Below are 140,312 nucleotides of genomic sequence, written 5' to 3'. Positions count from 1 at the left end.
CACCATAACACCCTTATTGATAACCCCTATCAAGAAATCCTTCTGATTAAAATCCGCCCACCCACCTTGCCCGGATCCTGAGTAAAACAACCTACCTCCTAAAAAATACTATTGAGGCACTTGGAAAAATTTTAATATAAACTATATATTATATGATATGATGAAAACGGTGCTGATTTTGTTAAGTGTGCTAATGGCCTTGTGATTAGATAAGAAAAAGACCATGTTTTAGAAATACATAATACAGTATGTCAGGATGAAATATGTTGGGATGAAATGCCATGATGTGTGAAGTTTGCTTTCAAATATTTCAGCCAGGAGAAACAAAAAAAAAAGAAAAAAAAAAGAATAGAGCAAATGTGCAAAAACATGGTAATTGTTGAATCTAAGTGATGAAGATATGAGAATTCATTCAACTTTCAAGTCTGTTCAAAAATTTTTAACAATTTTTAAAAAAAAATCTGGCAACCCTTTCCTGACTTCCTTAAAGCCAAGAACTCTACATGAGACATACAGGATTGAGCAAAAGTGTGTTCAGACACGAGTGGCTCTGAGATGATGATGGAGTTGTCCTCGAAGGTCTGCCCCTGCCTCCTTCTCCCTTGTGCCCCTCTCCTAAGCATGTGCCCTAGGTCTGCCATCCAAAACCATGCCTAGGTTCCCAAACAGATGGTGTTTCTTTGTGCCCACTCCAAATGTTCGCATTGTCTGCACCTTTACCCAGAGATTTCTTCCAATACCTTCCTCAGTTCCATCTATCTGGTCTACCTCCAAAATTCAACTCAAGTGTAAGTTCCTCAAATAAGAGTTCCCTGAACCTATCTGCTAAGAATGGACCCTCCCTCTCTGGAGCTCCCTTTGTGCCTTATGCAGATGATTATTACAGCATGTATCACAATATATTGCAAGTATTTATCTTCAGGTCTGATTCCCCTACCAGGCTGAACTTCTTGAGAAGGAAGTTTCTCATTCTTCCCAGTATCCACGGTGATTAACACAGGGCCTGGCACATGGTAAGTGCTAAATAAATTTTCGTTGTAGAAATAAATGAATGGTTGAATGAACAGATAAATAAGTGAAAATATCTAGCACATAGCAACAATATCTAGACACCCAATTTCAACGTGTTGATCAGATAGCGATGAGTCCTGTAAAAGGTTCAGCTTGCTCAATGATTTCCACAATCCAGACAAGCACTCCCCAGACACCTGAGTCTCCTCTGGGCTAAATATGGGAGCTACTGCAAATCCCAATACAGAAAAGACTCTAGTGCACTGATGGTAAGACAAAGCACCAGGCACAATTCCCTTGTGTGACTCAGCAGTAAACACCAAGAAACAGTTCGTAAAGAGATGCTGCAGAAATTGTCTTAGAACTGGCTTTAAGGCAGCTTTGTTGACAGCTGCTATTCTGTGCAGGCAGGACTCAGAACAAAACCATGGGATAAGAAGGTGGATTTGGGCTCAATATCAAAGGTTTTCTTTAAAAGTTAGAGTTCCCGAGGATGCCTGAGTGGCTCAGTCTGTTAAGCATCCAACTTGGGCTAAGGTCATGATCTCATGGTTTGTGAGTTCGAGTCCTGCTTCGGGTGAGCTTGTGTCCTGCTTCAGGTGAGTAAGAGCCCTGCTTTGGGTGAGCCCTGCTCCTCTCTCTCCCTCTCCCTCCTTCTCCCTCCTTTCTCTCTCTCTCTCTCTCTCTCTCTCTCTCTCCCTCTCTCCCTCTCTCTCTCTCCCCACACAACCCACTCGCACTCTCCCTCTCTCGCAAAAAAAAAAAAAAAAAGAGTTTTGCAGTAGTAGGAAAGGCTGCCTCATAGAATCAGGAGTTCCCTATTAATTGAAAAGCCAATGATTATTAAATAAATATCAAGCACCTACTGTTACAGATGTTGGGTCACTACAGTGAACAACATAGAAAGATACGTATTCTTTGAGACAATACGCTGGATAAGCCAAGGTAGAGCCAGGTGATTCCAAAGGTACTATGGGGAGGGGGGTTTCCTCAACCAAGACCCCTAGACATTGGACCAGATGACCTCTAAAGTTCCTTACAAATATAGGATCTTTTTTCTTGTCCTGATGATCCTTTCCAAGTTATCGATTTCGTGTAGGACACGTAGCTTCTAGGAATCTTCTAGGGAGGGTACAGGTGGTACAAGATGTCCATTATCAAAGAATGTAAACTTAATCATATCTCAACAAAGCTGATGAGGAAAGGAATGTAAACCTGAGGAAGCAAGATCCATGGGTGTATTGTATCCATGTATCCATGGCTGTTGTATTCAGAGAGCTTGGCACATAAGAGAGTCTCAACACAAATTTGAAGAAATGAGTAATTGAAGCAGATGGGAGGGGAACAAAAATGAGAGGGAACATTATGGCGGGGGGGATGGGGAAGGTGGCCACTACGTATGTGAGCGCCGTGAGGAGTACAAAATTAAGGGTAAAGGAGTTTCAAAAAGTCTTCTGTACCTTTTAATGTCCATTCCCTTTGTCATTTTCACAAGAGGATTGTAATAAACAATTAATCACCTTTTCAGTTACTTTTGGATTCTGGGCTGATAATTCTTTGCACGAGATTTGTGTTGGACTAAACACAAGGTGGCCTACGATTTATACACGTTATGATTTTGTTTTTAACCTTGTAAGAGACTCTAACATTAGCCTATTGGCAATGGTATCTTCAAGACACACTAGTCTTAGCAAGATGAGTATTACAGGGATGCCTGCGTGTCTCAGTCAGTTGGGCGCCCACTCTTGGTTTCAACTCAGGTCGGCACAGAGCCTGCTTGGGATTCTCTCTCTCCATCTCTGCCCCTCCCCTGCTTACTCTCTCTCTCTCTTTCTCTCTCTCTCCCAATAAATAAACTTTAAAAAATATTTTTAAGATGATTATTTCATAGAATTAACTTGCGTTTTTGCACACCTGAGCTGCTGAAAGTCATTCCTGAGGTTCGCTGATCTGCAATCAGCTTGTTGTCCAGTCCTGTTAACTTGTCCAGCTTTCCTTTTTGTGCTTCATTCTTGCCACTGCTGAGGAAGGAGGCAAGGTGCACTGACAGGGAGGGACCAGTGAGAAGGTCTGTTGTGCAGGTTTGATTGATCGATCCTGTAATCCCAAAGGGCCAATCGCTCTTGCAATGTGGGTTGTCCAAAGCAGGAGGGGTGGAAGTCCCGGACAGATGTGCAACCAGAGTTAGAACTGCTGTACACACCCGGACGCTGACTTCTCTGTGGGTCAGTGAGCCACTAGGTTGGGCGACCTCTCCACTGGTGGACCCCCAATCACCCTTGCCTTCTCTTTTCCTCTCCCTGCTGTCACGAGCCATATCCTGCTCCATCATTGCGCTAAATAACCATAGCCTTCAACACTTCCTGTCTCTCTAACATGAAGTATTACCTGAATTAATCCATATGAAAGTCCCCAGAGTTTGGTAAATAGTATTGACCAAATATTATCGATCCCAAGGTCACACAGCTAGTAGGTAGGGAAGCAAGAGATGTATATTGCATTCCAACAATTCTGTTACTGACTGAATTTTTGTGTCCAAAATTCATATGTTGAAGCCTTAACCCCCTCAATGTGGAGATGGGGCCTGTGGGGAGGTAATTAAGGTTAAATGAAGTCATAAGGGTGGGGCCCTCCTCCAGAAGGACTGTGTCCTTATAAAAGGAAGAGATGCAAGAGATCTCTCTCTGTCTGTCTCTCTTTCTGCACCCACACAACGAAAAGGCCAAACAAGGACACAGGAGAGGAAGTGGCCATCTACAAGCCAGGAAGATTCTGGTTCTCACCAGAAACTGAATCAGCTGGAACCATGATCATGTGCTTCTAGCTTCCAGAACTGCAAGAAAATAAATGTCTGCTGTTGAAGCCAGCAGCCTGTGCTACCTTGTTCTGGAAGCCCGAGCGGACTAATACAAACACCAGTGCCGTCCCCTCACTCGGCCCCTTCCCTGGCTCAGGTGCACCAGCAATATCAAACCTCTGGAGACACATCACTTTGTCCATCCAAACCTTCCGGACCCTCCCTATGTTGGGTCCAGTGCAAACGTCAGTAACCATGACAGCACCAACCCATTTACTGAGCACTTACGACAATCCCGCACTGTGCTATGCATTTGTCACTTAATCCTCCCATCCACTCTTAGGGAGGCACAATTTCTATCCCCATCTTACAGATGAGGAAACTGAGGTTGGGCACCTTGCCCACGTAAGTGGCAGGGCCCAGGTTCAAATCTTGGCAGTCTGACCCTGGAGCCATCTCCCTTGCCCCTCATACCACTTGATCGCCTGACCTGTCTGTCCCTGTCTCCCCCAGCAGACTGGGAGCTCTTCGGGGCTGGGGCCTGGTCTGATCCGTCTCTGCATCTCTGCATGTGCACCCTGGCACACTGCCCGGTGCACCTTGGGTCTCGCAAAGGTTTGGAGAATGAACGAATGAATGAATGAGTGCCTCAACTTCACACTGGCAGCCACCTGTCAGTGATCAGAAAGTCTGCAGTCCCCTGGACTGTGGTTATTCACAAGGCATCTCAGTGCGGGATCATGAAAGGTACGGCGTGTGCCGTCTGTCCACTCAGCCTCCTGTCTCTGCATGCAGGAGACAGGAGTTATCTGAGTGAACAGATAACTCACGCTGAGATTTACTTAAAAGGCATTTAACTCAGCTCACACGTCTGCCGACCAAGCCTATTACTTGCAGAAATCTATTCCATGCATTACCATTTTGATTTCCAGCACAGAGAGACAGTGGTGGGCTGGTAGGATTTTTCCCCCTCTTGCTAGTTGAGTTACTGTCTGCTTTTGTGGAATAAATTGCTATAAATTGAGTTACCAGCACTCTAAAATGGGGAAATATATTCCCGATGCTCTATGGGCAGCTGACAACATTATGGAAATACACAAAGAGTGTGTCCAAGTCTATGTGAACGATGACGAGCTGTGATGGATGGGGGGAGGGGCCACGGAGTGGCCTCAGGCACAGACCCTCCTCGCCGCCTGCCCTCTCTCCCCGGGCAACTGGGGCCGCATTTCCAAAGGGAGCTTTAGAGGGGAAACTCGAGGAAGATTAAAGCCACAAAGATAAACAAGAGGGCTGATCGCAAGAACAACTCGCTTGGGAAATAAAATAAAACCAGGCAGGAAGGACGGTTTGGGGGCACTATTGTGGCCCCACCCATATTCCCTCGGGGGCTCTTCCCTGACCAGTGCCCACCTCCCAGCTTCTCTGGTGCTTTTTTCTTTTTTCTTTTTTTTTAAATCTCTATAAAGGTTTATTTTATTTATTTATTTATTTATTTTTTACAAATAGTTTGTCAAGTTCGTTTCCATATAACACCCAGTGCTCATCCCCACAAGTGCCCTCCTCCATGCCCATCTCCCCTCTCCACCCCCCATCCATCAGTCCTCAGTTTGTTCTCAGCATTCAAGAGTCTCTCATGGTTTGCCTCCCTCCCCCTCCCCCACCATTTCCCCCCTTCTTCTCCCCCATGGTCCTCCGTTAAGTTCCTCCTAATCCTCCTATATGTGCAAACATATGATATTTGTCCTTCTCTGCCTGACTTATTTCGCTCAGCATAACACCCTCAAGGTCCATCCATGTTGCTACACGTGGCCAGATTTCATTCTTTCTCATTGCCATGGAGTATTCCATCGTATAGATAAACCACATCTTCTTGATCCATTCGTCCGTTGACGGACACTTAGGCTCTTTCCATGTTTTAGCTATTGTGGAGAGTGCTGCTATGAACATTGGGGTACACGTGCTCCTATGCATCAGCATTTCTGTATCCTTTGGGTAAATTCCTACCAGGGCTATTGCTGGGTCATAGGGGAGTTCTACTGTTAATTTTTTGAGGAACCTCCACACTGTTTTCCAGAGGCGCTGCACCAGTTTACATTCCCACCAACAGTGTAGGAGGGTGCCCGTTTCTCCACATCCTCGCCAGCATCTAGAGTTCTCTGATTTGCTCATTTTAGCCACTCTGACTGGCGTGAGGTGGTATCTCAGTGTGGTCTGGTGCTTTGCTTCTAAAGGCTGCTCCTGCAAACTCTGGAAGCCTGCCCTTGGGCTACTGGAGAGGCTTTGGGGCTTTGCAGCCCCCTGGAGGCACCTCTTAGCCAGCGACTATCTGGCTGAGACTGGAAAGTCCAGCGACCTCACTGGGAGTAGGGGCAGGCTCTGAGGTCTAACACACGCTCCAGGGCATCCCACGAAGTCAGGCTGATGCTGGGGTCTCACCTAAAGTCGAGAGTTTTGCCTGGCTTCTTGCCCCTCCTGTCCTCCTCATCCAATTCACTTACAGGTTTTTCCTGGGAGCAGCGACTTAACAAAGCATTTGGACACAAGGGACGGACACAGGGTTTGCAGTCAGGAGGCTTCTACCCACGGAGATGGTCTCTGGGAGCGGGTTGTGGGAAGTCCAGGAGCTGATGGGAACAACAGCATCCAGGGGAACAGGATGGGAGCTGAGGAGAGCGGGAGGGTCTCCGGAAGGTTCCTCCAGCGCCCAGAGAGAGTCAACTCTGACCTGCCAGTCGCAGGTCCAGGAAGCCATAGGATGCCATCACCCATCAAATAAGAACTTTCCTGGCCCTTCTTCCTCTTCCCCCGCCCCCCACCATCACCCTACCCAGTGCTCCAAGCCCCAGAGGGGTCAGAAATAGCAGCTCTCAGTGGACAAGAGCGGACCATCTCTGTTCCCAAAGCCAGCGCCCCATCTGCAATTGGCCCCAGCGAGATGGGGAGGGAGGTGAATTATCTTGGAAACACACTGAAGTTATCGACTAATAGATCGGACTGTATATTCCGATGTCTGAACCAAGGTTCTGTTTTACAGCTTAAAGTGACCATAGAAGTCTCTCTCCCCTCAGCTGATCAGCAGAGCGGGACCACCTGAGTTTCCCTCCAGGGCCAGGAGGAGACAATAACACAGTGGCTTTTAGGATTATACCTCGCAAGTCGTGAATGTTCAACATACAAGTTTCACAGCTAATAAACATTTGCCATTAGTATTACTGTTACCATTTGTATTGCTGTTGATTTGCCAGATATAACGGTTTTTTATGCCGCTAAGACGGGCAGGCCATCGGCAGGAATGCCCTGGTGAGAGCGGAAACAGCTGATTTAGGAGGCTGCTGCCTTAAGAGGTGACTTAGTAGACACCGGGACTGGCCACCCAAAGCCATCTGCATCCGCATTCCCCTGCCATCCTCTACTCTGAGGCTGGAAAGTGAACCGCTCCCCTACCCAGGCCTCCTTGCAATGAAGGGAAGTCATGTGACACAGTTCTGGCCAATGAGATGCAGACAGGAGCCCCCAATAAAAAGACAAAGGTTCTCAATTTGGAGCTATGGCCCTGAAGGTGGAAACGATGGTCAGAGAGGCAGCAGCCGTCTTGCGACCATGAGGTCTAAGGACCGTGGAGCCAGAGTCCCTGCTGACGTCATTGGGCTTCTGTCCCACTTCTGGACTGCTTGCCTCACACTTTTTCTTGTACATGATAAATACACTCATTGCCTTTTTTTTTTTTTTAAAGCTTATTTATTTATTTTGAGAGAGAGAGAGAACACATGCAGGGGAGGGGTAGAGAGAGAGAGGGAGAGAGAGAGTCCCAATCAGGCTCTGCACTGTCAGTGCAGAGTCCAACGCAGGGCTCAAACTCAAGAACTGCGTAATCAGGACCTGAGCAGAAGTCAAGAGTCTGACGCCTAATGGACTGGGCCCCACACTTGTTGCCTTTTGAAGTGACTGTAGCCGAGTTGACTGGTCCTCAGTCCCAGCCGATATGGATGACGAGGGCCTGACCTAGCGAGGCTGCGAGGGGGACAGGGAAGACCATGGGGACACCTAGGAGATAGAACTGATAAGACTTGCTGTCTGGAAATGAGAGAAGGAGGGAATCAGGGATGAAGAGTGTCTTTCCCAAGATAAGGAACAGAAGAGTTGGAACAGATTTTAGTGAACAAAGGTCAATAACCATCATTTTAATAAGTTGCTATGGGGGCGCCTGGGTGGCTTAGTCGGTTAAGCGTCCGACTTTCGCTTAGGTCATGATCTTGCGGTTCGTGGGTTCGAGCCCCGCGTCGGGCTCTGTGCTGACTGCCAGCTCAGAGCCTGGAGCCTGTTTCAGAGTCTGTATCTCCCTCTCTCTCTGACCCTCCCCTGCTCACGCTGTCTCTCTCTCTCTCCTAGAAATAAATAAAACATAAAAAAAAAGTTGCTATGGACTGAACTGTGTCCCCTCCCCAAATTCATAGGTTGAAACCCTATGTAATGGCATTTGGAGATGGGGCCTTTGGGGGGTAATTAGGTTTAGATGAGGTCACGAGGAGGGAGCCCCCATGATGGGGTTGGTGACCTACAAGAAGGAAGGACATCAGTCCCTCTGGCCATCATGAGAGCACACAGAGGGAAGGTGGTGGTCTGCAGGCCAGGAAGAGGGGTCTCAACAGGAACCAGCCAGCCAGCGCCTTGATCTTGAACTCCCAGCCTCCAGAACACCAAGCAGAATGAGATAAATATCTGTCCTTTAAGCCACTCAGTCCCCGGAATTTGGTTCAAGCATACTAGTACCTAAGTTCTGTGTATTGTGCTAGTGAATGAGTTTTGTCTCCTACTGTCCCCAAGCTATGCATATATCCCGAGAGGACAATGGGCCCCAAACACTCTCATGTCTATAGAGCCCTGTGACACAGCCACGGAAGGTGTGTGGAGAAAGGTCAGAAGCACCTCAGCAACCTGGCCACATCCCTCCCCAGAGCCCCCAGCCCCTGTGAGCAGAAGAGATGGAGGAATTCAAGGGAACTTTTTAGATTAGGGGGGGTCTCTGAGCTAGGGGAGAGGGCTGCAGCTGGTCCTTTCCAGCAACACCCCTCACCCCAGCCAACTGCAGGGAAGTCTCTTACAAAGATTAGGGCTCTGTCTCAGTTTGGGTTCCCCCAGAAGGAGCCCTTGAGGTAAGGATTTAAGGACGAGAGGTTCACTTGAGGGATGACGCCAGGAAACACCAGGGCGGGAGTGAAGAGGGAGAGGAAGGAGGCAGTGGAAAGGGTGTGGTCATTGGGCACGTGGCCCCACGAGCAGCAAGATGATGTTGGGAGCTGGGGAGGAACGGGAGTCCCAGAGCCTCCCCCAGGAGGAGCAAGGGGACCCCCACACTCATCAGTCATCAGTCGGGGGCTGCTGCTGGGGGCTGCTGCTCTGTACTTCTTGCTGCCATTCATGCCGACAGGCCCACAGAAAGCTCTGGGGCAGTCGGTTAAGGACCTGGCCCTTGATTTCGGCTTGGGTCATGATCTCAGGGTTGTGGGTTTGAGCCCCACATCAGGTTCTGCACTGACAGTGTGGAGCCTGCTTGGGATTCTCTCCTCCCCCTCCCCCCCGCTCATGTGCTCTGTCTCTCTCTCAACATAAACAAGAAAAGAAAGAGAGAGAGAGAGAGAGAGGAAGGGAGGGAGAGAAAGAAATACGGGAAGGAAGGAAGGAAGGAAGGAAGGAAGGAAGGAAGGAAGGAAGGAAGGGAGGAAGGAAGGAAGGAAGGAAAAAGCAAGTAAGCTCTGGGGCAAAGAGACACAGGGGCTGCCCCAAAAGGCAGCTAGTGAGCACTCTAGTAGAGCCAGTGAGGGCAGGCACCCCAGCCTCTGCTCCCGGCCACCTAAAAGGAAGGAAACTGAGGCTGTGCCCATGCCACAGACTTTCTGACTTCCCCTCTAGATCCAACCGAGGCGGGAAAAGCAGAATTGGAGAGCACATGTGGAGGCGCAGGAAGCCGGGAGCCCCACTGCCCGCAACGGGGGTGCGGGGCCAGAGGGCAGGACAGTGCGCACGCCTCCAGGGGGCCCGCTGAGGAGCCTACAGTCAGGGCTCCTCTGCTCTCAACCTTCCCCAAGCCGCTCCCAGTGCAGGTCCCTGGAGAGAGGAGAGCGCTAAGTGGGACACAGAACCGAACTTCGCAGCTGCAAATAACCAGGGAGCTGCAGGGCCTGCCCGCGGCGTTGCTGGAGGGATGGGCGGCCTGTACTCCATCCTGGCTGACAAGGTCCGACACGTCCACGTGACAGCCAGTGACTGAGACCCAGGGCCAGGCGCTTCTCCCAAGTGGGCTCATTCACTCCTCTCGGCAACGTCCCGAGGAGGGTATGACTGTCCCCATGGCACAGCTGAGGCTTATGAGGCCTAGAGAAGTAACAGTTTGCTCTGGACCGTGCAGCTAACATGTGGCAGAGTCTAAACTCAAGTCCAGGCGAGTCGTCTGACTTCCAGATGAATTTTGGATGCCTTGTTCACAAATTACGGCACACCCACGCAACAGAATACTCCCCAGTGACAAAAAGCAACGAACTTCTCCTGTATCAGAACATGAATCAGAAGCTCGAAAACATACTAAGTGAGGGGCGCCTGGCTGGCTCAGTGGGTGAAGCGTCCGACTTCAGCTCAGGTCATGATGTCGGGGTCTCTGAGTTCGAGCCCCGCGTCGGGTTCTGCGCTGGATTCAGTGTCTCCCTCTCTTTCTGCTCTTGCCTCGCTCATGCTCTGCCTCTCTCTGTCTCTCAAAAATGAATAAACCTTTAAAAAAAATTAAAAATATGGTAAGTGGAAATGAGCCGCACACAAGATTACGTTCTGTAGGATTCCAGTTCTATAAATTCTATAAAAGGCAAAACATGGTGACGGAAAGCAGATCAGCAGTTGCAAGCACCCCAGAGGTGAAGGAGGGAAGGGATCACGAGGAAATTTGGGGGGGAGGGGTGATAGAGATGTTCTGTATCATTACTGTATGCAGTTGTCCAAACTTAAAATTGCCCGCTTGAAATAGTCAATCATGCCGTATATAAATTATGCCTCAATAAAGCTGATAAAATGTTTGACGGCCTGGGGTTGAAGGCAGTGAAACATGAGGGTGGGGACAGGTCTGGAGCTCAGGGGAGGCCCATGGGCTGCAGAGAGACTTGCGCGTCGTCGGGTGTCCGTGACAGACACCAGAGAGTGGGGGGCAGGCACCTGGGGAGAGTGTGTAGAGCAAGGAGCGCAGGCCCTCGGGCTGCAGGGGCGAGCTCAGGAAGGACACCGCCGAAGAACCATCAGGGCGGTGGAAGGGAAATCAGAAATGGTGTCCAAGAAGTGACCGGAGGGCCCTTATGTATGGGGCCCCGGCTGCTGCGGCTCCGGCCGCCAGGGTTGTAGACTGGAAGGAAGACGAAGCCAATGGGAAAAGCGAGGAGTTCCAGGTAAGAAGGGAGAAGAGTCCTTCTGGTGCCCCATGGATATGACCCCCTCCCTCCTCCCCCTTCCCGCTGTGTTCACCCAGTGTTATCCCTGATTCCTCAGACACAGAAGCCCAGAAACCACACCTCATGAGGACTCAAGACCTCCCCCGAAGGTGTTAGCAGAACCCACGAGGCTCTGGCCACGCTAAGTAAGGCAAGGGCTGTAAGGGAGGGCAGAAATGGCGGGGGGGCGGGGGGGGGGAATCAAATGAAAGGTGGCAGACCAGAAAAAGAAGACATGGAGAGAATCTAGAATAGGCTGGAAGGAGCCTTAGTGACGAATTCTAGTCCAACGTCCCCCTTACCTGTAAAACTGAGAAATTGAGACCGTGGAAAGCTGTCCGTGCAGCTTAAGAGCATCAAGAGTCCAGCATCCTAAACCTGAGCTACTAATGTATTTGCATGAACCAGGAGAAAACAGATTTAGGGGACCGGAAGCTTATTTATAGAGCCTTCTTAAGGAAAAATAATGTGTTGTGACTGCAAAATTGGGTGCAGAAGGAGAAGGGGTCTTTGCAGGGAAGAGATCCCTGAACTTCAGCTCTATTAGCTTATATAGCAACTCCTCCCCAGCACAGCAAATGTCCAGGGGAAAGCACTTCTAAACTGGGCCGGCAGCACCCTCTAGTGGACGCATGAAGGAAAGTCTCAAGGAGCCCAGAACCTGAATGACCCACACACCTACCTTCACAGCTCAAAGTCAGGCAGTTCAGTTTGGCCATCAGCTTTTCCTGCAGTTCGTCATCAGCCCGCAGCCCCGCCCTTCAACCCCAGAGCTGTACAATCATCATCAGAGGCTCGGAGGTCAGCATCTAGATGTACAGTTCCTTGCACTTTGATTTGCAGCAAGTTAACTACCCTTCTGAACTTCTGTTTCTTTTCCTACAAATAAGATCTATCTATGGGGCGCCTGGGTGGTTGCATCTGTTAAGCGTCTGACTCTTGATTTAGGCTCAGGTCACGATCTCACAGTTCACGGGATAGAGCCTTTTGTCTCTCCCTCTCTCTCTCTGTCCCACCCCTGCTCCCCCGCTTGTGCTCTCTCTTTTCTCTCTCTCAAAATAAATAAACTTTAACAAAAAAGATGTATCTAAATAAGATTAAGTGTCCCCTTCAGAGGGTGGTTCTAAGGATTCAACAAGATGGCTCACATGTAAGTGCTTTTTTGTACAAAGGGCATTTTTATATGTAATTTTTTAAATGTTTATTTTTGAGAGAGACAGAGTGGGGAAGGGACGCAGAGAGGAGACACGGAATCTGAAGCAGGCTTCATGCTCTGAGCTGTCAGTGCAGGGCTCAAACCCACAAACCACGAGATCATGACCTGAGCGGAAGTCGGACACTTAACCCACTGAGCCACCCAGGCGCCCCTATATGTAATTTTTTAAGGGTACTGACATTGGCATATTTTTCTGCCTCTGAATCAACACTTCAGAAGAAATCACCTGCAATCACTCAAAAAAACCCACCCAAGGGCCCTCTACTCTACACTGTGCAGGGTAGAGAGGTTGCGTGTCCACCTCACACCCTGCTCTGTGGACCCCAGAAGAGTAAGGGGGAGTTTATTCATCTCCAGAGCGCCCCCACCCAGCATTTCCCTGTCTCACATGCCATCAACAGGTTTCAGGAAAAACAAACAAACAAACAAACAAAAACACTACAGGGGCGCCTGGGTGGCTTAGTCGGTTAAGCATCTGACTTCAGCTCCGGTCACGATCTCACAATTCGTGAGTTCAAGCTCCGCATCAGGGTCTGTGCTGACAGCTCAGAGACTGGTGCCTGCTTCAGATTCTGTGTCTCCCTCTGTCTCTCCCCCTCGATCACTTGTGCTCTGTCTCTGTCTCTTGAAAATGAATAAATGTTAAAAAAATAAATTAAAAATTAAAAACCACTACGTGAACAGATGCCTGGAGGGCCCCTACGCAATGGGGCTAAGTGGGCATTTTCTTTCTTTTTTGTTTTCCCTAACTATATCTTGACATAAGTTCAGATTGAGAAAAAAGTCGCAAGAACAGCACAAGGAACTCTCGTGTGCCCTCCCCTCAAGTTCCCAGCACGTGTACTTGTACCCTACAGGCTTTTATCTCTCCCTGTCCCTCTCCCTTGGTAGGTGGGCGTCTGGGTTGTTTCTGAACCATCTGGAGAAGGTGGCAGACATGATGCTCCTTTGCCCCAAATCCTTAGTGTGTCTTTCCCAACAAGGACATTCTCTGATATAACCACAGCCCAATTATCAAAATCAGGCAATTAACATAAATGCAATACTATCATGTATTGCAGGAACCTTATTTAGATGTCCCCAATGGCCCCAATGATGTCATCTCTGCAAAAGAAAATCCAGGATCATGATGTTGCACTCAATCCTTATGTCTTTTTGGTCTCTGTTAATGTACAACGGTTCCTCAGTCACACGTGTGTGTGTGCGCATGCACACATAGGCACATATCCATACGTGCATGCTTCATGACATTTTTTTTAATTTTTAGAGAGTAAGCAGAGAGAAGGGGGGGAGAATATTTTTTATTATATTTTATTTTATTAATAATTTATTGTCATGTTAGCTAAGAGTGTGCTCTTTGGGGGTAGATTCCCGCGATCCATCACTTACATACAATACCCAGATCTCATCACAACAAGTGCCCTCCTCAGTGCCCATCACCCATTTTCCCTGCCCCCCCCCACTCCCCATCCCCATCAACCCTCGGTTAGTGCTCTATATTTAAGAGTCTCTTATGGCTTGCCCCCTAGAGGGAGAGAATCTTAAGCAGGCTCCACGCTCAGCACAGAGCCAACGGGGGGCTCGATCCCACAACCCTGGGATCATGACCTGAGCTGAAATTAAGAGTCGGCTGCTCAACCTACTGAGCCACCCAGGCGTCCCCATGACATTTGTTTAAGACTGTTTTTAGAGCAGATTTAGGTTTATAACAACATCCAGAGGAGATGTCAATTCCCCACGTATACCCTGGGATGGACATTTTTTAACAGTACAGGGAAGTCACATTGTAGAACAGCCTTTGTTTCGAGTTTGCCCGATGTTTTCTCACAATTAGATTCAGATTATGCGTGTTTGGTAAGAACACCAACAATTTATCACACCATCAATATATTGTGTGGCCTTGAAGCATATCACTTAACCTTTCTGAATGTCACTCTCCGTCATCTGACAAACCAACAGGATGAGGCCGGCAGCTACCAGAAGGAGTTCGTATGGGAATAAGATGCGTATGTCAAACTACCAAGCAGATGAACTGGTATCTGTGGACATGATCTTTGGTTTCCTGGGTAGCGTGGGGAATAGCCAAGCGTGCATGCCATGCTGATTCCTCCTGCAGTGGACTTGACTAGAAAATCATAGCTTTGAGAACATTTTGGAAGAGTGACATTCAAGAGGTAATTAAGGTTCTTTCAGGTGTGGGTGAAAGGGGCTACATGGTTTCCATCACCTAGGATCCACCTTAATCAGCCATCTCCCAGATAGGAGGGAGGGAGAGGAATGAGAGAGATGGAAGTCGGCAAATCAGGCAGAACAGACCTCAGGAAGCCAAGGGTAAAAAGAAAAAAAAAAACAAACATAAGTCCATTCAACCACTTTGGAAAGCAACCTGGCAATCTTCTGTTAAGGGTAAATATATGCCCTGGAATACAGCATTTCCTTCCCTGGGAGTCTCCTCAAGGAAATTCTCACATAACTGCATGAGAGACTTGAACAAGATTACTGTGCTGCTGATCATAATCACTTAAATGGATACAATTTAAATGCCCACAGTGATGACGATGAATAAAGAAAATCTGGCACACTGCGAGAATGGAGTACTATACAGCTGTGTGAAAAATAATTACCTGGAGGTACATGAGTCAACGTAGACTGAGAGCAAAGATAATCGTGTGTGTGTGTGTGTGTGTGTGTGTGTGTGTGTATTTTACAGCTTGAATTCTAATGCTGGTATTTTACACCTTCTCCCTTCCTCACCCCCCTGATGGTTCCAACTAGAGATTCATCAATTGTATCAATCTTCTTGAAGGATGACCTTTTTAAAAATAAACCTTTTATTTGGAATAATTTTACAGGTACAGAAAACCTGCACAGACAGAAGAGAAAGTTCTCATACACCCCTCATATTGTTTCTGTTTTCCCTACTGTTTTCATCTCTGATTACTGTTGTAAACCTGTCAAGTCCACCAAACCCACATTGGTACATTACTATGAACTAAAGTGTAGACGTTGGGTCTTCCCAGTTTTCTATCACTGATCTTTGTCTGTTCCAAGGTCCAGTCCAGATCACTAATTTGCACTGAGCTGTGCTAGTCTCCTCCTGTCTGTCAGTGTTTTAAGTATTTCCTTCTTTTTCATGACCTTGACGGTCTCTAGGAGTACCAGCCAGGTATTTTGTAGCATGTCCCTCAATTGAGGGTGTGTCTATGAATTTGCTCATGATGAGGGCAGGATGACTGGGCTTGGGGGAAGAACATACAAAGTGTCCTTCTCAGCTCGTATTCCAGAAGCCTCTCTAAAGCCAAGTTCCCAGACACCAGCCAAGAGTCAAACTCATTTGCAGACTTTTCTTTTTCTTTTCTTTTTTTATGTTTATTTATTTATGAGAGAGGAGAGAGTATGAGCTGGGGACGGGCAGGGAGAGAGGGGGACAGAGGATCTGAAGTAGGCTCTGCGCTGACAGCAGTGAGCCTGATGTGGGGCTCAAATCCACAAATCATGAGATCATGCCCTGAGAGGAAGTCAGACACTCAACTGAGCCCCACCCAGGCACCCCACTTGCAGAACTTTTCTAAGGGAAGTAGACTTGAGCCCATGGAGGTAAGCCTTTTGTGCACATAACGTCTTCTTTTTCTCTGGATGCTTTTAAGGCTTTTTTTTCTCTATCCCTGGTTTTAAGCAAGTAAGGTATAATGTGCACTGGTGCTATTTTCTTTACATTTGTGAGTTTGGAAATTTGGAAATTCTTCTATGAATATTCCTTCTAATATATATGTTTTAATCCACCCTCCTCTTTCAGGGACTCAAATTACACTCCTGTTAAGCTTACAGTTTTCCCACAGCTCACTGATACTCTTTATTTTGGGAGGTCTTTTTTCTCTGTTTCATTTTGCATTGTTCATCTCACTCTATCTTAAAAGTTCACTCACCTTCCCTACTTCAGCATCTAATTGGCCGCCCATCCTGTCTCTCACATTTTTCATCTCAGACATTGTAGATTTCACTTCTAGAAATTGAGTCTTTTTTCCCCCACATTTTTGACACCTTTATAGAAGTATAACTGACACATATTAAACTGCACATATTTAAAGTGTGATATTTGATGGAGTTCTGACATGGGTAAACACCAGTGAAACTGTCACCACAATCAAGGTAATAAAATACGACTTGGTGTGTTCATGGACCAGAGTGGAATCAAACTAGAAATCAAGAACAGAAAGATAATAACAGAAAAGTCTCCACATGCTTGAAAACTAAGCAACACACTTCTAAATAAGCCAAAGAGGACGTCTCAAAGAAATACACAAAAGTGTTGAACTGAATGAAAATACAATGCATCAAAATTCATAGAATAACAGCTAGAGTAGGGCGAAGAGGGACATTTATAGGGCCAAATGCATACATCCGAAAAAACGAAATGTCTAAAATCAGCAACTGAAGCTTCCACCTCTAGAACCTAGAAAAAGAAGAGAAAAACTAAGTCCAAAGGAAGAAGAAGGAAATAATAAAGAGCAGAAATCAATTATATTGAAAACAGAAAACCAATGGAGAAAATCAGTGAAACAAAAATCAATAAAACTGGCACAGAGAGAGAAAAAACACAAACTGTCAATATCAGGAATAAAATAGGGGCATCACTACAGACCCCACAGACACCAAAAGAATAAGGAAATGTTAAGAACAACTCTACATTCATTTGTAGGTTTAGAACCCTTTTTTGACAAATAAAAAAATGTATTTAAAGTATATGACATGATGTTTTAATATATGTATACACTGTGATGAACACAATCAAACTAACACATCCATCACCTCCCATAGTCATTGTGTGTATGTGTGTGTGTGCATGCACATGCGCACACATGGTGAAAATACTTGAGATCTACTCTCGGCAAATTTCAAGTACACAATAATACACTGTTACTAACTACAGTCACCACGCCATACACTAGGTCTCCAGAACTTAGTCGTCTTTTTTTTTAATGTTTATGTATTTTTAAGAGAGAGAGAGACTGAGCAAGAGTAGGGGAGGGGCAGAGAGAAAGGAGACACAGAATCTGAAGCAGGCTCCAGGCCCCTGACCCGGGGCTGGAATCCATGAATGGTGAGATCATGACCTGACCCAAAGTCAGACATTCAACCAACTGAGCCACTCAGGCAACCTCACCTTTTTTTTTTTTTTAATGCTTTTTTATTTTTGAGAGAGAGAGAGAGAGAGAGGAAGTAGGGGAGGGGGAGAGAGAAGGGGACGGAGGATCCAAGGTGGGCTCTGTACTGACAGCAGCGAGACCTACGTGGGGCTCAAACTCAAGAACCACAAGATCATGACCTGAGCCGAGGTCAGAAGCTCATCCCGCTGAGCCACCTGTATACCCCAGAACTTAGTCACTTTTAACTACAAATTTGTACCCTTTGATCAATATCCCTCCTTTTACCTCACCCCCACCTCTAGCCTCTGGTAACCACCATTTTACTATAAGTTTGAGGGTTGGGTTTTGGCTTCTTGTTTTTTGTGGTGTTTTGTTTTGTTTTTTATTGTTGTTGCTGTTGTTTTGTTTTCAGTTCAGTGAACTTTTTTTAGATTCCACATATAATTCACATAATATCCTTGGGTTCATCCATGTTGCCAAAAACAGCAGGATTCCCTTCTTTTTAAAGTCTTAGTGATATTCTGGGGCGCCTGGGTGGCTTAGTCGGTTAAGCGTCTGACTTTCGCTTAGGTCATGATCTCGCGGTTCGTGGGTTCGAGCCCCGTGTCGGGCTCTGTGCTGACTGCCAGCTCAGAGCCTGGAGCCTATTTCTGAGTCTGTGTCTCCCTCTCTCTCTGACCCTCCCCTGCTCACGCTGTCTCTCTCTCTCCTCGAAATAAATAAAAATTAAAAAAAAAAATAAAGTCTTAGTGATATTCCATTATATATACATATATATACATTTTCTTTATTTACTCATCTGTCAACACTTAGACTGTTTCCATATCTTGGCTATAGTGACTAATACTGCAATGGACATGAGAGTGCAGATATCTCTTTGAGATAATGATTTGATTTCTTTTGGATATATACCCAGTAGTGGGATTTCTGGATCACATGGTGCTTCTATTTCTAATTCTTTGAGGAACCTCTATCCTGTTTTTCTATAGAGGCTGCACCAATTTATATTCATACCAACAGTGCACCAGGGCTCCCTTTTCTCCACATCTTCACCAACGCTTGTTATCTTTTGACTTTTTGATAATAGCCATCCTAACAGGTAGGAGGTGATGTCTCATTGTGGGTTTGATTTGCATTTCCCTGGTGATTCCCAACACTGAGCACTTTTTCATGTTCCTGTTGGCCATCTGTGGTTCTTTGGAAGAAATTTCTATTGAGGTCCATTGCTCATTTTTAAAAAATTTTTTATTGTTTATTTATTTTTGAGAGAGACAGACTATGAGCAGGGAAGGCAGAGGGGTAGAGAGAGAGACAGACTGACAGAATCTGAAGCAGGCTCCAGGCTCTGGGCCATCAGCACAGAGCCCAATGCGGGGCTCAAACTCACAAATTGTGAGATGGTGACCTGAGTCAAAGCAGGTCACACTTAACTGACTGTGCTACCCAGGCGTGCCCCGCCCATTTTTTAAATTGGGTTATTTGCTCTTATGGTACTGACTTGCATGAGTTCTTTATATATTTTGGATATTATACGCTTATCCAAGATATGATTTGCAAATACTTTCTCCTATTCCATAAGGTGCCTTTTCATTTTGTTGACTGTTTCCTCTGCTGTGCAGAAACTTTTTAATTTGATGAAGTCCCACTTGTTTATTGCCTTTGCTTTTAGCATCATATTCTCCCAAAAAAAAATCCTTGCCAAGACCAATGTCAAAGAGCCTTCCCCCTGTGTTTTCCTCTAGCAGTTTTATAGTTTCAAGTCTTCCAGTTACATCTTTAATATATTTTGAGTTGATTTTTGTGTATGATGTAAGATAAAGGAAGGAGACATGGTCCTGAAATCTACCTTATTCTCCCCAACTTTCCATGTCATCTTATATTTGCTTTTTTTAAATTTTTGTATTTTATTTTTACATAATGTCCAGAGATTGTAGTTGTACTTAGTAGGAGTAACAGGAAAAAGCATTTCTGTTCCATCTTCCCAGAACCAGATGACTTCCTGAATCCTTTTTATACCTTTCATGTCTCTGCTCAGTATGCTAAATCTTTATTGTCCCCTCTTGAACATACGGAATATGGTTATAATTATTGTTTTAATATCCTTGTCTACTAAGTCTGTCGTTTGTGTCTTTTATGGGTCTGTTTATATTGATGGATTTTTCTCCTCATTATGGGTCATAGTTAATTGCTTCTTTGCATGCCTGGTGATTTTTATTGACTGCAAGAGACTGAATTTTAGCCTGGCAGTGCACTGGATATTTTGTATTCCTATAGCTAGTCCTGGGGTTTGTTCTGTGATACAATTAAGTTACTTGGAAACAGTTTGATCCTCTCTAGGTTTGTTTTTAAGTTTTGTTGGGTGGGATCGGAGCAGCCTCTATTCTGGGCTGCCTTTCCCCCACAACTGAGTGCTCTGGCAGATAGCTCATGAATTACAAGGTTTTTCCATTCTGGCTGAGGAGAACCTGAATTATTCCCTACCCTTTGTGAACTATAGGGATTGTTTTCTCTAATCCTTTTGAGCACTTCTTTCTCTAGTCTTAGGTAGTTTCTTTGCACACAGGCACCAACTGGTCAGTCAAGCTCTCTCTGGAGCTCCTGAGCCCTTTCTGGGCAAGGCTCTCTCCTTTACATTCTGCCTGAGAATCCCAGCCACCTTGACCTCTCCAAACTCCCAGCTCCATCTCCTCAAGTCAGGGAAACCACCAGGCTCCCCCTGGGTTACCCTTCCCTACACTGTAGTCTGGAAACGTCAGGCAGTAAACCAAGGCAATCGTAGGGCTCTCACTTTGTCAGTCTCCCATCATCTTGGGGATCTCTGTTCTGCCTGATATTCAAGGTCCAAAAACCTTTGTCTCCTATATTTTATCTGGATCTTTTTGTTGATTGCTTCAGGCAGCAAGAGATATCTGGTCCCTGGTATTCCAATTTGGCTCGAAGCAAAGTCTCCCAAACATGGTATGTTGAATGAAAAACACAAATTGCCTACTGGGAATTTACCCAAAGGATACAGGAGTGCTGATGCATTGGGGCACATGTACCCCAATGTTTACAGCAGTGCTTTCAACAACAGCCAAATGATGGAAAGAGTCTACGTGTCCACCAACTGATGAATGGATCAAGAAGATGTGGTTTATCTATACAATGGAATACTACTTGGCAATGAGGAAAGGATGAAATCCTGCCATTTGCAGCCATGTGGATGGAACTGGAGGGTATTATGGTGAGTGAAATAAGTCAGTCAGAGAAAAACAGATACCATATGCTTTCACTCACATGTGGAACTTGAGAAACTTAACAGAAGACTATGGGGGAGGGGGAGGGGAAAAGACAGTTTCAAACAGAGAGTGAGGCAAACCATAAGAGACTCTTAAATACAGAGAACAAACCGAGGGTTTGCTGGGATGAGCACTGGGTGTTGTATATAAGCGATGAATCATGGGAATCTACCCCCAAAACAAGAGCACACCGTATACACTGCATGTTAGCTAACTTGACAATAAATTATATAAAAAATAAACAAATAAATAAAAAAAATCCCCACAAATTGCTACCAAATGATCCTGTACCACTTACATAGCTTTGTGAAACAGTACTGTTACAATGCAACACAACAAAACACCATATATTATTCCTGCATAATAGTAATGAACACATATAATCCCTATATACAGTATAATACCTTCCAGGTATTAGGCACTGCTGTGTAAGGGCTTTGCTTTCCTTATATCCATTTTGAGAAGAAAGACATTGGGACCCAGAGATATCTAGAATCTGCGCAAGGTTACACAGCAAAAAGTAATACAGTTGAGCTCCAATTCGGTTGAGCATCCAACTCTTGACTTCAGTTCAGGTCATAAAAATCTCAGTTTTTGAGTTTGAGCCCCACATCAGGCTCTGTGCTGACAATGCAGAGCCTGCTTGGGATTCTCTCTTTCTCTCTTCTCCTCCCCTACTTATGTGCATGTGCTCTCTCTCAAAACAAATAAATACTTTAAAAAAAGAAAGTAATAGAGTTAGACTTTCACCCAGCAAATCTGGCTCCTGAGTTAATACCCTTAATCGTTAATTAGGCTACTTTGTGTCTCATGCATATATGTGATCAAAACATGGACAGGAAGAACACACACCAATTTCAATTCCTCTGAGGAAAGACAGAAGGGAATGAGCTATTATTGGTGCTGGGGATAGAGATGGGGCTCAAAATGTCTTCATGTATTCTTTCCTAAAAAAAGATTTTTCTTTAATTCAATAACATTTTAAAACAAGCCAATATAAGGAGAATAATGTTAACAGTTGTTTAGTCTGGGAGTGGGTCCATGAATATTTGTACTTTGAACTTCCAAGTTTAAAATATTTTCCTGTGAGGCTGGGGGAGAAGGAAAGAAGAAACAGAAGATCACCACCATCAGCTAGAAATGCGCAGTGGAGGGCAGAGACAGCCAGGTCGGGGGAGAGGGCAGCTGCTGGCCCAGCCCTTCCAGACTATGCATTCTCTCCATGTGGCTCCGATCTCCCCCCAACAGCAACATGCCTGACCCCACTGCTTGTCATCCTGAGCATATGGTGCAGCCCTGAGCCTCTGAACCTCCTCTTACCCAATCTCTTCCACCAGGAAAGCCCTCCCACCCTATTCCACCAACCACACCCCACAGGCAAGGACCAGCTCAAGGGCTTCCTCTTTCTTGAAGCCCAGGGACTGGGGAGCTCTTCTGGGCTCCATAGGACAGAGGAGCCCCCAGCCAGCTTACACCAACAGGTGAGGGAGATCCCTGGCTCATGCATCCCTGGCAGGGGACAGCCTGATGCAGGCACCGAGTGCCTTCAAGCTCTCTTGGTGTCTTCTCACTTTCTCATACAAGCTCCTGCGTTTGAAGTTTTGACACAGCCCCCAGAAAGCTCAAGCTGGGTATTATGATCACCAGGCTGGTGTTACACAGCCACCCCTGAAGTCTGAGCCGTGGCATCCGCTGCAGAGCAGCGATGGGGCGGGTAAACCCAGCACCGCCACACCTTCTATAACTCTCCCCAGCAGCTTGCACCTCTGTCGCCCTGAATCCCAAGAAAAATGGTCTTTCCTACTCTTCATTCAACAACATCCAATCAAAAGGATTTGCTGAATACCTGCATGTGGCTGGAGGGACAAAGATGACTTGGATCCTGGCCTTGAGGAAGGGAAAGGAGGGATGTCAGGTGATTGCTGTCACCCGTTTGGGAAGTGCGGTGGTAGACATGTCATCAAGTGTGTGGGAACACGGAGCAGCACTTGGACGGGGGCATTCCAGCTACATCATGTAGAATAAATAGGCGCTTTCTGGGTATAGAGCTGGCAAAAGCGGTCGAGTAGGGGGCGGGGGACACACTCCAGACAAGGAAATGGGTGCACACAGAGGGTTAATATTTGTCATCCCAGAATAGATGCCTCTGTTCTTTTGGGAAGTGACTCCTACTTCATGGTTCTGCCAGAAATGATCCATCACAGCACGGAATGACCACCTGACCCCAAGCCAACCAATCCTTCTTGCCTGAGATTCCTTCCCACGGAGTTGGTGTGGGGAAGCCCTCCTTCCTCTTTGGTCACACGATGGTAAGCCTAGAAGCCTGGGCTACACGTGGCCATGACCCCAGGCCCATGAGGAGGGTGCACCTGAGAGAACAGAGCTAAGAGGGAGGGACCTGGGAGGCCCAGATGGCTAGCCTTTCTCTGGCTCTTGGTGGTTTTTCACACACTAGCCACAACTTCTTGTCACTTACAGTAGTTTTAATTAGGTCTGTGTGCTTGCTCCCAGCCCAAAGGGGCCTGTCCTGAGCATACCCATGGGGCCTGATGCAACGAAGCTGCTCAAAAGATGACCGCAGAGGACAGAGCACGGAAAAACAACGTGGAGAAGAACACATCCAGATATCAAGCAGGACTTAATGGTCACCTGCTACTACCCTGCACTGGGCAGGTTCCTTGGGTCACGTGGGCCAGAGACCAGCCCCAGGCCCAGGGAGCACCCACCCTTCACACATCTCAGAGGCCACCTTCTTGTTTTCATGGGACAGCGTTCTTACCCTCAAAGCCTGCCGTGACCAGGCCCTTCTCCACCTCGGGCTACCAAGCAGTCCTCCTTTCTTTCTTTCCGAGTTGCAAAAATTAAAGAACCATGGCAGGATATTCAGTGAGAATATTTTTCCGTCAAGGCTCAGAGGAAGGCCTAGCATCCGTTCCCAGAGCTACGGCCTCCTAGCCTCCACCACCAGCCCACTTGGGGAGGAGCCGGCCTCCGTTTCTGCCTCCTTAATCAGGAGTCTCAATCAAGTCTCAATCAGAGGAGCCTTCCTGACCGCTAATGTAAATAACAGTCTCCACCTCCACTCCTTCCTGGTATTTCTTAGCCTCCCAGGCATTTTTTTCTCCACCTCTGATCACCACCTAATGTGTTATCTATTTTCTGCTCCCCAGTCCAATGAGAATGTAAGCCCCGGGGCGGGGGGGGGGGTCAGACCACCTAGGACAGTGTCTCGCACAAGCCATGTTTCCAATAAATATTTGTTGAATGAATGAATGAATGCACAGACAGCGCTACAAGACTGGGAGACGGGAAAGGAGAGGGCAGACTGAGGAGTGATAGACTTCCGGGCTACAGAAGGTTAAGATGGGCAATTACTTGGTGTGCCCAACCTCAGGAGACAGGACAAACGGGACCCATGAAGCAAGTAGGTCCAAGCTAGTGGTACAGCTGGGCGGACAGCTGTCGGCTTTGCCTACCTAACACGCCTTCACCCTTCTGACAATAACACCTGATTTTCCTGGAGTTTATCCTGCTTTAGAGGGTGAGTATGTGACCTGATCTAGCCAATCAGCATACCCCATGCCTTTGCTCATAGTGATTGCTTTCTGTTTGGATACACGATCTAATTCAGGCAATGATAGTCTCCCAAAACAAATGAGTAAAAGAAAGTCCCTGTCCAGGGACATGGGTCGTCTCAAGGATAATGAAGCCTGGAGGTGGACTCATCACTTGGAACCCGAGAATAAAGCCAACTCACAAGAAAGAACCTCTCTCCAAAAACTTAAGCTCCTCCCTGGATCCAGCCATGCCTATCAACCAATAAATCCTCCTTTTCTGGAGAACTGTTTTGAATTGGGATTACATTGCCTCCAACCGAAAACATCATGACCAACACTGACGAACATGCATGAAAACACATTCTCACGGCTCTTAAATACCTCACAGGGAAGCCTAATGCCAGTTAGGATATGCCAGAAGAGCAATCCCATAACTTTTGGTGAAACTCACTGACTATTTTTGATGAACAGAAAAGGACCATGATGGCAGGTTTATTAACTATTCGTGGTTACATTTGGAGAATAAATTCTACAACTTTGTCTCCGATGTTTTAACATCTCAGCATCTCACAACTGCTTAGAGCAATGATTACACAGAATCCGATATTCTACTCTGGGCAGAGGGAGAGAGAGCATCTTACAGTGAAAAGAGCACTGAACCAAGAGTCAAAGAATCTGCCTTCTAATCCTTATCTGATGGCTAACTGGCAGTGCGTCGTAAGTGAAATCGTCTGCTTCTCTTGGTCTCAATTTCTGTCTGCAAAGTGAGCAGCATGAGTACAAACTCCTTCAAGCAGCCCTTCCAATTCTGGACTCAAAAGCCCAGAAAGATAAGGGTTCCTAGCCTTTGATAGGATCTAAACCCAGAAAAACACACATGTGCACAAACATGTAATTTTGCAGTGTCAGGGGATTCACGACTCTACAAACCAATCTAGATCTCTAACCTCTCTCCATTCTACAACAACTAGGACCCTAGTTCTTCTTGAATTGCTTTAATAATGGGGAGCTCACTGTCTTACAAGGGAGTCAACCACATTGAGCTGCTCTAGAAACACGAGTTTGTCTTCGTAGTGAGCCAAGACCTTCTTCACACAGGAATTTCTACCTATTGGTCCAAATTCTCCAGAGCAAATCAGAAACACCCTCTGTCTCTCCTGTGTGCGGCATCTCTTCATTTGTTCGAAGACTGTTTCCAAGTTTTAAATGCAAATAATATGTGAGGGGAAATGCAGATGATGACTCACCGTGCATATTATTTTACGGTTCACTGTTAGAAAAATAGTTCTCCCACCTCATCCGAAATACGCCAAGCATTCAAACATAAATGCCAAATTCCAAATAAGCACTATTAATCTGCACGGTCAAGGTTTTGCAGAGACGCCACTTATGGATGAAAATTTCTCGAAGGAAATGGCATAGCCTTGCAGAAAGTTCACTTCATTGTGAATCACAAGAGTTGGGAGTAGTACCTGCCTCCTCCTCCAACTACCTGTGTACGGTCGGGCAAGTCACTTAACCTCTCTGAGCCTGTTTCTCATCCGCAAAATGTGACCAAACCTACCTCACAGGGATGCAGCGAGGACTAAATGATAATAATGTTCGTAAAGCTCCGAGCCCACGCCTGGCTCACAGCAAGTTCTCAATCAATTCCGGCTCCGGGGCTCAGCCAGTAGCGCGTTTCTTTCGATGCGCTCGGCGCTCCGTCAGGAGCGCGATTCGCCTTCCCGAGCGGGAGCCTGCGCTCTGGGCTCGACTGAGGCTCCCTGGCCGCTCGCGCTTTTCTCTCCTTCTCCAAGATGGCGGCGGTCGGCGGCGCTGAGGCGGGATCCGGGCGAGCTGAGTGAAGGTAGCGGCGAGCGGAGCCCCCACGAGGCCGGGCTGGGCCCCCTCCCCGAGGCGGCAGCGGCCCCGCCCCGCCGCCACCCGCCGCTGGGGCCCGCGACACCGCCGCGGGGGCGCCTCAGGCCCGGCGCGGCCTAGCCCAGGGGCCAAGCCGGGGACTGGAGTAGCGGCCGCAGTCCGCCCCCGGGAAGGGGCTGGAGCGGGCCGCGGAAGGAAGGCGGGCGGGAGCTGTTCAAATGGGGAAGGCGGGAAAAGCTGCGGGGCCGGGAGGGGGCGTGCGGCCGCCCCGGGGGCCTGCGGGCCGGGGCCGCCCCTCCCCCTGCCCGGGCCGTCTCCGCCCTCGGGGGCGCCTGGAGGCCGCCGGGGCCGCGGGGACCCGGGTCGGGGCCGCGGTGCGGCTCGGGATCCGGGGTGCGGGGTCCCCGGGCTGTCAAGGCGAGGGAGTCGCGGGGCCGGGGCGGCGGGAGGGCTGGGCCCTCGGCGGGCGGAGAGGATGCGAGGAGCTTTCTTCTTTTCCTCTTCACAGAGCTTTGTTGAACTAGCTGTTGCTGCAAAACTGCCGGGAGAATCCCATTGGTTTGCGTGGGGACCGCAGAAAGGGTGGTCCCGGGGGCTCTCTGTGTAAATAACGCCGTGTTGCGTGTCCTCTTTGCGGGCGACCCAGTCGGGACGTGCGTTCGTAGTGCGATCTTCCCCGTACAGGCCCGCTTCCCCCCGCAGCTGTTACTTGTAGATTCACTTCATGTCACGCATCGGGGGGACAGCATCTCCCACCTCCCTCTGCCGGTTAAGCCGGTGGCCGATTATGTCCCCTTATAGCAGGACAAATTTAAAAAAAAAAAAAAAAAACTCAGTCAAAGGAAAGCCTGTTGATTGGACAAAGCTTTGTCAAAATTTGCACTGGTGGTTTTCTGGAAAAGTGTGGCCAGCCTGTCTGTGCGGTGGTCGTGGTCCGGCTCCGGGGCCACGCAGTGAGAGGATTCAATCCGCAGCCCAGGCTGTGGGGATCTCTGCAGTTTCCAGAGCTGGCAGGGGCTGTGAGTGCTGCATAGGTAGGTTCCTGGAGAACGGCGTGCCAGGAATTCGGAGTCGCTGCCTTGCGAGATTGGAGGAGATCTCTCCAAAAAACGACCAGACAGCGCCCGAGGTCCACCGCAGCAGCAAATTCAGAAACCGGCGGCGGCCGCTGGATGTGCACCTTCCTTTTCCTGCGCCGACGGGCCCCTTGAATTCCTGGAGGGAAGGCTGGACGAGAACAGGGACCCTGGAACAAGGCTGTCGTCGCGGACTAGACCCGGATTTCAGGATTTCGCTCTCTGCTCAGATCAAGGGGCTTACTTGGTTCCCTCGTTTTCAGGACTCGCTCACATTCTGGGATGAAGAAACTTGTTAACCATTGCTGGAGCTCAGATTACCGCAAAAAAAAAAAAAAAAAAAAGCAAAAAGAAAAGAAAAAGAATCACCTTCTGAAACTGTTTTTTCAATACTTCTCATTTGGACCTGCAAAATAAGAAAGTTCTATACCAGATGCTTTTTGGTTTTTCACTCATCACTTTGGTAATCCCGAAAGCTGTACCTGAACAAAACTCCCCTTCACCGTAGTCCTGAAGCGTCCCAGAAGAGCCACCTAACAATTTGCGTATTGCATAAGTACACATTTTTTGTGATGGCCTGTTTCTGGCTTCCATAAGCAACATGAAATAATGAACTTTCACTTACATTGTCATTTCATAGCACACAGAGAGGAACATAATTGTGAAAACTACCCCTGCCTCTTGAAGTTGACAACATTGAATTCTATAAACTCTAAAAGGATGGAATTCAGGAGAATGGGTTTTAACACTTGTTTTCGTCTGCCAACATCTCATGTTAGTTACAGCCTCGTTTTCTAATGTGAAAATCAAGCCTAATATTTTTCACTTCTGTTAATCCCACAATCTGCTGCCTAACCCTGAACTCTGAATTTATCATGGATAACATTCAGGACCTGGAAGGAATATCAAGGGGTCAGCTGATCCTATATAAATGTTGTCCTAACTCTGCCTTTCTTCCACACTATTGCTTGAGACTTCTTTATCTGGTTTCCTCTTTCCTTTGTGAGTCAGCAACCAAACTAACCCCTGAGTTGCAACAATACCTTGATTTTAAAGAATCTAGAAATTCAAGGTCCATCAGTCTGTCCAAGCTGCAAGCAACATAGTTCACTGTGTTTTAAGTTTTTTAAGCTCTTAGCTGTTCCGGTTCTGTAGTGAATCAGCCTTGCCTTCAGGCCCCATTCATTTTTTTTTTTTTTTTCCTCTACAGGTTATTTAGTCCTGTAATTTATAAAATGTTCTTCAGTGTTTCTCTGAAAATTTAAACAGTAGCAGGCCTCATTCCAGTATGTAACACTAACACCAGCACCTGTTTTCTGTGTTTGCCCGTGCCTCTGAGGATCAGCTCCTAATTTTCTGTCCCCTTTCACAACTTTTTAAATCCACCAGTTTTCCAAAGCAATGGGTTAGGAGACCATGAACACTTCACAGCTCAGAAGTCACATCATGGTGTTCTTTCTGGTACCGTGTTCAAAGGTACTTATTCCCATTCTGTTAGACCGTTCAACTCTGGTTTGTGTCAGTTTTGATGTTACTAAAAAAGAAGGCCTATCCATACATCTCAGGGCCTGTAGAAGTGCCTGTTCTTGAAGTTGACACCAGGTTGATGGCTGTATTTATGATACCAAATGTTTTAAGACTTTGCCCCTTATTATTTCTCAAACATTCTTAGCCAAAATTCATTTGGCCTGAAAAACATAGAAAACTCCAGGTCTCAAGTTGTATTTCTTGGCGTTACCAGCCTGTGAAAACTAAGGGGACCTTTACCTTTTTTTCTGCTAAATTCAGTATGTTTTAGTGCCAGTGAGAGGGTATACTATTTTCAAATGAATGGACAGAATTCCCGCTGACATTCCCCCTTCCTTCACCACTAGCAGAGTCCGCCACTTGTGTGGAGAGGGGAGGGCAGTGATTTCTACCTGAGAAAGTTGAATACTGGAACATCGAAGGAAATCTAGCTACAGTGATGCAAGGTGCCTCGTATTTTACATGAGATCTGGCCTTGTATGGCTTTCATTTCTTATGACAAGCTTCTGAGCAAGCAGTTCTCCAGTTTACTGCTAAAATAATCCAGTTCATTTGGTTTCTTTACTTTGCTGTAGATTCTCTTAACTTTGACCAACTCCATTCTTCATTCTCAGGGAAGTGGAGAAGTACTTTTTTATGTTACTCTTCTTAATGTTCCTTGTAAGTCATTCTTGGCAATGCTTTTTCTCTTTGTACGTTCAACTTAGGCATGTCTACGCGTTGTATTTTATCTGACTCGTGCGATTAAGTCTTTTCGTTTATCTTCAGTGCAACTCTTAGCAAAATTCCCCCGTTAATCAGATTCTCTGTCACAAGAGTTAACATGCTTCAGTATTACCCATCCCCATGCCCACCTAAAGGGATTGGCAATGTCTCTCTAGAGAGCCATTCAGCATTTCTAAATCCACTTAAAGTAATGAAGATAAAGTGAAATTTAAATAAATAACCAATCCGATCACCCTTTAAGCATTTCAGTAACTGGATGAGAACACTTGTCCATATATTTAGTCTGTCATTTTTAAGTTTCCTGCAAAGACTTCCTGCAGGACTTGTGACATTACCTGTCCTTAAAGTATTCAAAGAACTTAATCCTAGAGTGCAGTCTACAACTTGTCATTGTCAAAGTCAAAGTAGACGTATAAACTTGAATGTCAAAAAAAATTTTTTTAACTTCAGAATAATACTTAGAACATTTAAATTACAGTAACTCTTCAGATCAGTGAAAATCTTAATAATCACAAAAACTTTACCACCAGTGGACAAATGATAATTCTTCCTGATTTCCACCTAGCCTTTAAGAGACGCTTGATAGCCTTGAAAGCTGTCATGTGGCCAACTGATGTAAGAAGTATACTTACCTTTATACTTCTGCAGTTTTGAGCAAATTCATGTAGCCCAACAAAATGCATACCAAAAAGTTACGCTTTAAAGGTCCTTAACATCTCTATCGAGTTATCATCATTTCTGTTTAAACTGCAGTACAATAGATTTTTAGCCTGCCGCCAATCCACATGGTAGGATTTTATGGTCTGGAATGTTTGCTGTAATCTGTCTTCCTCTGCATCCTGCTTTATCTGTGCATTTCGTAACCATGATTGAACCTATGCCTCTGACTTAATGTCAGTATTTACCATCTCGGTGTTGTCAGTCCTGTTGGCATTTCAGAAATTCTCCTTAATTTTGAGGTATTTTTTATTCTGTGGGAGGTATCTTATATACTTCACCAAACCACAACTCTAACTCATAAGTCAAATCAAATTAAGCCCAGTACACTTCGTGCACTCTCAACCCCAGTATGTTTACAAGCAGAATGAGGAGGTGACAAGACACTCCTTTATTTCTTGCTGCCCTTCCAGACTGCCCTTGGATCACTACGCATTTCCATCTGGAAGGTTGCCTCTCCACAGTGATTTCGCATTACAGGAGGGTTTTCCTTCTTTGTTTCTCAGACCTGGTCCTGTAGACGGGAAGGAGCCTGGACACAGTGACACATTCACAAAGGCCCTGCAGGAACGCCATGGCTTATGATGACTCCGTGAAGAAAGAAGGTATGACCCCTTAATCTGAGAAGCATTCCAAAGGGGGTTTCCTCTTCAATCCTTGCAGCCCATGGACATAGAGACCAGGACCGGCCATCATGGCCTGGACTCCCGAGTGACTCCCGAGCCGTATTATGACACTCAGCCTCCACATCATCCCCCAGCTGGGCCCATGGAAGCGAAAACTGGGACAGGGTTCCAACCCGAGAGTCTGAAATATAAATCTCTGGTCCATCGGGGTGACCCCCTGCAGCACTCGTGGTCCTTGCCAGCTCCAGTGTTCAGGAGTGTGGGGTAGGAGTCACGATTTGGACTCCCACAGAGCAGCACAGCGCATGAACCCTTATTCTTTGCAGCCTTACCTCTGCGCGTCCGTGTCCACCTGCCAAATCACAACCAAGAAACCATGTCTGAGGACGCACATTGGGCTTTGCGTAGCATGGAAGCATTGTATCTTCAGGTTCGGTGCTTGTATTTGCAGCCAGGTCATCAAGAAATACACTTGTCCCCTTGGATCCTAGCCCTGTATTCCAGTGGACCTCTCGAAACATTTTAGCTTGGAAATGGAGGGCCTGTTGCCTTCTGTGTGTGGTGATTCGGTTGTGACTTACTGAATCTTTTCTCGTTTCCTTTCCAAATGAACCTGGCTTTCAGATTGCTTTGATGGTGATCACAGCTCTGAGGACGCAGGACTAGCTGCTGGCCGGAGCCAACGAGAAAAGAAACGTTCTTACAAAGATTTCTTAAGGGAAGAGGAAGAAATCGCTGCTCAGGTCAGAAATTCTTCCAAGAAGAAGTTAAAGGTAAATTCTACACATTTGAATTAGGAGAGCTTTTAACTATCTCACATCCTGTTTCCTAGTTCTTGAAGAAAGAAGTTTATTTTAAAGTGAACATTGTTCACGCCTATTCTCAGTATTTCCCCCGTTTTACTTTGTTTTCCGAAGTCAGAAATCAGAAAACAAAATTGGTCCTCATCTTATTCGTTGGTCAATTTTTCTTCCTCTTCGGTTCCAGGATAGCGAACTTTATTTCTTGGGGACGGACACGCACAAGAAGAAGAGGAAGCACTCCTCTGATGATTACTACTATGGAGGTGAGGAGGGAAGGGGCAGCAGGTGGGATGAACACATCACTGGTTCTTGGAGTCGGGGTAGGGGAAAGGGATCCAGATGTTGCTGACTCAGTGGCCTATTTAACAGGACAGTGGTTCTTGTTCTGAGTGCCGATAAACCAGTGTGAAGGAGGAGAGAGGTGGAGGGCTGGTATTTTGGAGGATTCAGCATAGAAGAACAGTCTTCATTTGTGATACACCAGGTACCAGGTTCCTTCTCCCCCCAATCATCCACTTATCTTCTGCCCATTGTTACCCAGCATCCCTTTTGCCATATGTAGTCCCGGGCCCTCTGGCCTGCACCTGTGGGTTACTTCTCAGTGCAGTGCATATCCAGTCACAAGACCAGCCTTTCTTAGCTCTCTTATGCGCATAGCTGATGAGACTAACCCTTTACTAGAACGGGCTTGCCCTGAACACAGAAACAGATGACACTCTGTCTGCAGTGTAACCTCAGTTGTAACTACTCGTAATCCCGCAGCTTAGTCCGTTCTTCTGGGTCTGCTCTCTCTCTGGTTGCTCGTGAAGTCTCAGTGAAGAGAAACAACTTGAGTGGCAAGAACCGTGTCCGGGGTCAGGCAGAATCTACCAAGCCAAGAAGCGCACGGGCGTCATCAGGAATCCGTTGAAGGGGTCCCCCCTCAAATCATTTCTCTTAGCCTCTTCCTCGTGTTAGTGAGTGTTTTGGGTGAGAGAGGAAACTTGTTGGAAGTCGGGTTGTCGTGTGGACATGACTTCTCTTGATTGTTTCTAGATATTTCGTCTTTGGAATCGTCACAGAAGAAAAAGAAAAAGTCCAGCCCGCAGTCTGCCGATACAGCCATGGACCTGTTGAAAGCTATCACTTCCCCACTGGCCACGGGCTCCAAGCCCTCCAAAAAGACAGGGGAGAAGTCCTCCAGCTCTTCGAGTCATGCAGAGAGTAGAAAGGAACACCACAGGAAGAAAGTAAGTGGAAGCGGTGGGGAACTGTCCCTGGAGGACGGTGGTTCCCACAAATCCAAAAAAATGAAACCGCTGTATGTGAACACAGAGACACTGACCCTTCGGGAGCCCGACGGCTTAAAGATGAAGCTCATTCTCTCGCCAAAGGAGAAGGGAAGCAGCTCGGTTGACGAGGAGTCTTTTCAGTACCCCTCTCAACAGGCTACGTTGAAAAAATCCTCTAAGAAATCAGCTCGGGATGAGCAAGGTGCTTTCCTCCTAGGACACGAGTTACAGAGCTTTCTGAGAACAGCCCGGAAGAAGCACAAGTCCGCCTCGGACCCACATTCCTCTCCTGGCCCCGAAGGCGGGGGGTCGGATGCCTCCCAGTTCCCGGACTCCCACAGTACTAACCTTGATCTTTCGGGACTTGAACCTATTTTAGTAGAATCGGACTCGTCCTCTGGTGGGGAGCTAGAGGCTGGGGAGCTAGTGATAGATGATTCCTACAGGGAGGTCAAGAAGAAGAAGAAGTCAAAGAAGAGCAAAAAGAAGAAGGACAAGGAGAAGCATAAAGAGAAGAGACACTCCAAGTCCAAGAGAAGTTCGGGACTTTCAGCCGCAGCAGCGGGAGAGGCCCCGGTGACCCCCGGCCCTCCGCCCAGCGCCCCACACACTGGGGCTGCTGCCGCTCCCCCCCCACTGCCCAGCCTCCACGCGGACGGGCACGGTGAGAAAAAAAAGAAAAAAGAGGAGAAAGACAGAGAGAGAGAGAGAGGAGAAAAGGTAAACCATTCTTTAAAGTGCGGTGGGTTAGCGACAGTGGTAGTAAGCGGACTTGGAAACCAGCGGCTGAGGTGAGCCGTGGGGAGCGTGGCCCGTCTGAAGGGGTGGCGTCAGGTGTCAAATATTTCCAGTGGCCCAACATGCCTGGTGCAAAAATTAGAGCAATCTTAATTATTCATGGGTTTTCGTAACAGAGCTGTTCTCCCATTGTGCCAAGCATAGGTTGAGGGATACCCTTGAAATTGGAATTCACGGAGGGGGCCAAACCCACTTTCTTTCACTCAGCAGCACTGGCTGCCCGGGGCGGTTGAGAGAACTAAACGGTACTCTGAGTTTAGTTTGGGAAAGATTTTCAAAATGAGAATAATAACGACCAAGTTAACCGAATAAGGGAATGGCTTTCCACACATGGGGGGTGGGGAGGCACTTTCTGGTGTCAGATGTGTGTTATTTCACCATGTGAGCGCCTGCTGTCTACCAGGCCCTGTGCTATTGTGCCTGTTAAGAGGGGCGGAGCCGAGCCGGAAGTGGCTCCTGACCTCAGGGAGCTCACAGATTGCTGAGGAGATAGGAATGAGAAATCGGCAGGTTTGGTGTAACTCCTTTCCTGCACCTCGAGAAGCTTTCTGCAGTTGTACTTTAGGGGCTGGTGACTATGTCATTACAGGTTTTCTTTAAAAAATAAACTTTTCTCCCTGTTATCAAAGGAACTACTATTGCAGAAATTTAGAAATTGAGAATCATGGAAAGAAAAAGGTCAGAAAGTTTAGTTTCATCACCTGAGGACAACCATTGGCTTCTTTTGTTTAGAGTTCTGCAAAATGAAATGTCAGATAAAGTCTAAAAGAGAAGCTGCTAAGAAGGAGAAGGTCAAGTGTATTAAGAATGTGGAAATGGGAAAAAAAAAAAAAAAAGAATGTGGAAATGGGAGCTTCGTTCAGCCTGTGCCTAGCGGTCATGTTTCCCACGGCAAAGAGTGGCTTTTAAGTATGTATATCTCAGAAATGAAAAACAAAACCGTACCTTCCGAGCCAAGAATCAGTGTGAGCATTGAGAACTGCGTAGTCAGATACTAGGTCAGGTTTTATTCATTTATTTGAAAATTGCTTCATGAAATCCTATCTTTCTGTGTAAGATTCCGTTTATCCTGAGAATTTCCATGCTAGTAACATATGACAATGCCATAAACTAAGCTTATGGTGATGAATGCAACAGGGCAGGGTGGTCGGAGAGAGCTTCCAGAAGAAAAAGGATTTCAGGGCAAAGGCGTACAAGGAGGCAGGAAGATGTTTAGGAAGCAGCACCACAAAGCCACCGAACTCTGGCCCTGTGTTTCTAATGGCCTGCTAAGTATTTCCACCTGCTGCCCCGGGTCGCTCAGACCCATGTGTCGCTGATCAGTATCATCCCCCAGATCCCCAAACCCGCATCTCCTCCATCCGCTTCTATGTTCTGTGCCCTTCCAGTCAACCCAAACGCAAGACTGTCTGCTTCATCATTTTTCTCGACACCTTATGAAATTTTTCAGACCAAAAGCTTTGAAATGGTACAGTGAACACATTATGCCACCCAGTGAGATTCTGTAGTTATTATCTTGCTGTCTCCCTTATGATATGTCTGTCCATTCCTTCTCTTCAGAGTATTTTGAAGTAAATTATAGATATCACTTTCATCACTGAACACTTCAGCCTGCATATCGTCAAGTTCAGTATTTGTTTTCACAGCTTTTTATTCTTGGTAGACTTTACTTACGTGCAGATGGACAGGTGGTCACTATACCATTTGGTGAGTTTTGATAAATGCATCCACCTGTGTGACCAAACCTCTGTCAAGACACAGCCATTACCATTGTCCCAAGCAGCTTTCTCCTCCCGCCAGCCAGTCAGTCCCCGGCCCCGGCGCCAGCCCCTGTTCTGGTTTCTTTTTTTTTTTTTTTTTAATGTTTTATTTTATTTCTAGGAGAGAGAGAGAGAGACAGACAGCGTGAGCAGGGGAGGGTCAGAGAGAGAGGGAGTCACAGACTGAAACAGGCTCCAGGCTCCGAGCTGGCAGTCAGCACAGAGCCCGACGCGGGGCTCGAACCCACGAACCGCGAGATCATGACCTAAGCAAAAGTCGGACGCTTAACCGACTAAGCCGCCCAGGCGCCCCCCCTGTTCTGGTTTCTGCCCAGTCTTATGGTTCATGTTTGCATCTCCCTCTCCCTGCTTTCCCCCTCCTCTGTCTCCACTCAGGTCCTCGCCTGATAGTCTTCCTCTGCAATAACTTCCACTCCTTTATGTCCTCCATTACCCCTGCCCTGTCTTGGGCCTCATCCCTCCGCATACTTAAGGCAACAAATGGCCTCCTTTCTGTTTCTTCTCCCATGCAGTTAGTAAACCCTGATGCCAGAATGTTCTCAAGTACCACTTTGATGCTGACAGCCCTCTGGTTCCGCATCTTCAGTGGGTCCTCACTGCCTTCACGTTCAACCGTAAGGTCCACCAGGACCAGGACCGTGTCCGTCACCCCCTCCGCTTCATCCCTAGTCCTGAGCCCGCGGTCTGGCCTCTGTAGTTAGTCCATAGGGGCTTTTTGAATGAATAAACATCAAAGTTAGTCCATAAGTGCTTGCCGAATGAGTAAGTATCAAAGTCCGGGCCCTTGGCCAAGCATTCATAATTGTCTGTCATTTAGCCTTAAGCCTCCCTTCTCAGAGGTACCCCTTAGTCTGCTGCACATGCACCGTGTGGAAACCATTCTTGGCCCCTGCATTCTTCTCGCTCTTCTTTTGCTCGTTTTGGTAGTGATCTTCTGACTTGTTCTCCTTCACATATTGAAGCTCTGCCTTCCCTTCCAAGACCTAATCAAGTGCCGCCTCTTCCAAGATGTCCTGCCCCTCCAGTGAGAATTAACTTGTGACTTCCCGTGCCACCTGGCTGGGGGAAGTCACTGCGCTTAACTTTCCCGGATATTCGAGTTTTCTATGCATGTAGTCCATTTCCCCTGTTAAAGACGGTAAGCTCCTTGAGGGTGTCGTAGCTCCTTAGGGACTGTTGTGGTCACCTTACTGTTCCCTTCATCTCCTCAGTGCCCTTGGTAGGCATTTTTTGATAGATGTCAAGTGAATGAATAAATGGGTGCAAACAGAGTATTGAAAAGGTGGGTTGGGAGCAAATTGTAAAGAATCTTGAATTAAGGAATTGGCAGTGGGCACTTTGGGCTCATGAGCAGGACTTGGATATTCTCCACATGATCATGTAAGACTAAAATGATAGCGTGGTGGCAGGTGGGTGACACCAAGAAGAGATCGTGACAGACCACACAGGAGGTTATTATAGTCCAAGGTGTTAGATACGGTAAGAGCCTGGCAGAGATTCAGAAGAAGACTCTGAAGGGAAAACTGATAAGGTCCGGCAACAGGGCTTGGATCTGGGAAGGCAGAGACATCAATGAGGATAAAGATGTCCCTTAAGGTTTTGAATCTGGGTGCCTTAGAAAGTAAAATTATAATCCCCTCAAGTGTAGGACTTCTTTATAATTTCCCCACGTGGCAAGCAGTTGCCAGAAAAAAAATGAACTATCGTTTATAGCAAAAATTGTATTTGATCACGACTATCCAAACCTGAGGTAATCATACTCTAATCATTTACTTATCCAACAGATATTTATTGAACATGTACCGTGTTTTTTTAAGCCTGATCTCTGCATAAAAATCTCCTGTGGAGTTAAAAAATCCTTTCCAGGGTTTTATTTCGGTATAGAAAAGAACTGTCGAAAAGCCTACTTAGAGATCGAAAGGAAGGTTCAGGAATAGCATTCCCCCAGCCTATAGTGAGCAGAGGTTGGCTGTTCCGCTGGTAGGAACATGGAAAGCCGCTGTATGCTTTCTGCCTTGGATCCTACGACCAGGACTGGCAGAAAACTAGAGAAGCAAGGGGGCGCCTGGGTGGCTTGGTCGGTTAAGCGTCCGACTTTCGCTTGGGTCATGATCTCGCGGTTCGTGGGTTCGAGCCCCGCGTCGGGCTCTGTGCTGACTGCCTGCTCGGAGCCTGGAGCCTGTTTCTGAGTCTGTGACTCCCTCTCTCTCTGACCCTCCCCTGCTCATGCTGTCTCTCTCTCTTTCTCCTAGAAATAAATAAAAACATTAAAAAAAAAAATCAGATGATAATACATGGGAAAGGCAGCCAACCCACAGGGGCACCTTTGGATTTTTTTTTAAGATTTTATTTTTGAGTAATCTCTACACCCAGTGTGGGGCTCGAACTTACACAACCCCAGATCGAGAGTCACATACTCTGCTGACTAAGCCAACCAGGTGTCCCTGGATATTTTACATAGAAGTTTTCAGGAGAAACAGCAGTATGGGACATCTGTCGACACCTTAAGAACCACTAGCTCCAGGTAATTCATGGTTGCTACATCTTATCACACGCCATTCTTTTCAGTAAGACCCTGTCTTTCCAAAGTTGGTCTTCCCGTGGTGGCTACTACAGACAGCAAGTACCGCGTGAAAAGCCATGGGCACCCCACTAAGTGTGGGAACTTTGGCTCTGCACATTAGCAAGCATTCAGTAAGAGCTGTTTTAATTCTCCTCTCCGGAGAAGTTCCAGGGAGTGGTGGAACGCAAGAGCTGGGGCCCAGCAGAGCAGGCGGAGCTGGGGTGAGGCCTAGCGGGCTCCTGTACAAGCAGAGTCCAGAGCAGAATCTGGTTAGGTGCGCACAGTGGGGCGCTGGGGAAGAAGGAAGGGGCAGCTGTGTGGGAGGAGAAACCAGAGAGGTGTCAGTGTGATGGAAGTAAAGGAGCCGACCATTGGAGAATAGACTGGACTCAAGCTAGAAGGACGAGGAGTTCAAGTGCAGCAGGGAGAGTGGGAGCCAGCCCGGCAGGGTCCATGCAGGAGTGAGTAGCGAGAGCAGCAGGGGTGGCGTTCTCGCTGGACAGTCTTGGTACAGACCGGGGGATTGAACTTTGCCTGCAGTGGAAGGTAACACTCTCAGTGTTGAGCTGTGTTTGAGAAGTGGCTTTTTGTTGTGTTTGCGTGCTTGTGTGTCGGCTCTTTGTTGAATCCCACTTACTAGGAAGGGGTGGAGAAGTCATTGGTAACATCTTGATGATTTCCCCTTTAGGATCATCCCAGTGGAGGGGAAGCTCTTGTTTATACTGGAGAAGCAGGATCCGGTAACATTGCAAAGACAACTTACTTTGGGTTTTACTAAATCACTGAAAGCCCATTCACTGCCATTCAAAGTAATATCTGTGATGTTGCTGCTGCAGAGGTATGCCTTCAGTTATCTGTATGTTTCCAGAATGTTCATACTTCTCTCAGCAAACCGAGGCCAGCCAAGTGGCCTCGTGTCTGGCACACTCAGGCGTTGTTGCCGATGGAGTAGTTCACTGAAGTCTGAGCTGTAGTTAGCTTCGCAGCATTACGTGTGTCCTCTCGCTGGTGAAACTGAAGTTGAGGAACAGCAGCGATAAAAATGGTAAAAGTCGGTCGCTACCCTCTGCTGAGTGCCTGCCATGTGCCAGTTTCTCCTAGGCGTCTGACCTCTCGAACGGTCTTGACTGATAGGAGAAGCTGAGAAGACAAGACCCGGAGCTGGAATTTTAGCCTAGGTCTCTCTAACCCGAGCCTATACTCATTCAGCGATACCACGTGCCCTTCTAAACCTTCGAGAAGTGGTTGTCCGGTGCCATGTGCCTTCATCACAGCCAACAGTAGGTTCTTGCTTAAAGGAAACCAACATGGTGGCTAGTGTCTCAGCTAGTGTCTGAGCTTCGTCCCACTGGGACGTGCAGACGTTTGTAAGTCGAGGAGGCGAAATATGACGAAGTGCAGACAGCTTGGGCCCACACGCGGCGCACTCGGGTCTCGTTCCAGTCTGCTGCTCACCAGCCGCCTTCTTCCGTGACGCCTCCTCCCTGCTCGCTTGTAAAATGCATTTGTGTGCACACGTAACACGCTCTGCACAAGGCCTGGCTCTGGAAATAGCTGCTTTACAGTTCCTGTTGCTTCTATCCTGAGTTCTTCAAAAGCATAAAGCTTGAAAACATCTTTCTTACGCTTTTTTTCTCAACCGGTCATCTCACCTATTCGACGAAGCCAGGAGACTATGCTGTTACGCTTTTCTTTTGCTTTGCTTTGTACCACGGCACCCACCTGATAGGAAGCAAACTCTGCGGTTATCCCACCTGTCTGGGCCACAGTTAGGATCTAGAAAGAAAACAGGGTTTCCAAGGAGCTAAAAGCCAGCTTCCTACAGCTCCTTGGAGCGCAGCCTGGGCGCTGGGGGAAGGCACACGGGCCAGAGAGGAGTCACGGGACCCATCCCCCAGCCCTGTTGCGTTCTTTGCAGAAGAGCAAACTCATACCCAGTCCACCTTGCCCATGAGGGTGCCATGAAAATCAGACGAGAGAATGGAGGGGACTCACCTCTGCCCCTTTCGCACACAGTCCTGAGACTTGTGGGTCTTGTACGTATTTCTTCTACACAACCTGAGGGTGCCAGGCACTCGCCAGGTGCTGTCGGTTAAAGATGAATAAGGCGCAGCACCAGCGTCCTGCCAGCTCCGAGCTCTGGGTGCAGGAAGAGGGGTCGGAAAGTATTCAGTGAGTTGAGCCAGCGTGCAGGCATGTGCCAAGGGCTGAGGTAGCGCAGGGGAAGCCAGGATGCCAGATGTTTCCTGAACCGAATCTTAGAGCCAGATGGGAATTACCGGGTGGAAATGAGGAGTAGGTTTTCAGCGGAGGAGTGGAAGATGGGTGTGCAGGGACCGAGGTGCCGGGAGGCAAAGGGTGTTCAGCGCACCGCAAGAAGTCCGTGTGCACGAGGTGGGGCCAGCAGAAGGTTGGAAGTAAGCATGTGGAAGGGGGAAGAATCGCTGCGCCTGCCTCCGAGGAAGGGTGGTGGAGCCGAGTGGGCTGGGAAACCAAGGCAGGGAGTGCCCTAGCTATGGTTCCCAGCGTGTTCCAAGCGCCACACGGGCCTTGGTTTTATATGTGGTGTATCAGTGACTTTTCACAAGAACCCAGTGAGGCGTAGGCATTCTCACCTCCGTCTCACAGGAGCACGCTCAAGGAAGTGAAGTGACCTGCCGCAGGGCACAGCCCTGTCCAGTGGCGGAGCAGGAATCCGAACCTGCGATCTGTGTGATTGCAGGACCCGCGCTCTTCCCACGATACAGAGAGGAAGTTCACCTTCTGCCCGGTCGTGCATTGTGACAGGTAGCGGGGGAGTTTATTGTACATTTTAGAAAGATTTCCACTCAGAATGGTTCAGGTAGAAGCTTTGGTGTGAAAACTTTACTTTTCTGGCACCTTTTCCTTTGGCCAGATCAGATTTAGGGATCTCGGTCAAATTAGTTCACAAGAACATCAGATGGTATCGTGGTTACAGCCACAGGCTCCGAAGCCAGACCGGCTGCGTTCAGATGGTCGCCCCACCACTCCTGCGTGTATGACCCTGGATCTCGGTTTCCTCATCTTTAAAGTGGCAGTGGGGCACCTGGGTGGCTCAGTCGGTTGAGCATCCGTCTTCGGCTCAGATCATGATCTCCCCGCTCGTGGGTTCAAGCCCTGCACCAGGCTCTGTACTGACAGCTCGGAGCCTGGAGCCTGCTTCAGATTCTCCCTCTCTCTCTCTCTCTCTCTCTCTCTCTCTCAAAAATAAATAAACATTTTAAAAAATTAAAATGGCAGTGATGGGGTACCTAACTGCCTCAGTCAGTAGAGCATGCAACTCATGATCTTGGGGTCATGAATTTGAGCCCCATGTTAGGTAGAGAGATTACTTTAAAAAGTTAAAAAAACTTTTTTAAATAAAAATGGTAGTAATAATGGAATTTACCTCATAGGGTTGTTGCCAGGCTTAAATGAGTTTCTACAGTAAAGCTGTCCTGCAGCGTCTCCTAGACGGTATTAGTATCAGTGAAGCAGTTGGATTCTTGTCATCAGGAGAAGAAAGCCAAGCTGTATTTTTAAGATCCATGTTATGTTTTGCCTTAACCCCCAAATGTTTTATCCTTTAAAAGTTCTTAAACTAGAGTCTTGGATTGGCTTGAAGAGGGGTTTTCATCAGATTGTCAAAGAGTTCTATTTCCCAAAAGAGTTAAACATGACTGCTTTATAAAAAGCGTGAAGAAAATTCCTCTTTGAGGGTTCCTGGGTAGATCTGTTGGTTAAGTGCCTGACTCTTGATTCTGGCTTAGGTTGTGATCCCAGGGTCATGGGGTCGAGCCCCGCGTTGGGCTCTGCACTGGGTACGGAGCCTGCTTGAGATTCTCTCTCTGCCTCTGCCCACGCGCCCACTCACACTCTCTCTTTCTAAAAGGAAGAAAAAAGTTACTCTTCGAAAGGTCTTGATACTGTGATATATGTCATCACACACTTAAAAGGAGGTTCTGGCTGCAAAATTACAACACTGTGAGTCACACTTAGTGGATTTGTTGGCAGTCTTCTGCTGCTAACAATAAAGTTTCCAAGTTTTTGAAATATTAGCATTCTATTAGGGGGAGTCAGTGTTGTTCCGGATGTATGTTTTCTTGCATTAGAAAGTCTAGAGTGGAATTACTGGCCTTGCGTTTGGAGTCACATGGAAATGTGCTGTGTGCACAGAGATCGTCCATTATTTGTGTATTTCTAACCACAAACCTACCTTTAGAAAAATCTCTATGCCCTGGAAAATGTGTAACCATTAAGGCTGAATTCTGAACATTAGGTCCCCAGAAAGGAGTTGCATTCTGCACAGTGGTTAGGTTCCAAAGTCAGCCCATCAGGTGAGAATTGCAAATAGTCCAGGTTTCCCTGGAAACCCCTTAGGAAGGTGGCTTCACAACCAAAAGCTGACAGACTGCGGGTCCAACTGAACGTCGGCCCAGTGCCGCTGGGTTCTCGGCACCAGATGAGGTCACTGGTGTCGGTTCAGAAGCCAGAATTACTCTTTGTTCAGCTGTGCCAGCTACAGGTCTCAGAGTCACACTTGGGTAGTGAGTTGCACACACTAAGAGAGACCTGATCCGGGACAAGCAAATTTATGTTCTTTGTCACACTCACTCCATGGAATAGGTTCTTATTAGCATGGCATCACCCCAACTAATCAGTCTGTGTCTGTCTCTCCCTCTATTCTCTCTCTCTCTCTCTCTCTCTCTCTCTCAAATGGCCAAATATAGAACTTACATGAAGTCCTGTCTGTGTAGCACCCCGCTATTGTATCTGGGGCCCAATAAAAGGGAATTTGGAAGAGGGGAGCATTAGTTAAAAACCTTGGAACATTTGGGGACATGAAGCTGCTCCTCAATTAATAACCAAACGCAGCACCCAGAACTCACTTCCGCAGCATCTCTAAACAGGATGGGCTTCACCAGAAGAATACTAAAAATAGTTTCACTGTCTAAATGAAATTGTTAAAGCATAAAGCCCTTGCTGCTATTTTCTTTATCTGATTTAGGCCAGATGATTTCACTTTATCATCCTTCACCAAAAATATTTTTAAAAAAAGCTTCTGTTGGCTCTTTGGATGCTACAATTTCTATTTTGAAAGATAGAGAGGGAATAGAAAAGAACTCATGGTAGTTTTCCGTTGTAGCATAACAAATTACCGCAGATTTAGCCGTGTGAAACAGCATCCACTAGTAGCTCCCAGTTCTGTACTTAGAAGGCCAGATAGGGCTCAGCTGGGCTCCCAGTCTCTCCCAAGACTGAATCAGGGTGTTGGCCAGAGCTGGGTTCTCCCGACGCGAGTGAGGGGTCCTCTTCAGGTTGTTGGCAGTTTGTTCATGTTGTCGGCAGTTTGTTCATGTTGTCGGCAATACTTGGTTCCTTATAGTTGTAGAACTCATGGCAACCTCTTTTCCTCAAGTTCAGGGTCAGCAGGAGAGTGTCTATTGTTGTGTCTCATCCCTGTCAAGGGCTCACCTGACTGACCACAATGATAAGTCAGGCTCAATCAGGATGGTCTCCCTTTTGATTAACTAGAATTCAACCTACTAGGGACCTTAACTACTGTGGCAAAGTCCCTTTTGCCATGTAACATAACAGTCATGGGAGTGATAGCCCGTCACATTCACCAGTCTTGCTCACACTCACGGGGATGGCATTATCCAGGGCGTGTATAACACGGGGGGCGGAAATCCTGGGAGCCATCTTGGGATTCTGCCTGCCACAGAAATAATAGTGTCATAACATCACTGCACACCTCCCGAAGTGCCAGGTACTGTTTGATTAATTCCCACCTCTGAGTTAAATGGTATTATCCAGGTTTTACTTACACAGAAACTACAGCTCAGGGAAATCAAGCAGCTTGTGTTGCTAATAAAGAGTATGGCCAGGATTCTAAACTAGATTGTTAGCATCCAAAGCCCAGGCACTGGTTATTTTGTCGTATTGTCTTGCTAAATCTTGTCATTCCTTCCTCCCTGCTTGTGGAGGTATCATAATACAGTAAAGAACAAACATGCTTCAAGTAGCACAAAGCAATTTGCTGGAGTGAGAGAGGTTCATCTTACACTGACTACCAAAGAATTGTCTCCAGTTGTTTACCTACTTCTCACGTTGGCCACAAGAATGTGAATAATAAAATAGTGATAAACTACAACTAATAGGATCAGGATCAGGAAAATTATAAGACTAGAAATCAAAAGGAACTAAATGAACAGATTTAACCCTTGGCTTTCTGGTCCCAAAGTAAAGGTTTGAAATGATACGATTCTTCTTTTCAAAGATGAGAAAAATAGACACTCCAGGAGAGGCAAAGATTTTCTTAGCACGGAGTTCTCAAACATGTCATATGGGATTGTACGTAGGTGAATGAAGGGCTTTTCAAGTGATTATCAAGTAGCTGCAACAACTTAAATATCTAGAAATGATGTAGCATGTGGTTTTTACCTTCTAAAGTAAAAGTGGGGGCACCTGGCTGGCTCATTCGGTAGAGCACGCGACTCTTGATCTTGGAGTTCTGAGTTCAAACCCCACTTTGGGTATAGAGATTCCTAAAATATAAAATCTTTTCAAAATAAAAATAAAAGCAAAGCTGGTATTTATTAATTATTACATGTAATTAAAAAATGAAATACAATTGAAAGCTATCCTGTTTAGAAAGCTGGTTAGTGGCTCAGAACTCTTCCCTAGATGACAAAGTACAGGTCTCATTTCTGTTTTGTAACCATGATTCAGGGTCACTCAGCGTGCGTTCTAATGCACTCTTACCTGTTCTGTTTTCACGTGGCACCAGCCAAAAAAGAAGAACATGTCTGCCTACCAGGTGTTCTGTAAAGAGTATCGCGTGACCATCGTGGCTGACCATCCAGGTATAGGTAAGGACACGTCTCATCTGCAGCTTTGGTCCTTTCTAGCCGTGTCTCTGATTAATTCAGCCAGTCAGCAGGCAGCTCCTTCCCTGGGTACCAAAATAGCACAAATCTCATTTCCCCCCCTTCGGTTCTGAAGTCACTCTAGATTCTGTCTTAGTCCACCCCATCCATAAAAGAGAGAAGCTTTTGGCTTATATCTCTTAAAATGAGAAAATGGGAAACTGAATAAAATTAAATGTTAGGGAGCCCCGCACAGAAACACGGAGTTGTTTGCCGCCAAGGTTCTACAGCTGACCTTTCCTTTAATCTGGCCCCTGGGTGTGAGTCATGGTGAGATGACTGACTCACATTGCTTCTGTCTGTCTCTGTGTCAGAAGTTAGTGAGGTGAGAAAAACACTCGCCACAGACCTTGGCAAGTCACTTAACCTCCACAAATCTCATTTGCCTGCTGTGTACAATAGCTTCGCAACCTTCTCATCAAGGTTGTCGTGAGGCCCATGTGAAGTACCATAACAGATACGGGTGCTTTATAAAGCATGACCTTGCTGTACAGATGGGAAGGCAGCATTACACTTCTAGAGGATTGCTTCTGAGCTGCTCGAGGGAAATTCTTCTTTGGTTCTCCGCTCTCAAAACTTGGTAAAAATGTAACATTTTTTAATCAAATTCTATGAAACATGTTTTCTTTAACCTAAGTTGATAAGCTTTGTATAATGAGATCGAATTAAAAGACCTCAGAAAGATGCTGAAGGGACAAATCTCTGGAGAACAGATGTGTGAGAATTTGAACCTGTCTCACTGACCACCAAAACAGCCCCTTCTTTCTCTAGAACAAAGAATCAAGAAAAGTGACGGGATTTTAGTTGGTTTTCTGAAAGAACCTTGTGTTAATTTAAATCTGAGCTGGGAAATCCTTCTTCTAGTTTTTGCTTTTATCAATCTTCTGTTTGGTTTATAGTCCAACCTTCACTGTGTTGCGTTTTTTACTCTTTCATGCCAGACTTTGGGGAACTCAGTAAAAAACTGGCAGAGGTGTGGAAGCAGTTGCCAGAAAAAGACAAACTGGTAAGTGCACTTTTTGGCGAACACAGTTTTCATTGATTTATGCCTTTCAAAATAGGTAATTCTCCTATAGCCCATCAAGCCAACAGTGAAAATAGTGAAAAAAAGTCACAGATAGATAGAAAATGGTTTGGCAGAGGACATTAACACGGGCTGGTGCCAGTTTACTCTACTGTGGATTTAACTGCAGGGAGGCTGTCTTCTCTGGCTTGAGCCAAAAGATGACCTAAGTTAGGGAGTGATTAAGAGTTAAGAGAAAATGTGGGCTGTGTTTACTAAGTGAGTGGGTTGCAGGCCATCATCCTCATCAGCCTTTACCAAACAGTATGCCCTCCTATCAGGAACGAGTAACACAGTGATAACTAGTCCTATCGGAAGCATTCAGGGTCACTTTCCAGCCAGGTAATTGGAAGGTTGGTCTAGGGACTAGAATTACCGTCTTGCTTTACAGCACAGCTCATCTTGGTGAAGCAATGAAATTATTGTCACCCAGGTAAGTTATCTTTAGTCTCTGTTTTCCATGTTATTGTCATCCTGTTATTGGTGTTGCCAACCGGCAGATCAGAAGAACTGTTTGAACCACACGGACATCATACTGAGCCAGATGTTTACCCTATGATTTTCCATTTCGACCTTAGAGTGACTTCACAATCCCTGCTGGGCCCTGACCTTTAGCGGGGAGGAACGTTTGCAGTCCTCCACTGAGATATCACTGTAGTCACCATCTGAAGCCTGTTCGGTAACCCTTAGCTTCCAAGTTAGCATTAAGGGACACCTGGGCAGCTCAGTCACTTGAACATCCATCCGTCCATCTTCCGCTCAGGTCGTGTTCTCACAGTTCATGAGTTCAAGCCCTGCATCAGGCTCGCTGCTGTCAGCATTGAGCCCTCCTCGGATCCTCCCTCCCCACTTTCTTCCCCTCCCCTGCTCATGCTCTTTCTCAAAAATAAACATTAAAAAAAAAGTTGGCATTAACCTCTGCCCCCTCCGGGGTTTCCTTTCCCTTTCTTCATTGTCCTCTTCCATGACGGTTCCCTTTTACATTTTGTCCTGATTCATTTATCATAATTTATTTTGATCTGATCTCATTGCAGATTTGGAAGCAAAAAGCTCAGTATCTGCAACACAAACAGAATAAAGCAGAAGCTACAACTGTGAAAAGAAAAGCCTCCTGCTCAGAAGTTCCCGTGAAAGTAAAAGGTAGTGACTCCAGCCCTCCTTTCCCGAGAGCATGGTGAATTTTGCTTCCTAACTAGGAAATTGGGAGAGCAGCCTATGTCAGAAGCAGATCTTGATATCCAGATACTACTACTGAATATTACAGATTGCAAAAAAAAAGAAAGAAAGAAAAATTAGAAAATAGAAGTCAGCAAATGTTTTCTATAAAGGGGCAGAGAGTAAATACTTTAGGTCTGTGGGCCATAGGCATTCTTTGTCACATACTCTTCTTCATTTTATCTACAACCATTTAAAAATGTAAAGCCATTCTTAGCTCACAGGCTATGCAAAAGTATATACAGATTTGGCCTACAGTCCACAGTTTTGCTAATGCCTGGTATAGCTCATAAAAGGGGAAAATCAGGAAGAATTTTTTTTTAATTTTTTTAAACATGTATTCATTTTTTGAGAGACAGAGCACAAGTTGGGGAGGGGCAGAAAGAAAGAGAGAGGGAGACACAGAATCCGAAACCAGCTCCAGGCTCTGAGCTGCCAGCACAGAGCCTGATGGGGGGCTTAAACCCATGAACCGCGAGATCACTACCTGAGCCAAAGTGGGTCACTTAACCGACTGAGCCCACCAGGCACCCTGGGAAGAACGTTTATGTGATGTTCCAGGCCATGGGTAAGCTTTATCTCTCTATTTTGTCTCTGTTCTCAGCTTCCTCTGCAGGAGTGCTGTCACCCCAGAAGAAATCCCCACCCACCACCATGCTGTTACCAGCCTCGCCAGCCAAAGCCCCTGAGACAGAGCCCATCGATGTCGCTGCTCATCTACAGCTGCTGGGAGAGTCCCTAAGCCTCATTGGACACCGCCTGCAGGAGACCGAGGTGAGTGAGACTATGAGCATAGCTCCAGTTTCTGATACGATGTGAGTCCATTTCCTCCTTCCATGTGAACCCAGCCAGCAACTACTGCTCTTTTGTGTGAGATTATGCCAGGTGCTCAGGATACAGTGACAAAGAAGATACATGCTCGTAAAAACACCTAGAGACTGGGAATCTACTGGCTCTCGAAGTCTGCACTTACCCCCTTCTATTGAACAATGGCACAAACAGAAGTTAGGATATCCTATAATTTTTCCTCCCAGTTTTTATTGAGATACAATTGTAATTGTATCCATATCATCCTGTAATTCATTCTGACTTTTTAAAAAATGCAATGGAAAGAAATGAATACAAATCCCATGGAAGTTTTGATCATTTGTACTTCTAAGAGAGTTTGCATTTTTCTGCACATTTCCAGCAAGGTCTTAAAAAGAGTAAATTATATAGGGATTAAGACTTCCTCTATTTCTTTGCAAATAGGTAGCAAATAGGGAAATTGAGGTTCTCAAGCTCCTCATTACTCTGCGCTTGAATTATACAGTGCTGTGTGCCCCCAGGGAGATCTTTGTCCTTTTCAGCTTCAATTTCAAAATCACTTAACCTGAAAAGCTGTCATGTTCCATTTCTATTACCGTATTCAATTTCTAATCATATTGCCCCCTTGGCTAACTCCATAGTGTAGTATTTCAGTTTTCCACTGGGTCCTAATAGGACATTTCAGCAAAGAAATCAGTCTCTGCTGCTAAAGCCATAAAAATCAGTGTGGAATATAAAACTATTCACTTCTCTGTGGAAGTTGAATTATTATTCAACAAATAAAATGCCAAAGGACACAAAAGATGACGGTTACCTAGGTTTTCTGGCTAGTTTTAATAAATTAGCAGACTTCAAAACAACTAGGGTATTTCTATATAGGCTCAGATATTTAAATGGTTGTAGACATTTCCAGAGTAAAATATTCTGGGATCCTTACTTACTTTTCATATTTAGTCATTCTTAGTTTCCTAAAAAGTTAGAAGTAAAAATGATTTGTTCCATGCACTTTCATATTCCAGACTTCCCCTGGTATTTCCATTTAGTTTAGAGACTATTTGTTGAGGGCTGCCTGGATGGCTCAGTCAGTTAAGCGTCTGACTTCGGCTCAGGCCATGATCTTACAGTTCGTGGGCTTGAGCCCTGTGTCGGGCTCTATGCTGACAGCTAGCTCAGAGCCAGGAGCCTGTTTCGGATTCTGTATCTCCCTCTCTCTGACCCTCCCCTGCTCACACTGTCTCTCCCTCTCTCAGAAGTAAATAAAACATTAAAATAAATATATATATTTTAAAAAGAAACGATTTTGAGTACCTACACATTGTTTCAAAAACTTGTGGGAGTAGGGGCACCTGGGTGGCTCTGTCGTTGAGCATCTGACTTCATCTCAGGTCTTATACTCATGGTTTGTGATTTCAAGTCCCGCGTGGGGCTCTCTGCTATCAGCGCAGAGCCCACTTCAGATCCTCTGTCTCTCTGTGCCCCTCCCCCCCCCAAAAAATGAATAAACATTTATTTAAAAAAAAAAACTTGTGGGAGTAGAAAATCTGACTTGCTGCCTGATGGTTTCCTATCATCAGGAAACTTACAGTTTCATTGCAAAGATAGAACATGTACGTAATTAGCAATTAAGGGGCGCCTGGGTGGCTTATTCAGTTAAGCATCTGACTCTTGATTTCAGTTCAGGTCGTGATCTCATAGTTCATGGGTTCGAGCCCTGCATTGGCTCTGTGAGGACAGCATGGAACCTGCTTGAGATTCTCTCTCTCCCTCTCTCTCTCTGCCCCTCCCCTTCTCGTGATCTCTTTCTCTCTCTCTCAAAAATAAATAAATATTTAAATTTTAAAAAAAAGAAAGAAAAGCCAGTTTCTGTGAGCAGCTGCTTAGAAAAAGTAATACACACATGGTGACCAGAAAAGGGAAAGACTCAGTGCACCTGGGTAGCTCAGTCAGTTAAGTGTCCGACTTTAGCTCTGGTCACGATCTTGTGAGTTTGAGCCCCGTGTTGGGCCCTATGACTTGGGCAGGTTCTCCAGCCCACTTTATTTTAGGTAACAGTCTTATTGAGATATAATTCACATACCTTAAAGTTCACCTTTTGAAACTATAGAATTTAGTGGTTTTTCAGTATATTCACAAAATTGTGGCCCCATCACTACCATCTAATTCCAGAATATCTTTGTTACTTTCGAAAGAAATTCCATACACATTAGTGGTAATTCCCCATCCCTTCCAGTCCATTTTTTCCCAGACTTCTATTACTTGCCTACATCCTCACAATTTGTGGTTTCGTTGTACCACACTTATTCACCTTATATTTTTATTTAAATAAATCTATCCATTCTTTCACAAGGATGTCCTTGATGCAAGTCTGATATCCTCAGTTTTTTTTTCAAATACAGGGCATCACAATGGGCATACGTCAGAATGCTCAGTGTTGGCCTATATGCCACCTGAAACTACATGCTGCACTGTAGGAACATTGCTGTCTACAAGTCACTCGTTTATAGATTGGATACCAGGAGCCTGATAACTTTAAGTGACGACTACAGATTGACGCTCTGTGCCTCACTCCTGCCCTTGTCTCCCCGAGGCTAGCTGATGCAGCGAGAGGAGCTAGGGAACAGTGAGAGCTGGGGGCGGGGTGGTCAGGAGGGAGGGGTTCTGTGAAAGAGAGGTGATCTTCCAACAGGGCCTGGAGGGGTCTGGAGGGGTTTGTCTCGCGGAGACATTGGAAAGAGACCCTCCAAACCGGAAAACGGTGTGCATCTCTGCTCCTCGAACTCGGGGTCTTCTACCAACATGGATGAAAGGAGCCCCCCCCCCCTCCCACTTTAACCAGATCCTCTACCGGGCTTTTATATTGGGACTCCACCCCCCGGGGGGGGGGGGGGTATCTTTTTTACTGAAATTCCAGTTAGTTAACATACAGTGTAATATTAGCTTCAGGTGTGCGATTCAGCACTTCCCACATCACCGGTGCTCATCATGCCCTGCTCAGTCCCCTTCCTGTTTCACCCGCCTCCCCTCCAGTGACCAGCAGTGGGTTCTCCATAGGTAAGGGTCTGTGTCTTGGTTTGCCTCCCTCTCACTCTTTTCCCCCCCTTTGCTCATTTGTTTTGTTTCTTCCACGTCAGGTTTTATTTGAAAAAACGTTTTTTACTGCTAAAATGATGAAAATTTAGACCATCTTTCACATAAGATGGAGGAAGGCCGAAAATTAAGGCTATAGCCCAGATTACAGACGGCCTTGGACCCTCTCAAGTGTTTATTCTCTGCTATTGAGGAACTACAGGGGTTTGGGGGTTTTTTGGTTTGTTTGTTTGTTTGTTTTTTGAGTTGGGAAGGATGTGATCAGCGCTCTCATTTGGTTTCCTCTGAAAGTGTCTTCTGTTTTAGATTGGGAGTGCGACCTGACTTGGGGAGAAGTTATGTAACAGTAATGCAGTCCAGACATGACAGAGATTTGAATTAAGTCAACAGATATTTATTGAGGGCTTACTCTATGCAGAATACCAGTGATTACTGAGACGATATAAAAAGGAATGCAACATGGCTCCTGCCCTTATCATTCACTGGGAGAGTCCGACATCAAATATTAGCTATAATTAACTGTAGGCCCAAAGTAATGGAACCATATTATTAATTGCTAACAGGTTGACTGCTTAGTCAGTCAGCTTTGGTTCAGAGTGCTTTCTATCAATTCTTTCATGTAATTCACGCCGCAGCTTTGTGGGGAGAATTTTTTGTTCCCTTCCTTTTACAGAAGAAAAAACAGATGTAGAGAGACTCAGTAACTTGCTCTGGAGCTCAGCACCTAAGTGCTAAAACAGAGGCCTGAATTTGGTGGCGCAACTCGAGGTCCATGCTCTTAAGCCCTTGCTGCATGGCCCCCCTTGCAAGAAGGAAAGGGGAGGGAAGAGTCAGCCATGGCAAGGCCTTGAGTCTGGCCAGTGATGTGAGTGGTGGTGGCCTCAGCAGAGAAGGGCTGCTCGGAGGAGGGCAGGTGGCTTCACAGCACGTTGAGATTTGGAAACTTTCAAACTGACAGACCTAGCAGGCAGCCAGAAATGCAGTTTGGGAGGCGAAGATTTTGCTAATAATGGTAATAATTACTGATACTTTTTGAACACTTAACCATGTACCCGGCACCTTCCCAAATACCTTGTACCTATTATCTTCCTTAATCCCCTCTGTGTAGGCTATTGTCTGGGCACAGCATAGGCAGCATCGTGCCCCAGGACAGGGGCGGGGGGCGTGGAACCCAGCAGTCCTGAGCCCGGAGCTCCTTCTCTGAAGGACTGTGCTGTGTTCCTGGCTGACACAGCCTCACAGGGCTTCTAGCTAAAGCAGGTGACACAGGAGCTAGGCAGGCACATTTGCAGTGAGCGATCCTATTTCTTACCTGTTTGAATCACAGAGAGACATTGTGAATTGGGCAAAGTGTTAAAATTTGAAAGGAACCAATTTCACTTCTTTCTGAGGGTGAACAACTCAACCCAGAAAAGTGGTGTCACCAGCTGTCAGAAAGCCCCACACGTGGAGAAGTGTGCATATGTCTGTGTTAAATGGTCATGTGTAGGGCTGTAGAACCCTCAGTTCTCACGCTGCAGCTAGATTTGTGGAGCTCCTAAGAAAAGTAGTTTTTGCCCACATGACCTCCACAGATCTTCCCAGGAGCTCTCTGGAGTAGGGAAGGCCAAGTGGCCAACCCTAGGTTGCACAGAGGGTAAGATGGGTGAGGAATATAGAAAGGGAACCTGGGAACGTATTGTAAAAGGTTTCTTTTTAAACAACTTACAGAGTTACCAAAGCAGATACCTTCCATTTCTGCTGCAAGTTGCATAGCACGGGCAAGACTTAAAAGAACAATGTAAGGCTGGGGCGCCTGGGTGGCTTAGTTGGTTAAGCGTCTGACTTTCGCTCAGGTCATGATCTCGCAGTTCATGGGTTTGGGCCCCGCGTCGGGCTCTGTGCTGGCTGCCAGCTCGGAGCCTGGAGCCTGTTTCAGTCTGTGACTCCCTTTCTCTCTGACCCTCCCCTGCTCACGCTGTCTCTCTCTCTCTCCTAGAAATAAATAAAACATAAAAAAATTAAAAAAAAAAAAAAAGAACAATGTAAGGAAACCACCAGAACGTGGAGGGAACCTCAGGAGTGGGACTTGATTACAACCTGCTCTCCCTTACTGCTCTCCTTGCAGGGCATGGTGGCCGTGTCCGGCAGTCTGTCCGTGCTTCTGGATTCCATCATCTGTGCGCTTGGCCCCTTGGCATGTCTGACCACACAACTACCTGAACTGAACGGCTGTCCCAAGCAGGTCTTGGTGAGTTTTCCCTGTGTTCCTTGGAGTTTTTCAGCCAGACCCCTCAGGAGCCACAGAGGCCCTGCCTCCACGAGCTCTGAGGGCACAAGCTCACGAGGCTTCCTGGCGGATGGCACGCCCTCCATGTATTGACCCAAGAACACAGTCCTGGGCCACTGAATACATGCTGTGCTTTCCGTGCAGCTAGGAAAAGTGCCACTTCCCTGAACAGCCCTACGGAGAGACGCTTCCAGCCCCTGAGGGGCCGCACCTCCCGTCTTGCCCCTCTGCTCTTCTACACCCAGACGGAGCAGGAGGCTTCTGCCTCTTTTCCACGAGGATTAATGGGAGGAGTCCGCGGAAAAGCTCCTAGGGGAGCAGACGGCACGGTGCCGGCTTCACTCTCTCACTCTCAGTTTCCTCTCTCCTCTCTCTCCTCTGAACAAGGAAATAGGGCTCGGGGAACTAAGGTAAAGTACTCTGCAGCTGAACCTTTTCCCTTGTTTTGCAGTCAAACACATTAGACAACATTGCTTACATCATGCCTGGACTGTGACAGCGAGGAGCCCCGGGACAGAGACCTCGTCCTCCCCATTGCTGGTGTGTGTGTATGTGGGTGCTCCAGATCGCTGGTCTCCGGGCACAGGCTTCGAATTTTTATATATATACATATACATATACATATATATAATGTACAATATATACATAGGACTGTAACTACTTTGCTTTTAATAATTTTATGAAATGGCAAAGGTTTAGCCAAGAGGAAACCTTGGCATGAATATGGACTTGGGATTCTTTTTTCTCCTGTGGTGGATCAATCTGCCTTAAAAATCAATGAAACTTGGGGGCTGGGGGCTTGTTCTGGGTGCCAAGGGCATCTCTTTATGGACAGCTAAAAATGTGATTTTTTTTTTCCAACTCAGTTGTACCTCCAGACCCATCACTGACCATTTGCCTTACCTGTCTCACAGTCTGAAATGTAATAGGAAAGATTATGGGAAGATGCCAGTTGACTGAAAGTACAAAGCCTTGCAATGTGAAGTGACCTAGGTTGGAGGTGATAAAATCGTTCCCATCTCCCAGTTACTTCAGTGGCTTAGGTGAACTTTGTAGGGGTTCATTCCGTTTCCTGCTATACCAGTGTCCATGTCTCAAAATTTATCGTAATCTTTGGTACCATTAGCAGCCTCAGTAGGGCCCAGGAGTTACGTGAGCCCCAGCAGCGTGAAACACCTTGGAGAGAGGGTAACGCTGTCGCTGCACAAGTTGAACATGTATTGTGAGCAGATCCAGAATATTCCATCTGCAGAACTAATTGCTGGTATCTTCCATCGGTGACATTCGCTTAGCCACCGAGTCCTCACAGGTTTTGCTGCTTAGTTGCTTGATGGCTGTGGAAGATGAACTTGGCCCAGCGTGATTCTTGGGTTCATCCGATTGGCTCCCCTGGTGGGCAGATACCCAGTGTTCTGCATTCCACACATAAGTGAATTGCAAAAAGAGTACTCAATTCTCATGTAGGTTTATTTATGTGCGCTCGTGACTGTGTGTTTTAATTATGTGTATTTAACTCTTTAAAATCTCTTAGATTTTAATTTATCCTGTAAATTTCTGTATATATAATTTAATAACAAAAGCCTCCACCAGCAACAGCATGTGGAAGATACAGATTTGTCATTTCTTCCCTCCTCCTTTCCTCTGATCCCCTCTGAAAACTCCCAGATCATCTACATTTTAAGGTATCGTGCCTCATAAAAGGAATCATTATGTCAGGATTCTAATTCTTTATAATTCAATAATGTCAAGAAAGTAAAATTAAAAGGAATGTTACCATTCCCAGCTGCCCACTTTTCCAAAGAACCAGACTTTTGCTTCCCAGTTCCAAAGAAGACAGCTGAGCACTTGAGGGTTGTTTTTCAGTTTGGTGTGGGGTTCCAGCCAAAACTAAGCTCCAAGGGGACTGTGATTTCTTCCCTGGCCGAGGCAGAGGGGACTGTGCTTTCTTCCCCTGGCCGGGGCAGAGGGGACTGTGCTTTCTTCCCCGGCCAGCCGAGGCAGAGCGCTGCAGCATGGAAGTAGATCTTTGAGGACCCTGCAGCCAGCCCACATCCTACTTCATCCCTTCCCTCCTCCCCACCGTGTGGCCCCAGGGCTTCCTTTCCCAAAGGTGCTCTAGCTGCTGATAGGCCCTCAGCTCGGAGCAGTGGTGAAGTTTAATTGGGGAAACAGAAGGAAACGGGTATGTTTGGGAACCTAAATCAGTAAGAGCAGATCTGGGTTTGATTGCCTGTGTTAGACCCCATGCCACACCTCATCTGTACCCGTGGAAGTTTCCTGTCTGACACAGGGTATCAAGGAGGGGCCTGGGAGACCTGGAGAAGTACGGAAGAGGTCAGTCCTGCCCCTGTCCTTCGTGCACGTTAATGAAATCCCAGTGAGGACCTGCTTTTTGTTTGTTTGTTTTCCTTTAAAACCCAACCCTTATTGTATTTGTATTTAAATTTGTACACATTTGTATAATAATCTGTACCTTGTGGTATTTGGTACTATTAGAGGAAAAACTTTGGATTCAGACCTTCTTGCAGTTTTTATATCATTGTTTTATTTTGTTTTTTAAATAAATTCTAGCGGTTTGATCCAAATCCCATTACAGTTGTATAAAGAAATAAAATTTTGTACTTATATTATTAAAAATCACATTTTTAATATTTTTAGTCCTGTCTCAGGTTATCCTTTCCCTGTTGCTGACCAGCTTGCTTTGAAATTCTAAAACCTGTCGTTTTTCACCTACATCGGACCATGATTTTTATTTTTAAAGACAAATCTCTGGAATAGAGGGCAACTTTCTGATCTTAACCATTTTTCTCACTGCCATCTTGCTCTGTCTCTATTAACTATTTACATTGCAGTCTCTCATGTTCTCTCCCTTGCAAACTAAAAACGAGCAGCTCTGATAAGAGAAGCCCTATTCACTGGTAAATGAAGTTGTGCGTGCGCTTCAGTGTTGGTCTAACTCAAGAAAATATCAGTCGTGTATTAAGGGTCACATCTAAATCATGTGCTTAACCATGATATATTTCATTGCTGTTTCAGGCCTGTCCTGACCTGATGAACGATGTTGGACAGGTCGTTTAGTCTTTATGGACGTCCACAGTCCTACCAGTAAAATAGCGGTAAGGTCCCTCCCGCCTCGCAGCCTGCGTGAATGTTTAGTAATATTGTGAACATTTAATACATGGACATTTGACCTCTCAAGGTAAAAAATTTCAATGCAAACACAAAGTGTTCCTAGTCCTGAAGAGGGAAATATTCAGTCAGTGGGAAGACTGACCTCTTAGAAAGAGGCTGTAAGAAAGAGACCAGTGCTGCTGAATGACTGTTAAGGAATGATTTGCATGTTTTCTCACAGTCAGTCCTCCCACCAGCCTCACGAGTTTTATCCCCCGTTACACATGAGACCAGTGCAGAAAAGTACTTTTCCTGAGGTCATACAGCTCGTACAGGGCAAAGCCACGAGCGGCACGCAGGAACAGCTCACCCGGGGCCTAGGCTCTCTTCTGCCCCGAGCCACTTGCAAAGTTGGATCCTCTATGGAATTCCTCCGAATCCTTCTCTATTATCTACAGTCCTGAGCACATGGTAGAAAAACTACCTGAAACTTCTTCATTGTTCAGATGTTCTCTTGTCCTGGCTGGCTTTAACTATACGGGCCTCGCCTTTCTCATCACACTTCTGTCTTCCAGCTGCGGAGGCAGAGGATCGTGACTTTTATCTAAAAGTACTTGAGGGGTGCCTGGGTGGCTCAGTCGGTTAAGCATCCAGCTCGTTGATTTCAGCTCGGGTCATGATCTTGTGCTTCAGGAGTTTGAGCTCTGCCTCAGGCTCTATGCTGATGCTGCAGAACCCGCTTGGGATTCTCTCTCCCTCTCTCTCTGCCCCACACACTCGCTCTCTCGTGCGCACTGTCTCTCAAAATAAATAAATAAACTTAATTTAAAAAATAAAAATAACAAAAGTACTTGAAGGATGTAATAGATTACATTTATGCAGAATGTGAGTCTTAGGGGACTTAACCATTTTTACCCACAAGCAGGCATTGATATCAATATTACTAAAACATTTAAAAAATTAAAAGCAGATTGTTTACTAACTGAATTTGTTCCTTGCTAGCAAACACTTTTTTTTTTTTTTTTTAAATAAGCTCTATGCCCAACATGGAGCTTGAATTCAGGATGCCGAGAACAAGAGTCACATGCTCTAACTGACCGAGCCAGCCAGGTGCCCCTTAGCTGACACTTTTTGGGGTGTTTTTTGTTTTTAGCAAACACTTAAAAACATTTTTTTAACGTTTATTTTTGAGACAGAGAGAGACAGAGCACAAGTGGGGGAGGGGTAGAGAGAGAGGGAGACACAGAATCCAAAGCAGGCTCCAGGCTCTGAGCTGTCAGCCCATGTGGGGCTCAAACTCATGGACCTTGAGATCATGACCTGAGCAGAAGTCAGACACTCAACCAGCTGAGCCACCCAGGTACCCCAGAAAACACTTGTAAAACATAGTTTTAATCAGTTTTGTACTACACTTAATGTTTGCCATTTATATTCCTTTCTGTTTGCATGAAGTTGATATGATTCCACTCCCCATTTGGGAGTATGGGGGGGGGGTTCATCTTTTTTACCATGAAGGATGCAACTTATGGCTGTTGCATTCTTGTCAATAAAGCCAAGATCTTCTGTCCACAACCACTTTAAACCAGAGTGGTGCAAGGAGGCAAAAACTTCAAGAAATCACCACCCAGCACGGGCATGTTAAAGCCTATGGGCTCCTAATGGAAGAATCCAAAAATGTTAAATACCATGTATACAACCAAGCAATATGCTCAAATGAAGAAAAACATGGAAGGTGCCTGACATGGAAGTCGCCCTAAATGTACATCCCACCCTTTATGGTCCAAATACCAAAGGTATTTGATTTAAGGTAGATTGACTTAAATTTTAATGTATCAGTCACTGTGCTAGACAAAAGTGGTGAGCAGAGTGGTGACATAGGATCCCAGCCATCACCGAGTAGAGGGAAACAGCATTTATGAATAGGTCTCCTGAGCATTATTAAAACACTTCAAAGCACAGGAGCACATGACTACTTAAAGTTTGTATTTTTTTTTTAAATGTTTTATTTATTTCTGAGAGAGAGAGAGGCAGTGTGAGCAGGGGAGGGTCAGAGAGAGAGGGAGATACAGAATCTGAAACAGGCTCCAGCCTCTGAGCTGTCAGCACAGAGTGGGGCTCGAACCCACGAACTGTGAGATGGTGACCTGAGCCAAAGTCGGACGCTTAACTGACTGAGCCACCCAGGCACCCCTAAAGTTTTTATATTGCACAGTAAAGATGTCAATCACTGTGTCAGCACAAACAGGTTAACATACAGAAGTGGTTAGGTCCTAATTTAGGTCTTCCATCATCCCAAATCTGTACTACTTACTAGCCTTCCAATTTAAAAGTCACAAATACGGTGATCATTTAAATATTAAAGCACCCTGCAGTAGTCCAAACTACCAATGTGGTTATTGTATCTTTTGGAATGCATGTGATGAAGAGAAAAAACATAACCGATAGATCAGATCTGATCTAATGTGTAGGCGCAATATTTAAAACATGGTACACAGGAAGGCTGAAAAAAGAGAATCCTAGAACGAGGAAAGGCCTTTGAAATTCATAAAATTTTTAACTTGGGGTCCACTGCTGTACTTCAGAGACCCCCAAAACTCCTTGAAGTTAAATTGTATCTTTTTTCTTCAGAAAGGCTTGTAGTTTTTCAAATTCTCAAAAGAGCTTGCAACCTAAAACAAAATGTATACAGTCCTTGATCTAATTCCAGCATGCAGCAAAAATGGAGGCTCGCTGTTTGAATCGCACAGTAAATTAATGACAGAAATGAGTCCCAGGGCCCACTTGTGACCCCATCTGTGTGCATTCTGCCACTCTAGGCTCTAGCCCGTTCCTCGCTACAATTCATGGAGTTGGTTCTGTGTCAAGGGACCCCAGTCCCCTGGTGCTGGCCTCTAATTCGAGGTAAGCGAACGCGGGCTGCAAGCCAGGTGCATCTTGCAGCAGGGAGACCTCGCCATCAGATAGGAAGAGCTCTGTCAGGGCGGGGAGACAACAGGCCAGAGATGCTGTCAACCCCAACGACGGGGGCGTTGTCATAGTGAGGTCCCAAGAGCGAAGACACTAGGGTGAGAACTGGTCCGAACTTGCAGTGTAACCTTACCCAAGTCATTTCCCTGCTCTGAGACCTCGTTTGACAAGCGTAGAGCGTTAAGTCACGGCCTTAAAAGGCATTGGGGGCGTGGCCTGCAGAGGCCACACACACCCTCCTCGTTCGCCCCAGCCCTACGGCGTGCGTGACGTCCGCAGGCGCCAGGAGAGGTGCGGTGAGGTCATCGCCCTCCGCCTCGGGGCTCCAGACCCTCCACGTCAGGGGCGGAGCCTGTATCCACGCTCTACACCCTTCGCTCCGCCTCCACGGGCGCCTCCTCGCGGACCGTCGGGCGCGTCACGTGACGGGTCGCCGGCGCTGGCGGTTGCTGTCAGCTGATTCCCCGGGTTGGTGGCTGGGGCAGCCGCGGCGATGGACTTTCTCCTGGGGAACCCGTTCAGCTCTCCGGTGGGACAGCGCATCGGTGAGTCCCCGGAGCCCCGCCGCAGGGCCTGCTCCCGGCCTCGGTCTCCCCGGGCGCCTCCAGGTCCCAAGTCACCCTCCGGAGGGACGCTTGGGGGGGAACCCGGCTGGCGTGTCTCTCTCGGACCTGTCCCCGCCCAGCCTCCCGCCCATCTTGATTGACAAAGCCGTCGTCCATTAGGAAGCTTCGACTTGTGATGGATGCCTACGGCAGCCAATAGCTACAAAGGGAGGGCGGGTCCGGGCGGCCGCGGCTCAGCCAATGTGCGGCTGCTGGGGTCGCGAATCCTAGGAGAAAGTTTTGGGGGTTGAAGGGGCTGCGTGGTTTTGCAATCCTTGAGTCCTCGCCTGTCTCCCTCATCGCTCCCCCAGCCCGGGTCGCGCCGCCTGGGCTCTTGCCGTCTCCTTCCTGGCTCGCCGGACTCTCCGGACACACACCGGAGAAGGGTTAGAAGTCCATTCTCCCAGGACCAGGAGACTGGGGTTTGGCGTCTGGGCGAGCAACTTGGCGGGGACGCGGCCAGGCAGCCCTGCTGCTCCCGGGGCCCGGCCAGACGCTGGCAAACCCGCGAGACCGGCAGCAAGGCGACCACACAGTCGCAGACTCCCCGAGCTGGCAGTGATCTCAGGAACCACCTGATTCCGCCTCCCGCGTTTCTCGGCACTCGGGTGGGCCGGGCACCCTGGCCGGAGGCACAGGCTTACTCAGCCCAGGTCTCCTGACTCTCCAGCGCCCTGTTGACTGCACTGACTTACTAGCTCCGTGACGTGGCCTCCTATTTCCTCACCTGTGATTAGGGGTATATTAATGGTGCTTCCGTGGGGTTGTTGTGAAGGTTAAACTCGTTAATCATTGTAAAATACTCAGAACCGTGCCTGGCATGTGGTCATTGCTATATAAAAGAACGTGGTAATATTTGTCATTATTGTTATTGAGATACACCAAGCGAGGGTCGGGAATACCTGGAAATAGCCGGTTTTATGGGTACTTCTTGCTCCCAATACAGGGAGGAACCCCATGTCCTGGCCCAAACAGCTAGTCCCTAACACTTCTCCAGGGACAGTCTGGATGTGCCCTCTGGCATCAGGAAGCTCGCCAGTACTGTTAACTTCTTCCTTCATCTTCTTGATGGGCCTTAGCATTAAGCCTAGACTAGGGAAAAAGGGATCTTTTAGGCTGTCCTGGAAGCCAAACCTCACTTAAGTCCGTCAACCCAGCCCAGCAGTATAATAGGTACCATGCCTGTGTGTGGCTCTTCTGAGGTTTTGTAATCAAATTTCTTCAAGAGGAGGCTGGCAAGCCAGGATTTATTTACACTCCAGAAAGCTCCTGGGCCAGAGAGAGGAAGCTGCTCTCCCAGGAGCACCCTCCCCGCTCTCTGCCACACACACCTCCCCATGAGTCATTGTTTTGGAGCTGAAAAGCTCTCCTCTCATCTTTATTTCTCCAGCAACAGATACCACCACTTTCATCACATGCCAAGTTTGAGACTTCCTACCTAAAAAAAAAAAAAAATCTGACCTTCAGAGTTGGCCACATTTTCCTGAAGCTTTCTAGAAAAGCTCACCTGGGCTCTGGCCCTTAGCTAGTCAAAGAAAGAGCTTCTCTTCTTATCCCCAGGGTCTCCTGCCTGTGGCAAGAAATACTCTGTCCAAAGAGAATACTACGAAGTCGTAATATCTTAGAGCCCAAACTAAATCTGGCTACTGGAAGGGTCCTTACCCTGGGCGTCTTACAGAACTCAGGGTTCTCATCAGGGTTCCCTAGAAGTCTTGTTAAAGACAGATAGATGGCTGGGGCCGCCTGGGGGGCTCAGGTCATGATCTCACAGTTTGTGAGTTTGAGCCCTCCGTGTCAGGCTCTGTGCTCACAGCTCGGAGTCTGGAGCCTGCTTCAGATTCTGTGTCTCCCTCTCTCTCTGCCCCTGCCCACCTCTCAAAAATAAATAAACATTAAAAAAAAAAACCACCCAAAAAACAGAGGGCTGGGCCCCATCCCAGAGTCCCTAACTCTGTAGGTCTGGGGTGAGCCCTAGGATTTGCATTTCTAACAAATTCCCAGGTGATGCTGATGCCACTGGATTGGAAACCACATATTGAAACGCTCTATAATAGCTCATCTCCTTTACACAGAAGGAGACAGAGGCCAGAGAGAAGGCGGAGACTGACTCACCCAGGCCCCCAGTGAATTGGTAATGAAGCTGTGATCAGTTCCCCAGAACCAGAGAAACTTGAACCAAAGCCGAGGAGCCTCTAAAAGTAGAATGAAATGAAAAATAGCTGCCATTTGAGCAATGCCTTTAGTCTTCCATAGGTTTCTTGTAGATAAGGAGATGGAGGTACTTCTGATTGGCTGTGATCACCAATGACGTAGTGTTTCTGGAAACTGCAGGAGTCAAATAATGTCAGGGCTGTTGACTCCACCCCCTCGCTGCGAGGGAAGCCCTGTAGAACTGGGGTCCCTGAGCACAGTGGGCTTCAGGGGTGAGCGTCACTCAGCTCACCAAGTTGTCATCCATCCGCACACCTGTGTGCTCACTGCCCCCTCGGCCTGGCATACCCACTCCAGCCTGCATCCTTCAGAGCTCAGCCATTCTCACCTCCTCCCTGAAGCCCTCCCTGAGCCCTGCAGATCCAGCCATCACTTCTGCGCTCTTGCATCCCCCTCGCTCCTTAGGCTTCTTCACTCTCTGCCTCTGGGCTCAGAGCCTCCACTTCCTCCTGAGTAGCATTAGCTACAACAGCATATACCTGCCTGGGTGGTCGTGAGAGGGAAGCGAGACAGTCCCCAGGAGGCGTGTGCGTGGGAACCATCAGAAACATCAGCCCTGGGGCGCCTGGGTGGCTCAGTCGGTTAAGCCTCCGACTTCCACTCAGGTCATGATCTCACGGTTCGTGGGTTCAAGCCCCGCGTTGGGCTCTGTACTGACAGCTAGCTCAGAGCCTAGAGCCTGTTTCAGATTCTGTGTCTCCCTGTCTCTCTGACCCTCCCCTGCTCCTGCTGTCTCGCTCTCCCTCTTTCAGAAATAAAGCATTAAAAAAGAAAGAAAGAAAGAAAGAAACATCAGCCCTTGCTATCATCACCATTGTTTTTATTATTTCCACTGTCGCGCACTTGTAGACCACTGTCCTGTTCTGTTAGAAGCTACGCATGTGTGTCTCCCCAGCTAGGCTAGGCTTCCTGAGAGCAGGGGCTGTACCTCACTTGTCGGGACCCTCAGCACCTGGCATGGTCCCTGGCCCATCGTAGGAGGGAAGACAAGAGAAAAGGAAAGTGACATTTGGTGAGCAAATACCACATGTCAGGGACAATGTTAGTATCCTAGTTATTAATATTCACAGTGACCCTACCAGGTTTTGCTATTTTTTTCCAGTTTTAACCAAAAGTAAGTGTGAAGGAGCATATCATTTCCCAGGGCGTCACAGCTAATCAGGGTGGGGATCTAGACCCAGGTTTCTCTGGCCGAGAGCCCACATCCTCCCCTACCCCTCACCACACTTATCTGGCCGATCAGTGCTTATTTGGAATTTACACCGTCCACCCCTCCAGGATCCACAGTTAACTGTTCTCCCCGCAGATTAGCCTGGCTGGTTACCATGTACGTGTGAGTCTGTACATTTGCAGGCCCCTCCGCCTTATCTTTTAGCAGGAGAGCTTCCCAAAGGCAGCAGCTGTGGCTGAAAGGATCCCAGATATTCGGTACTGGGTGGTGTCGACACAGCCCTCTCCTAGCAAAGATTTCAAAACCCTTTGCAGAATCCTCTGTGGACAGATCTTTTGGGTTGTTTTATAGACAGACGTCAGAAGGTAACCCAAGAAGCCCATTGTCCATTTCTGACTGTCAGCTTACCCCTGGACTGAGTCAGAGACCCATCTGCTCAGAAAGCAAGCTGCAGACAACAGACGCTGTGAATATGGGCAGTCCCTGAGGACCAGCCCCCACCCCCCACCCCCGTAGTCGGGGTGGGGATGCCAGTAACTGGATATGACGGGAGAGCTCAGAGCCTACGGCCGATCCCCGCGGTGGACGGGAGAGGGGCAGAAGTCAGGCCCAGCTGCCTTGGAGCCACAAAGGCCAAGCCAGGGGAGCCACAGGGAGGAATCACAGAGGAGAGACTCCACGTGTTAGTAGAGAGAGCGCTTGAGGCCCCCTGGAGTGCCATTTCGGGAGGATGGGGGGAGGGAGGAACTGGAAGCCAACCTGGCCACTACACTACGTCTCATTCCTTCTGTCTGTGACATGCCGCCGTCCTCCCTCTGCTTCCCAGAGCACTGCAGGGAAGGCTGGACGCGAGAGGGAAGAAAGGAGCTGACGGACGGCCTTGAGAGAGTGGTGGATTGGCTCCACGGGCCCAGAGGGCGGCAGCAGAGTCAGCCAAGCTGCACTCGGTGTTGACACACACGGCCCTGGCACCTGGCACAGGTGTTGCCGGCTCCCCACCGCTGGGGAGGTGAAGGCAGAGGCCATAGGGGAGGGAGGCTCTAAGGAGGACTCCCACACTGGCCGCCAGGGTGGACTAGGGCAGGATTTACAGACTTTCTGGAAGGGGCTAGAAAGAAAATATTTCCACTTTGGTGGGCCTGTGGCCCCCATGACAAGGGCTCAGCTCTGCCCTTACAGCATAAAAGCAGCATAGACCATGTGCAGGTAAATGGACCCGACTGTTCCAATGAGACTTTGTGTATGAGCACCATAAGGTAAATTTCATGTAATTTTCACATGTCCTGAAATCGTATTCTTCTTTGGATTTGTTTTCAACCATTTAAAAATGTGAAAACCACTCTTAGCTTAGTGTGTGGGCCAGACAAAAGCAGACTGAACAGGCACGTGGGTTCATAGTTTGCTGACCTCTGGGTCAGACCAGCTGGCCAGAGGCAGAATGATGGAAGGCAGCTTCTCCAGGGTGGGATCCCAGGGAACCCCACGTCTCAGATGCCTAAGGATGCTCCAGCCGTGGGCCCTCTGAGGCAGAATCCCTATCACTTCCCCCAGTGTGCTCTGGGGGCTCCCCATGCCTTGAACCCCTGGTTCTCTGATACAGAGGTGCTAGAGCCAGGTTGGGGCCCAAGTCTCTGTCTTGAGGGTAACAGGCAATGATGTGTAGAAAGGGCTTCATGTCCAATGGCCATGGCACTTGTAAGAAGACATCCAGGTTGAGCTCTTGAATCACACCAGATGGTATGAGTCCTGGTTCAGCCTCCAGCGGCTTTGTTACCTGGGGCAAGTTACATAACCTCTCTGTTCTTCAGTTTCACATCTGTAAAATAAGAACATCGATCGCACGCATCAGCTGGGGCTGCTGTTTCGCCGTGTGGAGAGGCTGCTGTGTTGGGAAGCCCTCAGCCCCGTGCCTGCCAGAGAGTAAGCGTCCGCCGCTGTGATTTTTTACCGGCGTCATCATTGTCGCTGGGGCCTCGTCTAAGGTAGTGACAGAGCCAAGCATCTGCCCAGGGCTCTGGCTCCAGTGCAGCCTCTGTGTCTCGGCGTCACTGGGCCACACATGAGCAGCCACTGGCTGGCGGCAGCCACATTCTCAGACAGGTCAGGTTGCAGGCTGTGGGGTAGATCCGATTCTTCCTGGGGAATTAAAGCCTTTGCCTGACCCTACAGATAGAACTGGTGAATAGGTTTTGTTCCCTCACTGAGCTCAAAGAAATAAGACTAAAGTGCCGGATTTCCGCTCTTCTGGTTTTAGAAGACAAAAACACACACATACACACAAAACCCTCAGTGTCTTCTAATTAGCTTGAAGCTGTCACCCATAGAAAACAGGGAATCAGGACAAGTTAGCTCTTTACATCCTTACCAAAGAGGTCTCTGTCAAGGCTCGCCGTCTGCAGACTTCTGTCCTTCATGCCACCTTTATGATTTAGATCTGGCCTGTGCTGCCAACCTCTCCGTTTATACTTTCATCGTGTTTTCCTTTTATTGGCTCACCATTTTTAATATGACCTTGTCCTGTGTAATTTTATTAATGAGGTAATTCGTGTTTGTTTTTCTCACCTTGGCTAAAGTAAACGTGCATCTCTAAAAATGTTTTTGAGTTTGTGCATGAGACCCGTTATGTGACCCTGCGGGGTACCTTCTGGTGACTCTGATGACAGCAGGATAGGGTCAGAGATCTTACATCAGAAGATCTGGGTTCAGGTGCCAGCTCTGCCCCTTCCTGGCACTTCCTGTGTCCCCCGGGCAAATGACGGAGCCTCTGAGGGATGCCTGCCTCCATGAACATGGGAAAGACCACTGAAAAGTGCCAAGGAGAGCCAAACCACCCTGCAAGATCCATAGAGAGGAACTGGGCTTTGTTCCTGACGGGGAAGGTAGACGAGGTAGAGGAGGGAAGGGGAGAGCCAGGGGAGAGGGGGAGAGGAGGAGAGAACAGAGTCCTCCGGACTGTGTGAGGCTAAGGCCCGCAGAATTTAAGAACAGACGGAGGTGTCCCCTCTTTGACCAGAACTTGTTTACACTGAGGCAGTAAAAACCCCAGATGATTAACTTTATGTGTCAACTTGACTGGGCCATGGCGTCCAGATGCTTGGCCAAACATTATTCTAGGGGAGCCTGGGTGGCTCAGTCAGTTGAGCATCTGACTTCAGCTCAGGTCATGATCTTACAGTTTGTGAGTTCGAGCCCTGCATCAGGCTCTGGGCTGACAGCGTGGAGCCTGCTTTGGATCCCCTGTCCCCCCCCCCCCCGCCCCTCCCCTGCTGTGCTGTCTCTCTCTCTCAAAAATAACTAAACCTTTTAAAAAACATTATTTAAAAAAAATTATTCTAGATGTTTCTGTGAAGGGATTTTTTTTAGATGAGATTGGTAGACTTTGAGTAGAACAGATTACTCTCCACAGTGTGGGTGGGCCTCGTCTAATGAAGCTATGGTTTTAATAGAAGACTCGCCTCCCGGACGAAGCAATTCCACCAACAGACATACTTTGGACCCGAGCTGCATCTGTCCTCTAGGTCGCCTGCCCTGTGGGTGGCTGTTGGACTTGCCAAGCCCCCACATTCACATGAGCCAATCCAGTAAAATAAGTTTCTCTCAACAGATGGAGAAACATGAGAAAAAGAGAGAGGGACCGAGGGGGGAGAAGGACAGTACCAGTAGCATCTCCTGTACTCACAAGCTGGAGGAGAGAAAAGAATGTCACCGCCCCCTTGGCCATTCACGTCAAGCCTCTGCTCTCACAACCTTGCTCCCCCTTCCCCGGGTGGTTTTACCAAACCCTCCTTCACGTAACTGAAACTTTCTTCGGTTAGGTACTATAGTTAGTTACATCAACTTTAAAATTGTGGGTTGCAGAAGTAATGGCCTCCGTGAGGTATTTTAGAGTTCCTCTTTACGGCCTGTGGTTACAGAATGACAGGGGAGAGGCAGCCAGAGTATTGAGGAAGGATGGCTCAGCAACGTAGGAAACTGATGGAACTTTCCATGCTGGGTCCTCAGAGAGTTGTTCATTTGGAACACAGGCCACCAGACAGTTTGCTGGCTGGGGGAAAAAAATGGCTTCTGCGTGTACGGGATTTAAGAACTCTGTTTTGTGGGGTGCTTGAAATTTTCAAACATTAATTTGGGGGATGATAGTTTTGTAGTCGATAACATTGGGCTTTGCGATCACTGTGTGCTGGGTAAGATAAAAACACTTGAAATGCATTCTCTTATTTCCTCCTCACACAACCCTGGAAGGTGAGTGTCCTCTTTATCCCCATTCTGCAGGGGAGAAACTGAGGCACCAAGAGTTTAAAGAATTCATTTAGGATAGGGGCGACTGCCTGGCTCAGTCGGTGACGCATGCAGCCCTTAATCTTGGGGTTGTGAGTTTAAGCCTCACGTTATGGGTACATAGATAGAAATAGTTTTGTTTTGAGAGAGAGGGAGAGAGCTGGAGTGTGCACACGAGCCGGGGAGGGGCAGAGAGGGGGCGGGAGAGAGAGAATCCCAAGCAGGCTTCGCAAGGTCAACACGGAGCCTGACGCAGGGCTTGAGCTCAGAACCATGAGATGGTGACCTGAGCCAAAGTCAGACGCTTAAGCAACTGGGCCATCCAGGCACCCCAGCCCCCCCCGAGAAAAATTTTTTTTGTAAATAATTTATTCAGGGCCACAGGGCTCGTGAGTGCTCGAGTCAGGGCTTGCTGTGGGATTCGTCTGTGTCCAGATCCCACGCTCTTCATGTTTTCACTTCACTGCTCCCCTTAGAGTTGAAAGGAGCGCGCTGGGCTTCCTCTTGAGTGAAGAATATCCGGATCCATCTGGAATGATATTGTTCGTAATGGTTCTTGCTGCAGCTCCCCACCCGCACCGTTAGCGTAGCCTTTCACTCTCCCACGTGGCAGGAAGTGCAGGTGCTACCACTGTCCTGCCTCTCTTGGTGGGGGCTGGGGGGGGGGGTGGCGCACAGGGAAAGGGTGGACCGGAGAAACTTCTGGAGCCGCCTGACATTCCACCTGTGTCTCCGGCCAGAACCGGGTCACATGGCCACTTCTGGCTGCAGGGGAGACCAGAAAAGCTAAGTTCTGTGGCCAGTGGAGAGCGAGTGCCTTTGACAAGGACGAATTCCGCAGGAGCCGGCTTCACGAGGGGGGGTTAATAAGTGTCGCGGAGCCCATTACCTCCAGCGCGGCCAGGTGAGTGTTCCCACGCTGCTTTTCCAGAAGGAGCGCCCAGCTGGCCCGCGCCCTGAGGGGATCCGTCAGGATGCCAGAGGCTCTAGAGATGCGTCCAGAGTGGCCGCAGGAACTGAGAGCTGGTGTGGAGGACAGATTAAGGCGGGGACATGGTACTTTCTAAAAATATTCAAAGGACTGCCAAGTTGGAGGAATATTACCTGCGCAGCAGCTCTTAAGGGATCAATGGAGGGCAAAGGATGGGAGTGTTTCACTTAAATTAAAGTGTTACAGGGGCACTTGGGTGTCTCAGTCGGTTAAGCGTCCAACTGCAGCTCCAGTCATGATCTCACGGATTGTGGGTTCGAGCCCCGCGTCGGGCTCTGTGCTGCCAGCTCAGAGCCTGGAGCCTGCTTCAGATTCTGTGTCTCCCTCTCTCTCTGATCCTCCCATGCTCACCCTCTGTCTCTCCCTCTCTCTCAAAAATAAAGTGATACAGAGGTTTATTGTCCTGGCGGGTATGACCTCACCCTTCATTCAGTTAGTCATTCAGCAAACACTCACTGCAGGTTTATTGGGGACCAGGTCCCGTCTGATGTACCGAATTCCCAAGCCATGTACTCTCCACCCCGGAGCTCAGAGCCTAATGGGAGAGACAGAAACAAAGAAATCAATTCTGTAGAGTTATTTTCACAGCCCTGCCGAGCAGGACTTGGCGCTGTGGCCTGTGTGAAATGCTGTCAGCCCGGTGAGGGAAGGAGCAGGCCCTCAAGGGGGTCAGAGCAGGCTCCACGTGGTAACCTGACTTTGATCTGGGCTTAGGAGCAAGATTTAGGGTGGGCAGGAGGGCAGGAGCACACTCTTGGAGGGAGAGGCCTGAAGGAGCAGACCCCCAGGGGCATGGGCAGAAGGCGGGGCCTCTCCACCCTGAGCCTCGGGAAGCCCAGTAGCTCCGGTCCCACAGCTCTGTTTGATCCAAAGCTGTAGGGTTGGTTTGACCAACAATGTCTTTTTTTTTTTTTTTTTTTAATATTTATTCTATTATTGAGAGAGAGGAACAGAGTGCAAGCAGGGGAAGGTGCAGAGAGAGAGGGAGTCAACAGATTCCAAAGCAGGCTCCAGGCTCTGAGCTGTCAGCATAGAGCCCAACACAAGGGCTCGAACCCATGAACCGTGAGATTGTGGCCTGAGCCAAAGCCAAACAGTTAAACGATGGAGCCACCCAGATGCCCCAACAAATGTCTTTAAACACCCAGGCTCTTTGTCCTGAGCTTGTTACCTCCTGAACCCAAGCTGCAGGCACCACATTCCCAGAAGAGAGGAAGGAAGGAGAAGAGGGAAGAAAGGCTTTCTCCTCCCTGAGCTGTGCCTCTGTGTCCCAGAAGGGACGCCTCCCCCTACCGCTGCCCAGAAGACACCCCCCTTCTCCCCGGGAACCAAGGCGGAGCCGCTTGCCCACTTCAGGAGCAGGTGCCAGGGCGGGGAGCGGGCTTGCTGCTCTGGGCACAGAAGGAGGAATGGCTGCTGGGTGGGCCTTGGCACAGGTTGGTGCCAGCTTTGAGGATGGCCCATCCCAGCCGCTGGCAGAGCTCCCTCTGCTCCAGCAGCCTCACCTCTCCCCTCCGGCTGCCTCACTGCCCTTGGGACTTTCTCCCCAGTGCCCGAGAGTCACCCTCCAGCCCCTCTCTTCTTCCCGATATCCTCAATGACTCATCATGGATGCCATCATTCCTCAAACGCTGTCCCTCTGCCAAGAACCTCCCTTTTCCACCTGCCCAGCCCACCACCCTGTGCTCTGTGCTCAGCTCAGACGGCACCTCCTCCCTGACACCTTCCCTGTTCCCTCTGCAGGGGCTCCCCCCCCCAATGCCCCATCTCCTGGCTCTCACAGCACCCTGAACTGACCTCGACCATGCCACTCTGCTCTGAAAATGTCTGTCCACCTGTCATCCCTGACCACTTCAGGACCCCCTGAAGGGAGGGATTCACTTCTTTGTCTTTGCCTCTCAAGCACCTGCCGCAGGGCTGGACAAATAGTAGCTACTCAAAGGATGTCGTGGAGGGCAGAGAGGTGGGCGCAAGGGAGATGGGCAGGGAGAAGGCGTACAGAAAGCGATTGGGACGGGGCAGCAGGGATAACAGGCCCTAGGCAGGGGGTAGAGGCAGAGGGCAGGTAGGGAGGGAGCGAGGAGGCAAACGTTTACTTACAGCAAATTCCAAACATCATATCACTTCACTCATAAATATTTCAGTATATCTCCAACGGGTAAGGAATAGGATTCTTACTTAAAAACAAACAAACAAGCTGTAGCCGCAGTACCATTATACGTTTGCGGGAAGAAAAAGTATACAGACATGTTTTGTTTTTTTTTTTTAATTTTTTAATGTTTTATTTATTTCTAGGAGAGAGAGAGAGAGAGACAGTGTGAGCAGGGGAGGGTCAGAGAGAGGGAGTCACAGACTGAAACAGGCTCCAGGCTCCGAGCTGGCAGTCAGCACAGAGCCCGACGCGGGACTCGAACCCACGAACCGCGAGATCATGACCTAAGCGAAAGTCGGACGCTTAACCGACTAAGCCACCCAGGCACCCCAACAGACATGTTTTTTAGTAAGAGTAAAGACTGAAAGGAAGTCCCCACCAGGATGCCTGACTCCTCTGAGTGACACGAGTGGGCAACGTGTCCAATGGAGAGGCAGCGGTCAGTAAACGTGGTGTAGAAGGAACGTGGTTGTGCGTGCTTGCTGGGGTGAGGGCCTCGAAGGAAGGCCTCTGGGGACCACTCGGAGCCGACACGCCGTGTCATCGTTGTCTTATCACGGTCTGCTGACTCTGGTGGCGTCCTTCTCCCCTGGGCCCGGGCCATGGCCGGGGACAGAACCAGGTCTGCGGGGCGTCCCTGGCCCTGAAGACCGTCGTCCCTGCTCACAAGCCGCACGGCATTGGCTCTAAGACACTGTGGAGTGTGAAGAGAAAAAAATGTCACCTGAGCCCTGGCACGGTCATCAGCTGTAAGAGCCACCCCAGTATCAGAGGGGGTCAAAGTGGGAAGGGGGAGGGGAGCTCACAGTCAGGGAAACACAGTGCGATATCAGGGCAGGTTGGGGGGGCTCAGCCTTGAACTGGAGCGGGGAGGCAGTCTGGAGGCCGTTGGCGTTGGACAGACAGTCAACAAGCCTCTCCTCCCTGTCCCACCAGAGGGTAGGCCCCGGCGAGGGGGGGGAGGTCCCCCAGAGCTCCGGGTCCACCCTAGCTGGGTAGAGGCATCCTTGAAGCCCAGCGAGCGTGAGAGGCACCATGAGTTTAGAGCCCCCCACTTCCACGCACGGGAGGGACGGTGGGGAGGTGACCCAAGAGGAGGTACACTGAGCAGGGTGCACAGGGCTCAGTGAATGCCAGTCATTTTGCCAGTGTTCTTCGTGATGTTCCCATCACCATGCAGGACGACGGTATAGGTCACACTGACACAGTCCACTCAGCTGGCAAATACCCTGAGGAGCTGTCACCGGGGCAGAGGCCTTCGAAGGGGAGCAGGGATCAGCCGCTCTGTCTCCTCCCGTGTGCGGGCACATCCAGACCTCACACCCTGTCCCACCCCCGTGCCCGGTCCCTTCTGGCAGGCTGCTTCCCGCTTTGTGAGGGCGATCGTGGCCTCCCCCTGGACCGCCAGCTTGCTGAGGGCAGGACCCGGTTGCTTTTGCTCCCCAGAATCTCCCCAGCACCCGGATGACCATGTGCACCGAGTATGTTCAAGAGGCACATAAGGTCGTGGTGAAGGGTGTGGATTTGGTAACCAGACCTCTCTGGTTTGAATCTCTGCTCTGCAGTGTGGAAGCTGTGTGACCATGGGCAAGTCACTGACCTCTCTGTGCTCCTCAGTTTATTCATCCTCTGTCTTAAGGATTGTGGTGAGAGGTTCATGTGAAGGGCCAAGTCCCATGATTGGTGCTTGCTGAGTGTCCGGTGAGCGCGCTGGTGGCGATGGGTGTCATCGTCATCTGTGACCAGATGCCGGATCGAATGCAAGAAAGGCGTGCAAGGCAGAAGCCCGCGGGCCATGCAAGAACAAGGCCCCAGTGGGAGGAGAGCGCAGCCAGTCATGGCTGAGGTCAGTCCCAGATGTCCCTCTTGGCCCCTGAAGAATTCGGGATTTTGACCCTTAGGCAGTTGATGGGACTGGAGGTGGGGGGACGGGAACCCTGGATAGATTTTAGACAAGAAAGTACTGGTTGGGTTTGTGTTTGAAGAGGCGATGGTGGAGGTGATGGTCCAGGCCTGGGGGAGGTGACAGGGCCTGAATGAGAGCTGATGGTGGGCAACTCGGGAATGCGTTGAGTAGCGGGAATTCACAGACACAGCGGCCCTTTGAGCGCGCAGGGTGGTGAGGAGAGGGCTCTGGCTGCACCCCGCGCACGGGCTGCCGGCCCAGGGGAGGCTCGCGGGGCCCGGCGTCCTCAGGAGCCGCGGCAGGAGCAGAACAGCCCAGAGGCTGGGCCGCCGCAGTCGTGCTCGAACTGGTAGCCGCTGCCAGTGTTTGTGTCCCCCTTCCTGAAACAGCAAGCCAAGCCACTTCTGCGGTCGGAAGCAGAAACAAAACAAATATCCCCGGGTTCCTGTGGGTTTACATTTCTGCCCTGCATGGAGTACGCCTACCGCCTGGAAGTCTCTCTGAGGAAGTGTGAAAACTCCCGGGCCCGCGGGGAGGTGGCCTCCAGGTGGCCGCGAGGCCGCAGCGGGCCTGTCCTGCCCCGGACACGCCTGTGTCCCGCTGAGCTGGCCTGCCTGGACCTTGTACCTCCCCCCCTTCCTCCTCCTCCTCTCCCTGTCTGAACCCCAGCCCCCCAGAAAACTCCGTCATCCACACGACTCGGCCCGCCGCTGGCCTCGGGCCTGGGGAGCTGCCGCTGTGCTCGGGGGGGGGGGGTCTCAGACCTGTGCTCCGGCCCCCACAACCCCCCGCTCCCTGCCCTGCCCTCCCCCGGCCTCTCAGTGCCCGCCGCCCCTCACAGCCACTTGCCTTTCCAAGATGACCCTAATCCCTTCTGAAACCGCGACGTCCCTCCCCCGGGAGAAGAGAGGCGCCCCTCATTTTCAGGGGTCCCTGGGGGGCCTAGTCGAGGAAGCACCGACAGGCCTGCTGGTGGAGCCAGGGAGCGGGAGGGGGACAGGGGGACGCTTCCCGGGAGGCTGAGCCCCCTGGCGCCTGGCGGCCACTGTGTGACCTGCCGGCGCCTCAGTTTCCCCGTCACGTAGAGGAGGGCAGGGACACACACGTCACCGCCGTGGGAGGATTCCGCCTTGTGCTGCATGAGGACAGCTCCCGGCGCCTGGCGTTTCAGGCTCTGTGACTGGGGAGGATTGTCACCGAGGGAGGGCGCGCGGGCCAGGCCGAGAGCCGGGGAGCCTTGGAGCCTTCGGGGCGCAGGACGGACACAGTCACTTCAGAAAGGTCACTCTGAGGCAGCAAGGGGCACACAGGGGGCGGAGCCAGGCAGGAGGTGGGGGCAGTGGCCGGCCGGGCAGAGGCGGAGGGCAAGGTGACGAGGGGTCAGGTAGGATAGCGGGTCCAGAGCGGGAGCTGGCGGATGAAATTCTCTGGGAGATTTGGGAGGAAACTGGTCACGGTAGGGCCCCTGGGAAGTGGGCTGGGGCCGGGGAGGTGGGTAGATTTACTCTCCATCGTGTGCCACCTAAAACCCTTTCACGTTCCGAGCCGCGCTAATGATCGAAAGATACCAACTCAAAAGATAACACCGTCAAGAAGGAACATTTTATTTGCAAAAATAAAACACTGTCTCCATAGTTTGACGTCAGAAGCCGGCCCACTGAACTCCTGTTCCCACTCATCTGAGCCAGGGCCTCCTCGCTGGTCGGAGGACATGGACGCTCCTGGCCTCACTTGGCAATTTAAGAATTTAGTGACATCACGGAAGGACAAATACTGTCTGATTCCACTCAAATGAGGCGTTCGGGAGGCAGAATCGTAAGGACAGTGTGGTGATGGCTGCCGGAGGGGTCTAAGGAGTTAGAGTTTCAGATTTTCAGGATGGAAAGGGTGGGGACAGCCTGTGGGGACAGCTGTACCACACCGTGAGTGTATTTGATGCCGCTCAACTATACGCTTAAAAGTGGCTAAGATGGCAAATGTTACGTGTATTTTAACACATTTTTTAAAAGAGAAAATAAGGGCACCTGGGTGGCTCAGTCGGTTAAGCGTCCAACTTCGGCTCAGGGCATGATCTCACGGTTTGTGGGTTCGAGCCCCGCGTCGGGCTCTGTGCTGACAGTGTGGAGCCTGCTTGGGATTGATTCTCTCTCTCCACCCCTCCATCCCACGTCTCTCTCACTCTCAAAATAAATAAATAAAACTTTAAAAAAAATACTTTGAAAATAATAATAATATAAAGTGGAGCCAAAAACCAAAAAAATTAAATGACAAAACGGAACAAGGTAGGGAACGGTTTGCACGCCGCCTGGTCCCTCTTTCTGGTACCCAGAAAGTAACTATCATCCTCCTCTCTGGCCCTTCCCGCCCCGCCCCACACACCTGCACGCGGCTCTCCAAGTCTGTCTGTCCGGGACCCCCCACACCGTGTGACTTGTGGTTTCTCCTCCGCAGAGAAGGCTACGGATGGCTCCCTGCAGAGCGAGGACTGGGCCCTCAACATGGAGATCTGTGACATCATCAACGAGACCGAGGAAGGGTGAGGCCCGCAGGCGAGGCAGGGGCCGGGGGACGGGGATAGCCAGCCGCAGTGTCACCCGCCTCCTGCCACAGACCCCCTCCCCACTCCACCCCTCCTGGAGCGCAGGGGGAGACCCTCCTGTCTTCAGTGCCAGGAGGGCTGCGGAGGTCCTCTGAGTCCCACCCCAGGCAGGGGTGTGGCATTTTAGACCTCTTGGAACGAAGATTCCATCCAGTGCTGTCGTGAGATGGACAAGGGCATCCAGAGAGGCCCCGGGGGGGTGGGGGGGCGCCAACCCACGCGGCCTCCCTTAGGTCACAGCCTGGCCAGCTGGACCTCTTAGGACGTCACCGAGCTACATCCTCGTGGGACACGGCCAGCTGGTGGCTCCCGGCACTGGGACATGGCCCCGAGCACTGTTCTGCATCGCATGGGCCAGAATGGGCAGGGAGACTCCCAGCTTTCTCTGAGCGAGGACAGACTTTCATTTCCTTAAGATTTGGAACCAGCAGAGGAGGAGGTCGGAGGGGATCAGGGGACACGGCGAAGGCAGACACAGTGAAGCAGAACTGAGAGCCCATGGGCACTAGCCTGTGCCAAGCATTTCCGGTACACAGGTCCCCCCGGGACACGTGCCGTGGAGGAGGCATCGTGGTCTGCGCTCTTGGTCCCTGACTAGCAGGCCCTGACGAGCCGTGTGACCTGGGGCATGTCACTGTACCCACTAGGTCTTTGTCATCAGAGGTTAAGCTCTTTGAGAGTCTCCCAGCAGTATGCCCAAAGGCCTGAGGGGAGCAGACAGGGAAAGCAGGGCCACTGTCCTTGTCAGGAGAACCCAGAAGGTGGGAAGAGGCGGGGCGACCACAGTCATCGGGAAGTGCGGCCTGGCAAGACTTTGTTCTGAAAAGTCAGAATGAACGGCTGGAGCAGGACCCCATTTCCCTCCTCATCTCTCACTGCGACAGTCCAGTTGGTCTGCGGGGTCCCTCTCAGCCAGGTGGTCCCTTTGCGGGGAATGCGGGCCCAGGCAGGGAGCCCCCACTGCAGTACGCAGCGGCCGCAGGCACCTTCCAGCACCCCAGCAGTGGGCAGGTGGCGGAGGCAGGGCCACCAAGATAAAAGATGGGGGGCGGACATGCTCACGGAGCCCCTGAGAGGGCCTGGGGCTTCACAGACCCCCCTGGAGAAACAAGTCCCCATCCCCCGTGTAAGCGTGTGCGGAGCTGCGGCCCATGCGTGCTCTGGTTCAAGGCGTGTGCGATTGGCTTGAGCACTTCCTGTGTTCCAGGCACTGCATGAGGCCTTCGGGACGCAGCAGCGAGCAGAGCAGATGTCACCCTTGGCCTTGAGCCTCTGGTCTGTCAGCCCCCCAGCCCCCATGGGTTGTGGCCTCCTTCCGTCCACTGTGGGCTCCTGGCCGGGCACGGGGCACAGCAGGCCCAGAACCAGGGCACACAAGCCCGGACTTCTGATTCCCAGTGCTGCGCCCTCTCTCTGGGCCACCCTGAAACGTGGAGACAAGTCCCTTTAGAGGATGAGGGGCTGCCCCAGGGCATTGGCGGAAAACTACCCGCACCCTTCCGGGACAGGGGCCCGGCCCGTCAGGGACCATGGCCCCTCACCCGCGTGTCCTGCGCGTCCCGCCCATCACAGCTTTGACAGGCCTCCATGGCTCTTGCCTGTTGCCTGGCCTGCTGCTGTCGCTCATGTCGGGGGACCTGTGTCGGGGTTCCTGACTTTCCTGACCTGCCCTTCACAGGGTCAGCACTGAGCAGACAGATGTGTGGCGGACACCAGGACAGGCCCCGGGGGGGCCACTCCCCACCTAGGAAATGTCACTCCTGCTCCTGTAGCGTCCCAGGCTCTGGGGAGGCCAAGTGTCAAGAGAAGACGCCGTGCCCGTCCTCAGGGGGCATCTTCACCCAGGGAGCCCCGGGCGGGTGCCGCATGGCAGTGCACCCCAGGGAGACGGGGGGCTGGGAAGGAGTCGTGGGCAAGGCGCGTTTCCGCTGTACCTTCACCAGGTGGACATGCAAGTTGGGCCAGAGCAGTCGGGGCAGCACTGATTGGCCTGCACAGTGCTGAAGGGTGGGATGTAGGGGTGAGGCGGTGTGGGTGGGCTGGGCCCGTCGCCAAGGCCTTCAGGGCTCCCCCTGCACTTATGTGTTTCCCCCTCCCCCCCACCGTGAGGGCTGGGCCTCTTCAGCCTCTCCCTCTGCCTCCCTGCACGGCCTCCATTCAGTCCCTCCTGCCTCTGCCTGAACTGCTTCCCGCCTCCCCTCAGCTGGCTCCATCTCATCCTTCACGCCCAGCCATGATGCCACCTCAGAGAGGACTCCCCAGACACCCCTCCCTGACACCCCCTCACTCTTACTGCGGGCCCCCCGTCTTTCCCACAGTGATGTGGGTCTCCCTGGTCACATGGTCCATAAGAGGAGACCTGCATGTTCACCAGTGGGTGCCCAGCACCCAGCATGGTGGCGGCATGTGTGACTGCTTAGTGAGACCTGAGTGGAAGTGTGGGAGGAGAGAGGGAGTAGCCAGGACGAGGCCCCAGGACTCTGCGCCCATTTTTCAACCCCAGTGTGTATCAGGAGCCCTTGGGGGCGTGATGAGTGCACAGATCTGGGAGAGCTTGGTTCAGGGATCTAGGGTGGGAGCCCCAGGTTTTGCATTTTTGACAAACCATTATACCTCCTCCAAGAGGATTCTGGCGCAAGGGGTCCAGAGAATCTCTGCCAAGTATTCATACCGTATTGCGGACTTAGGCGGGGCAGGCAGTTTGTGTTGTAATTAGAACCTGTGTGTTCAACAGGAAACAGGACACAGAAAAAACAGATGAGTGGTGGGATGGGATGGATGGGCGGATGGATGGATGGGTGGATGGATGGATGGATAGGATGGGATGAATGGATGGGATGGATGGATGGATAGGATGGAATGGATGGATGGGATACATGGATGGATGGATGGATGGATGGATGGATGGATGGATGGATGGATAGGATGGATAGGATGGGATGAATGGATGGGATGGATGGATGGATAAATGGATGGATAGGATGGATGGAATGGATGGATGGGATACATGGATGGATGGATGAGATGTGATGACATGAATGGATGGGATGGGATGGATGGATGGATGGATGGGATGGATGGATGGATGGATGGGATGGATGGATGGATAAATGGATGGATAGGATGGATGGATGGGATGGGATGAGATGGATGGATAGGATGGGATGAATGCATGGGATGGATGGATGGATGGATGGATGGGATACATGTATCGATGGATGGGATGGGATGGGATGGATGGATGGATAGAAGAAATGGATGGATGGGATGGATGGTTGAGTGGATAGATAGTTGGGATGGATGGACGGATGGGATGGGATGGATGGATGGATGGATGGATGGATGTGATAGGACGGATGGATGAGATGGATGGATAGATGGATGAGATGTGATGGGATGGATGGATGGATGGATGGATGGATGGATGGACAGATGGAATGGGAGGGATGGATGGAATCAGCCCCGTTTTCCAGGACTCCCTGATCTTAGGTAGGCAGCCCCGTGTGTTGAATAAGAAGGTTCCATTCCTCAGCCCATCCTTCCTTTTGTCCTTCTGCCCAGTCCCAAAGATGCCTTCCGAGCAGTGAAGAAGAGGATTGTAGGGAATAAGAACTTCCACGAGGTGATGCTGGCTCTCACGGTGAGTGCCCCATCTGTCCGTCTGTCCATCCATGGTAGAACCACACCTCCCCCAGGCCTAGCAGGACTCCCAGCCACCCCGGGGCTCCTCTTCCAGGCATTGAGAAGGAAAGGTCTGTGGGCAAAGTGCTGGCCTGTCCACAGTGCTGGCAGACACGGAGCGGCCATTTGGCAAAGTTCTCTCCGACTTCTGGTATGAGGAGCAGACACACTGAGGCCTCACATCCCTCCAGAACCAGTCATGGGGAGCTCGTGCCAAAGGACCTGACGGGTGACACAGAAGCTCGGTGAACCCAGACCTCGGCAGGGCGGAAAGTCTGGCCAGCCACACTGGGTGCTGGCTGGCACTTGGATGCCCTGAAAAATGCGCATAAAACAGGTGCCGGTGCCTGAGGATGGGCCAGGAGGGGGGGGTCATCCAGGCTGTTGGAGGGGTTTGCTGCGAGTGGAGACAGAGCACTCTGTCCCGGCCTCCCCAGCAGCACTTTCATCAGGTGAATTGGCTAAACTGACGCATGGGGCACCTCCTGCCAGGAAGGGAGAACATGAAACAGGGAGGGAAGTTCAACGCCTTGTCCTGGGGCTGCAGGGTCAACTAGCGATTATGGAAGTTCACTGTGGTTTCCGCTCGGAGAGCCACCCTCCCTCCAGACTGTATGCAGCTCAGAAGCAGCTTCAGGACAGGCTTCTGTGGGCACTGAGGCCACTCAGCAAGGGGCCACTGGTGGGCACACCAGCCCCCGGGGTCAGGGCACTGTCCCCACTTCTCTGTGTTCCAGGGCTCACTTGAGGGAGCCCCTCCAGTACTCAGCCTCTCCTCTGGGATGGAGGCTGAGCGTGCATGCCAGGGTCCTGGGCACCCCTGCTCACGGGCACCTCCTGGTCTCCAGGTCTTAGAAACCTGTGTCAAGAACTGCGGGCACCGCTTCCACGTGCTGGTGGCCAGCCAGGACTTCGTGGAGGGCGTGCTTGTAAGGACGATCCTGCCCAAGAACAACCCGCCCACCATCGTGCACGACAAGGTGCTCAACCTCATCCAGGTGAGCGCGGGCGGGCGGGCTGAGCTCCCTGCCAGCAGCCTTGCAGGTGGGGAGGGGTGGCACGGTGTGGGGGGGAGCTTCGCCCCCCCCCCCACCATCACTGCTCTTCTTCTGTTTGCTTCCGTCTCCTCCTCCTACGGGGCCATCTCGGTGTCTGCTGACTGGAGGTCCTGAGCGCGAGGAGGCCTCACTTGGCAGGGGCTGTGTGGGCGCAGTGGTCAGAGGACCAGCGAGTCAGGGAGGCCCTGCTCTCTGGGGGCAGGTGGGAGGGCTGGTGGGGGAGATGGTGAGCAGTGGTTACCGGCCATGTCCCCTTGTCCCCTCTCAGTCCTGGGCTGACGCGTTCCGCAGCTCGCCCGACTTGACAGGTGTGGTCGCCGTCTACGAGGACCTGCGGAGGAAGGGCCTGGAATTCCCGATGACCGACCTGGACATGCTGTCGCCCATCCACACGCCCCAGAGGGTGAGGAGACGCACCCAGTGGGAGCAGGGGGCGGCGGGGGCGGGGGCATTTCCTCGGTGTTTCCCCAGCTGCTCCCTGAGGCACTGACCTGCCGCATGGATCCCGGTTTTGCCCTCCAGACCGTGTTCAGCTCAGAGGCGCCATCAGGGCAGAATTCTGTGGGCACGGACACCAGCCACGGAGGAGACTCCACCCAGCACCCCACCCCCCTGTCCGTCCCGGCCACGCTCCCCGGTGACACACCCATCACACCAACCCCTGAGCAGGTAAACAAGCCTGAGTCAGAGCCACGCGGGTCAGGGAGGGCCCCTCTCACTATGGAAATCACTGTCCTCACAGCAGCCCCACCGGGTACGTATCATTCTTTCTGTTTCAAAGATGAGGCTTAGATAAACTCGCTGGCCCAGCCATCAGAGACGGTGGTAGGATTCAGGCTCAAGTCTGTCTGACTTCCGGCAGGCTCTGTTCTCCAAAGTGTGTGCTCCTCAGGCAGCACCGGAGAGAATAAATGCCCCAAGAAGGAGGTTTGAGGCACAGTGTAAGATTCCAGGGCCCAGGGCCTGGGACAGGTTTTCCCGGGGCTCTGTGAGTAGCTCTGCAGTCTACCCACCAGACTCACAACGCACTGACTTAGCTTCTGTCCCTCAGTTTCTTCCTCTGGAGGGGGGGCCAAGGCCACCTGCCAAAACCGCCCTCCTGCCCCTTAAGGGATATCTGCAGCCACCACCAAAATAAGCTGGATACACGCTCATTTTATTTATCTATTTCTAAGTTTGTTTAAGTGATCTCTGCACCCAGCTTGGGGCTTGAACTCACAACCCCAGGATCAAGAGCTACATGCTCTACTGACTGAGCCGGCCAGGTGCCCCAATGCGCTCTCATTTCGGACGTGGCCGTTGGGGTGTGGGCTGAGGTCTTGTGTTGTTGGGGTGCCCACTTTTGAGGTGTGTTATGAACTTTAGACCCATCACACCAGCTAAATGTGAAAGCTTAGCTGCTAAAGGTACTGGTGAGAGAGACACGGGTCCGTGATGGAAAGAAAGTGAACCTTGACCTTCCAGAGTGGACCCACGAATCTCCTGTACTGTCCACCTGGACTCATGAACAAAGCTGCCAGCAGCCTTTCACACTCCAACCTATCCAGAGAGAAGCTTCTGTACTGGATATCTTATAAGACGTTATAAAATCACGTCCCAGAGTTACAAATATTCCTAGAAACGTTTTCCTAACTGGACATACAATTAAAGGTATAGAAGACTTGTAAAATCACCCTGTGATCCAAATTTGCCTGAAGTCTAACATCTGCGTGGACTTAGGCCTGATTACATCGAGTGTAAGAAGGTTCTCGTTAAACAACAGGGAGGAGGCGGCATTTAGTTTCCAGCGCCCCTCTTGTGTCCTGGGGCAGTCAGAGCTTCCAGGCAGCCAGTGATATCACTCCCAGACTCTGCTGTAATTAGATCCCATCTGACCCGGACACACTGGGCTTGTGGTCAGTAGTTTTTCCACTCATTTATACCAAGGGTGTTCATTAAATAGGCCAAACGTACCAAACATTCTGTGGGGTTTGGAAGGTGTCTATGGCCCGTAGTTACTACCTGTGTCTACACCCCCATTTCTTCATCTGTAAAGGCTGGGGTAATGACATGTGCCTCATAAGAGTGTGGTAACATTTAATTAGCAATAAAAGCTAAATGCTTGGCATTTAGTAAGTGGTTAGTAAATGGCAGGTAGCTGCTGTCACAGGCATTGGAAATTCATATACTGACACTCGTAATCTGAAATCAGCGAGGTCACATGCATTTCTCAGAATGGAAGCCACTTAATAGTGGACCCATGAGGTATACGAATACGAAGGGTTCTTCGTCCAGATTAGTTTTAGAACTTTCATACCGGCGCGCCCCGGTGGCTTAGTCGGTTCAGCGTTCAGCTTCGGTTCAGGTCATGGTATCACGATTTGTAAGTTCAAGGCCTTCATTGGGCTCTGTGCTGTCAGCGGCATGGAGCTCACTTGAGATCCACTGTCTCCACTCTCTGCCCCTCACGCCCTGTCTCTCTCTGTCTCTCTCAAACCTTTTTTTTTTTTAAGTCTAAAAAAGAACTTCCATACTGATGCCTTCCTAGACATCCACAGACATAAGGCACTGGGTCTGTGGCCCCTCACCACCTCACCCATGTGATTTACACCAATTCCCCAAGCTAAGACCTTGTAACTGTTTGATCACTGAAAAACCACTAACATCCTTTATTTTTTTATTATCTTTTTAAATGTTTATTTATTTTTGAGAGGCAGAGAGAGACAGAGCATAAGCAGGGGAGGGTCAGAGAGAGGGAGACAAGAATCTGAAACAGGATCCAGGCTCCAAGCTGTCAGCACAGAGCCCGATGTGGGGCTTGAACCCACGGACCGTGAGATCATGACCTGAGCCGAAGTCGGACGCTTCACCAACTGAGCCACCCAAGTGCCCCAATATCCTTTTAACAAGTGCTAAATCTGAGTTTCACATTCGGGGGTGGGGGGTGGTGAGGAGGTAGCACTCATGCTTGGAGGAGCCAGGACACCAGAACAGACCAGGAGCATGTCCTGTGCTCACAGGAGAGGAGAGGGGAGTGAACTCCTGTCCTAAGGGAGGAGGAGTGAGGTCCTGTCCTGTGCGAGAAGCAGGCTTGCCGATTCCCTCCTCTCCCCTTGGCAGGGAGCTGCCCTCCAGGGCCTCGTTAGCTGCCATCTTGGCCCCAGGAGGTGCTGGAGCCTTCCAGCTGTACTCTGTGGTGTGTATACCTTCAGCTTCTTTCCTTGTACCCTTCCCTGAACCAGGCTCCCCACTTTGGAGATGGTAACGGTTGGTAGCAGCTCAGTGAGGGGGGTTTCTGGGGGACAGGGCAGGCCCACCACAGGCCTCCTAGTGCCAAGCTGTGGAGCCAGAAGGGTCCTGGCGGGCCGGGCCCCTGGGTGCCACGCCCGGGGCTAATGGCACCAGCCTCTCCTTGTTAGCAGCAGCGGCCCCAGCCCCCCGGCCTCTCTCACGGGGGCCGACGGTGTGTTTCAGATCGGGAAGCTGCGCAGCGAGCTCGAGATGGTGAGTGGGAACGTGAGGGTGATGTCGGAGATGCTGACGGAGCTGGTGCCCACCCAGGCGGAGCCCGCCGACGTGGAGCTGCTTCAGGTGAGCCCCTCCCCCGCACATGGCAGCCCTCGTGACTCTCTGAACACCTTGGTCACAGCGGGAGGGGTTAGATCCCCGGGCTCTGGGCTCCAGCTACTAGAATCCAGGGCTCCACCGTTTTCTAGTGGGAACAAAATGGCCCCTCTTACGTCAGCTTCCTCATCTGTGAGATTGTTCTCATAAGAGCTTTGAAGGTCTGAGTTTGGCATGAGAATTAAATAAGGCTTTGCCTGTGGAACACCAGCCCTGGGCCTGGGTCAGGGTAGGCCCCCCAGTCCGTGGTATCGAGGAGAAGCTGGGGAGTGGGATTTCCCCCTTCCAGAAGGTGAAGCTTAGCAGGCAGGGGTGGGAGCGGCGCTGGCTTTGAGAGGGCAGAGCGGGTGCTCCCGGGCCCTCGGGCAGGTGCGAGCCCTGGCTTTCCCTCCATGTGTCACATGCATTCCCACAGTCCCATCCCCAGCTGTGGAGGTCAGTTCACAGAGGTGCCAAGAAAGCTCGGCAGGGTGGGGGTGGGGGGGCAACACCCAGGAGTCACAAAGTGTGGGTGACGGGTTGACAGGAGGACAGCCCACAAGCAGTGAGCACTTCCCATGCACCAGGCTCTCATGTAGACACTTGATACCCCTTCATGCTTCACTCCGTCCTCAGCGCACCCAGCAACAGGTGGGCCCTCTCATTATCCCCGTTTCCTGGATCAGCCAACTGAGGCACAGAGAGGTCATATACTGTGTCCAGGGTCACGTGACTGGTAAGCAGCAGAATCTGAGCCCAGGAGACTAGCTCCAGCCGCTGCTCTTCAGCTGCCGGGAGGGGTGGGTAAGGAAGTGGGAACAAAGCCACAAGTGTGCTTGGTCACCGGAGGAAGAGAGGGGAGGCCCACAGGGTGTTGAAAGTCATCAGGCCCGCCCTGCCCACGGTAAAGGCAGATGAGGAAATCCTAGGAGGGGGTGGGTACCGGGGTCCGAAGGAGAACCCACGTCAGTGTTGGGGCAGCGTCTGGTCTTCACGGGGCCTCTAGGAGGAACGTGCCGGCATGTGGCCACAGTCCGCAGTGCCGATGACCGTTTGAAGCTCGGGACCTCAACCCAGGCACCTGTTCATTCATGGCAGGTACCTGCAGAAAGAAAAAGTCAGAGTCTTACAAATGAAAAACTTAGAACGCTGTGGCTGTTGATTTTTTTTCTCTTTCCCAAAGGAGTTTAAACATGTAACTTGCTGATTACAAGTCAGTCACAGACGTGGCGGCTGAGTGAGCGTGGGGTCCTGGAACAGGAGGGCTTTAGCGGGAAAGCAGCGACGCTGAGGAAAGTCTGGAGCTGAGCTCATAGGGCTGGGCTGGTGTTCACCTCTTCGCTTTGACGAATGCCAAACTGAGGAGAAGCGGGTGAAGGGGTTACAGGAACTCCACTACCTGGGAACATTTCTGCGAATCTAAAATTATTCCAAAGTAAAGGAGTGTTTAAAAAGAAATCAGTGAAAAGAATGAGGCAGGAATTCAAAATCGGGGTTTGCGGATAAGAGCTGGAATCCTCTAGTTCGTTTCTGTATGTTTTGGTGACAGAAAGATCCCAGCCACTCAGGCGTTGTGGTTTGTTCTACTGGCCCCTTGCGGTCTTGGGTGGTTTTTTTTTGTTTTTTTGTTTTTTGTTTTTTGTTTTTTTTGAGAGAGAGAGACAGCGTGAGCAGGGGAGGGTCAGAGAGAGGGAGACAGAATCTGAAACAGGCCCCAGGCTCTGAGCTGGCTGTCAGCACAGAGCCCGATGCGGTGCTTGAACCCACGAATCGTGAGATCATGACCTGGGCTGAAGTCAGATGCTTAACCGATTGAACCACCCAGGCGCCCCCGGGTCTTGGTTTTTCAACCGAGCAAAGGTGGCAACGGGAAGTTGATTACGAAGTCTGCACGCGGCCACTTAGGCCGGCAGCCCCGCCTCACATGTTGCTTGTGTCCCACATGTTCAGTATTGGTGTAGATGGCTGCGGCCATCGTCCTTCCTCCCTCTTCCCTCCCCAGGAGCTCAACAGGACGTGCCGCGCCATGCAGCAGCGGGTCCTGGAGCTCATCCCCCGAATCGCCAATGAGCAGCTCACGGAGGAGCTGCTCATCGTCAATGACAATCTCAACAATGTGTTCCTGCGCCACGAGCGGTAGGCCAGCTGCCCCCCCCCCTCCCCTGGCGCCCTGGTGCCCTGTTCACACCGGCTGACCTCCTGTGGTCTCCCTCCCTCCTTCCCAGCGGGGGGGGGGGGGGGGGGGGGGGGGGGCATGAAGTCTGCCCAGCCTTCCAGCCACGGCTCCTCTCCCTGCCAGAGTCCACCCTGCCCTGCGTGTCCCTGGTGTGGGCCTGGTCTGTCCTGGNGGTCCTGGAGCTCATCCCCCGAATCGCCAATGAGCAGCTCACGGAGGAGCTGCTCATCGTCAATGACAATCTCAACAATGTGTTCCTGCGCCACGATGTCCAAGGAAGAGCCTGGCCCCCCTCCCCTGGCGCCCTGGTGCCCTGTTCACACCGGCTGACCTCCTGTGGCCCCCCTCCCTCCTTCCGGGGGGGGGGGGGGGGGGGTTTGGGGGGGAGTGCATGAAGTCTGCCCAGCCTTCCAGCCACGGCTCCTCTCCCTGCCAGAGTCCACCCTGCCCTGCGTGTCCCTGGTGTGGGCCTGGTCTGTCCTGGCTCACTCTGCCACCGCCCGGCCCTGGGGCTGTGGACCAGTTACTTGACTTAATTACGGCTCTTTGACTCTTTGACTGCTCACTTAAGCAGGAAGATAATTTATCAAGAGAATAGCCTTTACGAAATGGAAAGCTTTCAGAATCCAAAAAAGAGTGAAACAGTGAGGCCTCCCAGCAGAGCGGGCAAGAAAGATCCCAGGGCGGGTCTGGGTCTCGGGCAGCAACTCCTAGGCCACGTTCCCTAGGATGTTGGCATCAGTAAACGGGCCTCATATGGTTGCCCATACAGAGAAGGGGTGGCAGGCTCTCTGTGTCTGAAAACCAGGTTCATTGCAGTCCCTGCCTATGGGGTGACAGCAATACCTATAAGCACTTAGCAACCAGGGGTGTCTGGGGCATGACACAGTGCAGCCTTCTCCAGCCCTCACGTCTTTATCCTTCAACAGACACCAAGTGATTCTGAGTCCATTGAGAGTGGGGCGGGGCTCCCGGGGGCCGTGTCTACCCGGCCCCTCCTGCCCGCTAGCTCAGTAGAATAGAGGAGTCCCTTTCTGCCATTTTGGGGTGTGGGCTAAGGTGGCCGAAGGGCCAAATCCAGGGATGACTGGGACCCACTGACACCCACTGGCATCAGACACGGCCTGATATCGCATGCCTGCTGCCTCTCAGTTCACGGTCATGCTCAGGGTCTTCGCCAGGCCCTTCCATCGGGGAGGCAGGGTCCACTGTCGTCCCCTTATAATAGACGAGGCTGAGGTTCACAAGGGAGGTAATATGCCCACAGGCACTCAGTAAGTGACAGGGCCGAGACTCGACAGACCACGGCCTTCTCTGCCCACCTCAGCAGCCCCTTGGTGTGTCGGCGGCTAGTCCAAGTGGCTCTGTAAAGCAGTGTGAGAGAGGTGTGTCTTCTGACACCACTTCAGAGAGCCGCTGACACGCACACGTGTGTAAGCGAATCACCAGACACGTTTTATGGAGCAGAGCTTACCTTCACCGTGTGCCGTGCGTCCCCAGTTTCCTCTCTGTTCTGGCCTGTTCCCGCGTGTTGCTGGTCATGACCGGAGTGGCCAGGCGATCAGGGATTCCAGCTGGGACACTCTGGCCAGTGAGCGAGGGGCACTGTTAACAGTTCCCCAGGGACACCCCGGCAGGGATCCACATCCCCGGCCTAAACTGGATCTTTCACCCTAATTGTAACCCAGCAGGTGGATGGGCCTGCAGTGTCAGGAGCTCGGCCCGGACTGGGCCTCTCTATCCCTCTGACTCATCTCGTTTGTGTCTTTGTAGGTTTGAACGGTTCCGAACAGGCCAGACCAGCAAGGTAAAGGCGCTTTTCTGTGACCAGGTCGTGCCCATACTGAGGGGGAAGAAGAGGGCTGTGCTCACCTCCCCCCCACCCGCTCCAGACATCCTGCACAGGATGTGCCTTCCTGTCCATACTCCTAGAGGACTCCCCTTCTAACTTTTTATGTCCCTGTCCCTTTAAGGTAACTAAAGCTCAGCCACCAGCTAATGCCCAAGGGTCTTCTCTAGCTCCTAGGGGTGCAGCTGAGCTAGGGGCAGAGCGGGGAAGACTCCCCAGTTCCCAGCCAGAGCTGCCAGAGCCCTGGTGGCACAGCCTGCAGCCACGGTGGCCTCTCGCTTCTCCCCAGGCCCCACAGGAGGCCGAGGCGGCGGCTGACTTGATCGACATGGGCCCTGACCAGGCACCGCCCACCGGCAGCCTCTCGTCCCAGCTGGCAGGAATGAGTAAGTGCATATGGGGGTTCTGGCCAAGGGCACAGGACGGTGCTGTGGGCACCCCTGCAGTTTAGGGGTGCCCTCTTAGACGGTTGGGGCCGGAGCGCCGGCAGCAGAGCTCGGCCCAGACTCCGCCTCGCTGGGCTGACCCCCACTGCAAGGTCAGGCAGCCAGGACCAAACACATGGGGCTCTCACCCTCACAGCCCCCAACTCCCGAGCCCCCTCGGGCCTCAGGGGCCCACTGTTCTGCAGTCTCCCCTCGACACTGAATTCTCCATGGTGCGTGCCCCCGGGGCAAGCATGGGCGAGTCACTTAAGTGCCCCATGCCCCCTCCCCTGTGTAACGGGCGGGAACGGGCCCTTCCTCACAGGTCGTCGTGAGGACCGGGCAGGCTCACCATGCAAGGGCCCGAGACGGCGCCAGGCCGGGGTGGGCTCCCAGGACATGCTAGCAGGTGTCATCACTGTGTTTAGTTCCCACACTGCTGGCTGCCTGCTTGTGCCGAGCCCAGGAAGTACGTCACAGCCCGTCGTGAATCACTGACGCCAGGCTGTTTGAAAACTCGGCTGTGCCGATGACCGGGAGCTCCCTGCGCAGCCGTGTGCCGTGCCAGATGCGCTGGGCAGCGTTCTACCCGTTCTCACAGCTGCCCTGGGAGGGGGCTGTGACTCTGCCTCGGGCAGAGGAAGTCACGTGCCCACAGCCCCTCAGACAGCAGGGACCCGGCGGCCCCATCCGTACACCCGCGCTGGCTCCCCTGACCTGCCCCTGCCGGCCCCCTTCTTCTCCGGAACCATCCATGGGCCTGGCATTCAGCCGCTACTCAGTGTGCAGGGACAGCTGGTGTCCCTTCATGTCCCTTTCTGTCCCCGCAGACCTGGGCTCCAGCAGCGTGAGGGCTGGCCTGCAGTCTCTGGAGGCCTCGGGCCAACTGGAAGGCGAGTTTGACATGTTTGCGCTGACCCGGGGCAGCTCTCTGGCTGACCAACGAAAAGAGTGAGTGGCCCGGCCCCACCCTGTCCCCTGCAGTCTGGGCTCCCCATCAGGGCAGAGCCTCTCCGGGCCCCTGCACCCAGCTGCTTGGCACGCCATGTGGAGGGACACATGGCCCGCTGTCCGCACCCCCTCAGGACGGCAGAGCTCCCACCCCCTGGATCGGTTCCTAGTAGCCCTGACAGCTTTGTGGCCAAGAGGCAGACTTTGTGCCCCACAGGCAGGCCTGGGTAGGAGAAGGGCCGTCTGTGGTTTGATGAGCAGCTGTGAGCCGGAATCTCACATAATCTGATGAGATGAGGAAACTGAGGCACAGAGAGCCTGAGTCATTTGCCCCAAGCCAGGCCATTGACATGTGGCAGCACTAGGTTGAGAGCCCAGGGCTGCTGGGCCAAACAGCGACCGTCCCAGCCTCTCCCCACCGCACTCGAGGCCGCGTACCAGGCCACTCAGGGCAGGCAGGGAAGGTCCCCGATAAAACCTCAGGGACTTGTCTAGTCATTTCTGTTGATGCCTAACCACCCGGAAGGTCCCCACAAGTCCCCGTTGCCCTACTCGGGTCTGCTCCCTCTGCCCCAGGCCTGAGGTTCTGTCCTTTCCTGGGCTGGGGTTTTCAGGGAGGTGCTTTCGGCAGTCACGGCAGGCCCCTGGCTCGACCTCTCGGGACTGGCCCCACACAGGCTTGTCAGGGGAAGCAGTTTGCTTGATATTGTCAGCCCTTTGCTCAGGACTCAGGACTGCGCTGCAAGCAGCCAGGATTTACACCCAAGGAAAGTTCTGGATTAAGGGGCTCCCTCAGCAGATGCCCCAGCCTCTTCGGTGGTCATTCTGGTCACCTGAATGGCCTTTGGCCTCCCCACCTTGCTCTGTCTCTGGGAACTGTCAGTGGGCCTCTGAGAGCCCAGCGACACCCTGTCCACACCACACATCCAGGCCAAATCAGATAGGCTGCAGCCAGCCTGGCGGCTCTGTGGGGTCACTCAGCCCTGGGCTGCGAGCGGTCTCTTTAGTCCCGGGCCTCCTGCACTCGCGAGGCCCAGGGCTCAGGGACCGGCAGCTCACAGTTGCCATGGAGTTCGGGGTGCGGAGAGGCCGCTGTGCAGGTGGAAGCTAATGGGTCCACTGGGATCTGCAGCCAAGAGGGCGGCCGCCCCAGCAGGTAGCACACTGGTCACACCCGAGGGCCCCTGGCTCGGCTCACTGTGCTCTTACTGCTTTGAGGAGCGGGCCCTGGGGGACAGCAGAAAGCAGCCCTGACGCCCAGTCTCATGGGGAGTGAGGTGTACAGGCGGCCGCCACGCAGTGCCTATTGCTGGGCATGCCGGGCACTCTGGACACACACGTGGTGGCAGGCGGCTCTGCAGAGGGTACTCAGGGCTGGACCGCAAGACAAGGTGTCAGGAAGGCTGTTTCGGGCCAGAGGAGCAGTGTGTGCAAAGGCTCAGGGGCAGGGAGAGCATGAGATGCTGAGGGCAAGAGGGGCACATCTCAGGCCTTCTCATGTCACGGGGTCCCCTGCAGGGACGAGAGTGCCCTGGCATCAAGTTCCTCTTTCCTTTGTTCTGCTTGGTAGTCCCTCCCTTGGGCTCTGGCTGCGTCTTATAGCCCTGATGGCCTGGCTGGCCTGTGGACCCCCTCGCCCTGGCCCCTGGGGCTCTGGAATCCTCGGAGGCCTTTTCTGCCCATCGGGAGTCAGGCCCACACCCCTGCTGCCTTGCCGGCCCCCGCTTCCCTCCAGCCTGTGCCAGCTCTGCCTCTGCTCCCCAGGAAGCCAGCTCCTTGCCAGCCACACCCCGACCCCGGCTGGCACAGTTGTGGCCTCTCCAGCCAACCAGGCCAAGGAGAGCGACAGGAAGAGTCTCTCTGAGCCAGCGCAGGGCCCCCTAGCCAGGGATGCTCTTCTGTGCTGTCACCCTGGGGACACGCCGCCCTTCCTGCCCAGAGCCGCTGTCGCCCAAGTGGCCCTGGGTCCAGTCCCTGCCCACCAGCCTCGCCACAACCCTCTGAGGCGGGGTCCTCCTCCCTCCTGCACTGGGTGTGGGGCAGGAGCTGCCCGGCCCAGCGTCTGCTGCTGGGTGTGGGCCTTGCCGGCTTCCTCCATCCGGGCGTCTCCCGCCTTCACATTCTTCTTCTCTATTGTTCTTTCAAGTGAAGAAAAGCAGCGATTGCTATACATTCCTAGCTCCGAACATGCCTTATTCTGCCCTTTTCCACAGTGCACCTGCCACGTCTTAGATGAAGGGACCACAACGGGGCTACTTGCATACCCAGTGGGCGGGCCCTCCCGGGGTCAGGACGCATGGCTCAGTCTTAGACATCACGTCCTCCTCACCAGCTCTCAGGGCCCGGACTTAGCCAGGGATACCAAGCTGCTCACCAGGAGGGCATGAGCTTGCCGCCCGCCACCCAGGCTTTGGGGTTGGCTCCTGCCCAGCCCTGCGGGTCCCCCGTGCGGCGACGGGCCGGAGCCGCAGAACTGCTGGACGAGCTGATGTCCGCGCTCTTGCGGCCAATTCCATGGGAGGGAGCGGACGCTAGTGCTCTCAAAATGGCTGCCTGGGAATTTAGGGGTCTTCTTCCCAGAGGCCCTTTGAAGTGCCAGTCTCCCCCATTCCCGGGAAGGCCATTTGGCATTGCAAAGGTTTCAGTTGATAGGGTCTGGGTTCCTGAACCCTCGAGCTGCCCGCCTCCCCCCCTCCGCCCACCGACCCCGGATCTGCAGGGCTTTCCCTTGGCGATGGGGATTCTGCAGCTCACTTCCCCTCAGAACTGGACCGAGCCCGTGCCGAGGCCTCCCCTCCGTCAGCTGGCGCCTCACAACAAGAAGAGCAGCTCTTTTCAAGAATCAAGGCTGAGTGCCTGAGGCCGCCTCTGACATCTCCCTGTAGCAGCCAGGAGAGACCCCCCCCCCAGCCCCTCACCCCCCAGGCTTCCCCCAAACTCCTGCCTTATTGTCTCACTCCCCACGAGACTCAGCTCACATAGCAAACACCTTCCCTGTGCTCAGTGCCTACCTCTCTGTCCCACCCAGCTGGCTGGCATCCCCCAGGACATTTGATGTCTCTTTCTTTCTTTTTACTTTTGAGAGAGAGGGAGGGAGAGAAAGAGAGAGAAAGAGTGCAAGAGCAGGGGAAGGGCAGAGAGAGGAGGGGGAGAGGATCTGAAGCGGGCTCCGCGTGGACAGCAGAGAGCCCCGTGCAGGGCTTGAACTCACAAGCCATGAGATCACGACCTGAGCCAAAATCGGACGCTTAACCGACAGAGCCACCCAGGGGCCCCATCCCCCAGCACGGCCAGGACAGGGCAGGGGAGAGCTCCGTGCCATCTCACCTGGCACCCCACACAGCCATCCGCACATGTGTCTGCGGCAGCAGAATGGAACCCCCCCATCCAAAGGTGGCCTTGTGCTGAACCACGAGTTACTACCTTACAAAATGGAAGCTGCTCAGGGAGCCTGGGGAGCTCATTCAGTTAAGCGTCTGACTCTTGATTTCAGCTCAGGTCACAATTCCCGTAGTCGTGAGATCTGTCCCCACGTCGGGCTCCGTGCTGAGCGTGAAGCTTGCTTGGGATTCTCTCCTCTCTCTGCCCCTCCCCTGCTCCTGTTCTCTGTCTCAAAATAAATAAACATTTAAGAAGAAGAAGAAGCTGCTCAGAGAAGCGTCTGGAGGCAGGAATTCTCCATGGGCATGGGGGCATTGGCGCTGTCTCTCATCCCTGGAGTTTGGCCAGATCTGATGAGAGCCATTGGTGAGCTTGCTCTCAGCCTTTGGCCAGCGCCAGCCCCTCACTTTTGGGTGCCTGTCACGGTCACAACGTCAGAGCCCAGGTCTACCCTCCCCGGGCAGGCAGGCCGGCAGGATTGGAGCCCGTCCTGGGGCCTGAGCCGCCCTCTGTCCAGGTGTGACCCGGGGTCCGCACAGGACATGTGTCCAGCTTGCCCCTGCCCACCCGTGCATCCCGCCGTCAGTCAGCACGCCCGGCACCGCAGGGCACAATTCATGCTTGTGGCCTCCATGTTTCAGGGTGAAATATGAAGCCCCCCAAGCAACAGACGGCCTGGCTGGAGCCCTGGACGCCCGGCAGCAGAGCACTGGAGCGGTAAGCAGAGAGCCAGGAAGGAGGGCCAGGGACGCTTGCTCACTGCCCCCCCCCCCCCGCCCGCCGTGTGCTGGGCACTGACGTGACACATCCGTCTCCTCATCTGGCTCTGTGGTTGGCCCTTTGTTGCTAATGTGACAGCTCCCATTTCACAGCTGAGGAAAGCAGTCCGAGAGGTTAAGTCACCTGCCCAAGCTCACACAGCGAGGAAGGGCTAGAGCGAGGACTCGGACCCGCCAGGGCCCCGCAGCCTGGGCTCCCAGCTGTGCCCGCAGACAGACTGCTGACCTGTAGCGCGGTGTACGGTCGGCGCATGAGGGTGCGTGAGGGGCTCCGCAGAGTTAGAGCTCCGCCAGCATCGTACCTCACCGCCTCCCTGAGACCTGTTATTTGCAGGAGGGAGGACAGAGGGGAGAACACACCCTCAGGCTTCAAAGAGGCCTCCAAGGGCGCCATTTTCATTCCGTCGAATTGTTTGACGGCGTCTGGAGCGATAGCCACGGGCCCGGCACTGTGCGCACTGTGTGGGTGACCCCTCCCCCTTGGCAGGAGCTCCAAGTACAATCCTCGTCCCTTTGGATCTGTTCTAGATGCCTTTGGGGCGGTGAGGATTTCTCTTTCAGTAAGCGGACAGAGGAGCTCCTTGGGAGGTGATGAGAAACGGAGAGGCGGGGGGCAATGAAGGGAGACGGCCGGTGCCGGCACGGGCTTCTAAGGCCAGGGTGGGACTGGGCGACCGGAGACAAAGCCCGAGGGGCAGCAGGGACCACAGGGCCACGGCCAGCCTTGCGCAGAGGGGCACGCTTATCTGTCCCAGCGTAGGAGCTGGGAGAGCAGCTGAGAGGGACTGGAAGGCGCCCAGTGTATGAGTGGGTCCCGGCGACGCCCCAGAGGCGACCCCAGCCTCTCAGCGGTCACTCCCAAGTCAGAGCAGAGCCAGACCTGGAACACTGTGGAGGCAGGACCAGCTAGAGAATCAGGCGTGTCCCGTGTGTGCCGCGTGACCCGTCTCCAAGCACAGCACACTTGCACCCGCATCTCAGAGCCTCCGTTACTTTCCTTTGTGAGTGGCCATCTGTCACAGCCGTGCCCTGTGCCAGGTGCTCCACAGCCCTCCTTTCTGAGCCATCCCATAAACCCTTAGGGCGTGTTGTTATCCCCATTTACAGACGGGAAAACTGAGACCCAGAGACCGGTCAGGTTAACAGAGGTTAACATCCCTAGTTAACCTGGCACATAGCGAAGCGCTCGGTCTCCCTAGTGCGCTGCACGGCTTTCCCCACTTTTGGACAAGAAAGCCCAGGCTTAGCACCCGTGAGGCAGTTTGCTCAGCCCCTCACAGCCCGTTTCCCTGGCTCCGCAGCCAGTGCTGGGAGCAGGAGCCCCAGATGGCCTGCACAGCCCTAAGGAACACTTAGGAACATTCAGAGGTGAGCACTCTGGAAAATCTGGCTCCTGATTCCAGATGCATCTGAACGCCCTGGAAGCTGCTGGAAGCACTTCCCTCTCGGGCCACCTGGCCCCTCATGGACAGAGGCGAACTGCACAGGCTCCCCTTCAGATTGCAGATGAAGGAGCTCACCCCAGAGACAGGTGTCACACGCCCCGGGGCTCACACCCCTCCAGGCATGACAGGAACTTGAACCCAGGTCCCCCGGCTCCTACACCACCCTCACTTAGCCCCAGGGAGGGAACATACCCACACCTCTACTTGTAGAAAAGTGGAAGATTCCTCTCTGATCACTTAGAGAGGTAAGCAGCTTGAACCCCCATCAGGGCATGATGTTCTTAAAACCGTCCGTAAACATCTGCTCCCTTGGTGCATGAGGCTGGGGGGTGGGGGTGGGTTCTCCTGAGAAACCATCAGGACGGGACTCCGAGCAGCAGACTGCAGCACAGAACCCAGGGCCAGCTTTCTGGGCAGCCGGGGTTCACAGGTCACATGACCGGAGGCGCTGGACAGCATGTGCCGGGTCTTTCCGGGGCCGGGGAGGCAGTCGGAGGCCCGTGAGCTGGGAGCCGGGACTCTAGCCTCCCTCTGCCTCCAGTCATCTCTGGGGTCCTAGGGAACCCTGTTTGCCCATCAGTAAGCATGAGGGGACTGGACAAACCAGTGTCCTACTCCTGAGATGCCCACCAGAGTCCCCAGCAGCCAGCAGGCTGGCTGACGGCCGCCTCCTCAGCTGTTCCGGGATGGCTCAGGCCACTCCCAGGCTCCTTGTGGAAGGGACGAGAAGCTATGCCCGGCGCATTCAGGACTAGGTCCCAGGGCTGTGTGGTTCATCCCACAGTGAGACACCCTCTTCTGCTTCCCGTCCCCCTCACCTGCCCCCACAGCACCAGCACCTGCACAGACATGCGCGCGCGTGCACACACACACACACACACACACACACGGCCTCCTGAGCTGGTAATAGGACTCCCCACTTGAAAGGGGCGTCCACATTGGAGAAGGCTGCCAGCAGACCAGTGACCCTGGCCTTCCCGCCACCCTCAGCCTGACCCTTTCTCACCCAGATGGGAGGCAGCGTTGAGAAGAGCCTCAGTGACTGGCTGATGAGACAAGGCATGGTGAGGAGAGGCTGGGCCGGCCCGGAGAACAGAGGCTGCCCCTGGCAGGGGTCCCGCCCGGGGCGGTGCTGTCGCAAGGGGCAGGACTGTCAGACCTACCGGAGAAGGCGGGGTGCTGCGGGTGCCCCACTCTGCTCCCGCTTCGTGGCCCCTCGGTGCCCACTTCCGGCCCTCAACTCGGAAGCAAGGCCCAGGTGGCCCCTCTGGCAGCTGGGAGGTGACCGGGGCTTGCTGGTTCTGGGCCAAGCGGAGAGGGACTGGTGCGCGTCGCCCAGAGCATTGCTGCTGCTGCCGGGACGTAGGCGCCTGCTCTGCCCTGGGCTCTCCTGCCACCACCGGGGTCCTCGGGTGCTGGGGACAGAGCTTGGGGACCCAACTGGCTGGGTTGGAGAAGGACTGTCTCTCTCGCCCTCTTTCCCAGAGTAACGAAATGGTCACTAGCCTTTCTTGAGCGTCTGCTCTGTGCCAGACTCCCGTGCGTCACCTCCCCTCCCCTCACAGCAGCCCGGGCAGTAGGGACCACGCTCCCTCCTGTACAGATGAGAAGAGCAAGGTCAGAGGCATAACCTGCCCAAGCCACACTGTATTAAAGGGCAGTCTCAGACTCCGTCCCCAAAGCCTCCGACTGGGTCCTCACTGTAGAAGGAAGCCCCCAGCCCCTGTGCAGGACCCTTGTGGCAGAGCCCATGTCTTTGTGGCCCACAGCGAAAGGCCCTGTGAGTCGTGGGAGATCCGTTCTTCCTCAGGGTCTGCTCCAGCTATGAGGAGTCCCTCCCTGCCCCCCCCCCAGCCTAGCCCCCAGCCCCGCTTCCCTCTTGCCCACAGCCTGGCACAGTGGGTAGAATTCTGGGTCCTTGGCGGCTGGGAGCCATCTTGAAGGGGACACCAGGATCTCAACCCCCCAGAAGGGGTGGGGTGTGTCCAACTGGCCCCATTTCAAAAACGAGGAGGGGACCTGGGTGAGGGTGACAGCCACAGGCCGCCCAGCCAGCGGGCCCCCAGCTGATGGGGCCTTCCTCCTTCACACCCAGTGCACTGCCCTCACTACCTCACTCCTGCCCTTCCTTCAGATCCCCGTCACCCAGGCCTGCCTCATGGAGGACATCGAGCAGTGGCTGTCCACAGACGTGGTAAGTCGGGGCCCGCCCAGCCCGAAAGCAGAGCCGCAGGCATGTTCCTCACCCACCTGACAGCGGGCTGGTGAGGAAGTGACCGGTCACGGGGGCACGGTGAGCAGCTGGTCAGGTGGGGAGTGTTCGTGTGGGACCCCTCCTGCCAGCCGTCCGCCCTCTCCCGGGCGCTCCCCTCGGAGGAGGCCCTGGGCACCGCACGCCTCATGGCTACTGGAGCTGAGCCTTCCGGGAGCACGCTGTCACAGTGGGTCCCAGGAGTCTCCGCCCTAGAGAGGAAAGGCAGGACAGGCTGACGGAAAGTGTGACAGAGTGGAGCCTTGCGCCTGCGCCAGCTCAGGGAGCCCTCGGTCCAGGCCCGCTCAGAAACCCCACCAGCAGCCCCGCCTTACAGACCAGGAGGCTCAGGAGCAGTGAGGGGTGCCGAGCCCAGGAGGCGGCAGCGGCCCAGGCCGTCTGCAGAGCCCAGCGGCCCCCAGTGAGCGGAAGGGGCGGCCAGCCTTGGCTCTCCTGTTCAGGGCTCCTCCCCCCACATCTGCCACCCCCTCCTTTGGGCACCAGGGACCAAGTGCCTGGACGCTCACAGGCCCAGAGGCTGCCATCCACCAACTGCCCAGACGGTGGTTCTGCCCGAGGTCACGTGCAGGTCCATGCCTGGTGGTGGCCCCCAACCTTAGCACACGTGGCCTCCATCTCTGGGGCCCTTCCCACCCCAAGGGCAGGTCTGTTCACCATCTGCACAGCAGAAGGAAAGGAACTGGTGTTTACTGGGGACCCGCTGGGCCCCACAGCCTGGGCTTGGCAGTCTGATATTCCATTGTAGCTTCCTGACGGCCAGTTCTACCAAGTGGGAAACTGAGGCTCAGAGCAGTCAGGTGACACCCAGGGCTGCAGCTAGGGAGAGGGTGGGGACTCGGTTCAGGTCCTGGGCCCACCTCGCCCACCTGCCCCCAGACAACTGTGGCTAACCTCCTCCTTCTGCTTTCTCAGGGGAATGACACCGAGGAGCCCAAGGGCGTCACCAGCGAAGGTAGTAGGCCCTGCCCTGCCCGCCCCTTCCCTGCCCTGTGGCCTTGGAACCCACCCCCACCCCACCCCCTCTCTCTTCTCTAGAATTTGACAAGTTCCTGGAAGAACGGGCCAAAGCAGCCGATCGGTTGCCCAACCTCCCCAGCCCCTCAGCCAAGGAGCCCCTGGGTCCCCCTCGTGCTGCTGCCCCTCGAAAGAAGACCCAGGAGAAAGATGAGGACATGCTGTTTGCATTATGAGTGTGGGGCCTGGCGCCTGCACCCTGAGCTCCCGCTGCTCCCCGGTCCCCGATGGGGGCCTCTTCCCTCCTTTGGTGTGAAAGCTGCTTTGAGGATGGCTTGTTACCCCCTTCTCTTCGCCTCAGAGACAGGCGGGGCCGGCTGCTGCTGGGCCTCGCTGCCTGGGCTGTGGGGAGACCGCTGGATGAACTGGGGTGACGGTCAGCTCTGCTTTGGGATCCCAGCCACTCCCGCCTCCTTTACCCCAAGCAACCACTACTTTGCTGAGAACCGGGAGGCCCGGCGACAGACAGCCTGTCCGCTTAGTGGCCCAGAAGTGACTCCTTGTCCTGGGGGATCCCCTCCCTGGGCCCTTCCCACACTGCCAGTCGAGGCCTGGCTGGAGGCCGGAGACGGCAGAAGCTTCCGTCCCAGCCTCCGGTCCGTTCCCCGGCACCTGCCCCGGGGGGCCCAAAGGCTCTGGCCAGCTGGTGTGGGCCGGGTACGTGGCCTGCTGCCCAGCCGCACGCTGCCCGGTATGAAGCTGCACGTGGTGGGGGTGAGGCCTCAGCAGCCCCGGGGCCCCCACCACCTCCACTGCCTTTCCCTGCATCCTGTTGGTCAGCACCGGGCGCTGGGCCCGCCCACCTGTTGATTGATCGTCTTGTACTGGGAGAGGTGCCTTTGTAGCCCCGATTAAAGGTAGAAAAGCACCCTGCCTGCAACGCTGTTGAGTCTCCAGGGGGAGTGCCTTGCTGGGTCACCAGAAACCGACTGCTCCGGGCTGCGCTGGGCTGGGCTGGGGCCGTCCCGGAGGAGGAAGACATCTGCGGCGCACCGCGTGCAGGCAGGGGCGGCCCCCTCACACCTCACAACCCGCGCTGCCCCACGGCTGCGGTGGCGCCCCACTGCCTTCCTGATGACAGCCCTCCGCCCCACGGGCACCTCCACACTTGCTGTCCCCCCCAGGCCAGCTCCCGCCCTGCCACACTGATCACACGGGGCCGTACGGGCGGCCCGTCTGAGGCCCGGGTGCCAGGCACCACACTAGGCTACACACGGGCTCAGGCAAAGTAAAGTGACCATCTGCTCCCCCAGGTGCTGAGTCTGTGACTCAGTGGGTCCCGCGAGCTGCCCCAGCCCTGAAGAAGTGGCACAGATGCTTATCAGGTGCTGGGCGCTTCCTCTTGCATCAGTGCATCATCCCCATTGTTCAGATGACACCACTGAGGCTCAGCCTGTGTGACTGGGCACAGAGCATGGAGAGCTGGACCACAAGGCACAGGCCCAGGGGCTTAGTGAGTGCTTACTCCACGGCGCCTTGAGAGCCCCAGGCCTTGGGGAATCACGTTTCCCAGCCTGGAACCTCCACACCAGGCTCCCCGACAGTCACTGCTTAAGGACTGCCGGAGCCTCGCAGTCCAGTCCTCGTGGTGGAAGGGGAGGGGCTGCTGTGTGGCAGGAGCCACTGACCGCCTGTAGGTCAACTCTAGAAGAGGGAAGAAGTCCGAACACGTGGGTCCAGGGGTGCCTGGACTGCTGAAGTGTGGCCTGGGTCTGTCCCTGAGCAGCCACCGGCTCCCGTCAGTGACCAGCAGGCAGCACCTGTGATCCAGGGGGGTGGCCTAGGGCTTGGCATGCAGGAGACCAGACCCTGCCAGCCCTCTGGGTGGGTTCGGGGACACTCCGAGGCTTGTCCATCCCCCAAGCAGGGGATGGGAGGGCGGGTCCATGGCCCTGGCCAAGCTCCAGAACTTGCAGATGAGCCAAGCCTGGAGGAAGGTGGCAGCTGCGGCTCACCTCTGACCTATTTCTCCAGCCTAAACCACCTCTCCTCGTTGGGGGGGGGGGGGCAGGCAGCCATCCCACTGTCCCACCATCTGGCCAGATGGCGTTGGTGAGTTAGAGGCACCCTGAGCCCTCGCCCACCACTCATACAGGCTCCACTGTAGCCCAAAGCCAAGCCTCCCTCTTGCCCTGCACCCCCACCCCGACCCCCACGTATGAGCAGCACATTAGCTCAGGTGATGGGAAGGCTCCGGTTTTAACCAGTGTGAAGAGTCTCCTGCACCTGCCTAGTCTCTTGGCCGGTGACCCCCAGGCCAAGGTGTGGAGCCCTGCCAGCGCCCCCCAGGCTGCTCCTGCTCCACCCCGGGAAGAAGCCAGAGTCCGTGTACCATGCTGTCACTTGGCCACTTCTGCTCCCTGCCTCCACTCGGGCATTAGCAGCACCCCCCCCCCATCTTATCTGCCTTATCACACGGGGGTGGCCAAGTGTGGAGGACTTTGGTCCTCCCCTCTTCTTGGGCTGTTCCTTGCTGTTGCTGCTGGCGACAGTGCAGCAGCCGCCCACACCCACCGCCCCCACCCCCCCGTCCCAGATCGGGAGCAGATGAATGTTGCTCGGGCTGCTCGGTTCCACAGGATGGATGAAGCTGGGTAAAGTGCCCGAGGCTTGGGACCATCGTTTTCATAATAAGAACCTTCTTCTGACCCCTGCCTGGCTGCGATGGCAGCATCTGACGGTCAGGCAGCAGGACTGTGGCAACACTAGACTGTCGCCCCCGACCCCTGGCTTGGCTGGACTGCTGACGCACACACGCTCTCACACATGCACACACCCGCTCACATGGTGGGGCACACTGTCCCGGTGAACCCCGAAAGGCGTACCACCTACTCACAATGGTACTGTAGACTTCCGTCCCCTGGCCTGACCTCGTGCTCCCCCCCTCCCCTGCAGCCCCTCAGCTCTCGCAATGTCTGTCCCCCCTCCCCACCTCATTCAGCGGAGCCCCTGGCCCGGGCCTCTCCACAGTTCACGGTAGCCCTGTGTGGTCAAAGGTTTTGATCCCTGCTTACAGGTGGGGAAACTGAGGCCTGGAGAAGCAAGGACTTGCCTAGTCCATAATGGAAGGGTGGGAGCTAGTCCCCAGTGGGGAATGGTGATTTTACCAGGATCCAAGCCCAGGGAACCTTCTGTGGAAGTCTCCAGGGGCTCGTGGTCCTGCGAACCTGAGCGGCCGAGTTGCTTACTCCTTCCCGTGTATGGTACCCCCTGAGCTCCAGCTGCACCCCAGGCGTGGGTCTCAGAGCTGAGAGTACAGAGCTGAAGGCGGCCAAGTGCCAGTCCACTCGGCAGGAAAGGGGAGCAGCAAAGACATAAACCCAAGAAGTGCCACCTGCGGCGCCTGGGTGGCTTAGTCGGTTGAGCATCCGACTTTTGCTTAGGTCATGATCTCACGGTTCGTGGGTTCGAACCCTGCGTCAGGCTCTGTGCTGACTGCCAGCTCAGAGCCTGGAGCCTATTTCAGAGCTGTGTCTCCCTCTCTCTCTGACCCTCCCCTGCTCACGCTGTCTCTCTCTCTCTCCTAGAAATAAAAATATTAAAAAAAAAAAAAAAGAAGGAAGAGTCTTCCTTCTTAAAAAAAAAAAAAAAAAAGAAGTGCCACCTGCTTGGAGAAGAAGGGAACGGATGGCCTGATGGGGCTGTTACAGGGCCAGAGCGGAGCGGTGGGGTGGGGCAGTGGCCTGGCCAGGCAGGAAGGCCACCTGGCTTCCCCTGGAGGGGGCAGCACTGGGGAACCCCTCCCAGAAGCCCCTCTTCCCAGAGACTCTGGCTGGGGCTGGGGTGGAGGAGGAGGCCCTGGTGTGAGCCACTGGCACTGGCCGGGCTGGGGATCTCTGGCAGCGGACTGTGTCCTGGGCAGTCACTCAGCAGCGGCAGGAGGTCACTGCGCCCCACATAAAAGAGGACCCGCTGCCAGTGGGGGCCGTGGGACAAAATGAATGCGGCACCAGCAGCTCCTGCTGCGCCCGGCTGCCTCAGTAGGTGGTGGCACCAGGCCAGGGACACAGGCAGGTTGAGTGGAGCCCAGCCCATGGGCAGGGGAAGGGGCACCTAGGGGGCAGCCCCTGGGGGCTGTGGGATGCACCAGAGCTGCCCGGCATGGCCTCCACCCCTGCATCTCCTCCTGGCTTCCCTGGGCCACCAGAACCCCACCCTGAGCCTGGACACTGACCGCCCTCCACCCCCAGCCACCGATCCCTCACCGCAGTGTCAGCATCCAACCTCTCCAACTGTCCTAACAGCAAATCGTGGCCTGGCCACTTCTGAGCTGTGTGACCCCAGGCAAATTATTAACCTCTCTGTGCCTCCGTTCTCTCACTTGTAAAATGGACTGGACCAGCTGCTCCTTCATAGGGTCGTGGTAAGGACTAACTGCGAGGATGAGTAGCACAGCACCTGTCGAGAAGATGCTCCCCACGTGCTGCCACGGATGGTACCCCTTCCATCCAGATCAGCCTCTGCGGCCGACACCCGGCCAGGGGCACCGCTCCTCTGATTCCGGGGTAATTGCAGGGACCGCAGCCCTCTAGGGTGCCCGCTGCGTCTAGGACGGTGCCTTTGTGCCAGACTCTGCTAGGCCCGCGCTGCTGCCCCCGGGGTCCTGGGTGCAAGGCTGACGGTGAACATCTGCAGAGCCCCTCCTTCCCCCTCCGCTCAGAATGGCACTGGCTCGGGTCAGCGTCCCAGGGCGGCCACCAGAGGGCAGCAGCGCGGCATGCACCGGGCCATCACCGCCCAGGCGGCCACCTCTCCCCGGCTGACCCAGCCACGGTCCTCTCTGCCCTCGCACGGGGGTCCTTGTCCCCCAGTCCAAACGCCGCAAACTCCCTTGCCCTCTGCATCCCCACCCCCACCCCACGCTGACCGGTGCGGAGCTGGGAGCTCCAGTCGGAAGGACTGTGAGTCCTTCCATTCCCTCCGATTCACCGGGTTACGGGGAAGATTCGAGGAGACGAGGGGGGCGGGGGCAGCAAATCAGCCCCGTCCGTCCCCTCGGAGCCCGCAGAAGCTGCCAGCGCCTCCCAGGAAGCCCGGGACAGGCTCATCCGCGCGGGCGCCGCGCCCTCGCTTCCCCGCAGACGCGACGTGCCCCGTGCGTGCCTGCTTCTGCCTGTACCAGCCGGAGAGCTCGCGTCCACACCGGCGGCTCCAACCAGGTCGGCCATGCGGGACCGACCCTCCTGCTGCTCCCCACCTACTGCCCCCTTCAGCAGAGCGGGACCTGCCCCCCACCCCCTTACCCTGCGGGGAGGGACCCCCCACCCCCCACAGCCCCCACTGCCCGGGCCGCAGATGTCCTCTCCTTGCTCGGGTGGTCACATCAGGCCTGGACGGAACACCAGAATCAACCCCCCAACCCACTCAGACCCTCGCCCCCTCACCCTGCGCAGGCTCCAGCACCCCCCTCTGGCCCGGCCCCGCCCCCCGGCAGCCCACCCCCACCTCCTCCTCCCCGGTGGGCTGCCTCCCGCCCTGCTCGGCCCCACCCCCACCTAGCCGCTTTACCCCCACTGTTGAGGACAGGAGCAGATGGAGAATAGAAGAGGTTTTTTTTTTTTTAATTTTTTTTTTAATGTTTTATTTATTTCTGAGAAAGAGACAGGCAGCGTGAGCAGGGGAGGGTTAGAGAGAGAGGGAGTCACAGACTGAAACAGGCTCCAGGCTCTGAGCTGGCAGTCAGCACAGAGCCCGACGCGGGGCTCGAACCCACGGACCGCGAGATCATGCCCTGAGCCGAAGTCGGACGCTTAACCGACTGAGCTGCCCAGGCGCCCCGGAGAACAGAAGAGGTTTGAGTCTAAGAAGGACCATCAGAGTAAGCCTCTCTTCCATCCGAACTTCTGTGCAGTTCCAGACTACGCCGCCTACCTCCTGCCGCACCAAAGCCCAGGGTCCCTGTACTAAGTAGGGCCGCGACGACAAAGCACCGCAGACTGAGGGGCTTCAACAACACCAAGTGGTGGCTCTCAGTTCCGGGGCCTGGAGGTCAAGGGCCGGTGGGGATGCACCTTCTGAGGCCTCTCTGTGGGCCGGCAGACCCCATCTTCTTCCTGTGTTCTCACGTGGTTCCTGTGCGGCTGTGTCCCAGCCCCCTGTCAGATTGGATCAGGGCCCACCGTAGTGACCTCGTTTAACCTTAATCCCCTCTTTACTTTTTAAACATTTTTTAAAAATTTTTTTTTAATGTTTTTTTATTTATTTCTAGGAGAGAGAGAGAGAGACAGCGTGAGCAGGGGAGGGTCAGAGAGAGAGGGAGTCACAGACTGAAACAGGCTCCAGGCTCTGAGCTGGCAGTCAGCACAGAGCCCGACGCGGGGCTCGAACCCACGAACCGCGAGATCATGACCTAAGCGAAAGTCGGACGCTCAACCGACTAAGCCACCCAGGCGCCCCTTTAAACATTTTTTTAATGTTTATTTTTGAGAGCGAGAGAGACAGAGTGCGAGTGGGGAGGGGCAGAGAGAGAGGGAGGGAGACACAGAATCTGAAGCAGGCTCAGGGCCTGATGCGGGGCTCGAACCCACGCACCGTGAGATTGCGACCTGAGCCAAAGTCGGACGCTCAACCGACTGAGCCACCCAGGCGCCACCTTAATCCCCTCTTTAAAGGCTCTACCTCCAAACACCCATCCTGAGGTCCTGGGGTTTAGGATTTAGACATCACAGTAGGCAGATATGCCGGTGCCCTCAGAGCCCTCTGGCCAGGCCCCCCTGCTCTGCCTACCCACCCAGGCTCTGCAGAAAGGACCCACCCTCGCTCCCCTGCCCCTCCCCTGCGAAGGGGTGTGAGGGTGGCTTGTAGGTCCATCCTTGGGCCAAACCTGGCCTTGAGAGCCAAGGGCAGACTAGAGTGGGGAGAGTAAAGGAAAGGAAGTCACAGGTGCCCGGAGCCTGCGCTATGGGCCGTCCTGGTCCCCATTGCCACACGGTATGTTCTAGGGCAGACCCAAGGCAGTGACTTTGCAGGATTCCTTTATGCCCGCCCCGGGGCAGGACCACACTTGGACAAGCAACCTCATGGGGCCCCATCCTCTCTTCTCACCTGACTCAGAACTGTGGCTCCTCCCTCCCTGCCCCTGCCCTACGCCACATGCCTCATTCCCTCACCGTCCTGGCTGGCTCCACGCATCTCTGGGCTTGGCTGACACAGGAGAAAAGTGGACACCTACCCAGGCCCCAACCCCCACTGTGATACCACAGGCAGGGAAACAGAGGCCCAGGAAGGGAGGGGGTCAGCCTCTTCACCGTGCTGCTTCCCACCTGGTGCAAGGTCGCTGGAGGCTACCTCGGTCCAGCCTGGCCTGGGGCTCCTGGGTCCTTCCCCCACCCCAGGACCCGGAAGGGTGGGGGACCACCTGCTGTGTGGGAGGCAGGCGTGGCTGTGAATTACAAGGCCCTGGGCCATCCTGTCCCCCCTGGATAGCATGCTGGGTGCCTGCTGGGGAGCTTGGCCCACTCTGTCAGAGGCCAGAGGGAAATGAAACCCAAGCTGGGAACACCCTTGCACCCAACACCCCCCCCCGCCCCACCCCAAGCTAGTCCCCGGAAAGGGGAAGCAGATGGTCCACACGGGGCAGAGGAGGGCCAGGGAGCTGTTGGTGATTTTCCCTGTCCCTGGGATACACCTGGGGTAGGAGGACCCTACCCCACCCCCACCGCCGCCTGCTGCTCCTGCGATGGAAAGGAAAGGAATCCCCATTTTATGGAGGAGAAAAGTAAGGATCAGGAGAGTTGGCTGACCAGTCCAAGGTCACACAGCCGGGAAGTGGACAGGCTATTGAGTGCTCTTTCCTGGGGAGAAAGGGTCCTGGTGGGGGTAGAGGTGAGGTGCAGTTTATCCTGGCTGGAGATATGGCTGGGGCTGCTTCGGAGCCAAAAAAGTCACCGTGTGTGAGAGCGTGTGTGTGCACACCCGCGTGTGTGCACGCCCGCATGTGTGGCCCTTAGCTGGTGGGCTGGACGATACCATTTATTCTACAGAAGCTTCCTGGCCGCCTGCAGGGAGGGGGCTACCGCCCGGAGGGGAACTAGAGCCCAGGTCCCCCACTGGAACCTGGCCAGCGGGAAGCAGGGAACGGAGGCTTCTGGAAGTCCCTGTGCAGAAACACCTGCCTCCCGGGCACATTGCACCTGCTCCCGGCTCCCACAGAATGTTACACCAACCGGTCCAGCAGCTTGTACACCTCTCACCAAAGACCCTGGAGTTGGAAGGGTTTTTTGTCTATTTCGGTTCAGTTGTCTATGCAACGTTTTGCGATGCATCGAGGAATTAACACTTTTCCCTATAGCGCGTCACCAGCGGACGCCGTGTCCAGCGTGGTGCCCCGGGCAGTCCCCATTCTGGCCAGCATGCACCAGGCAGCTCTGTCCCTGCACCTAGCTGCACACCTGTTCGTGCAGCCCCGCTGGGCCCAGCCACCGCTCGGGGCAGAGCCCCAAACCACACGGGCAGGAGCTCGGGACAGCCGTGCTCACTGTGCCCCGCGTGCCACCATGGCTGCCACAGGCTTTGGCCTCGCTCTCCATCACACACCGCGGGTCGTGACCACCCCAGCTTCTGCACGGGCCCCACCACTCTGCAAACCCAGCCCGAGGGTGGGGGGTCCCTGACTCCCAGCAGAGCCCATGTACCCTGTGCATGCTGGCACTGGGGGACCTTGGCTTTTAGACTCCAACTTCCAACAAGAAACCCCTTATCCTCTCTCCCTCACCCCTCCCCAGTTTTTCTCCCCCCAGCAGGTCTGCCCATTGTCCTCCGGCTGAGGGTCAAGAGCAGACAGCATTAGGCTTTCTCCACTGTTGCAGCAGGGTCCAGAGAGGGGGACAGAGACCCCTGGGCTGAGAACACCCCAGCATTCCAGCCCCACCCCCATCCCTTGGTAGGGCCTCGCTGCTGTCATTCACCACTGGTCCAGGCACCGTCCAGCCATGTGTCCATTCAGCACTGGCAGATTCCGCCAGCCCTCCTTCCGTCCCCCGTCCATCCAGAGCCTGCATCGACACCTGCCCCACAGAGGACAGCAAGGCCCCACCAGAGACGGACGTCACGCAGCAAGAACCACTGTGGGTGGCACCAGCTGACAAGAGACCTCTCTGTCTCCCTCTTCCTGGCCACAGCCCACTGGAGAAGAAAGAGACCCAGAGGACAGAGCAATGAGGGGTGAAGGAGCAGCCATGCACCCCCCCCAGCTCCCTCCAGCAAGGCCCTGAAGGGCTGAGGGGCAGGTGGGAGCTGGGTGTCAAATCAGAGGACGATGAGTTCGAGACTGGACTTTGTCATGTGTGAAAGTGACAAGAAAGTTAGCAAAAGTGCCAGTGGTGTCACGAAGGCTGCAGATGGTGGGCTAGACGTGGTTGAAGGCAGCGGTCGGAAAAAATGAATCCATGTCACTTTCAGGTTTGTGAATGGTGACTTTGGATCTGTAAGCTTGGGGCACGGCCTGGAGAATGGAGCCCGTCTGCAGTGAGAGGGAGGGAACCCTATGGAAGCCACCAGGAAGAGGGGAGGGGGCCCCTGGGTGACCAGGCAAGCGTGCCGGGAAGGTCCAGGCAGGGGAGGACAGAGGGTATCCCCAAAAGTTTTGGAAGAACAGACCTATGGCACTTGCCTGGTTAAAGTGTCATATGTGGGGGGCCTGATATCACCCCTGTCTCTTTAGTAAATCCTCTGCTCACAAGCATTTGCAAGACTAGGGTTTAGTAGAAATGGAGAAGGGGTGAAGTTTCACATCTGAGTCAGCACAGGACCAGGAGAGGCACTCAGGAAGGAGCCAGGGCAGTGGGGGCAGGGGAAGTGCCGAAAACATGAGCATCCGGGATCTCAGAAACCTCTGGAGGACCCCGGACTTCTACTGGGCGTGAAGTTAGGAGACTAGAGCATCAAGTCTGCCCTCCTGCAATGTCTCCCTCACACGCAGCCAGAATAACTTTCAAAAGGCGAATCCGACTGGGTTTTACAACACCGTCACGCTGAGCCCCCACCCCCCCCCAAACCCTCTGCTTGCTCTCTGGTTAAAGACCCACTTCCTGGCCTGGCCTCCAAGGCCCTGGGGCTCTGCATCCTGCCACACTCCAGATCTCTGCACTGCACACACACAGGTTGTCTTTCACACCTCGAAAGTTTCACACCCCGACCACAGGGCCCTTGCACATGCTGTTCTGACTAGAACTGCCCTACCCCCAGTTAACTAACTCACCCTTCAGGGCTCCGCTCCAGACTTCCTGACCATGTCATTGCTCCATCTCGGAACTCACCTCCATGAACGCACTGGCAAAGAGGAATGGAATAACCACAAGATGGCCTTGAGTCCACATGGTAGACCCATCCTGATTCATGCCCTGGTACTGGGCCCACCTTCCCTGAGTATGTTTTCATTTGAATCCTGAACAACTTGGGAGACTGTCATCAAGGGGTAAAGGGATGGCTTTTCGGTAGCCAACCAGCATTATCCACCCTATTACCGTACACTACATAGTCTCCCACTACTTAGAGAAGTGGAGGGGGCTGTTAGACATTTCTAGAAGGTGACGCATGAGCAGGAACATGAATGCACTTGCCACGTGTGGGGGCTGGACCCGGACTAGCCTGACAAGACTGGGGCATGTGTGAGCGATCACGGAGCCTCACTCTTGGCTTGTTTTTAATGCAGGTAAACTGCAGGTCAAATCATGTCCCCCGCGACACACAAAAAAACCACACACACAGCAGAACTTCTCACCTCGTTTAGCAACAAGTGAGACTTTTTGTCTCACCCTCCAACAAAAGCCTGGTAAAGACTAGTGCACAGTCATAGACCGGTGGTGCCATCCAGCTCATTAAGTCCAGTCTTTGCTTGCACGCCTCCAACTATGGGACGCTCACCACCTCCCACAGGAGCCCATCTCACCAATGCCCACCCATCCGTTAAGTCATAAAGTCTAATTGGCATATTGTTTAATGTGTAGAGAGTCTCAGTTTGGGACGATGGAAAAAGTCCTGGAGGTGGAAGGTGGCGATATAGTTGCACATTGTGAATGTCCTAAATGCCACTGGACTATATGCTTAAAAATGGTTAAAATGAGAAATTTTCTCTTGTGTGTATTTTATCACAATGCAAAAAAAAATAAAAACAAAACAAAACAAAAAAACACGGCACCACCTCTGGGCTTCACAACTTACAAGCATGACTTTGACTACTTTTTAAATGAACTTTTTTTTTAAGGTATTGTTTTCATGTTTATTTTTGAGACAGAGTGTGAGCAGGGGAGGGGCAGAGACAGAGGGAGACACGGAATCCGACGCAGGCTCCAGGCTCTGAGCTGTCAGCACAGGGCCCGACGCGGGGCTCGAACCCACAAGCTGTGAGATCATGACCTGAGCTGAAGTTGGACGCTCAACTGACGGAACCACCCAGGCACCCCAACTCTCTCTTCTTTTTTTTAGTTAAAACCAGACTCCAGTCTCCATGAAGCCCAGACCAGCCACTAAGCTCCCGAGGGACTGGTCCACAATGACCCGTCCCTGAAGACCTGATGCAGGTGGAATGAAGACAGCGCACAGAAGACACAGGTCCCTGAGCGCTCGGCACACACAGTGTCCGTGGGGAGCTGCCAGTGTTCCCCTGGGAATGCTGGGTGACACGGACAGCTTGGAGGCGTGCCAGAAAACAGGAGGTAGGAACTCCCATCTTTGAAACCCCCTCCCGGGGCAGCCTGGCCTCAAGCCCCAGGAATCACAGGCCAATCAAACCACCAGAGAAGCAGATGGAGAACAGGAGGGAACTGAGAACCCAGATCCCTCCAACTGGCAGCCCCAGGGCCATGCCAAGTCCTGTACCGATTTTTTTTTTAATTGGGTTATTGCCAGAATTTGAAAAAGAATGTGAAATTTCTCTTTTTTAAAAAAAGAAATAGGGGCACCTGGGTGGCTCAGTTAGTTAAGTGACTGACTGTGCCTCAGGTCATGATCTCACAGTCCGTGGGTTCGAGCCCTGCTTCGGGCTCCGTGCTGACAGGTCAGAGCCTGGAGGCTGTTCAGATTCTGTGTCTCCCTCTCTCTCTGCCCCTCCCCTGCTCGTACTCTTTCTCTCTCTCTCAAAAATAAATAAGCATTTAAACAAGAAAAAAAAGAAATAAAAGACAACGTCTCACAAGGCAAGAGCTGGCTGGAGCGGAGTTCCAACTGCCCCTTAGATGAGGCATGTGGGCCCCCAATTGGCCACGGTCTTCACCCCACTCGCCTGGAAGGCGTAAGGCAATGACGTCCTATATGCAGATGTTGCGAGATGGTCACTAGGGTAGGTTTAGTTAATTAACAGCCACGACCTAACATAGTTATCCTTTTTCTTTTTCTTTTTTTCCCTTGTGATGAGGATTTCTCTTCGCAACTTTCAGAGATACAATGTGGTTTTGCGAACTCTAGTCATGGTGGTGGACCCGACAGCCCCAGAAAAGCGTTCTATTTTGTGCACACGCAGGACCCCAGCGGGCTGGCGGAGGAGGCACTTAGGGACCCAGGCGCGGGGAGGAGCCAGCATTTGAGCAATGCCTGCTGCAAGCCCGAGGCAAAGAGCTGCTGCAGAGGGTCTCCCGCTGGCTTACCGGATGCTCGCCTGAAATTTGGCCCCCACCCCCCAGCCACGGGAGGCAGGAAGTACAACCTCATCCTTTACCAGGGACATATGGGGCTCTGGGGATAGACACCATCCATCCACAGGGGCCACAACGTGGCCAGTGCCCCTGGAGTTGTGCAGCTCAGTCCCGTGCCCTGCGGAGAATCCTGTGACACTCAGTGTTCAGGCCATGCCTTTCCTCCTGCGGGGAGGTGGGGGCTATCTCAAGCTCAAGCTGTGGCCTGCCCACTCTTACCTGCCTCTACCTCACTCCTGCTCACTCACTTCAGGGACCGGGGAAGAAAGTAAGTGACAGGGCCAGCGCACTTTTATTTGTCAGTAATCGTAATCATAAAAACATATCTTTGATAATTATTGTTTTGAGCGATTACAATAAGCCAGGCACAGTGGACAATTTCATGTCACACAAGCCTCGGAGGTAGCTACTATTATTACCCCATTTCACAGATAAGAAAGCTGAGGCCCAGAGATAGTACAAGACTGAGTCGGGTCACATAGCTGATTACTAGTGAGATTCAAAGCTGTGTCTTACTTACGTGTTTAACCTCCAGGCTTTACAGGGAAGAACAACATTCTTTATATTAATAGACCCCATTTTCCTTTGTTTCATGAGCATCCCCTTCTGGACACAAAGGCACTTTTCCTGTCCTCTGCAGCCACAGCCTTGATAAACACAAAGTAAAACTCTGGTATTGAAATGCATCTAAGGGAGATAGCCTCTCCTCTGCTGTCTGCCCATTGCTCCTTTGCAGTATATTCAATAATTTTCTATTTCCTTTAAAAAAAAAAAAAAAAGATGCAGTGCCTGCCTGGCTCTGTTGTAGAGCATGAGACTCTTGATCTCAGGGTCATGAGTTCAAGACCCATGTTGGGTATGAACCTACTTAAAATAAATTTTTAAAAAATGGGGACATCTGGGTGGCTCAGTTGGTAAGCATCTGGCTCTTGACTTTGGCTCAGGTCATGATCTCATGGTTCATGGGTTTGAGTCCCACATCAGGCTCTGTGCTGACAGCTCTAAGCCTGGAGCCTGCTTCAGATTTTGTGTCTCCCTCTCTCTCTGCCCCTCCCCTGCTCACACTCTGTCTCTCTCTCTCTCTCTCAAAAATAAACATAAAAAAAATGTTTTTAATAGTTAATTAATTAAATTTGTAAAAAAAGAAAAGACAAAGAAATGCATCTAAACTCTGCCACCAACCTTAGTCAGTTAAGCGTCCAACTTTCGCTTAGGTCATGATCTCGCGGTTTGTGGGTTCGAGCCCTGCGTCGGGCTCTGTGCTGACTGCCAGCTCAGAGCCTGGAGCCTGTTTCAGTCTGTGACTCCCTCTCTCTCTGACCCTTCCCTACTCACACTGTCTCTCTCTCTCTCTCTCTCTCTCCTAGAAATAAATAAAACATTTTTAAAAAAATGTTTAAACTCTGCCACCAACTAGCTGGGTTTCAGTTTCCTTGGGTCTCCCTTATGAGGAGACATAACAGAACCAGACAGCATTCTGGTCAAAAATGTTTAACCAGAATCTAAACACGAGAAAAAAGACAAATCCAGAACATGGGACATTTTCAAGGCAACTGACCTGTCTCTTCCAAACATTTCTTCAAAAGTCAATGTCACGAGGGACGCCTGGGTGGTTGAGCGTCCGACTTTGGCTCAGGTCATGATCTCACAGTTAACGTGAGTTCAAGCCTCACATCAGACTCTGCTGACAGTGTGGAGCTTCAGATTCTGTGTCTCCCTCTCTCTGCCCCTCCCCTGCTCACACCCTGTCTCTCTCTCTCTCTCTTTTTCTCTCAAAAATAAACATACATTAAAAAAAAAAGAGTCAGCGTTTGAAAGACGGAAAGCACATGACAGTAAAACGGAGGCCACGAACCTTGTTGGATTCTGGGGGCCCCCGAAAGGACCCTGTGTTTTGGGGATCCCCGGGAAAGTGTGAATGCGGACTGACAGTAAAAGGCAGTAAGGAGTCAGCATTATATCTCTCCTACGATGATGACAATGTAGAGGCGCATCCTTGCACCTACAGGTCAAGTATCATGTCCGCAACATACTCTCAAATGATGCTGGAAAAACAATAATAAAAGAAAAAAGGAGACAGAGAAACAAAAGCAGCAAATTACCGACAATGTGTGATACGAGGGAAGGGTGTACTGTTCAATGTGCTATTCCTGTCAGTCTTCTTTCAAAATAAAAAAGGGTCTGGCAGTTTTTCCAAAGAAAAAGGGAGAGAAGGGCGTCTGGCTGGCTCAGTCTTGATCAGAGGGTGCGACTCTTGATCTCTGTTGTACGTTCGAGCCCCCCGGTGGGTGTAGAGAGTACTTAAAAATAAAATCTTCCCAAAAAGGGGGAGGGATGGGTGAAGAGAGAGAAGAGGAAAGGAAAGAGAAGTTAAATGGAGCTGCTGTTTCAGGGCCCCTTCCGGTCTTGAGGGCCCTGTGTCAGTCTGTTAGTGACAGCATGACCCAGCACTGCAGACTGAGCGGCTTAAACCTTCCCGTAGTTCTGAAGGCTGAAAGTCGAAATGTCAGCAGATTTGGTTTCTTCCGAGGCCTCTCCTGGGCTTGCCAACAGCTTTCTCTTTCTTTCTCTCTCTTTTTTTTTAAGTTTATTTATTTATTTTGAGAGAGAGAGAGAGAGATAGTGCAAGTGGGGAAGGGGCAGAGAGAGAGAGGGAGAGAGAGAGAGAGAGAGAGAGAGAGAATCCCAAGCAGGCTCTGCACTGTCAGCGCAGAGCCCAACATGGGGCTCGAACTCACAAATCGTGAGATCATGGCCTGAGCTGAAGTCGGACACTTAACTGACTGAGCCACCCAGGGGCCCCAGGCAATAGCTTTCTTGTGTCCTCACAGGCCTTCCGTCTGTGCAAGCTCCGGGCGTCTTTCTTTCTAGAAGGCGGCCAGTTACACTGGAGTGGGGCCCATCCTAAGAGCACAGGTCTAACCCCACCACTCTGTACAGGCTCATTCCCAAATACAGTCACATGTTAAGGTACCGGAGGTTAGGGCTTCCACAGATGAATTTGAGGATAGACACAATTCTGCCCCTAACAGAGCCTAAGACCCCCTGGGGTTTCACCCCGAACCCCACAGAGGCATAAAGAGGCCTTTTCCAGAAATCACGTCTCTGCTCCCTGCTGAGCCCTGAGCACTAAGCACTGAGCACTGAGGCTGAGCTCCCAGCCTGACCCTGGCGGGGCAGGGAGGGTTGCTACATGCACCGGACAGGAGAGAGAGAGAGAGAGCGCGCGCGCTGAGCTCTTGCTTCACCTTTGACACTGCCACCAACCTTCTCATCAGTTCCTGCCCCTTTCCCCACCACCCTCCTCCACCCCTCCCCACCCCATGCACACACAACACAACACATACACCCAATGGCCCAGCCACCAGTTCAGGGCCAAAGTCAGCCAAGTGACCTGTGGTAAGCCTCCTCCCTACTCTCGTACAATGTAATAGGCCTCTTCCTGGAGCCCCAGCGTCCTTTCTTCTTTGTTCCTTAGGAGATGGGCCCCAGACCCCTCTGTGCCTTCACTCTCGGCCAAACAGCACACCATCTCACCGTCTTGCAGAACCAGAACGCTGGGGGTGGGGGGTCCTTCCTCCTGGCTGTCACTCACAGACTGAAGCAAACCACTCACAACCCCAGCCCCAATGGCAAAAGTCATATTTACTATAGTAACATGACAAATGAAGTTATAAAAAGTAATCGCTTACTTTTACCTGTAATTAGGTAAAGGACTCCAAAAGCCTTTTTTTAAAAAAAAGAATATTTTATTTTTAAAGAATCTCTACACCCAACATGGGGCTCGAACTTACAACCCCAAGAAATCAAGAGTCGTAGCTCCATTGACTGAGCACAGGGGCAGGGGAGGGGCAGAGAGAGAGGGAGACAGAGGATCCAAAGCAGGCTCCACATTGTCAGCGCAGAGCCTGACGCAGGGCTTGACCTCATGAACCATGAGCTGAAGTCAGGTGTTTAACTGACTGAACCACCTGGGCGCTCCAGCCCTGGAAATTTCTTAATGATCACTCTCTCATCCTAGACCTCAGCTTACCAGCAAGGATGCATTTTGACTTTCGTGGGCCCAAGGCACCTGTCTTTGAGGATGGTCTCTTCTATAAAAAATAATAATAATGGGGCGCCTGGGAGGCTCAGTCAGTTGAGCATCCGACTTCGGCTGAAGTCATGATCTCACGGTTCGTGGGTTCGAGCCCCACATCAGGCTCTGTGCTGACAGCTAGCTCAGAGCCTGGAGCCTGTTTCAGATTCTGTGTCTCCGTCTCTCTCTGACCCTCCCCTGCTCACGCAGTCTCCCTGTCTCAGAAATAAATAAAACATTAAAAAAAATTTTTTTAATAATAATAAATTAAAATAAAAATTGCATTTTAGGACTGCAGTAGTATCAAGATGAATATATTCCAGGCTGAACGCATTTTTCTGTACTTATAATTACTTCATTCTTTGCCTTGTTCTGATTTTAAAAGAAATTAAAATTAAAACACTTCTGTGGGCCCCTAGAGTCTGGAGGTAAGCCTAGGGAGGTAAGCCTAAGGGAGAAGTCCACTTACCTCCTTTCCAGCATCTGCTGAAGGCCTTGGTCTGCAAAGTCCCTCACCGCCCCACCCTTTCTCCTCCTTTCTTTTACTTTTCCTTCCAGATCTTGGGGGACAGGGGGAGGCATGCCATGTCTTTCCAAAAATAAAAAAGACAATTTTGGGGGCACCTGGGTGGCTACAGACCCTGCTTTGGATCCTGTCTCCCTGTCTCTCTGCCCCACTCTGATTCACACATGTGCACTCTCTCTCTCAAAAATAAACAAACGTTTAAAAAGTAAAAATAAATAAATAAATGACAATTCTTGGGTATGAAAAATGCCCTTCCCCTGGTATGCGAAAGCCACTGAGGTTGGTGTAAATACTCCTTATCTTTCTCTTTCGGTAGGAAAAAAATAAGTAGGAAGCAACCCAAAGGTTTAGCGGTAGAGCGGTGCACTCGGGAGTCTCTGTGTGGAATGAGTGAACATATCCACTGAATGGATTTTTGTGAGGCCTTTGAAATGATGCTTACAAGGGCCCCATAATAATTTGGGAAGACGGTTAGGTTAATTAAGCAAAAGGAAGGCAAAAGGTACAATATGGATATTATGATCAAACCATATAGAATTTGCAAAGAAAAAGGCTGGAAAGAAAAACAGCTATTTCATAAGCCATGTTCCTGTTACCGTCATCCCTTACAGAGAATCATTCTGTATATAAACTCCTTTGCGAGCATGATAGAGTTTCACTACTGGTTTTCATCCTAAGAAATACACTACAGTGTTAACAACGGTGTCTGCAGGCTGGGGATTGTAGACTTACATGGAATGCAGTGGCCATGCAGGATTTCCTAACTAGCGGATAAAAACCGGCATATTTAAAAAATGTATTTAAGGGGCGCCTGGGTGGCTCAGGTAAGCATCCGACTCTTGATTTCGACTCAAGTCATTATCTCACGGTCTTTGTCGTCAGATTGAGCCCCACACTGGGCCCTGTGCTGACAATGCAGAGCCTGCCTGGGATTCTCTCTCTCACTCAAAATAAGTAAATAAGCTTAAGAAAAATAATAAAAAATGAATTTAAAAGTCAACAACGACAAACAGACCCATGGGACGTCATAAAGTGAAGGAAGCTTATCTCTCCCCCTCAGTTTGAAGCTGGGGAAACTGAGGCCCCAGACGAACCCAGCGTTTGCTAAGCTGGGGCAGAAGGGAATGCTGGGATCATACCAAGGACCTTCCCGGGCCGCCACAGCAGTCCCCACGCTGCCCACGACGCTGTGAGTGGCCGAGTCACCTGCTCAAATGTCACTTGCTAAGGCTGCCAACGTGTCCGCCCCAGATGCCCCAGATGCCCCGCAGGCAGGCAGGTGTGGCTGCTGGAGCCCTGAAAGGCCAGGAAGCAGGGGGCGGAGCAAGGGGCGGGGCAATGGGCGGGACTCGGGGGCGGAGCAAGGGGCGGGACTCGGGGGCGGGGCAGGGGGCGGGGCAAGGGGGACCGCCCGCCGCGGACCGCCGCCTGAGTACTCCTTTTGCCAGATTCCCCGCTGCTCTTTCCTGCTGAGTCACGCCCGACCTGCTTTTCGCTGAGTCACGGTCCCGATGTCTGTTTTCGCTGAGTCACGGTTCCAGCTGCTTCCCGCCTACTCCCTTGGGGCTAGGTCCGGGCGGCTACACCCCTGGCCCGGCACGTCCTACAGCCTGCTCTGTCCACATCCCCTCAGGGCCAGCGTTCCGCCCCCTGCCCCCCGGGTCCTCCCCAGCCTCGCTTTAGGGACCCCGCTTTCTCAGCCACCTCGAGGACCAGGCGCTCTGCAGACCTAACAGCCCAGCGGGGTGGGCATGTGAGCCCACGTGGAGGAAGAGCTCTACTCAAAATGGAGGGGGGAGAGAGGGAGGGTCCAGCGCAAAACAGCCCCTTGGTTTCCCCAAACGACAAGGTCATTGTCATGAGCATGCTGTGACCGAGCCCACCCCAGCTGTGTCTTTCCACAATGTCAGCTTTATTCCGTCCTTAAGCGAGGTTGACGTAATTGCAAAGCAGGTTCAGAATTCTAAACTCACTGACGTTTCAGACGTGATTAGCCTGGCTTCTTACATGGCACAGAAAGCAAGAGCATAAGTCACACAATAAGCAAGATAAGGGAGTGGGTAGGAAATTAATGAAACAAAGGGGAAGTCAGGCTGTGGGGCAAAGTTTAGATAAGACCTCGGTCCTGCTCGGTTACTGCTTATTATATTGAAGCAGTGAAGGATCTCTGCTGGGTTTGAGAGCAGTCAGGCAGAGCCTTCCCACAGCTGCCTTTTTGTAAGTGGTCAGACAGAGGGGTCGGTGTCTGAAGAGTCCTGCCAGTTTGCTGCAAAGATCCTCCCACTTTAAAGGGATTTACTCAGTCCTGGGCCCCTGAAGACTCACCCTTCAGGAGCAGCAAAGCACCAGGCAGCTAGGTGGCATGCAGGATCTGGTTTGGAACCCAGACCGTGCGAAGAAAAGTTGGGGGGGGCCAGTGATGCCGTTTGAATGCGGACTTTTTATAATGTGGTTGTGTTGAAGTGAGAGTCCCTGATATCTGTAATTGTACTGCGGTTACAAGAGATTGTGCTCTGGTATCATACACGCTAAGGGATTTGGCAGCAAAGGGGAATGCTGTCTGCAACTTACTAATAAGCCAGAAATATAAATTTTCAATATATGTAAAATACATATTAAATATGCAAATATTTAACATATACATATTAAATACGCGTGTATACGTAAAAATGTAGAAAAGAATGTGTGTATGCCTATATAATCAAGGCAACGTTAATGACAAGACAAATGTGACAAAATATTAACAACTGGTGGATCCCGGTGGAAGTCTGTGTACTATTGCAAACTTTCTTTTTTTTTTTTTTAATGTTTTTTAATTTATTTCTGAGAGAGAGAGAGACAGCGCAAGCAGGGGAGGGTCAGAGAGAGAGGGAGACACAGAATCTGAAGCAGGCTCCAGGCTCTGAGCTAGCTGTCAGCACAGAGCCCGATGCGGGGCTCAAACCCACGAACCGTGAGATCATGACCTGAGCCAAAGTCGGACACGCAACCGACTGAGCCACCCAGGCGCCCCTTCTTGCAACCTTTCTGGACATTTGAAATTATTTCACAGAAGGTTACTTATTGAGGGGGAAAAAGAAAAGATGGGGAACGCAAGGGTCTGAACTCCCAAATGAGAGCAAGGTTCATCAGATTTTAGTGCCCCCACCCTACTCAGAACTATCTAGAAACTTTTAGGTAGCAAACAGGCTCTGGCAGAATCCTGAAAGGGGAACTGGATGCCGTTCTCTGACTAAACAGAACAATGAATGCTTCCTGAGTGAGGACTTCCTCTTCCACAGGCCCTGTTTTGAGTTTCTTACATAGGTTAAGCTGATTTGATCCTTACCACTTCCCCTGGAGCTGAAGCTGTTATTACTTATCATTTTGTCATAGGAGGAAATAAAGCTTAGAGGATTAAAAGTGCACACATGTGGTAAATCATGGATACTGGATTTGATGCAATCTTTTTGTTTAGAGTTCATTGCTTTAACCCGTCTACACTGCCTGGAAGTGCCTTGATCATGCGGAGCGAGGTTGAACCAGGTCTGGGAGCCCTGGGGAGGCTCCATATGGGCCACGGTGTCCTAGCAGCCGGAACTCTCCAGACACCAGACTGCTGCCTGCTCTGGTCACAGGTCTTCGGTCTCTGGATCTGGACAAATGGAAGCTGCATGGGGCTTGAGAAAGATGTTCTTTCTACACCCTTCACTGCCCCAGTCCCAGGGACTCCGGACAGCTGCTGCTTGTCGAACTCGAGCACGCTTTAAGGTGAAGGGGAGCAAAATTTGCCACCCCAAAATATGCCACTCCGGCACATTGATTATTTTGAGTTAAAGTTCCTTAAGAAAGAGCCAGTGCAAGGATACTCTGAATATCCTTTGTCCCACCGTAAGCAGAAATAAATCTCGCATGTGAAAGCTACCCTCCCTGTAACCAGGATGGTAGAGGGCATCCTTGTCACTGGAGACCAGGGAATCCAAGGCTGAGAAGGCCGCAAAAACAATCCGTCTTACTTCCTCGATAATTTACTACCTGAAACCCAAACCGCATTGGCTTGTCAGTGCTTCACAAGTTTATCTTTTCTTTGTCTGAAAAGTATGAAAGCTGCCCGGTTTGGTCACTTCTTTGAGTCCCATATTTTCATAGGCTCTCTTGTGTACAAAATTAAATTTGTTTTTCTCCTGTTAACTCTCTCTTATGTCCATTTAAGTATTACCCTAGCCTGAAAATCTAGAAGGGAAGCATGGGAAGGTTTTTCTCCCTGCAAGAGAGAGAGAGACCTGGCCGTGAGTCCCAGGTGAGGAACTGTGTGACTGTGGGTGGGGAAGTTTAACCCTGCTAAGCTTCATTTGCTAAATATGTAGGACTGCCTGGTGTAGACTGGGCTCTGGGCCTAGGAAAGTCAGTCCCATGCGGTCCTTGCTGCCTTCCGAGCCCAGAATTGGGGTGGGGGAACCTGGGGCATGGGAAGCTGGGTGAGGGGCCTTATAAGGTTAGGGGAACAACTTTAGGAAAGCCTGGGCTGGGTCTGTTTGTTTTACAGCTTGCTTTTATTATAATTGACATGTAATTGACACAAACCCTACATATTTAAAATCTATCATTTGATGAGTTTTGACGTAAGCGTAGCCCTGAAGCCGTGTCCACAATCGACATAATGAATGTATTCACCACTCCCCAGAGTTGCCTCATGGTCCTTCGAAATCCACCTTCCAACTGGGTAAGCACGATCTGATTAGATTAGCGTGCATTTTCCAAATCGTTATAAGATCGTATATTCATTTTACATATAATTTTATATAAGTGTAATTAGTAAGAACTCTTAAAAAAAATTTTTTTTAATGTTTATTTTTGAGAGAGAGACAGAGCACGAGCAGGGGAGGGGCAGAGAGAGAGGGAGACACAGAATCCGAAACAGGCTCCAGGCTCTGAGCTGTCAGCACAGAGCCCGATGCGGGGCTCGAACCCACAAACTGTGAGATCATGACCTGAGCCGAAGTCAGAAGTTTAACCGACTGATCTACCCAGGCACCCTTTTTTTTTTTTTTTTTTTTTTTAATCTGGCTTCTGTTACTCAGAATTATAACTTTGAGATTCATTTATATTGATGTGCAGAACAGTTAGTCTTTATTGCTCGGTATCCAGCATATGTTTACACCACAGTTGTTTTTCCATTCACCTGTTGATGGACATTCGGGTTGTTTCCAGTTTGAGACTATTTACCAGTAAAGCCACTGTGGAGGCACCTGGGTGGCTTAGTCGGTTAAGCGTCCGATTCTTGGTTTTGGCTCTGGTCATGAGCTCTCCTTTCATGGGATGGGTCGCACGTGAGGCTCCACGCTGACAGTGTGGAACCTGCTTGGGGATTCTCTCTCTCTCTTTCTCTCTGCCCCTCCCCCCTTCAAAATAAATAAATATACTTAAAAAAAAGCCACTGTGAACATGGGTGTACGAACTTTGGTGCGGAAACATGCTTTTATCTCTCATGGGTAAATACCAGGAGTGGAATGGCTGGGTTGTATGGGAGGTGTATGTTTGGTCTCTTAAGAAATTTGCAGTCTTTGGGCCACCTGGATGGCTCAGTCGGTTAAGTGACTTTGGCTCAGGAGTTCATGAGTTCAAGCCCCACGTCGGGCTCTGTGCTGACAGCCCAGAGCCTGGAGCCCGCTTCAGATTCTGTATCTCCCTCTCTCTGCCCCTCTCCAGCTTGCACTCTGTCTCTCTCTCAAAAATATAAACATAAAAAATTTAAAAAAAAGAAATTGCCAACTCTTTTCAAAAGAGGCTGTGCAGTAGAAGAGGTGGTGTCTTCTACCCTCCTGGTTTCTCCAGCTGGGGCCCTAGAAATTAAAACAAAGACAAATTAACAAGAAATAGTTTATTAACACATGGCACCGATGCACGGGGGAGAAACAGGAGTCACTGAAAGGGGCTCAGGAACTGGGGCTTAAAAACCATCTCAACAAAGAACAATGCAGTTGACCCTTGAATAACACAGGGGTCAGGCACAGGGACACCCTGTACAGTTGAAAATCAGTGCTAACTTTCCACTCTCTCCAAAACTTTACTAACAGCCCACTGTTGACCAGAAACCTTACTGGTAACACAATGAACACATGTTTTGTATACTGTATATATTATACACTGTATTCTTCCAATAAAGTAAGCTGGAGAAAAGAAAATGTTATTGAGAAAGCCAGAAGGAAGGGGCACCTGGCTGGCTCAGTCGGTACAGCATGTGACTCTTGATCTCAGGGCTATAGGTTCGAGCCCCATGCTGACTGTAGAGATTGCCTCAAAATAAAGTCTTACGCACAATCATAAGGAAAGGAAAATACATTTACAGTGCTGTACTGTATTTATCGAAAAAAATATCCTTGTATAAGTGGAGCTGTGTCATTCCAACCTGTGCTGTTTAAGAGTCAACTGTATGAACGGTGTGTTTGTAGGGAAGTGATAAGTCAAAGGAAAGGGGCTGAGATTTTAAAGGGCAGCAAGCAGTGGGTGGGTGAGCTCTTGGGGGAGATTTAGAGAAGATAAGACTTAATATTAAGACTTACCATCTCACCTCTTCTTGTTGATTCTTCTGGATGCCATCTCTGATCTGGTAAGAGTCTGGATTTATCTCAGGTGACTGAGTCTAAACCTCCTTTTATGCAAATAAGGCGGAAGCCAGATAGCTTTTTTTTGTTTCTTGCATTTGCCATTTCTCAATTGTCTTTAGCTCAAGAGAAGCCTTATGCAAAGTGGCATATTTGGGGATGGAATGTTCTGTATCATTTTTTTAAATGTTTATTTATTTTTGAGAGAGAGACACACAACGTGTGAGCAAAGGAGGGACAGAAAGAGAGAGGGAGACACAGAATCTGAAACAGACCTCAGGCTCCAAGCTGTCAGCACAGAGCCCAACACGGGGCTCCAACTCCCAAAACACAAGGTCACAACCTGAGTCATAGTCGGCTGACAGAGCCACTCAGGCACATCTGTATTATTTTAAGATCCACCCCCACCCTCAGCAGAAACGGAAGGTTCCAGTTGCTCTACATTTTCAACAGTGAGGATAGTCAATCTTTTTCTTTTTAGCCATTGAAAGAAGCATGTAGTGGTATCTCATTGTGATTCCAGTTTAAATTTCCCTGACTGTATATAAACTTGAACATCTTTCCATGCACTTAGCATCTATATATCTCCTTTGCTGGATTGTCCAAACTTTGTATCTACTTTTATTTATTTTTAAATTTTTTACACTTATTTATTCTTGAGAGACAGAGTGAGATAGAGTGTGAGCAGAGGAGGGGCAGAGAGAGACGACACAGAATCTGAAGCAGGCTCCAGGCTCCGAGCAAATGTTCAGCACAGAGTCTGATGCGGGGCTTGAACCCACGAACTGTGAGATCATGACCTGAGCCGAAGTCGGACGCTCAACCGGCTGAGCTATCCAGGGGCCCCTGTATCTACTTTTAAAATTAACTTCTTTGGGAGTGACTGGGTGGCTCAGTCGGTTGAGTGTCCGACTTCGGCTCAGGTCATGATCTCACGGTTCGTGGGTTCAAGCCCCGCATCAGACTCTGCTGACTGCTTGCTCAGGACCTGGAGCCTGCTTCAGATTCTGTGTCTCCTTCTCTCTCTGCCCGTCCCCTGCTTGCACTCTGTCTCACTCTGTCTCTCAAAAATAAATAAATGTAAAAAAAAAAATTAATTAATAAATAAAATTAACTTATTTGGCTTTTTAAAAAAAAGTAATCATCCCCAGCGTGGGGCTCCAACTCACAACCCCAAACTTATTTTCCTTGATATTATTGAATCATACAAGCTCTTTACATATTCTAGGGACACATCCTTTGTTGGATATATGTTTGTGAATACTTTCTCCTAGTCTCTAGATTGCCTCTTACTTTCTGTGGCATCTGAAGAGCCACAGTTGTTCATTTTGATAAAGTCCGACTGATTAATATTTTTCCTTTTATGTTTTGTGGTTTTTCTGTTGCATTTTTTAAAGACGTTCATCATTGTTTCTTCTTGCCTTTTTAATGTGTTGTATTTGAGAGATCTGCCAAATGTAAGGTCACTAAGATTTTCCTTTATGATTTACTCTATATTTTTAATGAATTTCACTCTTTCATTGAGGTCTATGACCTGTTTCTGGGCTGAGACTCGAAAAATGCATAGCTTGGCAAAGGGGCGAGAGAGGGAGATGTGTATTCTAGGCTTGAGGGACCACCCTGAGCAAAGGGCCAGAGGGATGTGAGCCTGGAGAGCTGGGAGGGGGTTAAGTATTTCTGAGACTGGCATGCGTGGTGCGAGGGAGCAGGTGGGGTGAGGCTCTCCTGCTGGAGACGTGGCCACGGCCAAGGGCGGAGGGCCAGGTGTGCCAGGAGAAGGAGATTGCCTGGTATCTCAAGGGCAGAGGGAGCTAGAGATGGCTGTTGGCCAGAGAGGAGTGATGTGGTCACCACCCCTGCCGTGTCTGCCAAATCCGGCACAGGAGCGGTGAAGGAGATAAGGCATGGAAAGGTGTTCCATCGGCAGGTTGGCCTGCTTTTCTTACCCTCTTTGGGTCCACAGTCCTCTTAGAAGGCTCAGGATAAGCACCCTGAATTAATTGTTAACATTTCCTGGTGACCATTTGTCCTACTGCTTTGGGGACCTCTTTTATTACTTTTTAAAAAACTGTTTTAATATTTATTTTTGAGAGAGAGCCAGACAGAGCATAAGTGGGGTAGGGCTGCCTTTTTTAATACTGGGAATGCTCATTTTTTCGTCTGGGATGCCCCCTGGGAGACCCAGGCAGGTCTCCTGAACCACCATCCAGCAGGGGTGAGCCTCTAGGCATTCCCAAGCCTCAGCTGGGGGCCTCACCTCTGTTTTTCACATTCAGAGCCTTGGGAGACAGCTGGGCCCGCCCTGCAGTCCAAACCACTTCTGTTTTCCAGGCCAGCAGCCATGGGGGAGGGAGGGGTATGCCCGGGGAGTGCTGAGTCGAGATTTCCACATTCCCCTCCAGCAGCTGCGTTTCTGCTGAGTCACGGTTGGGAGGGGGACTCGAGACAAAGGGAAGGCAGATTTTGCTGAGTCACCGGCTGCTTCCTCAGCCTCCCTCTGAGCGGTCTCGGTGAAAGGGCAGCCTTCACACAACAGGCAGGAGGAAGTGAAGCTTCCAGAAAGGCGCAGAAGCCTCCAATTTAGATCTCTAGTCTTTGCACGTTGTTTGCAAACTCGGGTCCCAGACATCTCAAGAGTGATTCGTCCAAGCCTCAACCCTCAACTGCTCAGGGTCAACAACCGTTCCTCCCAGATCCCCTTCCCCCACCCCCCGCCCCATCACAGTAAACTGGCAACTTGCAACTCCCAACTTCTGCCTTTAGAATAAGGATGTCCCAGGCAGCTTCTCCCCCGTGCTGTCCGAGCCCTGGATTACTGCGATGCTCAGCCTTCTGCCCCCAGCCTTCTTCAGGCCAACCTGCCCCTCAACAACCACAGCGATCCATCCTTAGTAGGACCCGTCTCTCCCAGCTCCAAACCCTGCAGCCTCATCTACTCACAAAAGGTCTTTGTGAGAGCCTGCAGGCCCCAGGGGCTCTGTTCTGAGGTCCCCTTGCTCTGCTCTCTCCCCTCCCTTTCTCTGCAGCAGCCCCAGTGACTGCTGCTTGGTTCATCCTACCTGGGGGCCTGGGTCCTGCCTCTCCCCACACCTCCCAGCCTGGGAGCTCACCCTGACCTGACCCTGATTGAACACTGAAACCCCTGAGTCTTCCTGACCCTTCATCGGCTTTCTCCTTCTGCCTCCAGCCAGGGAAAGCTCTGAGCTTCTAGGGCTCTGTTAGATTAGATTAGGCCCACCCAGAGAATCCAGCTACTTGGAAGTCTGTAACCTTCATTACTTACCAAAGGGCAACGGTAACATAACACAGCTGGTATCTCTAGGGGGACTGTGATTCCGACCACTACAGAATCAGAGACTCCCACAGCGGAAGGAGAGACCAGGCTTGGAAGAATGCTTGGCTCGGGCAGACCTCAGTATTTCTTTCCGCCCACATTTGCCTTCTATGGCCCCTGTCCCCTTTCTGGATCATTTTCCATTTGTCCCATTTGATCCCAGTTAGGATCCTGAGCGCACACGCCCTGTCAAGGTAGGCTTCGTGCCTCTCCAGTTTTGTGTCTCCAGCACCCCTAAGAAATGGGTCCAATCTAGCCACTCTAGCATTTGACCCTGAAAGGAAGGTGCAGAGAAGAGGTGGTGGAATGCCATTGGTCATGCTGAGAGGTGACAGGAGGGAGCAGTTGAGGGTCTCTCTCTCCATCTGTCTTCTGCTTCGCCAAGCTGAGGCTCTGTTCCTGGTATAAGGAAAGACAGGCTTTGAGGGGGCGTGTCCTCCTTTCCTATTGCAACTTACAAATACTGCAAACGTAGTGGTTGAAGGCAATCCACATTTAGGGGTGCTTGGGTGACTCAATCTGTTAAGTGTCCGACTCTTGATTTCAGCTCAGGTCACGATCTCACAGTTGTGGTTTTGAGTCCCGTGGTGGTCTCTGTACTGACAGAGCGGAGCTTGCTTGGGATATTCTCTCTCTCTCACGCAAAATAAATAAACTTTAAAACAACAACAACAAAAATGATGCGTGTTTATTCTCTAGCAATCCGGGGGTCGGAAATTCTAAAATAGGTCAGCGGGTCCAGTCTGTGATGCTTCTGGACTTGCAGGGGAGGATATACTTTCTCACCTTTTCCAGCTTCTAAAGGCTGCCTGCTTGCCTTGGCTTGTGGCTCCTGACTCAACACCAGCATCTTCCAGTTTCAGTGACCTGGTTCTCTGGTCACATCACTTTCTGCATCTGTAACCCTGCAGCCTCCCTTGTAAGGATTTTTATGATCACATTAGGCCCACAAGGATAACCTCCCTGTCTGACATCTGCAAAATCCTTTCCATCATGTAATGTGACCTATTCAGACATTCTGGGGATTAGGATATGGGCATCGGAACATTGGTGGGGGGTTATTTTTGAGTTTACCACAGGAGGAGAAAGAATACCATTTGGATCATTCCAACTGCTTGAGGACAGGGAAGGGGAAGTCAGGAAGCTGAATCAGCGGGCAGAAGAACCCAGGCTCTACGCTGGGACAAAGGAGACAGCCAGATCAGCTGTGACCTGGCCTCCTCTGCCCCGGGGTTGCCTGGGTGTGGGGTCTGTTCCGGACAAGTCTGAGGCTCCCATGGCAGCAGATAGGAGAATGGGGAGCAAGCTTGGACTGGGAGCCAGGAACTCATGGTCACTGAAGGCTCTGTGTCCTATGGGTGCAGCCTGGGCAAGAGAGTCCCCATTTGGGGCCTCTGCTCCCCCAGGTTAAATGAGAAGGAATCAGATCACAGGAGCATTACCTTCCAGGGTTCCTGAAACTGACAGGCTCTGGGTGTGCAGATGGGAAGCTTTCAGACCTTGACAGTCTCATCCCCTAAATTGCTGGTGCTCAGATGGACCCCTCTGTGACAGGGCATGTGACCAGAGGGTTAGGAACACTGGCTTCGGCTTCAAAGCACCATGGTTTGATTCCTGGCTCTGCCATCTCTGGCTGTGTGACTTGGAAACACTATTACCCTCTGTGCCTTAGTGTCTACGTGGACTAAATGGAGATGAAAATGACTATAGGCTGGAGGGCTGATGTTAGGACTCAATGAGATCCTGCCCATAAGGTCTCTGCCCATGGTAAGTGCTCCATAAAGCCTGGCTAGGATTGCAGTTTGTAGTTTGATCCCAGCCCTTTCCGGCAGCCTATCAATAATACCATGTTTCCCGGCAAGAGATCTTGCCAGATCTGGCCAGGATTTACAAAACAAAGCAAAGTCCCTGCCCTCCAGGAACTTGCATTTTAATTAGGTAATTGGTTTCTAGTAGCCCTAATTTCTAGAAAGTTCTTGGCAACTCTTTTTTTTTTTCCTTTTAAATCATCTAGCAGCTCCGGTTCTAGTTCTGACCTCTGTGAGTCTCGTCACCTCTGGGAGATGACAACCCACCTTGACGTTTTGAAACCTTTGTCCCAGGCTGTCTCAGTTCAAACCCTTATCTTAACCTTTCTGCCTCAGTTTTCTCATTTGTAAAATGGGGATGATAATGCCAACCTTGTAGACTGATTGTGAGGATTAAATGAGCTAATGCACGTGTTTATATAGTAGTGGGTGCACAGGAAGTGCTCAGTGAATTTTAGCTATTAGTATTGTAAGCGTTGTTCATAAAAGCAGAAGTGGTTATACAGTTTATACTAAGGACCAAACTCCTTCGCATAGGCCTTCTATCTAGAAGGCTCAGCACCCTCCAGATCTCAAGATTGATTTGGTGGCCGAAACTCAGGTTAGTGACCCTGGAGGAGGTCAGAACTCTGACCCCGGATGAGATAGATCCATTGCCCACCTGTCCCTGTCTGGAACTTGCAGACTGTCTCCAAGCATCAGAGCTTTCTAGACATGCACAGGCAGAAAGGACCTCAGGACTCAGCTACCGCAGTCCCCCCAGCTGGGAAATCCATGCTTGACAGGCCATCGTCAAGCCTATACTTGAATTTTTTCAGACTTGGGGCATTTGCTACCTCGGTTTCCAGACAACATACTTGTACTGAGCCAGCCAAAGTCATGTTTTTATGATTTATGGGTTTTTGTTTTGTTTTGAAGTAGGCTTCACACCCAGCACAGAGCCCAACGCAGGGATCGAACTCAGGACCCTGAGATCAAGACCTGAGCTGAGATCAAGAGTCAGACGCTTAACCGACAGAGCCACCCAGGCGCCTGTGTTTTTGTTTTTAAATTTATTTATTTATTTTTAAATTTTTAATGTTTTTTTTTTTTAATTTATTTCTGAGAGAGAGACAGCATGAGCAGGGGAGAGTCAGAGAGAGAGGGAGACACAGAATTAGAAGCAGGCTCCAGGCTCTGAGCTGGCTGCCAGCACAGAGCCCGATGCGGGGCTCAAACCCACGAACCCTGAGATTATGACCTGAGCCAAAGTCGGAGGCTTAACCGACTGAGCTACCCAGGCGTCCCTGTTTTTAAATTTAGAATCCAGAACTGTGGCATGGGGACAGCACTTCAGGAACCATCCAGTGTTGTCACCTGGGCTTACCCAGTGGCCTAAGCAATCAATATCATGGAGAACGAATTCAATAGTAGATCAGATAGGGGCCAGCTCTGTTCCAAAATGAGTCAGCTGTGACAAGCTGTGAAAGAGCCCTGCACATGCCAGCAGGAAGGTAGCTTGAATGACAGGCATTGCTCTCAAGTTATGTACCGAGTGTTAGGACAGCCTGGAGGAGGAGGGCAGACTTAGACTCACTCCCAGGTTTGAGTCCCAGTTTCCTGCTTTATGTGTGACCCTGGGCAGGCCACTTCATTCCCTCCATCCCCAGCCTCAGTTTCCCCATCTGAATAGTTGTGGGGACGAACTATAAAAACAGTACAATCTCTATCACTTAATAGATGTTAAAAAAAAAAGCGGGGGGTGGGGAACTTCAATGTACATTTAAAGTGAGAATGAGGTGGCAGGGTGTCAGCTGAGAGGTCCCCGAGGACATTATTGTGACATTATTAGGGCTCTGCAGGCAGGGTCTGGGGCTGGTTAAGTCCCTGCTGTGGCCAACTAGCCTCGTGCTCTGAGACTCAGGCCTCCCAGCTTTCTGGATTTTTCACTTTCCCGGAGTGCGCAAGTCCCGTCCTGGCATGGGGGCCTCTGGAAAGGACAAAATCACACAGTTGCTCAGATTTCCAGAAGTTGTTGCCTTTTTTTTTTTTTTTTTTTTAAGCTCCTGTTTTAAATTGCTTTGTTTTCCGAGGGTCATATGACCGCTCCCCCTCCACCCCCGCTGGCCTGGGGCGGGCGCGGCGCGGGTGTTGCAACGTCGGGGCCGAAATGTGGATCAGCTGCTGGCCGCCACGTGACCCGTCCGGGCGATAAATGGACGGCGCGGCGCGGCTCGACATAGTCGCCCTCGCCACTCCTCCTGCGCGTCCCGAGACGTCGGAGCCAGCCCCCAGCACCGCCGCCAGCACCGAGCGCCGGCCCCCAGCACCGCGCCAGCACCGAGCGCCGGCCCCCAGCACCGCCGCCAGCACCGAGCGCCGGCCCCCAGCACCGCCGCCAGCACCGAGCGCCGGCCCCCAGCACCGCCGCCAGCCCCGAGCGCCGACCAGATGGAGCGTCCGCAGCCCGACAGGCAAGTGAGGCGCCCGGGGCGCCGGGGACCCGCCTCTCCCGGGCGGGCAGTCCCTGCCCTGCCGCCTAGCTCTGGTCTTCCGTCCCTCCCTGAGACAGAGCCGGGAAGCCACATCGCTCGCTTCCTTGGGTTTCCCACTAAGGAGAAGCTGGGTCTCAGTCTCGTCCAGTGAGCCAGTTAGAGGGATAAAAGGCGATTTACGTGGCTGGCTCCCTGGCCCAGGATGGGGGACCAGATGGCAGTGACCCTAAGGTATTCAACTTTTTTTTTTTTTTTTTTTTTTTGGTATTGGACTTCTGAATGTCCTTGGAAGTGCTCTCTGCTTAAATCTAGGATCCCTGGGGCTGCCCAGCTTGGGTGACAGTGGCTGGTTCTCTTACTAGAGCCCCCTGGTGGCCACGTCCCGCACCTGAACAAGACATCCTGGAGGCTGTCCTGGCCCCATTTTACAGATGAGGACTTCAGGTGTGGCGAGGCAACGAGCCCACGGCCCCCTGCCAGCAGGTGTCTGATCTGGGATTTGAACCACCGTCTGTCCGCCTCCAAGTCTGGCTTCTTCCCTTTTCCAAGGAGTTCGATGAGCATGTACAGAACAGGCGGCAGTGTTTCTGGAAAGGGGTGTCGGAGAGAAAGGAGAAATGACATTTCTGCGGGAGGTGGATACAGATGTGTGACAGAAATACTCCCAGAAAGGGACTCTTTGAGTAACACAGATTTTCACAGGCTTTTTAACCCAGGCGCTTTTATGATGCGCGTAACGTTGTAAGCGATTTGTACCTGAAATGTCAATAAAATAAATGAGTTAAATCTCGGGCCTAAAGCCAATCAAGGTAGTGATGATGTAGAATATGAATGTTCATACTCGTGGGCTACTTCTCCCAGGGCATTGCAAACCGCACCCCTGCCTTTCCACCAATAACGTGGTATCAGGATTTCCCAGTTGGATGTATGACTTGAGGCGTGTTGTTGGGGCTGTGTTGTAAGGCAGTTGGGAACGTACCTGTATTAGATGGTAGGCTGGACTTCTTTCTGCAGAGAAGGGCTGCTGAGACACAGGTGACACACTCAGAAGCCCAGCGTGGGGACGAACCCTGCTCAGAGCCACTCTTACTCACCCTCTCTCTCCCCGCTCCTCTGCAGCATGCCCCAGGATTTGTCAGAGGCCCTGAAGGAGGCCACCAAGGAGGTGCACGTCCAGGCGGAGAATGCCGAGTTCATGAAGAACTTTCAGAAGGGCCAGGTGACCCGGAAAGGCTTTAAGGTATGTGGCCTGGTGGGACCAGCCTCGGTGGAGGGTAGGATGGGTGTGCGTGTGTGCAAGGTGCCCAGGCCAGTGGTTTAAGTGGAATTCGGACCAGGGATGCTGAGGGACTGGATGGGCATGTTCAAGGGAATCCTTTTGCAGATGATCCCACCGAGGCTTAAAGAGGGGAAGTGACTTACCCAAGGTCACACAGCAAATTCACAAGCTCTGATGTAGTGTGTGGAGGGGCCGGGGCATGAGCACTATCAGCTGAGTGCCTCTTCTGTGCTGGGCATTCTATCTACAGTTTCTTACTCTGTGCCTTTTCTCTGGGTAAGGAGGATGAGGAAGGGAGGATTCAGAGACGTGAAGTAGCTAACAGAAGGTCACACAGCCAGGAAGTAAATGGGAAGGCTGAAATCAAACCAAGGCTAGTCGCATTTCAGAACTTGTGCTTCTGACCTAATTCTGATCTGTGTCTGAAGGCAAGGGGACGTATGGGTTCGAGGCCGACCACAACCGTTCCCTAACAGTAAGATTGTGGGGACCTCCTCTGTGATGTAGGATTTTAACACAGGGTTTTCCTAAGCACCCACTTCATGTGAGACACGGATTTTGCGGTTTCCCAGCACCGCTGTGGAATTCATGCAAATAAAAGGCAAGCTCTTGAAGGGTCAGACCGGTGTCTGGTGTGCAGACATCAGCGTGAGGAAGGGCTTGTTCAAGTTGAACAGAGGGTATTGAACAGGTGTATCTGCCCTGCTCTGGACACGCCTTCCTTTTGCAGTTGGGCCCCCCTGCCCCACTTCCCGCCCAAGGGATGCTGCTGTGAGATGTGACCTGCACCTCCCAGGGGGTGGGGGCCCCGGCTACCTCCTGTGGGTGCCGCTTTTAGCCTTTGCTCCCTCTTCCTGTCTTCTTCCTTCCTGTCTCAAAAAGATGACGTGCACTCGGTTGGTGTACTGGAGCCGGGGACAGCGGGAGCCGGGGAGGGGACTGCTGGAGAATCCCATACCCAGCCCCTGGGACTTTGGATCTTGCCTCTGAGCCACTGAGTTCAAAGTGGGCACCAAGATCGATGAGAGAACACGTGCTCGCAGGGATGATGCTAATAGGGGTGATGTTTATCACCACAGCCTCTTGTTTATTTATTTTTGAGAGAGAGAGAAAAAGAGAGAGAGTGTGAGTAGGGGAGGGGCAGAGAGAGACGGAGAACCTGAAGCAGGCTCCAGGCTCTGAGCTTTCAGCACAGAGCCCTAAGCAGGGCTCGAACCCTCGAACCCTGAGATCATGACCTGGGCCGAAGTCGGACGATTAACCGACTGAGCCACCCAGGTGCCCCTATCACCGCAGCCTCTTAACTGAGGGCCAAGGGCCAGGCCGTGCCTAGTACTTTGCCTGGGTCACCCTGCTTGACTCTCACATCAGCCCCCTTTAGTACATGCCTGTCCCCTTTGGCAGGGAAGGGGACCAAGGCTTGACTTGACAGTCACTCAGACCTTAAATTTCCAAGCGAGGGCGAGTGGCTGACCCAAGGTCACACAGCTGAGGACTGGCTGAGCACAGCTCAGAACCAGGTCGGTCACACTTGATAGCCCAAGCTGCTTTGTATCAGAAAGCTGCCTGGCTTTCTGCCTGTTGAGAAAGGGGACTGCCGTGAAGGTTTATGGCTTAGAAATAACTCGGGAACCTCAACCAGAACGTCTTTGTTCTTCAAACTCAAACTTAGAGTATTAATATGTAATGGCCGTTCCCCAGGCCAAGGTGGACTGGGCCGGTCCCCCCCAGACCAGCAGCTAGAGGTGGTGGGGGCCAGAGTGGCTCTCCAGAGAGGAGAATTGGCCCGCAGACAGTTACTCAGAGGTCCAAGTCCAGAGGCGCCGGGAGGCTCCAGTAAGCAAGCACTTTCATTCAGGTCTTCCCTTGCTCTAGAGCCGTGCTGGCTTGCTAGCAACGCCTGGGCCTGACCTCAGTTTCATTTCTTAGTAGCTGTGAGACCTCACGGTCCCCTCCCCTCTCTCAGCCTCCGCTTCCCTTTCTGTAAAGTGGGAATAGCAGCTCCTCTGTTCGTAGGGACTAAGGCTGCGTGTTCATCCAATGGAATAAAACGGTTTAGGCTCAGCAAGTGCATGATCGAATTCTCCTCTGGCTGCTGGGCAGAGAGGATTCGCAGGGGGGTGGCCAGCCTGGGGAGGTCACGAGGGTCTCCCAGGGCAGCGGTGGAGGGCCTGGCTGGGCTTCTCACACGAGGCTGGTAGTCTGATCCTCTTGCTCCGGTTTCAGCTGGTGATGGCCTCCCTGTACCATGTCTACGTGGCTCTGGAGGAAGAGATCGAGCGCAATAAGGAGAACCCCGTCTATGCCCCCCTTTACTTCCCGGAAGAGCTGCACCGCAAGGCCGCACTGGAGCGGGACATGGCCTTCTGGTATGGACCCCACTGGGAGGAAGCCATCCCCTACACGCAGGCCACCAGGCGCTACGTGCGGCGCCTCCACGAGGTGGGACGCACGGAGCCAGAGCTGCTGGTGGCCCACGCCTACACCCGCTACCTCGGCGATCTGTCCGGGGGCCAGGTCCTCAAGAAGATCGCTCAGAAGGCCCTGGACCTGCCCAGCTCCGGGGAGGGCGTGGACTTCTTCACCTTCCCCAACGTCGCCAGCGCCACCAAGTTTAAGCAGCTGTACCGCGCGCGCATGAACACTCTGGAGATGACCCCCGAGGTCAGGCAGAGAGTCATCGAAGAGGCCAAGGCTGCGTTCCTGCTCAACATTCAGGTGAGGAGCTGGCTGGCAGCCCAGGGTGGCCGCTGTCTCCCCTCGCTGCTCCTCTGGGGACATTGCTCCTGCACAGGAGGACTGGGCTGTGGGTCATGGTTAAGTGCATGGGTGAATGGTTAGGGAGCCGGTTCTGCCAATCACTAGCTGGGTGCTCTTCTTTTAATTTTTTTTTTTTTTTACATTTTTATTTATTTAGTTTTGAGAGAGAAAGAAACACAAGCAGGGGAGGGGCAGAGACAGAGAGAGAGGGAGACACAGAATCCGAAGCAGGCTCCAGGCTCTGAGCTGTCAGCACAGAGCCCAATGCGGGGCTGGAACCCATGAGCTGCAAGATCATGACCTGAGCTGAGGTCGGACGCTTAGCCGACTGAGCCACCCAGGTGCCCCACTAGCTGGGTGATCTTCCCTCAGTTTCCCCATCTGTAAAAGGAGGATGTAACAGTACATCCTGCTTCTTAGAGTTGTATTGAGGGTCAAGTGAGTTTATACCAGTCAAGTCCCGATGGCAGAGCCTGGCACAGGACCAGCCCCCCACGGTTGTTTTGCGTTCTCTGAGGGTGTGAGGGGCACAATTGTAGCACTCTGTGACAACATCGTGCGACAGCATGCACTTGTGTGTGGCCAGGTTGGCACTGTGGGGGTCACAGGTGCCACAGGTGTGGCCAGGAAGGTGGGATGCAAGTTTCTAACATTGCCTCTAGCCCAAGGGGAGGGGTGGGCTTTGAGCAAGACCTTGAAGGACGAGTGGGCGGAGCTGGGGGTGGGTGTTGGGAGATGGGCGGAGCTTGGGGTGGGTGTTCTAATTGGATGTGGTAGAATCCTATAGCTGTCCCCTCCTCCTGGGGGCGCTGTGGGCACTGGTGGGGGGGTCCTAGCTCATGCCCTCCTGGCCCATGGTTCCCAGAGTGGGACCCAGCACTTGTCAGGGAGCACCGCCCCTCCCTTGCAGCGCCCTAACCGACAACAAGGGCAAACAAAACCTGGTCAAGCCTCCAAGGAGCTCTGGAGAGGTTCGGAAAAATGGGGGCTTTGGAGCCAGAACCCCGCTGGAAGGCTGGCCCTCGCTGCCTCACCGCTGGGTTTGCCTCGGTCCAGGCGCTTACCCGCCAGGCCTGGCGAGTGGGCACCGTGTGACCCACTGACTCACGCAGGGGACGGCGGAGCGGAGAAAGCAGGCTGCAGGAGCCACGTGCACTGGGTACCACTCAGGGAACGAGGCTTTACCCAGGGACACAGGACAAAGGCATGGATAAGCCGCGGTGACCCCTGCAGTCAGGATGCTGGTTACCAGGAGCATTTGGGGAAGAGCAGGCAGGCGGTTCTGAGGTACTTGTCACATTTGATCTCACGGAGACGGGCTTTGTGTCTTCTGTCTCTCAGCTGTTTGAGGATCTGCAGCAGCTGCTGGGCCAGGACCCCGAGGACCAGAGCCCCGCGCAGGCACCGGGGCCGCGCCGGCGGGTCGGCAGCAGGACGCAGGGTGAGGGCCCCTTGTGGATGGGCGCTGTGGGAAGGGTGCAGGGCCCAGCTGTGGGTGTCCAGCGGCCTGGGGCCGTCCCGTCTTCTGAGTGTCCTAAGCGAGAAGTAGGGCACAGCCACAGGGCACCAGCCAGCCTGCGGCCCCTCCACCCCTGTGCCACCCCAGAGCTGTTCCCCGTCTCTGAAATCCAGGGCAGTACACTGGTTCTAGTTCACTGGGCCCGCCTCCCGCCTCTCATGTTTCTGAGGGGAGACCCCCTGATGGGGAGGCAGGGTGTCTGGAAGCGGTTCTAGCAATTACCCTGCGGGGGGACCCCGGGGAGGCATAGAACCCCTCCATCTTACTGCGGGTTAGTTCCTCCCTCGTGTGCCTCAGTGGCGGTGCTGAGAGAACATCTGGAAAACATCCAGAAAGACCAAAGTGCTCCGCGAAACGTACCCTCCCCAAGCCTGACTCCTGCGCGGGCAAGATTGTGGTTCTGGGGCTGGGGAACAGAGAGGTGAAGGCCAGTCGCCTGCTTGGCAGGTTACTGTAGGCTTCCCCTAGAGCCACCCACCCTGGGGCTTTCCCCCGCCTGTGCCAGGACCCCGTGGCGCCCTCTGTTGGTGGAACTGCGCCTGGAAACCGGGGAATGAGGCCAGTCCTGTCGCTGGCTAGCTGGTGTTGGGGGAGGGGTCTTTACCCCTAATACAGCAGTTCTCAAAGTGTGGTCCCCTGGAGCCCTCCTGGAGGATGTGCTCTCACGATGTGTGTGGGCCGGCTGAAAATGGAGGAGCGGACAGCTTGGAGAAGTAGTAAGCTCCCTGTCTTTGGAGATATCCAAGCGGTGGCCAGGGGGCGGCTGTCTGCTCCAGCAGAATTCCTGGCACTGAGCAGGAACTGCGCTAGAGAGTGCTGAGGGCCCTTTGCTGTGTTTTTCTGCGACACCCCCAACCCCCACCTCTGTCCACCTGTTGCTGACATTGCCCTCCCCCTCCTTTCTCTTTCAGACTCTGCTCCCGCGGAGGCTCCCAGAGGGAAGTCCCAGCCCAACCTTCTCTCCCAGGCACCGCTCCTCCGATGGGTCCTTACCCTCAGCTTTGTGGTGGCAACGGTTGCTGTGGGCCTTTATGTCATGTGATTTGCAGGGGCGCTGGCCCCTCAGGCTGTGAACTCTGTCCCACGGAAGGCCCTGTCTCTGGAGAGGGCACATCTCTTGGCTGGCTTCCTTGTATCTTAGGCGGGGGGGGGGCTGTCTTCTTCCCCCTCCCCCTCGCCCCGCCCTGTCCTTGCGTCCCTCTCTCTCTGGAAAGGGAGAAAGTCTGTGGCATCTTCCCCAACCAAAAGCACTTCCAGCTCAAGGATGTGAACTTCCAAACTGGGATGAGGGGGCCTGCCTGGACCCTCAGCACCCTCCCCTGTTCCTGCAGCAGAGCCCAGGAGACATGGCCAGGAGCAGCAGCTGTCTTGAGCCTCCGAATGCGCCGAGTTCGCGGTCTCCTTGACACGCCATGACCGCCTTCCCCGTGGGCCATGGCAATTTTTATACAAATGTGCAGAGATGTTGTGTCTTGTGTTTGTCTTGTTTTTGTCAGAGCCACTTTTTGTTCCTGGCTCAACGTGAACTGTGGTATTTTGTTGTGGTCTCTTTTTATAGCAGGGTTGGGGTAAGTGTAGGGGGTGGGGGGCGTGGGGAGGGAGGTGTTTAACAACACTGTGGCCTTGGTCGCTAACTTTTGTGTGAAATAATAAAATGCTTTGCCTGATAGTAACTTGAAGTGTTTTTCTTGGGTGCTGTTACCCTTGGGGAGCTGACCTTTCTCCCACTTGTTTCTCGACTGCCTGGTGGGGAAAAGGGGTGAAGGTAAGGGGTGGAAGGGCCTGCTTTTGGATGCTGGTCTCTGGTGTGGGGAAGTGGGGGGTGAGCCTCTAGGCAGTGGGCCTTTGTGGGAACCTTGTTGGAGGCAAGATTCTGCTTTGCTGGGGACGGGATTGCCCTGTTAGGCTGCATGGAGCAGACTACAGGGTAAAATTTATCTAGTCGATACAGTTGGTATTTGGGACTACAGTCAGATCTGCCACTCGGCTAGGTTAGCGCTGCCCTTGATGTTCCGTATTGACCTCTCCGGGGCTCAGTTCTGTCCTCTGCAACACAAATGCAGTGAGACCTACCTCACCTGCCTGTCTGGAGAAGCAAATGAGATGCATGTAAAATGTCAGCATCGCACAACGTCAGCTCCTCTCACAACGTCAGCTCCTCTCTTGAAAGGAGGGTGATTGGGGTTTTGTGATCTTGGCTAAGCAACTTTTGCCCGGTGTGTGTGAGTCACCCCACTTCTATCTCGTTTAATCCTCACAGCAAACCTGTGCAGGGTGTTCAGGGGGTCAGGAGGGGTTCAAGCCAGGTCTGTCCAGGGGCGCCTGGGTGGCTCAGTTGGTTAAGCACCGGACTTTGGCTCAGGTCATGATCTCACGGGTTCGTGGGTTCAAGCCCCATGTCAAGCTCTGTGCTGTCAGCTCAGAGCCTGGAGCCTGTTTCACATTCTGTGTCTCCATCTCTCTCTGCCCCTCCCCTGCTCACACATTGTCTCACTCTGTCTCTCAAAAATAAATGTAAAAAAATTAAAAAAAAAAAAAGCCAGGATCGTCCAGCTCAAAAGCCCAGATTTTTTTCCCCCAAAGTCATGAAAGCCGCTGAAATATTAATAGTGAAACTTCCCAATTTGGGAAAGTGAAAACCCCTCACTGAAGGTGTAGTTGGGAAAGCAGGGGACAAGAATGTCTCCTTACACCCCTAGCACGTGAGGACTGGGGACTCTGGAGAACTTTGTCCTGGCTTTGTCACTAAATCTGGAACCTTGGACGAATCACTTGGTCTCCTGTTCACCGGCAAAATGAAAATAATATGACTACTTTCCACAGCTGGTGGAGGGGCCAGAGGCGTCTAAACACCCGTCTGTGGACAGTGCTGTCAGAATCACCCTGGGGGGATCTTGGGTCCCATCTGAGTGGTTCTCATTCTGGAAACCTGGGGCAGGACTCTGGAATCCTGTTTTGTGAAAAGCTCCCCAAGAGATTCCAAAGTGCAATCAGGTCCATGAGCCACTGATTATTATGACATTGTTTGTAAAGAGTAGGCATTCAGAGAGCAGCTATAGCTTTTCCCACCATCGGCCTCATTTCCAGTTTTCTAAGAAAGTGACATCAATATTCCTTATTTGTAGTGATAAGGGAAAGGAGGAAGGGGACAGACAGGAAAACAAACCAACTTGATTCTACTAATAGCGAAAGGGCTGAATAATCTGTATCCTATTAGCTATTAAATAGAATGAGATAAGGGGCACCTGGCTGGCTCAGTCCAAAGAACATGCAACTTTTTTTTTTTTTTTTTTTTTTACAAATAGTTTATTGTCAAGTTGGTTTCCATATAACACCCGGTGCTCATCCCCACAAGTGCCCTCCTCCATGCCCATCTCCCCCTTTCCCCCTCACCCCCCACCCATGAGTCCTCAGTTTGTTCTCAGGATTCAAGAGTCTCTCATGGTTTGCCTCTCTCCCTTTCCCCCACTATTTCCCCCCTTCTTCTCCCCCTTGGTCCTCTGTTAAGTTCCTCCTAATCCTCCTATACGTGCAAACATATGATATCTGTCCTTCTCTGCCTGACTTATATAAGCTCAGCATAACACCCTCAAGGTCCGTCCATGTTGCTACACATGGCCAGATTTCATTCTTTCTCATTGCCAAGAACATGCAACTCAATCTCGGGTTGTGAGTTCAAGCCTCATGTTAGGTGTAGAGATGGCTTTTTTTTTTTTTTATGTTTTTATTTATTTGTGTGAGAGAGAGCGTGAGCAGGGGAGGGTCAGAGAGAGGGAGATACAGAATCTGAGTCAGCACAGAGCCTGAAGTGGGGCTTGAACCCACGAACTGTGAGATCATGACATGATCCTAAGTCAGGTGCTTAACGGACTGAGCCACCCAGGCGCCCCAAGATTACTCTGAAAAAAAAAAAAAGAAAAAAAGGAATGACCTTATTCTGCCCTCAGAGGGACTTCCAAGAAGCATTAATGAGAAAAGCAAGTTTCAGATTCATTTGGTTTTTTTTTTTTAAAACACTGTAAAAATACTGGCGTTTTAAATACTCCCCGTAAGTAGGTTTCCACGCCTGTGGCAAAGGGAAGAAAACATTATTTGCAGTTGTTCATCGTGGAGAGTGGGAATGGAAGACAGGGGAAAAGAGATTATGCAGCCCTCGCTGCTGCTTCGGAACGCCAAGTGTTTCCAAATCTTCCCATTTTTCCAGCGAGGTTGGGTATCTGGGGTCGCGAATTTTCGCAAATTTTCAGCACTGCCAAATAATGAAAAGTCTTCTACGATGGGAAAAAAAAAATCACCTTTTGGGTCGAAGAAAAATCACCCTTCGGACGATTTTGCCCCCGGAGGCGACTATTTCTGACTCATCCTCAACGTTTAGAAGGGTGTGTGACAGGGAGAGCACGGCGCGGGGGGGCGAGCGCGCTTGCGCGGGACCGACAGCTCCGGAACCCCCGGTTCTCCCAGCCCATGGCTCTAGAGGCGGTCACGGTCTCATGAGGCTTGTAAAAGGCCTGGAGAATGTACACCCGCAGCCCTCGCACCCCGCCCGCCGCCCGCCGCCCGCCCCTAGTCCCCAGTCCGAAGGCCGCCCCTCCGCCATCTTTGCTCCCACCCGGCGCCTCGCTGCCGCTTCCTCCCGGATCAGAAGTTTCGCGCCAAATTGTCCGACTAGCAAAATGGAGCCCGGAAGGAGGCCAGTGATGTGACGTCACGAGCCCCACAGCCAATCCACTCCCGGAGCCTGTCCGGAAGGTGGGGCTCGCGGGCGCAGAGCGGTCCAATCGCTGGCTGCGGAACCTCAGCGGGCCAATGGGGACGCAGCGGCGCCCGAACGCGGCGTCTCGTTTTTCCCGCGAAACTCGGCGGCGGAGCGTGGAGGTGCTGCTGTACCCGGGTTTGGGAGTTGTGGGATCACAGAGGTGAGACTGGGGTTCTGGGGGGCGGCGGCCCGGGAGTCTGCAGGTGTCTGCCCCTGTGGGCACAGCAGGGTGGGCAGGCTTTGTCGCGGGCGAGCTGGGGTTCCCTTGCCCCGCGTTAGGCGGAGTCTTTCCGGGCATCCGAGCGGAGGCTGCGCGTCGCCCCCCGCCGGCTCCAGCTGTGTGTCCCCGCGCCAGGCGCAGTCATGTC

The 140,312-nt window shown here is 51.7% G+C and overlaps 4 protein-coding genes across 7 annotated transcripts in view; all 4 read left to right on the top strand.

Moving 5' to 3' along the window:
- The first annotated feature begins 26,161 nt into the window (after positions 1–26,161).
- HMGXB4 (HMG-box containing 4) lies at positions 26,162–56,242 on the top strand. Of its 3 annotated transcripts, XM_039230469.1 has the most exons (11): positions 26,265–26,321; positions 30,888–30,986; positions 31,632–31,780; positions 31,995–32,073; positions 32,846–33,801; positions 45,014–45,095; positions 46,094–46,158; positions 47,250–47,355; positions 48,035–48,204; positions 53,432–53,554; positions 54,045–56,242. In XM_039230469.1, exons 2-11 carry the CDS (start codon positions 30,956–30,958, stop codon positions 54,087–54,089), a joined length of 1,806 nt encoding a protein of 601 aa, XP_039086400.1. In that variant the 5' UTR covers positions 26,265–26,321; positions 30,888–30,955; the 3' UTR covers positions 54,090–56,242. The 3 variants fall into 3 exon arrangements, with proteins under 3 accessions (XP_039086399.1, XP_039086400.1, XP_039086401.1); XM_039230468.1 differs by lacking the exon at positions 30,888–30,986 and having other exon boundaries at positions 26,162–26,321; XM_039230470.1 differs by lacking the exons at positions 26,265–26,321; positions 30,888–30,986; positions 31,632–31,780 and adding an exon at positions 32,180–32,294 and having other exon boundaries at positions 31,999–32,073.
- Positions 56,243–60,078: 3,836 nt separating this feature from the next.
- On the top strand, positions 60,079–99,070 carry TOM1 (target of myb1 membrane trafficking protein). Of its 2 annotated transcripts, XM_039230456.1 has the most exons (16): positions 60,079–60,216; positions 75,437–75,521; positions 79,146–79,224; positions 80,114–80,263; positions 80,592–80,726; positions 80,846–80,992; positions 83,777–83,893; positions 85,908–86,041; positions 87,855–87,888; positions 88,220–88,316; positions 89,186–89,306; positions 93,329–93,404; positions 95,922–95,975; positions 97,046–97,105; positions 98,096–98,135; positions 98,219–99,065. In XM_039230456.1, exons 1-16 carry the CDS (start codon positions 60,165–60,167, stop codon positions 98,371–98,373), a joined length of 1,536 nt encoding a protein of 511 aa, XP_039086387.1. In that variant the 5' UTR covers positions 60,079–60,164; the 3' UTR covers positions 98,374–99,065. The 2 variants fall into 2 exon arrangements, with proteins under 2 accessions (XP_039086387.1, XP_039086388.1); XM_039230457.1 differs by lacking the exon at positions 95,922–95,975 and having other exon boundaries at positions 60,080–60,216; positions 98,219–99,070.
- Positions 99,071–129,529: 30,459 nt separating this feature from the next.
- Positions 129,530–136,784, top strand: HMOX1 (heme oxygenase 1). The gene is made up of 5 exons (XM_039230481.1): positions 129,530–129,609; positions 130,750–130,870; positions 133,136–133,627; positions 135,011–135,110; positions 136,100–136,784. The coding sequence occupies exons 1-5, from the start codon at positions 129,587–129,589 to the stop codon at positions 136,228–136,230; spliced, it is 867 nt and encodes a 288-aa protein (XP_039086412.1). The 5' UTR covers positions 129,530–129,586; the 3' UTR covers positions 136,231–136,784.
- Positions 136,785–140,026: 3,242 nt separating this feature from the next.
- The window catches only part of MCM5 (minichromosome maintenance complex component 5), an 18,333-nt gene continuing 18,047 nt past the window's right edge, over positions 140,027–140,312 (top strand). The window contains exons 1-2 of the mRNA XM_039230479.1: positions 140,027–140,104; positions 140,300–140,312. The exon at positions 140,300–140,312 is cut by the window's right edge and continues 162 nt beyond it. Of these exons, the coding sequence (XP_039086410.1) occupies positions 140,308–140,312 (5 nt within the window). The 5' untranslated portion in view covers positions 140,027–140,104; positions 140,300–140,307. The remainder of the gene's footprint in view (positions 140,105–140,299) is intronic.

Source organism: Hyaena hyaena, unplaced genomic scaffold (genome assembly GCF_003009895.1).
Source record: "Hyaena hyaena isolate Hyena2069 unplaced genomic scaffold, ASM300989v1 scaffold_46, whole genome shotgun sequence".
NCBI lineage: Eukaryota > Metazoa > Chordata > Mammalia > Carnivora > Hyaenidae > Hyaena > Hyaena hyaena.
The sequence above is the reverse complement of the archived record's forward strand: the minus strand, read 5'-3'. Positions and strand labels throughout refer to the sequence as shown.

Bases quoted from the DNA above. Each gene is read 5' to 3' on its own strand.
- HMOX1 (XM_039230481.1), top strand. From the start codon at position 129,587: ATGGAGCGTCCGCAGCCCGACAG. The intron at 129,610-130,749 runs GCAAGTGAGGCG...GCTCCTCTGCAG, and splicing joins GAGCGTCCGCAGCCCGACAG to CATGCCCCAGGATTTGTCAG. The intron at 133,628-135,010 runs GTGAGGAGCTGG...TCTGTCTCTCAG, and splicing joins CGTTCCTGCTCAACATTCAG to CTGTTTGAGGATCTGCAGCA.
- TOM1 (XM_039230456.1), top strand. From the start codon at position 60,165: ATGGACTTTCTCCTGGGGAACCCGTTCAGCTCTCCGGTGGGACAGCGC. The intron at 86,042-87,854 runs GTAGGCCAGCTG...GTGTCTTTGTAG, and splicing joins GTGTTCCTGCGCCACGAGCG to GTTTGAACGGTTCCGAACAG. The intron at 87,889-88,219 runs GTAAAGGCGCTT...GCTTCTCCCCAG, and splicing joins GAACAGGCCAGACCAGCAAG to GCCCCACAGGAGGCCGAGGC.
- HMGXB4 (XM_039230468.1), top strand. From the start codon at position 26,162: ATGCGCTCGGCGCTCCGTCAGGAGCGCGATTCGCCTTCCCGAGCGGGA. The intron at 32,074-32,845 runs GTGAGGAGGGAA...GATTGTTTCTAG, and splicing joins TGATGATTACTACTATGGAG to ATATTTCGTCTTTGGAATCG. The intron at 48,205-53,431 runs GTGAGTGAGACT...CTCTCCTTGCAG, and splicing joins ACCGCCTGCAGGAGACCGAG to GGCATGGTGGCCGTGTCCGG.